The 121,896-nt window shown below is 38.3% G+C and overlaps 1 protein-coding gene across 2 annotated transcripts; it reads left to right on the forward strand.

Moving 5' to 3' along the window:
* Nucleotides 1-60,310: 60,310 nt before the first annotated feature.
* LOC128382536 (RNA-binding Raly-like protein) lies at nt 60,311-120,945 on the forward strand. Of its 2 annotated transcripts, none has more exons than XM_053342529.1 (8): nt 60,311-60,578; nt 105,344-105,419; nt 106,534-106,581; nt 109,509-109,687; nt 114,287-114,403; nt 116,038-116,207; nt 118,295-118,333; nt 120,315-120,945. In XM_053342529.1, exons 1-7 carry the CDS (start codon nt 60,323-60,325, stop codon nt 118,325-118,327), a joined length of 879 nt encoding a protein of 292 aa, XP_053198504.1. In that variant the 5' UTR covers nt 60,311-60,322; the 3' UTR covers nt 118,328-118,333; nt 120,315-120,945. The 2 variants fall into 2 exon arrangements, with proteins under 2 accessions (XP_053198504.1, XP_053198503.1); XM_053342528.1 differs by lacking the exon at nt 60,311-60,578 and adding an exon at nt 87,071-87,213.
* Nucleotides 120,946-121,896: the final 951 nt, after the last annotated feature.

Genomic DNA, 121,896 nt, shown 5'->3' on the forward strand with positions numbered 1-121,896 from the left:
AACCAGTAGCTCATTCCTTCTTAATCCCAATTTCATGGTCTACAATTCTTAAATGGACCTGCATGTTCGTTTAGCCTCCAATTGGTGTTTTTAAATCTTAATAGCTGCAGTGGTGAGATTGACGCTTCTATCACGCTGTTGCTGAAAGAATAAAAGCATGATTATTTCCTTGCTTTATCTGTTCTTGTCTGTTATGATTCAATTTTCACCACAGTGCAAGTTCTGGCAAAGACTTATACATTTACAATCCTTATCAGAGCCTCCTTTCAGCCTTATAGGCCTTTGTAGAAAAATCTCTGTCTGCACTTGGCTCTTCCACTCCGCTCCATCTTCCTTTAGCCTGCATCTCTGGAACATTGATGATAATCGCTGAAACTTTAGACACATGCCAGCAAACATCGCAATCTCTAGGAGCCCTGTTTTTCAGTGTTGACCACATAAACATCCCACTACTATCCTGTATCCTTTGCTTACACAAGTTGTCAAGTTGTTATTAATTGCTTTTAGATGAGATACTTGAAAGTCTTCATTTGTTAACCTTCATTTGTCATAGACTCCCCAAGCTGATCCCAGGCAATTACTCATTGTTGAGGATGGGAAGATGAGCAGTCCATAATCAAGCAGCTCAGAGTTAAGAAACTCCTTGTGATTGATAGCGAGTTGTCATTAATGGCAAAATAATAAAGGCACAGCGAGCAACAGGGATGCCTGACAGGCAGTGGAATTGAGGAAAAGATGAATTAATTACACATCTTCTCATTGAAATAGTCTGTGAACTTGACTCACTCATGATAAGGGTTTCCTTTTCGTCCTTGAAAAAGTTTTCTTTTCAAATTCAGCGACACCTCTCACTGAATCAGACCCTCGGAAAAATTATTGAATTCAAATATTGTGTTTTGTTTCCTGGGCTAGCTGAGCTTTACTTGAAAGGACTGTAAACATGGGCAAGGAATCCAAGCCGAAAAAAGCCAAAAATCCAGAGGCAGGCAGAGTAACAGAGGTTTTTAAATTAAATTTGGTTCATCACTAAAGTAAAAGAAAAAAAAAATCAGTTTCTTCAACCAAAGGCAAGCAGTATCCACCATGTTAAGACAGACAGCTGTGAGGTCTTTAAATTCTTGCTAAACAGCTTTCATTTTATTTTCTTCTGTTTTTCCTTCAATATGGTAAATTCTGCCACACCAACACTGTGGAAATTGTTGCCTCACAAAAGCCACAGCATTTTCTTCCCTTTAATTCCTCATAATCGGTCTGTGCTGATGTTTTTTTTTCTTGTTTTTTTTTTTGGAGGGTGTCGTGGGTTAAGGTGGGGGAGTTCCATCAACAAACAAACACACAGTATTTTTGCACCATGCTGCATTTACTGTCAATGTTGTGATTTACTCAGGAGGAGGTGTTAGGAGAAACAGTTCATTACAATCTGAGAGCACTGTGAAATATCACCTTATGCGCTTCAGATAGACAATGACTGAGTGCCAAACTGGTCCCCTGGGGGGGGGCTGGAAAGGATGAATGTCAAAACACGTGAAATCAGGCTTTAATTTTTGGCAAAATTAGATCCTGCAATACCTCCAAATGCTTAGCGGCACATTCGTTAACATCTTACACTGTTATCCATCTTTATGTTTTCCTAAATTATCAATTGTGCTATAGGCGAGATCCCTCCTGTGTTGCTCTCAGTGTGTTCTTCTCATTTGAAATTATTTATGATTGTTTTGTGGAGTTTGTGGAGTGACTGTACTGATCAATGGACAATGTTGTATGTTGTACAGATGTTAAAGCTCTCTGAGGCAACATCTGTTTTATTTTTGAATTATAAAGCCTGTCAGGATGTTGAAATGAAATATTACATTGAAAGGTGTATATTGTTCATTAGTATAAAGTAATGTTGGTCTTTTTTTATCTGAAACAAAAAAAAAACAGAGAAAGAAAGATAGGCATGACATTTCAGGGAGATTAAACTTCTAGATAATCTCTTCAGAACTCTTTGTACTCACATAAAAATGCCAGTGTTGCCTCCATATAATTGTAAAACTTTTCCTGGTGCAAAGACAATGTAAGCAGATTCCATTCATCTTTATTATTGTATGCACCACAATTCAATGCGAGTAGCTCGATTTGGTCAAAATTGAGTTAAAACCAGACTTTTTAGTGTCTATTTAAAAATATAAAAATCCAGAGAAATGTTTTATTCCCATGACAACAGCAGGGAATTATAACTAAAATACAGTGTGAAGAGTTAAAATAAGACTGCACATTGTTGTACTGTATAGATACTGCTTTCTGGCAGTGAAATGGTGAGATAGCCACGGTTAGCCTTAGGTAACGCATGAAGTACTTACTTATTGATCTCTCCTGGCCATCATCTGTTATTGAAAAGTATCCTTTTTTGCTGAGCTTGCAACTTCAGCTTGTTAGTCCACATAGCTAAATGAGGCGGTCAGTGAAAACAACCATGATTGGGGAAAAAAAGCTGCTAAAATGTAGCTAGCTTAGCAGAGCAGTAGCTGCCAGCTCAGCTTTTAACTGATGAAATTCATGTGATAATGCCGTTGTTCAGCTATCTTTTAAATCACATTATATTCAATTCATTCATTTTTCTTTTACTGCTTATCCTCTTCAGGGTAACAGGGGGAGCTGTAGCCAATCTCAGCTGTCATTGGGGAGGTGGACAGGTCGCCAGTCAATCACAGGGCTAACATTTATAGAAACAGACAACATCACATTCACACCTACGGGCAATTAAGAGACACCAATTAACCTTCTCTGCATGTTTGTGGTCTGTGAGAGGAAGCCAGAGCACCCAGAGAGAACTCAAGCAGGCACGGGGAGAACATGCAGACTCCTCACAGAAGGGCTCCAGCTACACCCAGACACTCCTGCTGTGAGGCAACAGTACTACTCACTTCATTTTATTCATTATATTCAATTCAGTGCTAATATTGAGACAGACACTACACACTTCATCCCTATGAGGTATAAATAATCAAAAATGTGGCTTTTTTTAATCACTGTTGAAAATTGCACTACTTTCCTCTTTATGGTATTTACTGTGGATTTGTCTTCTTCCATTCATTTCTTACTTTATTTCTTTTCATAATTTGTCATTGTTTTCATTACATGCTTTCTACACTTACTTAGTACAATTCTTTTTTTATGTGATTAAGTGTATTACCCAGTGAGTACAACACAATAAGTAAAAAATAAATAATACATAAAATAACTAATACAGCAGTTAAGCAAGCAATTTGCAACACTATTTTCAGTACAAATGCAAGTCATCAAAACACAGTGTGGACATTAAAATTCATGAAAAATTCACCAAAGAATGCAAAGATCAGAGGTTAACAAAAGAGACAAACCAACAAGAAACAAAAAAACCCCCCAAAGATCAACCTCGGTTTCATTTCATATTCAAAAATCCAATAAGAAGTGAAAAAAAACCCCCAAAACAAACAAATATACATACAGAGGCTTAATTAAAATAAGGTAAACAGATGAAATCCTGGCTGGTGCTCTTTCTCACAGTACTGGCTCAGGAGGTAGAGCGGTCGTCCTCCAATTGGAAGATCGGCTCCTCCAGTCCACATGTCGATGTGTCCTTGGGCAAGACACTTAACCCCAAATTGCTCCAGTTGCTGCGCCAACAGTGTGGTAGATCCTGCCATCAGTGTATGAATGTGTGTGAATGGGTGAATGACATGTAATGTACAGCGCTTTGAGTGGTCGTAAAGAGTAGAAAGGCGCTATATAAATACAGTCCATTTATATATGTACAGATTTGTACCAAGGCTATTTTGAGTCACTGTCCTCCGATGCTTGATTGTTTTGCCTTGCTCGAAAGTAGCTTTGGATAAAAGCAGGTAAATGCAACTGGACAAGATTATGTGAAGAACCAAAAGCAGATTGTAGTATCTACTGTACCTTATTTTGTGCATTATCAAATGAAGACACTACAAATTTTTCTATTTCTTACTCAATTTTCTGGTCAGCCTGAGAGCTTAAAACCTTATTTTTCCTCTAGTAACTGCTGCTGTACATGTATATTGTTCTTTGCATAAGGCAGGATTTGTGAATACCACTTGATGTTGTTAATCATCGATGCCTCTAGCTACGTGGAAAAAAAACAACTGCAACTTCTTATAGTAACAGGTTGTGAAGTGGGGGGAAAAGAAAGCGTAGCAATGAGCCTAACAATTCAGAATCATGTTTCATTGTTCGCTGATAGACGTTAAGAATCCAGTGTCCTACCAGAGACCCACTAATGAGCTGTTGAGGTTCCTTGAAAGCTAAAACCCCCCCCCCCCCAAAAAAAAAAAAAAAAAAAGTCAGCAGAAACAACAGTGAGTTTACACAGAGTTCAGCATGTGCCTTTCATCGTGGCATGACAAACAACTGAGGCGCAGCGGGGGGTAAAGCAAATAGTAATGCGTGTGCCAGGAAGGAGACACAGTGAGGAATACAAACTAAGATGGGGAGCCAAAGACTTGAGGAAAAAGGAAGGAGGTCGAAAAGGAATCTGTTTCAATTACTCTGAGAAAGGTCAACTGCTGATGATGAAAGATTGTTAAACACGAAATGAGAAACCACATTATTAATAAGCCATACTGTACATTGACATAAGGAATATTCATGAATACTAATTGTTGAAATGAAACACACCGTATGATGCATAATTCATTTTGAATGTATCCTCTCCCACTCAACTTCTCTATTTATATTTCCTGGATGTTTTTTTCCCCTTGATTTCTATACAGTGATACAGTCAAGCTCTTTGACTTATGGGGAGAACAGTTATGAGGAGATATACCAATTATTTTGACTTGACTTGACATGTAGGTCACACATACAGTCTAAAAAAATCTTTGTGGAAGAAAGTTGGAAGAAGTGGATCATGGGTAGAGCTTAAATTTAAAAGATATTAATAAAAATGTATGTTAAATATTCAGTATATGAGAAACCACTATTATATAGCTTCATTTGTATTTGGGTTTACTATATTTATTAGGTCAAATATTTATTTATTTATTTTTCATTTGTTTTAAGAACTGGATGTTACAGAAAGGTACAGATGATGTCATTACAACTTCAAATCAACCCCAAAATTTGAAGTTGAAGGACTAAGTTGGGGGCAAAAAGCAGACGCTGAGAATTCCTGACTGCAAAAATGCTCTACACGTCCCATAATGCCATTCAATAGCATTGTTCTCCCATATTTAAAAACTGGTGGAGTGCCCCTTTACTTAGTAGGGTTGTATGTCTGTGTATCACTAGCAGGCACATACAGTATTAATAGATTTCTCCAGACAACATGTGATGTGAGGACAACAGTCATCTTTCAGTTCATTCATTTAGCAGTATGCTGACTTTCTACGAACTCATTTGCCTGACAGCTTCGAATAAAAGTGTCCAAATACCTCAAAACAAAACCAATTAACAAAAGTGCAGATTGTGTCTGGGTCTCAGAGCACAGCTGTAAGACGACATACAGGACTAATTAATTATCATCTTATTGGAATGTGATCTCAGCCGTCTGCTTCTCACATTCATTAGCTGCCTTTACGTCTTCCACAGAAACTGTAATTAAGCACCCTCCTCCTCAGAAAAACAACAGGATCAGTCATTTAAGTGCCCCAAAATGACATTTTAACATTCATGTGACAAAGCCCTCAAAGCCCTCTAGGAATGCCGTGAGGAATTATGAACTTGGGTGACATTACTATAGGGCAACAAAGCCCGGAAGGAGGTGGATACAGCATGGAAGTGGCAGCACCGCTCAGCTTTTCTACTTTCTATGTCCTAGTGGTCACTCATGGTACTGCAACAACAAAAAATCTTGTATTATACATTTATTAAAGATTAATAATGACTTTCACAGTTTCCACATCTGGAATGAACACTACATATGAGAAGAAAAACTTGCATAACAATACAAATGTTACAAGAACCTTAATATAAAGCGTTACCGAACACAATGGTTGACAGGTCATTCATAGATGAGCTATTTTAAAGGGCATGACACACAATGCAGAAGCAAACCCAGAAGCTAGAGACATTTCTTTGGCTTAAACACAAGGTGAGCAATTTTGCCTTAAGCGAATATGTGCCATCTTTGATTTAATTATGAGGATGTGTTGGACACATGGGTCAACACGACATCAGATTATAATAAAAGAGATTGCAGCTTGTTTCCCATTTCCGATAAGACAAGGCACCAAAACATTGTCATCCTGTTGATAGGAGCATCAGATCATAACATGGCTTATGTGTTGCTTTGGAGTGCATGGGCCAACAATGGATTTTCTTTAATTTGGAGGAGTATGTGTCTTCATCTCACAGTTATGATTCACTATATTGCAGCAGTGCATGTAAAATGATGTGAAAGGCAAACTGTGAATAAATGAAATATAGGAAAACAACTACTGTATATAAATTACATGTATAGATGCAGCCCAAGTAAAATGTAACATGGCATAGGTTTGGCACCGTGAAGCATCCACGAGTAACTGACTTGAATCTGACTTTCATGTGTTGCTGCATGGGTTGAGATTTTTTCATACCTCATACTATTGGATCATATAACCATTTCAAAACCCATTTCATAGTGTCAAAATACCTTTCTTCAAACTTCAAGCATTTTTTTTTTTTTTTTATTTTATTTTCCTGAAAAATTCACGTCGAGGAGCCACAAGGTTTTCACAATAGTTCAACAAAAAACTTACTGAGAGGGAACTAGTGATGATTTTTTCATGAAAACATAGAAAATAATTAATTGTTGCTCGGAGGCTCCTGCTGATAAAAAACAAAAAACAAACAAAAAACAAACATCACCAGACAAAAAGAATCTTAGAAATACAAAAGGAGAGTGAATTATTCCTAACACATAGTAAACAGAAGTTGTGCATTTATGTGATACAGTGAAAAAACTATATTTAATTCTTTACTTCCTGTTTTTATGTGTACATTAAATAGATGTAGAGAGTGTTGTCCTTGCTAATTGTGCTCATTTTGCTCGGGTGCTGATGTCGGTAGAAGGTCGACATGTAACAAAAACAAAGGGTGAGAAATAAACTCAAAATCAAAATTTCTAAGTCGTGGGGTTTTGTCTTTCTGCTGGCGAGCCGTGGCAGTTCTCAGCTTTTAACCTCGTAGCCTTGTTCACTAGCGGGTTAAACATCTCCAAGTCAAAGTGATCCTATGTGCATGGAATAAATAAAATTGACAGCACTTTCTGACTGTGTAATGTCGGTTGCAGCTCTCGTTTGCAATTCAGTCTTGCCTCCCAGTTCCTTAACTTTTCCCTCATCTGCTCTCAGTATTAAATTTAATTTCCAAACAAATGTGAATAAAGCCTGACTACTTGGAAGTGGCTGGAGAATTAAGCTGAGAGTGATAATTAGATGCAGGCAACGTCTCTTGTGTAAGGCATATAGTTTGGAAGCATAATTAATATTCATGTAGTTAGCATATAAGCTACAAATCCCTGTTGAGTAAGTGCAGCGTTATTGTCACTACTGGCTTTTTATGCAGAGAAACAAGTAGAAAAAGAGCCTCTGTCAGCATTTTTGTACTCATTGTAGTGCTTATAATCCGAAACTGAAATTATGAGCTGCTAGTTATCTGTAAACAAAGTGAGATAGGTCAGAAATCCGGTCTGAGAAGGTTTCAGATCCATGCTTCTTTTTTAATGTAGCCAATCAGCACAAATAAAAAGGAGAAGAAATCATACTGCATCTTTTAAAAATCAAAAAATTAACATCAAAGAAGCTTGTTTCAACATCTTCAACATCAGAACAATGGAAAAAGTGACTGTAAATGTTAACATCCTCAGAAAACCTCCATAAATGCCCCCCCCCCCCCCCCCCCCCCACCAAAAAAAAAAAAAAAAAAAAAAAAAGATTTCCTGTTTGCCAGTGTAGGTAGCTCACTAATCTGTTTGTACATCACGAACTGTAATAAATGAGCATTCATTCATTAAGAACCTCATCATTAATTAAGCGTTACATGCTTAAATGGAATTTGGTTAAAATGAGCTTTGTTTCATTTAGACTTTTTTTCAGTTTCCCCACCGAGTTAGTGGAAGAGCCTAAGGTAACATTAGTGTAATAATTACATTTATGATGAATAATTGCATGAATAATTCATTGTTGAGTTTTTAATTGCTTTAAAGAAATTGCTCCTACAAATAGCAAAATAAATGTAATGTGTCTTCACAGAGGGTTTTTAATGATAATGTCACATGTTTGGCAAGTTCCACATATTTATGAAAAAGATGTGGAGTACAGCTACAGCTACGATATGACTTTTCTCACCACTAAGTCGCTTGTTTGGTTTTGAGTGAATTGATAGTGTTTCTCCATATTATGTTCTATGTGCTATGTATTCATGTACTTTAGCTTGTAAGGTCATAATTAGCATCCCTGTGTTGTAATAATGGCACTATCACCCCTGGCACTTCAACCTCAGGACATAACATTTACTTTTGAGACAAGAGACAGATTTGTAGTCACACTGTGGGCACACAAATTAAAAACCGCACACTGAATGTCATTTTATGTGTGGTTTTGGAAATTTGTAAGACCTTCCCTTCCTGGGGTCAAAGTTACTTAAATAAACTTTGTGTAAAGAGAGTAGTAACAAATGATTCAGTCTAACATTAATCTACTGTATTTACACAGCAAAAATGGTTCAGTTTTCTTTTTGTATTAGTACAATTACAAACAATAAGACAGCATTGTATTATACAGCACAAAACGCATTACTGTACACTCACAAAAAGGGAAAAAAGACACACACACACACACACACACCCACAGACATATCATACCATCTGAAATCGGTTAAGGTTATTTTCAAATGCTATTCTCCCTTTCTCCAATTCATAGCTTTGTTTTATATTTCAAAAGACAGTTTCTTCTGTATAGCAAACAGTAGATAAAAACCATGACACAGATAGTTTTTTCACTACTATAAAGTATGCTGTATTTTGGCTATATATATTTTTTGGGTCATACTATATTTTCCCTTTTCGCACTTTTTTATTTTTATATATATATATATATATATATATATATATATATATATATATATATATATATATATATATATATATATTTGTCTTTATTGTACAGGTTAGTAGAGAGAGAGACAGGAAATGGGAGGCAAAGAGGGGGCAATGACACGCAGGATAGGACCGCTCGGTGCGGGATTCGAACTGAGGTCACCTGCAGTGAGGACTGTTGCCTGAACACACCTCTGAACTAAACACCGCCCCTTTTCACACTTTTACAGAAACCAAAACATTCAAGTGAGAAAGTGGTTGCAGTAATTATGGCTCGGGAGCAAAGGAAGACATCGGTTGTCTATTATAGAGTGTCAAAGTCCACACAGGGTGTGAATGGGCAGGTCAACAAAACATGGGACTTTAGAAAGACCACAGTTAATAGTGTTTTTTGAACTGTTCCTTAACTGTCCTCAAGATTTTTATTATTATCATTACACTATATTATAACCATGATCATGTATTTTGTTTAATTTATATTACTTATTGTTGTTATTGCAGTATAGAAACTTAAAAATCTACAAGTTCTGAACTTAAAATCATGTCCAATATAACCTTGATCCTGTACCGAGTCTTCATGGCCCTGTAAGCAAGCCAGACCGTAGCACCATACAGTAGGCAGTTTATTTTAAAGCCAAGAGGTTCATGGCACACCAACGGATGATGGAAGCTGGTCAGCTAGCTGCAAACCTCACATGCCAAAGACACAAAAAAGGCCATTCACTGCCACATGGAGGTTTAATGGGAAGGAACAATAACGGGCACACACCCTTAGACTCTCTCCTGCCCTCTGTTTTTCTGCAGAATGTGTGTAAAGAAAACCTTGCACAGTAGCCAAAAGTACTACTGGCCACCGTGAAACCTCTTTTTCGCTATCAGCTTCTGCAGGATCTGATTAAGAAGGATGTTCATAGCTTCTGCCATGACCACTGGGAGCTCTTCTCTCAGTCACTTTTCACCTCCAAACCAAAGAGCCTTGAGTCTGGCTGAAGCAGCAAACCTTATAACTTTGCTAAGAGATTAGCCTCAGGAAATACACACATAAATACACAATCCACATCCCCCATATTTGCACCTTTTTTTTTTCTTTTTTAGCAGTAAGTTCCCAACAATCTGCAGTTCCTAACTAAGACATACCATAACTTATCTTTACTCTAAATTAAGAGTTGTCAGTGGAATAAAATTCAATATCAAAAAATACACTCAGAACTGAATCATAGCCCATTACATATATACCATGTAGCATAATGGATTCATTTAACCATATATTTCCCCTCATAACTGTATTTCTCTATACCTAACCCTACTTTTCCAATAGCTGTATAAGTAAATTATTAACTAGTGCACATTGTATGCTTTGCCTCTGCAACAATAGTGTCAATATTAACTTAACTAAATGAAATCAGTGCAATAATAAAATAACCAATACAAATAACAATCTACCTTGACTGCATTATCGCATGCAGGTGGCAATAAACTCAAATATTTCCATAGCACTGAACGAACATCAGAGGAAATAATTACTACCTGCATGATATGCATAAGAGGTAAAAAAGTGATGATTGGAATATTCTCTTTGTGGGAGATTAGTGAAGAAAACACAACAGATTAGATTGTGTATTGAAAATATAATAAATGTGTGCTGTGTGAATTAGCGCTTATCACATCACACCAACTCTTTGATAAGACTCTAATCTCAATGGATTTGATTGACTTCAAACACATCGGACCAAATGACAACAGCAGATATGTATCAATATATATACAATGCTAATTAGGTTACAGTTATGGATAAGAAAGTTGTCAATAGAAAGACAACATCAGGATTGGGTTGGGGAACATGCTCTGCTTCAATGGTATGATGTATAAAAAAAAGTATTATAAATGAATTCTTCAAAAACATAACTGACTTGAATGTAACTCCACTCAGGTATGAAATTGAGAGTAATCAGTCTAATGAAGTTTTGTTTCCAAATTTAGCTTTTTGCACCATATGCTGTACCACAGTATCATGTCTTGCCTCAAGTTTTAGCTTTCATTCATTCATCAACACCAAATGTAGCTTCAGAAAATGTTAGTTCAATTTACCTGAACAAACAGCAGGCGAACTAATTAAGCCATCAGGGTATTTATATTTTACCAACAGCTAACCTTGCTAGCATCAACTGCGCATGTTAGCTTGTGTGCTAGTCTGATAACATAGTAATGATTACAATAGCTTTATGCTAACAATGTACGATTAGCAATGCATAAAATAAGTAAAAATAAAATTAACTACAGACACATGATACCACCTTTACACCCAACATGAATGAAAGACTTCATGCTATATTTGTGTTGTTGCTAATAAAATATTATGTGTCATAAGTTACAGTATTTTATAGAAATGTAATGAAAAGTGTGACCTGAGGATGAAACAGCCAATGTAGTTTCACAGTCAAATGGTGGACAGGTATTTATACTTTGAATTCAACTTTAACTTAAGGGCACAATCCTTTGCTCCTGTTTTCTGCTGAGTTAGATTCTTAATTCTCAGCAACACAGAGGCATCAGAAGTAACAAATCACAAGTGACAAATAGTTATGCAGAGGTCTTTAATACATCAAAATCAAAGGCATCCCATGCAGATGTTTTTTTTTTTTTTTTTTCAAACTAGCAGGCAGGCGTAAAAATAGGACACATTCAGGTCTTGAATACTAAATAACTCTCTGTGCATTTCATAACTGGCCACTTTCCAGGGGACAAATTGACAATTTCAGGTGATTTTTTTTTTCCTTCCCACTACATCCACCACTGACAAATAATGACACTAATCATTACATAATCTCACTTTCCACACAGTGTTCAGTCTTATCCAGCAGTTGCTTGGCTATTAGGGGGCATTTGGGAAAGGGCAGAGAGGGAGAGGAGGCAGCTAGTGTTTGATCATGTCCATCAACATATATTTTCATACTTTCACCATCTCAAAGATGAAACACACTTTTTTTGTTACTGTTTGGAGCACTTTTATCATTATTCTTTGTATATAAAAAAACAACTCAACATGCAGCAAGTAAAGAGATTTTTAAATTACACATTAAAAGCTAGTGAACTGATATAATTTTTGCCACACGCAATGTTTTTCCCACAGTCACAGTTGGACCAATTTCATGCGCCTGTGATCAAACAAAATGCATAAATGGTTTAGTATCTGCAAAAACTACAATAAGATGTCTGTCATTAGAAACCTTAAAGCATAAAGCAAACTGAGTGCTGCATGCTCCAATGTGCAATGCAATAATACCATAGAGAAAGGCCATGGCACCCACAAGAACAGTGACGCCACATGCAAACAGATTAACTGATGTGTACTTATGTTAATTAATTATCAAAAGGGCATGTGCAGCACACAATACGATCTGCCCGTCTCAATCCCACAATGCTCCTGGCTGTGTAGTGGCCGGTAGTGTCCTGCTACTTTGTGGTGAAAAGGTCATCCTGCCTGAGTCTCTGTGGGAGCCTGTGGCACTCACACCAAAATGGAAATGTCCCCATGTGATGTGATAATTAATCTGACTGCTGTTAACAAGGTAAGTACAGCAGATGAGCGTGCATCTGTTCACAGGGGCCTTTCTTCTTCCTCCTTCTGGTTCCTCCTTTTCAGTGTTTCAGTTTGGATGGAGAAGTGACACCGTTTACCTTCCTGTTCAAAATCAGTCATTGTGTTCATCAGAATATACAACCCACTCTGATATCAAAATGTGTAATAGGAACGCTGGTCCATAGCATAAAATGTATTAGTTTCACAGTAACGGCTTTAAAATTGTACAATGAAATTTAATATTCTTAGTGTAATTGCAATATTTTAAGATACTTTCGGCATTAAAATGTGTTTTCATAACATTTCTAGCAAGAAAAGTACATTTGGTTTTCATAATCTTCATTCAGTGAATGTATATGATTTTTATCTCATCAATTATTACGAAGATATTTTCAAGCTTTCTATCGTTGCTATGGTGGTTGCTATGGTTGCTGCTATTGCTGAAACCACATAGCTTGCATGTTGTTTGAATCATTCTTTGTGGTGTGTAGTTACCTGAGCTGTCATGTTGTTTGTGTTGTTTTATGTAACTGCTTGATTTTGTTCTTTCAATAAAAAAAGATTAAAAGATTTTAAAGCCACTAAAGGGATGAATTAAATTTTAAAATCCAGAATTTGAAGCTTTGCGATTGGCTGACCAGATGACCACCTGGAGATATTTTCCTCATTGTCATCATGTTAAGATTTTGAATTTGAATGATATCTTTAACATTTCTCAACACAAAATCACAAAAGTGTCCTTGATAACTCTACAATAGGTTAAGATAACTACACAATGCAAAGACAGTGAATCATACAACATGCAACTACATGGTTTCAGCAATAGCAGCATCCATAGCAACCACCATAGCAACGATAGAAAACCTGGAAAAATCTTGTTAATAATTGACATACTAAACATCATATACATTCACTGAACAAAATAAAAACACACATTTCACACTAGACATGTTATCAAAACATATTCTTCCTGTTAATGTTAATTGGAAGTGTGTAAATCAGCAAAGTTTTGATTACATGTCTGACAGGCCATTTGACTGTCTGTGTGTGTCTGAACCTTTGACCTGCCAATTCATACTTCTGTTTACCTCTCTTGACAAGACATCAAAATAAGTATTACATGGAGGGGAAGGAATAGACAGTGTGAGTGAATATAGAACGCCTGTAATTGGGTCTTATTTCACAGCCAGACAACACAAACGGGGAGAGCCTTGGTTTGCATGAGAATTACAACGACCGTTGAATGCTATTTTGATGAGAATGACTTTGACTATTCAACTCCATCACTTACATAGCAAGCAAGTAAACGAGTCAAACAGACAAACAACCACATGCAGTTCATTGGGGCATAGGTTAAAACAATTCTGGCCATTTGAAAAGAATATTAATCAAGGCCTGGGATCTCTGTGGCTGTGAGCTGGCATCGAAACACTCACGATGAAGTTCTAGCAGAAGCAGTGATGATTCCTGTACAGATAAATAGATTCAGATAAATAGATTATTGAGCCTTATTAAAAGGAAAATTCTGGTATTTTTCAACAAAGGTTTTATTCTCATAATTGTGGCCATTCTGACTAATGGGTGATAATCATTTTGCACTCTCCATCTCCATTGTAGAGATTAAGACAAGGTAGAGCAGTACAGGCCTCCTCAAGCTTTCTCAAGCCCTAAATTTTACATCAATTATTTCAAACACTTAATCTCTAAGTCTGATTGACATAAACAAGGAAAGCTCTCCAAATCTCTTTGTATAGTGATGTACAGTGACAATAAAGACTTTCTATTCCATGAGATTAGCTAAACGTACTGCGGGTAACCTCACATCTAAAGGGAAGCTGGTGCTGAAGCTAACAGCTACAGGTTAGCTGGCTATGTGGCTCAAATCACACAGCTAACCAGCTAGCTAGCAGGCAATTTTTCAAGCTGTTTTAAAACTACATTCTGTGTCCCATAGCATGATTTATGAATTAAACAGAGATCAACAGATGTTACAAAATGTGCTGACATTCTCATATGCCTTGTAGTGGTGGTTAAACAACTGGAATCTCTCTCATATAAGTCTCCTCCTTTAGATTTGGTGAAAAATGACCACAGGACCATTAGCAGTGTCTTGAGTTGGCTTGAATGGGGTTTTGCTGCCTTTTATAGTTGTTCCTCTATTAGTTGTCTTCTTTTATTAACAGGGAAGAAGCAACAAAACATTAGGAACATGTTACAGATGTGTCATATATTGGATTTATAACTAAGGCTGGGAGTTAGTTATGGTTAGCCTTTTCTACTTAAAAATCATCATCAGTCAAATTGAGCGTATAATAAATACTGTAGTGACATTCCCATACAGTTTTCTCCTTGCTTGTGTGCCCTGGTTTTAACAAATATGGTCACCCATCAAAAGGAAATGACATATAATCATCCCACAATAGCAAATAAAGGGGAGCTACTTGCATGTTCACTTTTGGTTGGACTTGTCTTTTCTTTTCTTTTCTCTTTTGCATTTGCGTCTCCCAAATCTCTACAAAGGAGGTTACAATCAGTTTCAAAAATTATTAAGTTAGTCAGCGCACAGCCACAACTATGAGAAAATGGAAGAGAGTTGGAAAAATCACTTTACTACCAATTATACAGCAGAGCAGAACTGCAATCATGACAAGAAACCCTCACTTTTTTTTCTGTAGGTGTAACAACAAAGGTGCAACAAGTTTAAAAGAGAGAGGAAAAATCTAATTATAAAGAAATTGAAATTGAACGTAGTGTTGCCGCTTTCATTCTACAGAAATATTTAAACATGAGGCTTCAAATGAACTAATCAAGTCTTCCTTTCCGAGCTAACATAGACTGAGATTGTGCTCTCCCTTAGCAATATAATATTTAATGGGACTGTCATTAGTATGCAGATACTACAAAGGACTTTGCCTGCTCTATCAGAGAGGGAACCAAAGTGAAATTTGAGCACTGCATTATTCTTTATGGAACACCATGTTCCTCTATCTTTGTTCTTCTGTCTAACCTTCAGCTGTGGCGTGTGAGATCCCATGCTTGTCTCACGATAAAAGAATCTCATTATGACAGGAGGGATGTTCGTATTCTAACAAGATACTGTGGCTTTTAATTATTTATTTATTTCTACATGCCGGCAGCCTCTGTGCCTGTACATTTTATTTATACACTGAAATTGAATGTACACAGTTATATAAAGTCGCTGTTAAAGCCTGTACAGGTTTTTTAAATGAGATAAATTGACTTTCTCTTTCAGATCAGGAAACAGCCATACAAGTCACAAATGCTGACCTAGATGTATCAGCAGACCTTTAAGAGTTACAAAACATAAGCTCTTAATTCATGATCTATAATCTTTTTCCTCAAGTCGTATAAATAGAGGAAAGCCCTTTATGTGGAACTTGGTAGTTGTAATATTATATTATGCTGATTAGTAAAAGATCTCAGGGGACATATTTTCACTTCCAGATTTCTATTATACTACACTATGAGCATGCTGCAAGATCATTTCTGTTACATTGAACTTGACATTCAGAAAGTCACACTTTATCTGTTTTGGACTTAATATGTTTGATTTACAATCCGTATGTCTCAATGACTTTGCCCAATATAATATTTGATGGGACTTCATTTTTACCTTGGACCAATATCTGAGTTTTATTAGATGGAATTCAAATACCAGACATATTTGTTGTAACTAAAGCATGCTGTCAAACATCAGAACTTCAAAATGCGGTGTTTTCATTTTCTTCTGTTTTCTTTTTCCTTTAATGAGTAGGATAAAATATCTTGAAAGAGCCTTTTTTCCCCCCATTGGTGTCTCAGTTGCCTTTGAAATTTTTCGCACTTGATGAACCCTCTTTTGTGGTTTATAGCAATCCAACCTAATAGCTGACAGTGTAAAGGCCTATTCACAACAGAAAGTGACATATATAAAAAAAAATCATCCCTGCATTTTTGTGAAGTATGTGCTTGTAGAGGCTTGGTGACATAGTGACTGCTTGCAGGGCTAGTTAATGAACTACAGGGCTGATTAATCAATGGCTAACATGATAGCCAGCTGGTATATGCTAATGCTAGTCAATCACAATCTTCTCACTGGCATTTTGTTTACAGGATTATACACCATTCATTTATTTTTATTGAAGAGAGTAAACAAAGTCTCCAGGGGAAAAAAAGTTTCTCTTACTAACTTTTAGCTTGTTTGCAAGAGGACAATAAGTTCTGACAGCAATTCAGAAGACGTATATAAACCCTTGACTCTTCTGTCTTCTGTCTGAAAACTCCTTTTTTTGGAACAAGTTATAACCCCACAGAGGAGGGTCAAATAGAAGTGGATGGTGCAACACAGCTCTAGTAATAAACTTACGTAGCTCTGTCCCTTTAGGCTCACTGGCTCTTCATTCCCTTGAAAGGTCACCACTGTCAAAATGGCCTCCTGATGGTCAATGGTGTGAGTTTATGGGTCAAAGGTCAGCCAAAGTTCAACTTGTCACACAAAATCTCAGTTTTTACTTTGCCCGCATGAGTGAATTCACCAATTGCATCAATTCCATTAGAATTAATTGGTTTTAGCATAAACTTTGGGCCTTAAGGGTAGTAGAAGTCTTTCGGATTAGCTTGTTTTGCAATACTTTTCTGTTTGCAATACTTTTCTCTACATATTCTATGGCTACACACATGTGATCAAATACATAAACCTTTTAAATGGATGAAATACATAGCTGTTTGTTTTCTAAATAACTGAAATAAAGCTACAGTTGGTCTTCAAACCTGTTAGCAGTTAGATGTGTCCCCCCAGTCTGTTGGTTTTCAGTATACATATTTATAAGACCTCTGAACATGAAGACTCTCTGCAGGGTGACTGCTATTCATGTGGGTCAGTCAGCTTTGACAGAGTGCATCCACTGACAGGGACAGAAGATCGAATGAAAATGAAGGTGCCACAAAAACAGATGGAAGTCTGATACCTTAAAATGCATCGGCTGACATTTTGCTGAGTGACCCGGCCCACACAAGCACAACTCCAACCTCTAAAATATGCAGAATGCTGAAAAAAAATATGTTTCTGCAATGATTCAACTAAAACCCATAATTCAATGTTGATATTGGCGAACAGGGGTAATGTAAAACAGGCTTTCAAGAGTATTTTCATTTTGAATTATTTGTTATAATCCTTCCACCTCAAGCTCTAGATTTATAAATGTTACCCATTGATTGTAATGAGCATTAAATCCCCTTACAGTTATGTGTGCACACTCCATTTATTTTTGATTAAAATATCCAGTATGATTTCTGCAGTCTCCTTCACAAAATGGTAATTAAAGAATGCAAATCCTCTCATTGCTTTAATAAAGGAAATTAATTCAGTCCATAGGTTCTTTGTATTGCCACAGGATCCCGTGCACTTTTTCCACATGTTGAAGTGGACCTCAGTTGTGTAAAGGAGATGAGCATCATGTAATGTTATAGAAGATTCATCCGATTTCATCATCATTCATCATCAGACAAAACAAAAATACACAATAGAAAAGAAAAGGGGACAATATGTCATATGTTCTTATTGAAATTATATTTTTACTTTGGAGAGCACATTTGCAATTAATTACTGAGAGAGGTCATAGACATTGGTGCTTTCTACTGTAATAAAACTCCTTTGTATCATAAGAATAACTGAATTGCCAGTCATGCATTTGAATAATTTTCCTTTCCATTCTACATTTCTGTCTTTTAAACTTTATTCCAACGTATAAATAATGTAGTAACAAATATTGATTAATGCAACTCGAGAGGAAACACTCTGTGAATGTGTGGAAAGGCCCAAAAGCCCACATGTTTTGAGCTCTGCCTCTGATTGGATCTTTTATGGCCGATGGCAATGTGTAGTTCTTGTATGGTGCTGTGCTAATGAGGATTTCATTCCCAGCAATGAATTATGATTCACTTTAGCTTCATATCTTATTTAATTTGTGAAAGATTCAGGTTAGCACAGAAATGAATAGAAAATATGTATGTTTTATTGTTTGCTTGGCTGTGTCAGTGGCGCTGATTGCACAGAAAGAGCACTACACATGTCAAAAGGTTGATATGATTGATACTTCTTATTTCAGATATTCATAAAGGGCATCCCTTTAACCTAGAGAGTCTCTTTCTGATGCACCAGCATGTCTGATAAACAGCACAGACCTGAAAGCTGAGTGTGTATCGCAGTAAACATGACAACATCTCCTGTGTTTATGGTCACGTATGTATAAATCATGTCAAGTGTGACATAAATTATTACTCATCTCTCTCACTGCAATGTCTTAAAAGTTATGTAGTATTAAAGTGGCAGAAAGGTTGATTAAGGCCTGTTTGTCAATACCAATGTCATGCATTAGTCATATTTTATAATAGTATGTGGTATTTGATCACAAGGAATTGTACTGGCTGGGGTTTAATTGCATCATGTTCTTTGTCACATCAGCTCAGCCCACGTTTGGCACCTATCTCTTTACTATCCAAGACTTGAGTCAGACCTCTGCAGCTTTCTGAATAACCTTATTGACAGTGAGTTAGGTCATAAATGCCCCTAAGCATTGATAATTACAGTCCGACATGTCTCACACGACAACACGCTGACCGTCAAGCTTAGTTTATGGGCACAAGCACCAATATGCAATGACATTGTTGACATATCACACCAAATGAGATACAGTAGAAAAACCAGCACAGTACAATATGTTGCCAAATTGACTCTGGTGGCTAAATGAAAGAAGAGGTAAACACACTCGGTGATGAATGTGTTAGACTTTGCTTCAAGGAAACTTTGATCACTGTTCTTGGACACCCAATGTATTTTTTAGAGACTGTAAAGCATTTTACATTGTGCCTCCCCAAAGGCTTGGATGTGATCTGAAAAGAAAATTAAATTAGACAGTGCTTAAGGTGGGAACAGTGCACCAACCGCAGCTATGATGAATGAATGGTGACAGTTGTCTCCAGCGCTGTGTGTTACATGAACTTGTACTGAATTTTGTCTGACAACTGCAGTCAGACGCTAATGCATCAATAACACATTATTACTTTTCTGTCTGGCGCAATCACCAATAACCTATATTTCTCAGGTGTATTTATTTAGCAAATGAGAAGTAGGAAAATCATGTATTGCAGTATGAATCTAAAATGCCATTAAAAGCTCCCAAATAGAATCACCTCTTTGGCTTCTGGACCAATAAAAGAAAAAAGAAACCCTGATAAATTAGACAAAATAACCAAAACAGGCAGTAACCATCCCTGCTATCTATATATAACAGCACATTCAACCCAGTTTCAGCACCATGGACAGTGCTGGACAATATAAAGAGTATGATAGTGTTGTTTGTTGTTCTACATTATGCTGCACTCCCTCAGCTTCAGCATCACGCACAGGGCTAGGTGACATTTGTATGACACTGTTAATAGTTTGTTTTAATTAATGCAACAAACCTTCCATTTCAGCACCATGGACAGAGCTAGTATGATGCTAAATATATAACAGCATGAATAGTTTGCTTTAAATGCTGCAAGGAACGCTCAGTTTCAGCACCATGGACAGGGATAGGCGATGTTAAGAGTATCACTGTGTCCAAAATGTGTCTAGTGTATCTTTTAGTGTTGCCGAAATATCTTATGAGAATGCGTGAGAATTGTTATAGGCTAACCTCTGCTGCACTGTGGGACTCAAATTGCCCCACAGTGCTGCATGAAAACTAGTGTACAAACCAAGAGCTAGCTACCATCATACAAATTTAAACAAATACTAAATGGATAGAATAAGCACTAGTTGTTTTGCCATTTTTGCACATTATAAATTCCTTTACATAGACTCATGTGTGCAGTGAGAATAAGCGAACAATCTGACAAAGCCTATTATACTGCTGTTTGGTCTAAATTATGCTTCATTCCCTAATGTTCAGCCCCATAGACAGAGCTGCTTGATGTAAAAAGTGTTTTTGTTTGTTCAACACCATAAACATTGTAGAGACTACTGCACTAGCTTTATTGTTCTGCTCTCCTTGTTTCAGCACCATGGACAGAGCTAGATACTGTTGGAGAGTATGTCTGTATCCGAACCCATTCACTATTCACTATTCACTATTAAAGTCCACTTTATAGTTCACTCAGCAAGTTTTAGTGTTGTCCAAAATGTCAAGTAAGAATTATTTAAACCTATATAGCGGACTCAAGCTACTCAAACCCAGTAGCACTTGCAAATTAGCATCATGTATTATGCAGACAGAATTAGATGTTAAATATAAATAAAAGCCATATTAAAGAAGATGTTTAAGAAGATGTCCAGATGTTTTTTTTATTCATCCATCAGGTATGTTCCTCTACACAGAAAGCTCTTTGCAGTGAGTATTATAAATAAGTGAATGATTTGGCAGTACAACACTGGTTTAAATGATGGTATATTTCCTTAAGATTCAGCAACATGAACGGAGCTGGGTGTTGTTAATATGATATCTTTGTTTATCTCTTCTAAATTGCTCTTTCCTCCCTCATATTTAGAGCATTACACAGAGGTGAAGCTATGGTTTCTCTTCAGTGCTCTGCACCGCCTCAGTTTCAGCACCATGGGCAGAGCAGGGTTGATGCTAAGAGTATGATACTGTTGCTCATTATTTGTCCTGCCCCCTACATTTCAGCACTATGGACAGCGCTGCGTATATAACGAGTATGATACCGGTGTCTTGTTTATTCTAAATTGGGCCTTAATGTACGTACATACGTTGCACAACTCCTGGTGTAATAACCAACCCGTATGTCCCTTGATTTCTCGTTAAGAGACAGAAACCTGCACTGTATGCTTCCTGTGGGCGAAAATGAAAGCATGTCTGGATCCCGCCGCCGCGATGACACCGACTGAGCTCTGCATCTTTAAAACAGAAAAAAGAAAGCAAAAAGAAAAACACACAGGCAGCTCAGTCATAACTGTGGGATGATAAGGACTACCTCTTTTTACTTTTGGAGAGAGCCAAGCCGTTAGGAGAGCATTCAGGATCAGCTGTTCAACACTGGTCTCTCATTGCTGGAAGTCGGGGCTGAATCAGTCACATGACAGAACTGGAGGCAGAGATCTAGAGAAAAGGCACAGCATTTCGGCTTGCACCGCCATACTGTATTTTGAGCCATATCACATTTTTATTGCAACATTTTACTCCCGCTCGGTGAGTACATTTCCAATGGCTTTTTTTTGTAAGCATTTTTTGTCTTTTTAATTGCCCCCTTTTTTATTTTTCCTCCTTTTGCTGGTGTTTGAATTGAGCATTGACATGGTGGTTTTGAGCGTTTTTCACATCCAGGCTTCAAGTTTTTAGCATGCAGTTATTCTGATCGAGAGTCCCGAGAGGGTAAACGGGTGCGTTATCGGTCTTGAGAAAGCCTTTACTTGCTTGCAGTTTTGTTTCGAGGGTCGAAACCAAGCAGCTTTTGTCAGTATTGAGATTTTTGAAACATTTATTGGTGGTTTTGAAACATTTTTATTTTTTTGTTTCTGTCGACTTTTGCTGTTGCTATGCTTTGGTTTGCATTTTGCAGTGTTGTTTGTTGCCTTCGAGTTTTGTGATTTTCATGTCTCGGTGAAATCCCACCGATCAGACCCTTGCTTTTACTTTGTTCCCTCTTTTCTTTATAAAGAAGGAGTCATTTTTAAAGCCCGATGACGTTTTAACGTGATACTTTTCTTGCAGCTGAGCTCACAGGTTTGTTGTTTTTGTGTTTCTCTCTTTTTTTTTACGATTTCATTATACTTTTGGCTGGTGTCAGTGTTCAAGTATTTTTGGATGTTATCATTTTTTTGAATAGATGATGCTGGGTGGACAAAGGGAGTTTTGATTCTTGGGGGAGTTCAATGCGTTTTTGTTTTCTGTATCAACGAGGATGAACAGACATTTTCCCTTTTGCAGGTATATAATATGAGTGGATAAGTGACACGTTTCTATATGTGCAATAAAGAAAAAGGTGACAGAAATATGCACCTGTGGCTGACGTGTTATTTTGTAAGGCTGGCCAAATTGTTCCTTATAGAGATGGCATTCTTTATCAATGTTATCTGAAGGTTACCTGATCTGATCGATTTGACCGTAATGCCTCATTTAAAAAAAGAAAAAAAGAAAAAAACAAATCCCCAAGAGATGTGATCAACAATTCAACAACAAGGATTGGAAATCACACGCATTTTGATCACAATGTTTTCTTTGTTTTGAGTTCTTCTTTACCAACAATCAAGCCCCGTCGCAGCTGAGGAATAAATGTAAGTAGCTACATTCAGGACCTGAAGGATGCACTGTAACGACTGTAATGATCTTCCACAGATAAAGTACATCCAAACTCTATCCATATGTCAACCTGGAGGTGCAGAAAAAAAACAAAAAAACAATTAAGGCTCTCTTTGCTGCAGCAGGCGTCTGCAGTATGCTACCAAGTCAGTTGTTGGGAACAATAATTAGGATAACCTCCGTTTTCACTACAGTATGTCTTGAGTAAATTATTGTGCTACACTTAAGTGCCCTTACTTATTGCTGGACAAACTCAAATCGGCTTTTGTGGGCCTAGATTCATAAGTACACTTGGATTTGTCAAATCAGATTTTGCAGGAAATGAATAAAGCTACTGACAGGACTGGAAGAGGACTTAGAGTGAATTAATCCTTCAAGAGGCAGGTTTAACTTCAGATTATTGGTGTGCTGCAGGGAAATGCAAACACGAGTAAATAGATATCATCCCGTCTTAGAGAAGGGCATTGCCTGCAATTAGTTACTGAACAGACATTCCAGTGTTTTCTGTTTTGTAAGCTATTCTGCTGAGTGTTATGTTCTGTAGACTTGATGGTTTTGAGCCACTGTAACATTGCTGTGTGTCCATAGCAGTGTGCAGAGGAAACTTCCAGAGTTAGGTCTTGGAGATGAAGAGTCCCCAGTCAAAACAAAGTACTGGAACTAAACAGAAGCCCACAAGTTTTAGTTGACTTATTTGGGACTCATTTAAATGATTTCTCTGTAACCCAAAGTTCTGGCTATAGTTTAAACTCACCATTCTGAGAATTTAGTCCAGGATCTCATCAATTTGCTTCATCCATATGTTTTCAGTTTAACAGAACACAGGTTTTGTCAGTGTAATATTGTAAGCCTATAAAATATATGAGAGTGGACCATTAAGTCTGAGTATAGACCGTTAAGCCTTAGTGTCATTAAACAGGCAGCCATAGTGTATCAAAATCATAAAGTGGTGACATGGAATATTAATAAATATCGACTGCAAAAGTGGCTAGGCAAATTTCCATTTTTTAATGAGGCAAACATATCAGAGCAATCAATTTAAAATGTTTCATTACTGTACTGAAAAGTTGTTATCGTGTATTGATTTCTCTTCCTCCTGCTGAATCTATGCAGGTCATAAAGCAGATGTAGATAAAGAGCTATAGCAAAAGGTTTTAATGGTTTTCAATTTAGAATCAGTATCTACAGTCCAACAAGGAACTGTAACATGTTAGTGTTAGAGATGCATACTGTGCTTTATAGTCTGAAGATTCAGTGCATGGGTGGATTGCAGGCCTCCTTAGTCACAGAGCTGTCATTAAATTCCCACAGTTAAACCAGAGTTTTGGTGCAAACTTGCCACTGTGTCTTGCATATATAAAAGGTTCCTTTACACAGTTGTTAAAATAACATCTCACATTCTGTCCCTGATTTGATTCAATTAAAATTTCAGCAACTTCCTCATAGCAGCACACACTTTCTTCCTGTTTAGCTATGCAGAATGGGCAGCTCACAAACAACCAGCTTCTATAGTATGTAAACAGTAGCCTTGCAAGGTTTCAATAAAACACCTTCAATAGCATACCTTCAGTTGACATAGATTCAAACATATATAAAAAAAAAGAATCATACATTCACTGGATTTCAAACCTCATCTCAGTTGCATAACGACACAGCGACATTTCCTCACGCCACTATTTGAGAGGTGTTACTGCCATGCCGTCACAGTACGAGCTCCTGGACATCTCTCCTGCTAGGCATTATGATAGCTTCTATTACATCCTGCGGTGTTGTGTCTCCCCTCCAGGCAGGTTTCCTGTTATCTGGGCCGAGCCAGACTTGCTCAAGAGACTCGCAGAGAAATATGATAGCTCATGTGTGGCTATACCTCTGCTACCATGAATAAAACATCTCGCAGGAGCAAGTTGTGTATACTAAGCATGTGCTTAACTATAGGACGTGTGTGTTTGTATGCATGCTTGTTAATCTGAAGATAACTGTTTATGCAGTGGGGGGGTGCTTTGGCTAGAATTTGTATCCATCCCATTGAAACAGCAGTTTAGGTTTCAGCATAACAGAGTCAGAATAGTTGAAACATAATGTATACAGTATATATGTGGAATCTTGCATCTTTTCAACATATGTTATATAATTATTACAGGGTGTTGGATTTAGTAGCACTGTAAGCATAGATACATGTTAGAAGCACAGATGTATCTTCTGCTCTGTTTTGCTCATTAGTGAACGTTTTACTACACATGCAGTGTATACTTAACAACCAAAATATGAACTAAATAAGATGAGAAATATGGAAATATGTGGAAAAGAGCATATGTCAAGTTGACTGCTCTAAACATTGTTTTCTTCAACCACTGTAAAATGTTTGAAAAGGAATCTGAAACAAGTTCTCAGAAGCATTTGTGGAGCTTCACTGAGTGTATTGGTCCTTTCGCTCCATGAATGCACACAAGTAGTTGATTTTTTTTCCCCCACCTAAATGGCCCTTTTATGACTTTGCATTAGCTGAATGTAGGTAGCTGCAATGTCAATCTAAAGTTTACACTTTCAGACTTCACCATTGTACATCTCATTTAATCCATTGCTGAACCTCACCTTACCTCTTAATATCTACCATCCATATCAATCTAGTTCAATTATAATATAACTAGCCATCTTACATAATGATTGTAGTATATCATCGTTATACCAACATTTGTTAAATACTTTGATGTCTGCATTATTAATGAAGTATGCCTACCTAAAATGATGTTTAGCTTCTTTGACTGAGATACTTAGGCCTACTGATAAATAATGTTTCACTCACATTTATACTACAAAAAGCACCGTCCATTACTGCATTATCATTTATCTCTGTGTCTTAAGGAGACTATTAAAAAAAAGTACAGATTAAAAGTCTTTTTTAGGTTAAAAAACATTCAGTCTCTATGTTTTATAGTAGCATTTGCAGGGCAATAAAGAGGTAGAATCAGGAGCTTAAATGTTCGCAAATCACTGTTTACTGCTCCAGCAGTGTAATTGCTGTAAGCACACAGCTTTAATTGAAAGCAACCCAAATGTGCTGATTTTTATCAACTCAGAGTTTCTTTCATCTGTACTTTGGCAGCTGGACAATCAAATGACACTGTTTAGAGAGATTATAAGGGTAAAATCAAACTGAAACAGTAAGAAGAACCAAACTAGGCTGATGTTTAACTCTCTTAATGAGGCATTCTTCTCCCGCTCCTCCCCCCTTTCAACAGATAAACAGCTTACCTTTGCCACGACTCATTCTGCAGAAATGAGTGTTAAGTACTTCACTGTCCTTTTTCTGAGCTGTTAATTTGATAAGTGGAGGGATCTCATGCTTCATATTCTGGGCAATTAAACCCATATCTGAAGAATAGGGTCAGGCTGAATGACTTTCCACTGTCTATTATGGGAACCATTTGAGTTACAGCGCATCACTTAAGTAAGCCGTCTGCTCTGAGACCTGAGACCTGTGTTTTTAGAAATGTAGATGAAATCAAAGTTTCCTTCGAGTTGTTTAATTTAATTAACATTTGGACTTCAGTGTGTTCAGTGTCACTTGCACAGATGTTTATAGAGACATTTAGAGAAAGTAGTGACTCATAACTAACAGTAAATTACTATTCCTTTATGTTACCTTTGATTAAAAATCTATGAAACAAGATAAAGTAAGAGTAAAAGTTGCATGCATGTGTTAGATGTGAAAGGGTAACTTGAAACTGTATTAATGCAATTTAAAAATGGCCAATTAAACAGCAATCGCTTCATTAGCCCTTAATCACGGAGGAATGACTTTTCCTAGTTTTAGAGGGAAATAAAGTTGTTGGTTAAAAAGTACATCTTAAAGCCTAAAAAGGCAAATGAATTGGAATATATGCAAAGAAAGTAAGTAAGAAGAGTTCATGCTGTTTCGCTACTTTGTTAAGGTATTGATCCAGCCAACCTGATCGCTTCCAGAACACATCTGTTTCAGGTCGAGTTAACATATTCAATACGATTTTTCTTATCACAGCGTTCATCAAATTACATTCAGTAGCAGCATCACATGGCAGCAAAACACTTCAAATGAGTTTTCAGATTACATATAGATTGTGTATTGTTGTCCCTGAAACCTATGTATATTGTTTTTCATCTAAGTAAGGGAGTAAATCATTATTAATTCACATCATGGCAATTTCTGCAGCAGCATCTTCCCTTCTACCCCCCCTCCCCCCTCCCCCGTTAATAAACTGTTATTTTAGAAAGTGGTAAGACTCACTGTGGGTCTCACACTAGCTTGTTTCCTCACATTCATTTAACTTTTTTGGCATATTAAAACCTGTTTTTTTTTTTCCACATGCCGTCCGCTGAGCTTAATCATTAAAGTTGAACCCTCAGGCAGGAAGATGACCATACTAAAGATGACTTGCCGCTCTTTTTCTCTCTTTTTCTGAGAATAATGGAAAAAGTCTCTGCTTGAATATATATACATAGGCATGGAAATGTGGCTGAAATGTTTTGGCAGAATGATTCAGTTTTGCTCCATAAAACATCATGAATATTATAGAGAGTGCACATTTACACAAACGTCTCACACAAACATGCATTAGGAGCAAAAAAGATGAGCAGAATTGAACAGAGGCTCTCTAGCTTTTTCAGTATTTGACTCAAAAAAACAACAATTCAAAATAGTTGTCTTTCTTTACTATTGATTTATTATTTTATTATTTATTTACTACCTGTGACAGAAAATAATCATCTTCATTGTCATCCTCACTATTTCAGATAAGTTAATGAAAGTGTTTTAAGGAAATTCCTAGAGCGTTGGTTCAACACTTCTGTCTTGTTTCTACATAGTACCAACCAAACATGAGTAATATCCCATGAGAAGGAAAGCTGATCAACTATTTAGAAAAGAAAATATATTTTTTTCCTCCCACCAAGGTGAGCAATTGTCTTCAGCTCACTAAAAAAAACACAAATTAGGCACAAAAACCTACACAGCAGATCAAATAGAAACAAAGGGCACTGTAAAACACAAGCTTTTAGGGTTTAAATGCTGATTGCTTTTCAGATTAAATAATAAAAACATTCTTGGTTGCTAGAGGCAACCTAAAAAGCATATTTAATTAATTGAACATTATGATGCAAAAGCCAACACGGGCAATTTCATATTGACCATGGCATGAAGATAATAAGCATGTATGGGAAATATCCATTTGGGAGATAATTGTTGTTTACTGGTAAATAAATAGTTGAGAATCCCTCATGGCAATAAGGACACAGGACTTTTATTGTAGTCAAATTATTGGTAAGAGACAGTGTCAGTGCTCAGTGTCTCCAGTGCAGAGACATGGGTTTAAACAAACAAAGATGACAGCTTGATCCGTGCTTCTCGAACACATATCTGATATGTCCAAGTGGTTGTGTGATGTTCGCTGAGTCGGGGAGAGAAAAGTAAACAAACAAACCTGAAATAAAAAAAAAAGAGGCAGAGGAGCCGTGTGAGGCCTTCCAGAGCAGGTGGCGTAGACATCCAGATGCTGCAGAGAAGCAGCGAAGCAGATAATGTCCTGCCTAGATTACCTCAGGGACACGATTACAGTGGAGCGTCCTCATCTGGGTCAGCTCCAAGCTGGTTCTGCAGGGATCAGCTGTTCTCACTGACGTCCTGCTAGCCTCAGCTGTCTCTCACCTGCTCGTGACCAGCCTGGATGCATTGACACACTGAGATCCGCTATGATGATATGATGCCCCACACTGTATCTACTGTATGGAGACAGCCAAACCAAAGCTATTAACAGCAGGTGATGGTGTTTTAAATAAATCTGTGAATCTTAAAACAGCCAGAAAGAGAAGTCAGAGGTTTACAGCTAGAAAAAGAGTCACATCACAACATCACAAATATGAATCATTACCAGTCTGGACAGTCTGTGATCACTTTATAAAAAAGATGCTGAAGAGCGGAGAAAAGTAAAGTATTTCATATTGGTTTGCTTTGACTGGACAGAGTGCTCACTGTCCTGCTGTGAAAGAGACAGTTTGGACTTCAATACTGAGTCTAAATTTGTCTCTGTGTGGATAGAACTGAACCTGGCACCAAACTTTAATTTACTTTCATGCTTTACACTAAGGAGGCGAGATGGTTCCCTTAATTTCAGCACAATATATTAAGGTGATTTAAACTGATGAGTCGTGTGTATTTACACTACACTCTTGCTTAGTGCTTAAATAGAGCTTAATAAGAGCTTGCATTGGCTTCAAAAAGTATTCCGACCCCTTCACCTTCTGCACTCATAATTATTATATTATTAAATCCCAAATGGATTAAATTAGCTTTTTTTGGCAAATTCATTCTACAAATTGAATTCAGGTGAATTCTGTTAAGTTTGAGTATTAAAAAGTTCTCATTGTCAGAGTAATTCAATGTAAAGACAAAGATATTAAAAATTGATGCAATATACCACAGTATTAAGTACAGAGAAATGAACACAGGGAGAGAATTGTGAGCTGTGCAACAAGAAGGAGGGGGCTGCAAATCCATGAGCAAGCTATCATTTATCATTTGTGTATCAGTGATGGAGGAAAGTTATACATTTAGAAATATCACAAACAGATATTGCAAGGAAATGTACCTCCAAACAGAGAAAATGAGAGATATTTCAACACAGAGGCATCTTGACTCACATACTCACAAGGATCATGACCTCAATTTTCAGTGTCTGCCACGAGGAAAGCACAGGTGCACTCAAGGAGAGACGGCTAGCTACCTGTAGCTATAGCTAGCTATTGAGTTTGTGTACCCTTGAGGGCAAAAACATGTCCACGGAGCAAACCTTTTATGTTTCTCTCAACAAACGGTTCACTCAGGGGTAGCGAGGGACTGTTGGTGATGGTGAAAATGTATTCTGCTCCACATTCAAACTTTGATTGAGCCTAACAGGGAATCCTTAACTGACTGCAGCATATAGACAGACCTGGGGGCTTTTTATTCAGAGAGGTTGACACAGTCATTTAAATGTAGTCTAATCTTCATGGTGTTATTTTGTTCAGCAGAACTTTTACTAACTAGGAGTGTAATGCAAAAAAAGGGCTATTTCACTTCATGCATGTTATCACCATCTTCTCATCTCTTGGTTTATCAGTATGTGGCACAAAGTGAGCCCAACCCATATATGTGATAATCCCCTTGTGTGTTTGTGCATCCCGAACTGGATTGCACACAAACCACACTGAGATTAAGAATGGCAAATGTCAGTCTGATTGCACTTAGGCTGCAAGCACCCTCTGAGCTAAATCTGAGTTTCAAAACAAAACCAAAAAAAAGACAAAAACATCTGTCTCAGTCAAATGTTACTCTACTCACCACCGTATTTATGGGTAAAAAAAAGAAAAAAAAGAAGTCCCATCATTTAATTCCCCACTTAGCCTGGAAAAGCAATCTTCTCCTGAAACATTAATAGCTTGTTGACGTCTTGCAGTGAGCCACAGTCTATCAGGTGGTGTGTGTAAATAAGGCTTCATTCTTCACATTGATTTTTTTTTTCTCTAGGTTTTGACATCAGAGGAAATCAAGGAGCTCATTGCTGTATGTACTCTCAGATACAAGCGAATATTTTAGTCTTCACTTCGGTTTCCATCGTTTTCTCTTACAAACATTCCACATTCATCACTCTGTAAAGACATGCTTTAGACTTTTGCCTTTTTTATTGTACTAGTTTTTTTTTAAAGTCTTCAATTTATGATATGGCTCCTTTATCAAATAAGTAGCATTATTGGAGTGCATTGATTTTACTTACTTATAATACCCCTGCTTCTTTATGGTAATCTTTTCCTCTGTAACACTTTTAACACAGCACATTTAAAACACAGTTAAGAGTTTCCAGTTTGATTCTACATATCCTATAAATGAGTGAGTCCCAACCACTTTGACTTGTGACCCATTAAAGCAAAGCATGTTTTACTTGTGACTCATCACCTACAACCTTTGGTCCTCCAAAACATGATTTTTCCCCCTCCTGTAGTACCTGACTCAAAGTAAGAAGCTTGAAGTGGATTAAATTCCACAATCATCCAACAATTCACAATAAACAAGTAAAGATTAGAGGAATATCTTTAATGAACATCACTCCCCCCCCCCCTATCATTTCCTATCCTGTTAATTGTCTCATGATTTTAATTGTCTCCAAGTTGGAAATCAATGCTACAAGTATTATCAGCAGGGCTGGATTTAGCTGCTAGGGGGCTGCAGGGAAAAATTTAGCATTTGGGACCCCATTCAGCCCCCCCTGTGTGCCACAACTTAGTTTGGTTATAAATTGATTGAATAACAATTTATTTAGAAATATGTGCTATGTACTGTAAGCACAACTAAAATCATTGAAACTCAACCTGAAGGCATTAAAACTAGATATTGACACAAGACGGGGCAAGATTAGCAAAAATAGGGGTGTCATCTTTCCATTTGAGTTTTTATTCATCAGTAAATCAGAATGTTCTTGTTTGCTCAATGTGAAAACATATCTTCCCAAAGGAGACTGTCTTCAAAAGAAAAACTCCACAATAGGTCATAATATCAGTTACCCAAAAGCAAACTATTTGAGTGTCAGATGGAGGGGCAGTGGCTCAGTTCAGATGATGTATTGTTCATTATTTGGAGAAGGTTGGATGGATGCAAATATTAACCCAACAGAGGACTTTGCCACAGGAGACCGTTGCTCGTCTCCCACGTTCAACCACCAGTGTTACACTTCCAACTGCAAGTGAGGACGGTATTTTTAAAAGGCGTAACTACAATTGTCTCTGTGGTTACTATTGTAGCCATGACGACAAATGTTGTCCAACAAGTCGTAATTTTAACCCACAACTGATGTTTCTCTACCTTTAACAACGTGATCAGTTCCAATCACACAGTGAAACTGGGACGTTTGGGGACCCTACATATTTGGGACTATGGGGCATTTGCCTGCTTTGCCCAGTTGGTAATCCAGCCTTGTCCATTTGCACCTTCACATACTTTAAAAGCATATTAAAGTCAATTAATAGTTTGACAAATTGGCTAATACACATTCATTTTCTTGCCAAGAGTTCCATAAGAAGATTGATAATATTCTAATATTTGTCGGTTAAATATATTTTAAGGCTACAGCCAGCAGCCTTTCATTTTACCTTAGCATAAAGACTAGAAATGGGGACACAGCTGGCCTGGCTCTCTCTAAAGGCTAAGACATAATAAGAATAATGATAATATAACAAAAAGTGTATTTAATGTAGCACCTTTGACATAAATAAAATTCACAAACTCACCTACCAGCACCTGTCAGCTCACTAATTAACACATGATATTGTGTTTTGTTGTTTTAATCCGTGAAAAAGAACAAAGTGTGAAAGCAGCTAATTTTAGTTTTATGGAGGATTCTGTGCTGGACTTTAAACTAACCAGACGCTGGATGTAGCTTTTTATTTAACTTACAAATATGGCAGTCTTATTGATCTGCTCATCTAACGCTCTTTAAAACAAAACAATTGTGTATTTCCCCAAAATATTGAATTATTCGATTAAGAGTATGTTGCTCCCAGTGGGGGAGGACAAGTTTGCTGTGCTGCCGTAAAACTCTTAAACATATGAGTCATTTGAGGTTAATTATTTTTTGAAACTGTATTACAAAATAAAACTTGTATAAATACTAAATGACTAAAAATAATGAGGAAAAAAAGCTTAATTAAAAGCTTAAATTCCGATCATATTTGAAAACACCTACAGTACTATACCACATTACTTTTCTGGACAATTAGCCCCATGTACTTGACACAACAACAGTCTAACTTTATTTGACCAGATAAAATAGACAAAAGATTCTATGTTTATATCATTTTTATTTTATTTTTTTCTATTTCTGTTTATTTTTCACAGCCATGGGGGATTAACTGCAAGGAAAATCCATTTCTGTCAGTTTCTGACTTGTCAGAAGATGACAGTGACTATATTTGTCAGGGGTACATGTAAAGTTGATGCAAGCCACAGGAGCTCTGTAACGCAGGTACAGACACAGTTTCTCCATGTGGTGCAACAATGACCTGGGACATCTGCTAGTGACTCTTCTTATTATACTATACTCTAAAAGACACCTGTCATTGACATCATCAGGGTATACAAACATAATTAAGTAATCAAGCGGACATATTACATATGTAAATGACATTAATTGCAGACATGGGTTTGAAATATTCATTCAAATTAGTCACATCATTTAGGCAGGGATCTCTTTCTAGGGAGTGTAATCATCGAACTAATTAGGTCAGTCAATGCAAGTTGAAACAATTTAAAAAGCAATTTCGGTTTCCAATTAAGAGAATGGAAGTAATATAGGATGCAAATGTGTGAAGCAATCGTAAAGGATAGAAATGCTTGTTGAGAGAAGGAAAATCAACACAACCACAATCTGACGGACTAGTAGTGAAAGGAATGTCATCATAATACTTGAACTGTAGCTTTTATTCTTTTTTATAGTTGTTGGTCAAAAATGAGTGTGTTTGCTAAGCCTGACAGTCTGTAAGGATTTTTGAAGGTATCTCAGGAACACTTTTCACCGCTGTCGTGTTGAATAGTGTTAGATGAAAACCAAACAGTCTTCCACCTTTCTCATACAAAACAAACCACTTAGGAGAGTTCATAGCCAGTTGGAGAAGTGCACACACTGTTCAGACACACACAGAACAAATAGACCTGATGCACTCAGCTAACTGTCTAGTTCAACACATGTTACAAGGTCACCGTTTGATACTATGATTACTTTTTTTTTTTTTTTTGCTAAATCTGAAGCAAACATTTGACATTGAAAAAGAAAATTACAAACTGACAGGATTTCTAAATATGAATAAAGGCAAACAGACAGTTAGCAGTTTGTTATGATGTGACTACACATTGGATATGAACAGATAATGCGCTCAAGGCAGTTACTTACAGCATCTGAATCTTATGCTGTCATTTTTTGTCTTTATACCAAATAAATCTCACACAGACATCAGGATTTCTGTAGTTCACTGAGGTTAAATATTCATAAATCTGTTCAGAAATGTGCATATTTTGTCTCATAATCCTCAGTCAGACTTTTCCTTCAGTATCAAAGCAATCCAGGTGACTGTACAGTGTTAACAGTAGTAGCCGAAGCAGCAACACTTTCCATATGTACAAATAGGCAAAACATAAAGAATTGAACATATTTTTCAGTTCAGTATTTCAAGATTTCGGGGTTCATCCTCAAATCCCCAATGACTTTTTAGACCAGATTTGTTGTGCAGTACATGCAGGATCAAGTTTTCAGCGTTGTCGTACCGGTGTTATTTTTACTTCACGGTCCCACATTGAAGCCTGGCACCTTGAGCAACTTCACAGTAGACAGGAAACTGCTGAGCTGATGTTAGAAACCATCTCAAAAGTACAAAATGCCCAAGAGATTTTCAGTTTTTTGTCAACAGCTTTATCTTCTTTTTTTTTTAAAGATACTTCATCCCATTCTGTCCTTCCAGTTTTGTTTTGTTTTTTTAAAGAAAACTCATGTGATATGGCCAAATGATATTCTGATCCTCTTTCTGTTACTCATTGCCACCTAGACCAGAAACAGCTGCCCAGTTTTAGACTTAGTTTGGAGTAGTTGGAAGATAGGGTTCAAACACAAATCATGAATACATGGTTAAAGCACTATATTTTGTATATTTTTTGCCGCTAACCCTAACCCTAACCCTTAACCCTTTTTTGCTAACCCTAACCCTAACCCACCTAACCCTAAAAAAAAAAAAAAAAAACGGAGACACTAAACTACTGCCATACTTCCTCCACCTCCATTCCACACCACACTTTATAAGGACATGGTTAGCCCAAGTCTGTAGGCTAGAGCTCTAACCTTAACCCTAACCCTATGTTCTTCCACAACCCCTGAACCCCAAGCCCAGAACCCCAACCCCAACCCTAACCCACCTAACCCTAACCCTAACCCTAAACCTACAGTATATGTACAGTATGAGTAGAAATGACAGTAGAATACTATTGAACACAGTAAGTGAATGAATGAATGAACAACTTTAGCTATAGGACTCTAGTCAAATTTGGTATCAATCAAATAGAAATATCATTGTAACATAAACAAATATATATATATATATATATATATATATATATATATATATATATATAATAAAAACTTTTCATCCTACTGTATAATTTAAAATGTTTGCAAAATATTGTGTTGCTGCTTCACCCTCAGCAAATTTACAACAGGAGCACGAGAACACTGATGAGATGGTATGATGAGACTTGTCCTCATGGTCTTTTTTTTTAAATCTTTTTGGTGCATATTATCCTCATTCTCAGTCTCCTCTCTTCCCTCAACAACACCCTGCTCTCCATCCTAAAAGATCTCAGCAGGCGCCCGGTAAAAAAAGACAGATGCTTTGTCCATTCATTCAGTAATTACATTCTACTGCCAGGTCTTTGCAGGCTGATTATTTAGCTGTCTGTCTCGTTCTCTTTATCTATTGGCAAGCCACTTCTTCTGTGTTAGCTCTGATTCAGGCGCTCAGGACAGCAGCACATTCGCTGATAAGACTAACATCCAGAAACATCATCCCAGCTGCGTTAAACAACGAAGAGGGCTGAAAGTGATTGACCTGCCAGATTTAGGTTTTATTTGAACTTCCATTTGGGGAAATTAGAAGGAGGAAATAATAATAATTGCTTTATCAAAACTGACAAACAAAATCTAAATGGTTTAACTGCTTTGATTGTAATGAATTTATTGTAGCAAAATGATATGGGGAGAAGCTAAACAGCAGCATATGGCAGGTGATTTGTGCACAGCTAAAGCAATTAATCAATGTATATCGCCTATACAGTCACAGTACACAATGTTTACTGTGGCTTGGCATCTTAATTCAGAGAAAACATGAAGTTAGACCTCCAGAAAAATGGTAACAAATTTCTCTAGGCTTTATTTTTCGCTTTGCTTTTTCTTCTTCTCCAATTCTCCCCCCCCCCCTTGCCTTTTATCAGAGAGTCACCAGCTGTTATTGCAGATCCATTTCTATGAAAGCACACAAGAAACTGCCTATAGTCTCCTCCGTCTCTGCCTGTCCCACTCAATCGCTCTCTGGCTTCAGCTGTCTCATCTAAGCTGATTTTCCATCCCTTTCTCTGGAGGAGCCCACTGTTGCCACTCTTTGATTTTGACACACAGATCTGCCAACATCAGCCCTCGGTGGCACAAAAGGAGAGCGGTGAGGTGCTACAGTAGGTGTTGAAGAGGTTGAAAGTGGCTTGAGATGCTATTAAAGCGAGGTGTAGTGACGGGGAGTTAATGGCAGAAAGGAAAAAAGTTGGAGGTGATGCCGCTGTGATTCACAAATTGCTCAGATCAATGTTTAAAGAGCACATGGTGTAATTAGTGGGAGTCTATTGTGCTCATAAATCTTTCTTTTGACTCTTTTATGCAAACTCTACCAAGGCAGGCATGGGCGTTAAACATTCAATTGCCCCAGCAATAACCACCAAACAGCTGCACTATACTGTATCAGACAGCAAGTGCATTAACCTGTCTTGTTACTTACTGCTGTGGCAATAATGAGAAGCAATGTGGGCACACTAGCATGGAGATGAAAACTCCACATGCATATTAGGAAAAAAGGAAAATAGGAAAGGCACAAAAAAATAATGTGCTGCTTTAGTTTTTATTCTTTCTCTCCATTCTCTATCAAGTTCTGGCTCACACACGTCCTTGTTCAGCCACTCCACTAAAGTGCACAAGTGAGAGGAAGTAACGAAGGTCACCTTAATAATATCCTGGCTCCAGCCTCTTAGTGCAAAAAAACCCCCACCAAAACAAAACACAACAAAACATACTGACTGAGTTGTTTTAATCAATTTCAGTTCAGAGGCACCGCAGGACATCAACAAGCTGGCAGCTGATGGAAGCCCATTGCATATTCTTTGGATAAGAAGCAGAAAGTGTGACTATGAAGATGACATTGGCTCAACATGAAGTACAATAGCTCTTTGTGACATGTTTGGACAACTTTCTTGTTAGCTCAAAGTGAAAATATATCTTGTGAAAGGAGACTGTCCTCAAAAGAAAAACCACACAATAGGTCATAATGTCAGTCGCCCGAAAGCAAATTATTTGAGTGTCAGATGGAGGGGCACTGGCTCAGTTCAGATGATGTATTGTTCATTATTTGGTGGAGGTTGGGTGGATGCAGATATTAACCCAACAGAGGACTTTGCCACAGGAGAGTCACACTTACAACTGAAAGTCAGGACAGTTTGTTTTTTTAAAGCATAATTTTCTTCTAACCTTGACCCTGTGGTTGCTATTGTAGCCATGCCAACAAAGGTCACCCAGCTTTAAGGAAGTCGAAACTTTAAACCACACCTCATGTTTCTTTACCCTAAACAAAGTGATAATCTTACCCCCCCCCCCCCCCTTAATCAAGTGTTTTTTGTGCCTAAATTGAACCAGCCCTTAACCACAGTGTTTTTTCAAATCATAAAATATCTTTATTTTTTGGAACAGTTAAAGAAAGCACAGGCAAATAATAATGTCCTGCCAATTACTGTCGATAGGGGCTCCAGATTAGAAAATGTTCCAATGTGTTATTCTTGAGTGAGCCTTATTTCCAAACCTGCTTGTCTACAGATGAGGGGGGTTAAACACAAATGCAGAATGCTGTGTATAAGCTACATGAAGAAAAGCCATGATATTTGACATTAAAGGAACAAAAAAAATAGTTTTCTCTTGCGACCACAGGACTGTAGTGTTGTGAAAAAATAAATAAAAATCTTTTATGACCAATGTCATAAAGCTGGGATCATAAAAATCTGCTAAAAGATCCTTAAGTGTAGGCTGGAGAGCACATTGGAGGAATAATACAGATCAGGTGGAGGGTAATTACATTTTCTGAGTGGTGTGTGGACACTTATTAATAAGGTCAAGGTGACATAGCCAAAAACTGGGCCTTACCTTCCAAATATCTAGAGGATTTGGACCTTTATTGAGGTCACATGTTACTTCAAAGCAACTTCCACCCTCATCAGAAAATTTTGACCAGACGTCAAAAGGATTGACGTGTTTTAATTACCAATCACTTGCTTTATTTCATATTTTACTCATTTAGTTAAAGGTAGAGTCAGTTATTCTGGAAAAAAAAACATAGTTGATATTTTAAGTGAACACCCAAACAAACACACCCCTCCCTTTATGCTCCTTCAATAGCTCCGACCCTTCATATTCATGAAAGCACATTGCCAAGGCAACGACCAAATGAGAAATATGGCAGAATCCATAGCAATGAGTCACTCTCGTTCATCTCACACATTATCATGAGCGGCGGGGGGGGGGGGGGGGGGGGATTGTCTCAAGTGAGCACAACAGTCCATCTACACGCTTCCGCCTCTCTGCAGCCTCGCCACTTCTCACTTGACCTGTGTTTAGTGTCTCTGTCCACTGGAGCAGCCGTCTGTCAGCTGGAGAGCTCAGAGGACAGCAGCACAGGACAAACTGCCTCCACCAAGTTGACTGACACCAGAAATTTACTGAACCAAAACAGTTTCTACGTCAGCTCCACGGAAAGAAATCTACAGTGTTTTTATTTGTTGATTCAATAATACAGTTGATGAGTTGAAAACACATATACAGCTGGATGTATGTGTAATTTAAACAGCTGTCTGCTCAGATTACGCTTCACTGAAGGTGACAGAAAAAGACTTGGAGCATGTCTATGTGAGACTGACTTGGATTCAGTCTGGATTGATACATTTAATATAATAGAGGCAAATCAGTTCCACTTTCTACATCTTCTTTACTCCCTCCCCCCACATCATTCAATGGGTGCTGGAGTCAGGAGACTGTCACGTCCAGACAGCTGCTCTGATGACTCCCCCCCCCCCCCCCCCCCCCCCCCCCCCGGTCATGTGCATAAGCATGAATGACCCACTGCTGCTGATTGGCCGGTGTAGTTTTGTGTGGCTCAGTCCAAGCCACTGTGTCTACATGCCCATCTACAGAGCCAGGGCTGGCTATGAACACTGGATGATTTTCAGCACACACACAGAACAGACAGCTGAATTTGATAAAAAAAAGTGTTTTGGATTAGAATTGCTGACTCTACTTTTAATTTATTAGTTATACTAAATGTAAGACATAATGTTTTATTTAAGTATTTTTTGTAGACCTAAAATAATGAAACTAAAATAAAATGAAATTCAAACACAACATTGAATTTAGTCAATTAGAGCCCAGTAATTTAACACAAACCTCAATCTAACACACAGCATAGTTCCACCTCATATCATATTCACTGCATATAACATTGCAAATAATAACCCATTCAAGAATATTCTGCTCAGGATTAACACTGCTATAAAGATGATACATTAGGAGCAGATAATGGTGAATAAAGTCTTTAAATCTGTTGCTTAAAGCAAAGCTATGACATTTCTATTCCATTATCTTTTAAGATTATTGGCAAGCACGTCCTGATGATGAAATAAAAAATCCCATCACCCCAGGTGAGGACATTATAGGTTCCATTTACTATAATAAATACTGTCATAAGGAATTATATCTTCAATATCTTGCACTGACCCATGGTGGGAGAAATTATATCTAAAAGGTTGTGAACGCATCCCTAGTCCAATCCATAACTCGACTTGCAAGCCATGCTTGTGCTCTACATAAAAAGCTTTGCTCTGTTATATAACTTTCGATTTTTGACCCAATTTCAACTCTTGTGCAGTATCACTCAAACAGAGAGAATGAGAATTCATTGTATGTGTAGTGATGCATACAGTCCTGATCAGAGATGGCAATTCTGCAACCCACATTTGTAACTACTGCAATACCTCATTTCCCCAACAAACTGTCTCAAAAGCGAGGCAGCAATGCAAAACATTTCCAAGCAGTGCTGAATCATGCTGTCTCATGAGGGAAATCAACACATTAAAAGCAACAGAAATACTCCATGTAGAGTCTGAAAATGGTTTTCCATGGCCTTGTTGTTCTTTCAAGTCTTGTCTACTGCTTTGAATCTTTGCCAGTGTCAAAGTAATGTGTCAGGATGTGTCATTGTCTTATTCAGGCAACACTTTTCAGAGGAATCTGTTAAGGGCTCCCAGTTTTTTGAGGGGCAGGATTGGTGGAGTGATGTGCAAACACCATCCGGAGCCTGTTTATTTTTCAACAGCCCTGCGCTGATTGTATTTTGAGTGACTTAATAAGTGTCAAGAAATTTGGAGAAACTTTGCTGGGTTTGACACATCACGCAGTAAAGGTCAGCAGAAATTAGTGGAGTAGGAAGGAAACTTAACCTTTCCTTGAGTTGACTGACAGGGAGACAGAAGTAGCTTGATTGCAGCCATTGTGTACTCTTGTGTTTGATGATAATTACATGCCCTGTTGTTTGCCCAGCAGCATAAATATTTCATGAGTTCCTAGATTTAGAAGGACTGAAAGATTTTTCTGTCCTGTAGCACAAACTAACTTTAAGATATCTGTGCGGCGGAGTTGCAGTGGGTGTTATACAATACTAATGACTTCCACTGGTAATGACATTTGTGGCTTTCTGCCCTGATTCTTGCAAGTGTGTATAAATGCTGAGCAAGGAAACAGGCCAGTTCATGTCCAAAAAAAAAGACTAAATTACTATTTTGACCTCAGCAACCACAATTGCCTCTTTTTAAAAAATGACTGGATCACAAAGTTCACCATGCCGTGAAAAGTAAAAGTTTAATTGCAAAGTTGTGAGACATAAAAAAACAATATTAACATTCATATCACAACCATTTTGGAGTTTGCAGTGTAATTTGACTCTATAAACACCATCCTTCCCTAAGTGGCAACACAAACACTATCTCTACTTTCCTATAGCATTATTATATTCTCCCAAAAATGATGTGTTCTGTTTCTGAAACATTACCATTACACTGTATGTCAGCACGGCATATTTGCAGTACTTACCGACACACTGAACTGCAGAGTGGCAGCAGCATTCCTGTCTGCTGCTGTGTGTTGTTCAAAGAGAATTCTTTACGCCAGCAAGATTTGTGTCTGCTATATACAGCGCATAATAAACATGACCCAGCGGCACAAACGAGCACACTTCAGCACTTGTATTGATTACTGGTGGAGGGATAAAGAATATAGCATCTGTAGACACAGCTGGGTTTTGATGAACATTCCCTCTTTGGAAACTATCTGAGAAATGCAGCTGAACATTAAGATCCACCCCCTTTCTGATGCACTGAATGGTATCATAGAGGCGTCTTTGCAAAACATCCTTAAGAACAGCGTTTTATTGTCATAGATTGTAAATTAAAAGCATTAAAATCTTCTTTCTGTTTTACCTACTTTGTCTCACACTGAGGAAAAACCTGCTATGGAGCCAGTTTAACAGAAGCACAGAGAGGGGGGTTGTAGCACATTCATGACTCTTTAGGGTATAGCTTTCCATATGCTTAATCACAAGTACTAAATTGAAATGTTCACAGTGACCTTACCAATTGTTTTATATGAGAAGTCTGACCTTGTGAGCATGTTGAAGGGGTTTAAATTATAAGATGTTCAAGAAAAGGAACAAAAAATACATGTTTTTTTTGTTTTTTCTTTTTACAATTCTCAGTCAAAAAGGATAAACCTCATAAACAATCCATGACATCCTTAAAAATGTCACCTCCTTAGAAAATGTTTCACTTCTCACACAATGGCGTGCAGAGTCTTTGCCGCCACAGGGCAAGCCAATTGTGTTCACTGTGATTATTCAGACAAGCAGTGTTTTCAGACTAGAAACTGTCACTTTTTCAGGTGATTCCTGATTATGTTGTACAAATGATGTGTCAACAGTGTGCAATACAATTTTTTATACATGTTTACTGACAACATCTGGGTAATAGATGCATTTAATATAAATGCTGTGTTATTAAAATACATATAGTTACCTTCAATATATGTATTCCTGGTTTTCAAGGCTACACTATACTCAAATGTCACAGTGATCATCATGTTCTCCATATTTCTGATTACTGTTTGCGTCCTGCTCAGAGACAGGCTGAAGTTTCTCAATATTTGAGGATGAACACATTTTGTTTTTTACCTGCTTGAAAAAAAGAAATGAACCTTTACACTGAAGTGGAGACAAAACTCTCACCTCTCAATTTGAGTGCCAATTTAGCATAATCCAAGTTTTAAATTACAAGGCAGACACAATTGTTTCTTAACTGAAAAGCTAAAAGCAAGAACAAACCAGTGGGGCCACAAACAAGGTCAACAGAAAAACTCTTACTGACCTCTTAGTAACTGAAAGGTTATTTTTTGAAAAGCATGAGACATACTGTATGAGGATTGTGGTGGTTTTCAAATCCAAACCAGCAATCTAAGGTAACAAGGGCTCCATACTCTATGTTAATACCAGCAGACCAACATATTCTATGTGGTTAAAGGGAACATATCATGCACACTTCCAGGTCTATTTTTATAGTCTGGGGCTCAACTGATATATCTTTGTATGATTTTACAGGTTTAAAAAAAACTCCTTCTTATTCCAGTCCTTATGCAGCCCCTCAGTTCAGCCTCTGTCTGACACAGGATGTTTTTGCTCCTCTGTAGGCACTACATTAATAATCAGTAAGATTTCACCTTTTTTTTGTTATTCCTTACCCGAAATGGATGCATCTTAAATACATCTTAGAGCCCGATTCTAATCCAAAATATGCATGTGGATAATATGGATCAACCTTAGTAGCCTTACCAACAAAGGCTCAATCAACAATCAAACAACAACAATCAAATGAAGTGTCGAGAGCACACTGAAGCACTGGCTTTTAATTTTCTGGGAGCTTTTTTTTTTCATATGTTCATCTCAGATTTGAAACTGTGACCATATTCAACACAGATATCCAACATCATAACAGTATTAAAAATAACAGAAAATTATAAATAAAAAAAAAGCATGATATGTCTCCTTTAATGTTTGTTAAACCACGTCACTGCAGAGGGGAATGAAATCAGATCCATCAGATTAAAGAGTAATAGTAAACACATCTGTCAAACATTACAATGAAAACATTTGAGAACGAGAAGACAAATTGTTAAAGAGACCATGTACTGTATGTCAAGCTGGAGGCTGAATGAGTGCTACAACAATAGCCTGCTGCTTACAACTCTGTTACAACTCTAACAACTGCCATAAAATCAATACTTGGGCATTTTCCCAACTCGCCGACTGGCCTAGTGCCAGAAAACAGGACGTGACATGGAAAAGTGACATCACCTGCAGAGGTTGACGACAGTGAGCAGGTGTCACCCAACCGCATCCTCATCCAGCAGCATTCATGTGCCATGGCCTCGACTGATATAGATACAGAGGATTACCCCACCTGACATCAGAAGAAATCCTTTAAATGAAGGACACAATGTTTTCTACCCTGCATCAACAAATCCAGTGGATGGGTTCTGTTTGTTCTGATATCTTCCCACCTGGATGACTGAGATGACTCTACACGCGGCCGTTGGACTATTCCTGTCCAGTGGTGATAAATAATAGGCTGTTCGACCGACTAGTTTGTCAAATGAAAAGCAATCTGCAAAACACACTATCTATTTATCCTCAGGAGTCTTGAAGATGTTTGTGTGGAGTCATTTTTTTATGTGAGTATTTAGAGTGAAAATAAGACATGATTCACTTTGCTTGTGCGTAGCTTGACTCTCCAGATGTTTGTATAAAACTGAAACATTTTTAGAAGGTCATTGTACAGGATTGGACACATAATATACAGATCCAAAGAAAATCTTCAAGTGAGTCCTTAGTTTGTGAAATCTACAGAAAGTTAAAAAAAAAAAAGAAAGGGAAAAAAAAAAGCATCTGTATTGTTTGTTAGTTTTTCTTAAAAATCTTTTAACATGCTATCAGGACTAACTCATACTTCTCAGCCAAACATTGGATTTTATTTAACCCTCCTTTTGTCCTCAAGTGAAGGGAGGGAGGGAGAAAGGAAGGAAAGAAGGAACGAACAAATGAACGAAGGAAGGGAGGAATGAAGGAAGGAAAGGAGGGAGGGAGGAAGGGAGGAAAGGAAAGAAGGAAGAAGGAAGGACAGACAGAGGAAATAAGGACAGAGGAAAGAAAGAGAGAAGGAGAGACTGAGGAATGAGGGAAGGAGGGAAAAAGGGGGGTGGAGGAAGTACAGACGAAAGGATTGAAAGTAAAGAAGACGGAGTCAATTTGACCCGGGAGGACAACACGAGGGTTAAGAATCATATTAAGGAATAGTTTTGCTTTTAAGATGTATGCACATGTGATTTGTAAGGGATTTGTCACATTCACCAATGATTCACCTCAAGTTTTCTTTTACTGTAGGCAGAAATAAAAACCATGAATGGTCCAGATATATCATATGAGTCATGTACTGTACAGTCTGCCTTTCTTCACAAATGAAACACAGTTTAAGATAAGGATTATAATGTTTTATTCTGAATGAATTTGAAATGTGAAGGAGAAATCATCTACAGTACAATAAATATAAAAACCTTGAATACATACATTTTTAAATTAGTATTCTGTAGACCATTTCCAGAGTGATTTACAAAGAGGTTCAACATTTTTATTTTTTATATTGACATAACAACTTATACAGTTCAGAAGTTTTCACACTCTGACAGTGTTCTTATGCAGAGGAACATCCTCTATTATAACACCTAAGAGTGTAACATCACCTTCTGTATAATATAATCTAAAGGTATTGACTACCCACACTGTTAAATGTGTTATGTCAGCTGATTTCTGACAGCAGGATTTAAAGCTTAATGGTGTTACATTCTTATTTTTCACTCTCCAGTAACATTTCTTTGAATGAAACTTGCCCACAAATGAAGTGGAACAGGTAACTCTATATAACAATTTGAGGGCATTGATTACATTAACAAGTAACTCTCTCATTGACCTTTTTAAACCTACTCATTGACAGGTGAGAGCATTTTGGGACATTCGCTGAAACAACAGATGCTCACTTTTCTTCAGGGGACTATCTCTTTTAATACTAATGGTTTTTAGAGATGTATAAAATCATGCACAAGACATCAAGAATATTTCCATTTGATTCCATTTGATGGAAAGCTGCAGCCATAAAAAAAAAAGTCTCAGGTTAAAATAGCTCAGCGTAAAAAAAAAAACATAGAGCCCAAATGAAAAGCTTAAGTGAGCCAGCGTGGAATAAGATGATTTATCAGCCGTGAAGCTACTCAAGGGGGAGCTGTTTGTGGACATTAAAACACTCTATCAGTGAAACAATGACATGAATTGCACACTGAATGATTATCTATAGATCATTGTGAACATTTAAGCTATTGTATACTGTATTAAGCCAATGGAAAGCTGTTCCCTAAAGTGTCATCATCATTGTAAACTGGGCTATAGGCAGTACAACAAAGCCATTGTGGATCTCTGCCAAATGATCAACATATCCTATTTTTTTTTATATAAGTAAAATTACACCAGTATACAAATTGTCACCTGTCTAAACCAAAGTGGGCAAACTAAATTATTCATAGAGTAAGAAACACATTTTCATTTTATTAATGTTGTCCTGAAAGTGACATTGAATTTCTATCATCAGTATCTTCCCTTCATATTCTTTTTCATCTCCTGTCTATTACACCCAAATACACCTTCATCAATAAGCTCCCGGGTGAGTCATTAAGAGAAAGTCATTACATGTCTTCTGCATACTGAATAATAGAGCTGGCGGTAGTCGTCTTTGTCATTAAAAAATGTTATTAACCAGGATGCGACGATACCAAGTGGATTCAGCAGGAAACTCCCGGATTCTCAGTGAAAACACTTCAGTCATAGCTGTGTTGGATTCAGTCATTTTATAACAAAAAACACAAGACAACTAAATTGATGAGCTGATGTTATTAGGGATGATATTTGTACGCCTGGCTTTCATGCCAAACCTGCAAATTGCTGCTCGTAACTGAGTTTGTTAGGATGACTGTTTGTATCTCCAAGGATGTAATGAATATCTGACGTGACAGCCATGTCAAAAAGACTAACAGACACAGATTAAAAATAACAGGACATGATTGCCTTAAAATACAATTGTCTCACTGCCTTTATAACAGCATCTGTCTAAATACCAATCACTCTTTCCATTTTGTTGTTGTCCTACTGGCAATATTTCTGCCACTATTTCAGGTAAGCAGGGATCGAATTTCCTTACTGTCACCATTAATAAAGTTAGATTTGTTGTACTGTGCATGTATGTTGCATATATCAAAATTTGACAAACTGCAGCTCTGGGTTTTCTTTTTTTTTTTCTTGCAGCACTCATTAGAAAGCATCATATTTTTGTCACAGGAAAGGAAAAATCCTCTCAGCTGCAGCGTGTATGTGTGTGTGTGTGTGTGTGTGTGTGTGTGTGTGCTGTCACTGTCTTTTGAAATAACCACTGTGCTGCTGTCATGAGTGATAGACTTGAAAATGTATGTCATGTTGCCAAGGACTTCTGATGACTAACTTGGAAGACAGGCAAGCACAGAACACACTGCAAGCCACTGAGCTATGGGAGAAAATGCTGAGGTTTAAAACTACCGAGTGAACAAAATCCCACATTATTGGCTGATTTTTTATATTATTATTATTATTATTATTAGCTGAAATATATATTACATAATACAACATAATATATCATTTTTAACAAGCCACTGTTAATGTGTAGATTGATTATTTAAAGCTGCTGCTGGGCGATGACCCAGCAGAGAATTATCACCTACTGTAACTCTGCCATGTCCCTCTGCTTTCAGCTAATTGTTTTTTTTTTTTTTGTTAATTTTGGTTTTCGTTCACACTCGCTTCTCTCATCAGTGAAAACGCTCCCTGCTTACCCGCCCAACACCAAATGACAGACAGACAGTTAGTGACTAGTTTGTGATCAAAGCATTTAGTCATTAAAGAGCCAAATGTTTCCTGGTAGAGACCAAAATAGAGCTGAAAGGGAGAGTTAATATTATACCTATATTTCTCAGATGCCCAGAAACATGACTACAAACCAATGCTAGTGCTCATGTCTGCTGCTAACAAGTTCAGTTTATAAGGTAATGTGTTTTCAGCTTGCTGCACTGTAAAATGGCCAAAAAAATCAATTAAAGCAGCTTTTAATTGACTTGTCCAACCTTTTTCTTAACACTCTGTTTGGGACACTAAAGAAGCTATGCTATTAATATTTTCTGATGGTGTTTATATTGAAAAACTTTGAAAACATTACAGGACATTTTCATAAGTTTTGTTCCAAAGGCAAAAATGGGCTTTTAACACAGTAATATTCCCAGTATTGCCAATATCCAACACTCTAAGTATTAGCTAACACAGCATGTTGATTTGATTACACACCACATGCTACAGATACAACATCTCTGCAGTCACTCAGAGATGTTGATATATAATGTAGATGCTCGGGGAGGGGTGCAGTGCAATAGGTATCAGTTGTGATTTAGCGTGAGAAGGAGCGGAGGTGATGGAGAGAAAAACATCAGGCCTGTCTATGCTTACTTCCGAGCTCTTCAGAGAGATGTGAGGCAGTAAACACTAAGCTGCCTGCAGCGCTGTCATATTATTGGGTTAGCCATGAAGGGAACCCGGGTTTAATCCTCTTCAACTCTGCAAGGCAAAGCAGAGAATCAGTGTGCTGTGATTATCACATGACAGTGTTTATAGTTTTATTAAAGTAAATCCATAACTTTGCAAGCAAGCAAATCACATGTGATGAGTGAGAATTTGATTTTGAGGTGATTCATTTTGCAGTGATTACAGGATTGTAAAACATTGCTTTCAAGAGGCAAAAGAGAGAATCCACAAGGGAAGCTTATTATTGTGTAATACTTGTTATTACTTCAGCAGCATGACAAATTAACAGGATTCACTCTTCCATGACAAAGCGGTTTATCTATGTATTTTAACCTCCCTGGGGCTGGTGTGGCGAGGCGAACCGCCCCGTCTGTCATCCGTTTCCCCACGATTCTTTGATCATTTTGTGACCTCTCCGCACTCCTCTTCCGCCATCCTCCGCCCCGGAGGTTTATTCACATGATGATTCATCTGGCACTCTATCAGCATTAATAATGCAATCTGACAGATGTTGTATAAGGCAGAGCGTGAGGTGTCACTCACAGCCACAAACAAGTGAGGAAATGGATAACGTGATAAGGTTTGAGAGGGAGACAGAAAGAGGAGGATCAAAGGTTTAGCAGTTCACTTCACCTTAAGTCATTTTATTAGTTTACAGATACAGAGCCCCTAATCCTCTTGGATAAGATTTCACTTGTCACATTTTTTATTTATTTATCCATTTACAGATATTTTTTGGGGGAAGAGTCATATTTATTCAGAATGTAGGACATGGAGATGGATTTTATTTTAGGGATGATAAGTATCTATTAAACCAACACATTACAGTTGTCTAAGTGCAGCTAAAAAACAGCCTGGATGATGCTTTCCATTTAAAGGTGGCCAATCAACCTCAAAGCATCATTCCCATCATAGGAAATTTTGGTTGGCCATTTGAGTGTTTGAGTTCATGCATTGCTCTTAAGAGGATGTAAGTGTTCATCTGCAGCTGGTATGCTATTATTACACGGTCTGGCTTTTGCGCAATGCTTTAAGGCTTACATGTCATCTGGTGTGGCTCTAAAAGAAAATGAAGGGTTTCATTCAGGTCAAGAGCTTGAAATGCATTTCTCTGATATTCGGCTTCTTCTTGACAGTTTTTATTTCTAAAACCAATATGATTCTATTCTCAGATATGATGTTTAAAACCTTTTAAAGCTACTTCTGTGCCTTTTGTGATAGCAGTCATTCCGAAAAAGTAGGTGCCATCTTTTTCAGTTGATTGATGTTTGTTTTTTTCAAATGAAACCCTTCAGATGCAAATGATAATCCTGATTTCTCAACCCCACCACTGAGTTAGTATTTTTTCTTATGTATATTTGTTTTGTCTCATGTAGTGAAGTTTTGTGTGTAAAGCAATGTGCTGTGTGCGTTTATTACTCCAAAAGGAGAAGAAGTGTCGAGGGCAGCAGACAGACTCCATAAGCCTCTTGTGCTTCACAAAAGACAGCATGTGCTGTCAAACTGTCAAAACTTATACTTCAAGGATTGTGATCGGTCCGCCGTGTGAGGCTCTCCATCGCTTTAATGTCTGCCATATTTGTGTACAAGCGTGTGTGTGACTGACTTTATGTATCTGTGTTCCAGCTGAGTGACTATACATGTATATATTTGTCTGTGTGTGCATGTCTGTTTATGCACATGTCCTTATGTGTGTATATTTTATTAGCTTGTCACCATTTGCGTGTGTATGGATGTTTGTGTGTGTAGATTGAATATGTCTTCTTCGACACTCTGATCCATTTTACTGATGTCTGCAGCTGTTATTCTGCATGTCAGTAGACCTGATAAATGGAAATATGCTGGGGCAAGAAGAAAAAACAAAACTGCTACACTTCATGAAGCATGGTGACGGCTTCATTGCCCAGGGAGGCCTTTGAGGATTCCCATGGGCTCCAACTAGCTAGTGCTTTTAAAACTCTGTAACTGTGCTTTTGCAATTACTGGTTTGGAGTAAGTGAGCCTGTGGTTTGACTAGTTGAGAATAGGTGGAATTAGCAGCAATTACTACCTGCTGCAATTTTGTTTTGAGACACACAAAGAGAGAGGAAGAGAAGTATCAGCCCCTTCATCAACCGTATCTTATCGTGTTTCTGCACATCTTCCAGATTCTCAATTATTTAGACATCAAGTGAGCTCTGTGAAGAGTAGGGCTGTCAGCAAACACTGAGACTGTTTTAATTTGACTTTACTGTTATACTATGAACACTGTGCAATTAAAGGGAAATGAATTGAGGGGGCGTGATGAAATGTCTATTTACAGACGCAGAGGGCGGAAGCCTTTATTTTAAATGGAGGCACCACATGCAGCCAGCCAATTAAATAAAGCTGTTGAACAATCAATTTCCATCCAAGTTTCTGTTTCAATTTTTCAATTTCAATCTTCTTGTGCATGACACTACTGTACTAATGTAAAGACTTGCTTTGGATTTAAATTGTTAACATGAGTTGGTGAGAATATGTGTCATGATCTTTGTAGTAACAGTGTTGAGGCTCTTCGGAGACTCCTGGGTTACTGAAATCCAACCCTTAAATGCAGGGCTGATAAGTCTCCTTTGATTTTTGAGAACTACGCCCTTCACTACAAGAGGCCCTTCACTACAAGAGGCTACTTTGATATGCACATATTAAATTAAGAGAAATCAATTGAATTGAACACCTAGTGAGCTCTGCTTTTGTCTTGTATTCATTCCTGCCTGCACCTGCAACAAATATTTTACACATACCTGTACTGTATATGTCTCACATCCATAGGCTAAAAAGGAGGTCAAGCAAGGGCATTGATTATTCTTGGGTTACTGAGAGCCAATCATACATATACAAACATTCCCACAATGTTTGACCTTCTTCACCTGTTATAGTCTGTGTATTTCTGCAGACTGGATCATATTTATTATGTTTATCTGCATGTTTTTGAGTGAGATGGAGGGAGTAGGGTTATAAATGTAATGAAAGCTGCATAAACCATTCCATTCAGAGTATAACAACAGACATATCCCAGTTTCTTAACAGATATTGTGTTGATGTAGAGCCATTTTGTCATAGCTCACTACACAATGAGCTGCAATTTTCACTAAATGAATAATCCTTGAGATTTCCTTTATATGAAACCCTATTTATGATACCATGGCCAGTTTTTTCTTTTTTTTTCAATAGCCATGCAATGTATTTGCATTCAGTAAATACCTCTCTACGCAGTGGTTTTCATTGTATGTCTGAGCACATCCTCTCACAAGTGACTCAAGGATAATCACAAACACAAATACACATATGTGCTGGATTTTATATGGAAGACAAAAACTCTTTTATGCACACTTTGCACAAAATTCAAAAGTTAATGGTCCTAAAGCAAGAAATACTTGATACTTTTAAATAGCTAGTGATTTACATAAAGTTTCTCTTGGAGTTTTTTCTTTAAGTATGAACAAAATTCATACATTTGAGTGTTGTAAACAAATTCAGTGATTAAGTTGTTTTTCTGTTGCATTTTGCCTCTCAATGTGTGTTTGTGTTTGCCCCCAGTGGTCACTAAATGTGTCATTTCAAACAAAGCTCTAGGTGAATGCACTTGTCAAATTTACTAGGACTGAAATCCTTTTTTTTAAACAACAAAAAAACAATAAATGCATTGTGGGTTTAAATCACATTAGATTTCAATGTCTGTATCAAAAATGCACACATCACCTGGCCATTGAATTAAGTTCTTTCTGCATCTTTAAGACAAACAGTACTGCCAATGTCAATTTGTAGGCAAATATCGATTGACCAGCTCCAGAAAGAGAAACTGAACAAAGTCCTTATGTTAGCAAATCAATTTCTGTCAAGTTGTAACATCCAAGGCCATTTTTCTCCAAATAAGTTCTTGAAATTGCTGTGATGCACAAGACAGACAAGAGGTAAGATTGATCTACTGTAAGCCATACAATGACTGGAACAGTAGACCTCCAGGATCGCCAATAATTCCCCAGTTTACCTTAATGTCTGGGTTCGACCTCTAATGGTGTATTCGTTTGACTGATTGGTTCTCTGGCAGTTGTAATTACCAAATGTCTTCAGCCAGGGGCTTAGTATTTCACACAGGCGAGGGACAGACTTTGTCTCAATTAGCTTTCGGTTTTATCTCCTCTGCCTTTCTCTACACCTCACACCTCAGTGGCGCCGACAAGAATGTTTGTACCTGCTATACACAGCGGCACTATCAGTTCAATCCTTGGCATGACTTTGAAGATAAGTCACCGAACCATGAAGAAGCTTTTGAAGTGTTGGGGATTCTTTGAAGTTTGCAATACAAGGTTATTTTTCTTCCTTTTTTCTTTTTTTTTTCTTTGTCGATGTGTTTCACAAAGTTTCTGATATGCAGATATTACCTTTGAACATTTAGCCTGGCAATAAGATTGGGGGGAGCAGTTGCAGGCATAAACATAACATGATGGAGATTTGTCTTATCAAAGTCCATCAGACAGGTGTGTCAAACTGATGTCCTATCATACAGATCCCTTCACACAGAACTGCCAATGCTGCTTTCAGTGATTAGCATCTCCATCTTTCGGAAGCACCACAGCAAAGAGAATTATGTGGATACTCCTCTCATATTATCTCTAATCATGTTCACATATTGAAGTTTTATAAGTTTTACCAACTGGTGCTTTAAGACCCTTCAATTGCAAATTGCAGCAGTTCTGATTTGTTTATTCCTGTCATGTGTGGAGCCATGAATGACTACAATAAACTTCTCATCCTTTTGCACTTGGCTGGCAAAATGATTATGAATAAAAATGAAGTTGACATTGGAAACGGCAAAGCAGGACAACCTGCTCATTGAAGCCTGATGGCCACATAAAAAGAGAACCAAGGCCAAATTTTCTTGGCCAACTCTGCACGATGTAAGCTGAGTTTCCCTGGCTGCTTATGAAATTAATGAATTTCCGGTGACTTGATTGTTTGTGTTGCTTGCGGTGTGAACGTATGGTCAGAGCAGCTGCACTTCACAGCAGACAGAGAGCATGACTTTGCCTCTTGGTGTGTCCAAGTCACACCACCAGCAGAAATATGTACACTCATAAACCTAATGGCTTAGTGGCGTGCGTCTTCTCATGAAGCAGATTTAGTGGCAGGCGGTGCTACAGGGAAGGGCAGCTGCTGCTGAACCAGGACTCTGCTGACACATAGGTCATGGCAAAGCTACAGATGGCTAACCAGCCCCTCTGTGCAACACCACCAAAGAAGAGGCAATGCCAAATATATGCTCCTAATAACCTCTTGGAATTTGACTCAGGAGGAGAAGAGCAAACAGCATTCTTGAGCATAACCCACAGTAAGAGTAAAGAGCATAAAAATTTCAAAAATTAGCTTGTTTTGATTATTTTATACAGATAACATTACTGCTTTCTGCATAATAATTCCATAAACGAAACCTGTGAATTTTGAGGTCATTTAAATTCCACTGAAGCAGTTGCCAAGCCTTTGAAGCCAAAAAATTGCCTGTCATCCTTTTACAATAGCATGGCGCGGCTCACAGGGGTGCCCATAAATAAGATATATCCTTCTGTGAACTGTTAATTGGAGGGAGCTGAGAACAAGATTAAATGAAATGTCCCCTACTCTGACAAAACATACTGCTGTTTGGCCACATGACTGTCGCAGATACTGAAGCCTGTGTTGCAGTTTGTGTTTTCATTACAGGCAAACACTTTCTAATGCATAGATTAATGCTCCTAATGAAGAGTTGGGACTTTGTTTTACCTCTCCTGCAGAGTAGATGTTAACAAATGCTAATTCGCCCCCATTAAAAATTTGTCCCAGCTGCAGCTGCAACTTAGTGCGCTAATCATGACACATCCAGATTTTAATGAGGAAAGCAGAACGGTCAATGGTCAAACACCTACCATATAAAACCTTTACAACATCACAGCATGTTTTCAACTTTTTTTGTATGTTATTTGACATTTTTATTAGTTTGATTGTCACTTTCAATTGATTTCAAAGTACCAAATAGCCACTTTGTGCATTAGACAATTACCAACAGTAGTGTTGCACCTGTTTTATTGAGATTTTATCCTGTTAGCTTTAATTAAACACCAGATTTTCTACAATAGGCCTAAAGGAAGTCATACATCACTATGTGATGGGGCAGCATTTGCTCAGGAGGTGGAGTGGATCATCCACTAATCATGGGTTTGGCAGTTTGATCCCCAACTCCACCTGTCGACATATCAAAGTGTTCTTGGGCAAGACTCAGAACACCAAAAGCTCCCGGTGGTTAAGCCAGTACCTTGCATGGTAGTTGTCTGCCCTGGGAGTGTGAATGTATGTGTGAATAAGCAGCAAATTGCAAAGCGCTTTGGATAAAAGTGCTATATGCTTGCAGCTATTTACCATTTGTCATTTACAAATCGTTAAGTGCAAGTAAAATATAGTCTTTCCTAAGATGTATCCAGAGAAAGCTCACAAACATATATTTTTTAAGGAGGGCATGACAGGCCATTCGAGCTGGTCGTGTGCTTTATGCTGACTTAATATAATAATATATATTCCTGGGTATAAGATTTAAACGTCTTTAGTTCCAACTAATATATATAAATATGCAAGTGTTGTTATACAGTAGTTATTGCAGTTATAATTTTAGCTACACTGATAGTTAAAGTGATACAGCTGGTATCAACTGTCATATATATGTATTTTAAATCTGTATATGATAAATAACTGGGGTCATGTAGTGGGCATAGATATAATAACATAGGAGAAGAGCAGGCTGCAGCCCTCGAGTAAAAATAAACTGTAGTGGAGCTTTTCGTTTCAGCATTTTTCCAAAAAAATGAAGTGTGAAAGTCAATGCAATAAGCATGAACGTTTTAATAATGGAGTGTACCATTCAGTGTACCGTCCACCACATTTCAGAGGGGGAAAAAAGGAATTCAAAACATCTAATAAGTGCATAAAACATGATACATTGCTATAGTAACCAGTATATGACGTACTTAGACCCAGCGCCACCTGACCTTAAGAATGATTCCACTGTTGTATTGCTACTTGTCGGAAAACAAAGGATTGTAAGAGCTGTTTTCCGACAGTGACTATATTTTTTTTTTATTTCAACCTAAAATAACTGATGTGTCTGATGTGCTCATAAACACCCTTACTGTATTTGAGAAACATATGGTATTTGTCTGCTTGCCCATTATGAGGAAATGGGAATATCCCACCACACTGAGGAGAGAAAGCTTTTAAATATCCTGTCGAGCTGTGTCCCATAGTAGAGAGGAAGCTTTCAAAACAGTCATGCAGAGTGGGTTTTATATCATAAAACACCCTGGTGCTATCCTTAGCAATCAAATTGGATTAAGAGTAGACAGAGATTGATCTATTCTGCGCTCTACAGCTCACTGTTTGACCAGATTAGTTTCAACTCTGTGTAGCTGTATACCACTGTGGGAAAAAAAAAGAAATCCTGTCATTGCAGTTGAAGTGTTCCCCTGTCCATCACAAACAGTGGACTCCCCCAGGACAATAACAAATTCCACTCGTATATCATCCCATGCCTGCCATGCCTCAGCACACAGGAGTCTCTCCCATCACGTATTACCAATTTCCCCACTGCAGGTGAACGAGGGCCAACTGAGAAATGGCTCCATTTGCATCTTAGCTAATTGTATTGTTGCTCCAGGCTTTCTAAAAGTCAATGAATTTTCCGAGAACAGAGTTCACGAGGAATAGAAAATGTTGGGAGCTGCAAAGCATAGAGCCAGTGTTTGTAGTGAAATGAGCTTTGCTGCAGGGAAGAGGAAAATGCCCAGCCGAGGAAAGGCTGGGGTATTGGAGTCAGATAAGATGTATGAGGTACATCTACCAAGATCATAAATACAGTAAACCATCCAAGTAAAAAAAATTCGGTAAAATATAAGTTTTTTTTAGTGAAGTCACTTTTAATGTATTTAAAAGTTTTATGCTTGAGTTTATCTCATGATACATTGAGAAGACCATAAACTCTCATACCAGAATATGAAAACTTGGAGTACGATCCTACCAACTTATGTACATATTATTTATTGCATCAAATTAAATATTTCTTAGGGACATACTGAGGTCTACTGGCTAGGCAACAGTGGCTAGGTGTGCACACGAACCTTAAATATTATGATATAACTCAAGGTGAAAGTATTCTAATAATTACTTATACTTATTTTGTCCACACGGGGCGCAGCAAAAAAAGCAGTTCAAAACTGCATTTCCATATTATTGCCCCATGAAGTTGATATTATAATGATAATAATAATAATGATAATAATAATAATAGGTGTGATTTATATAGTGCCTTTCACAAACCCAAGGACGCTTTACAAAAGATATAACAAACAAACAAATAAACAAAACAAACACACAAAAAAAATAAAATAAAAATAAATACATAAAAATAATATCAAGATTGAGCAGAAGAAGAGGAAGAGAAGTGTTCATTGAAGAGAAAGGTTTTTAACTGGGACTTGAAAATGGAGACGGAGGGGCAATCATGGAGGGATTGTGGGAGAGAGTTCCAGATGGCTAACATGTTAGCAAACAATTGCATATTTACACATCTAGCAAACATTTCACACATCTAGCAAACAATTAGCACATCTAGCAAACATTTAGCATCTAGCAACTTTTAGCATTGTTTGTTACACATGTTAGCAAACAATTGCATATTTACACATCTAGCAAACATTGAGCAACATTAGCATTCATTTGGAGTTGTATTTCTACCACATGATGAATCTAAGTCCATAATTCAATTTCCTTTTTGCTCTGTTTCCAAGCATTCCTGAGTATTTGGCTCTTTAGCGGCTAAATGCCTCACTGTGTTCACCAGCCTGTCACTATCTCTGTCTGCCGTTTGGTGCTGGGGGAGGTCGAGGCGATGTTGACACCTGATTCTTCACATTTGTGTGTGGATGATGGTTATCAGTGAGGTTTCAAATGCTAAAACAGCCTCGGTTCCATTACTGTGGCTAGAAGACAAAAGCGTACACCCTCTTGATGTCTCTTCACACTTCTAATCTAAAACACACTACACACAAAAGATTGCTGACTCTCCCACCAGGAATGGCTTGTTATAGTCATAAATAGTGATGTTGTATAAATGTCCCATTGACTGAAATTCATTTTGCATTTACAATGTTTCAAGTACCCTCGGCTGGCAAAATTACAGTTGTCCCTCTTTCTTTTATAGACCCTCTCTGCTGTAGCTGTCAACTTACTGAGCTGAATCCGGCCTCGACACTGAATGCTTTGACACATAAAGCCAAAGGGCAGCAAGTGATTGAAAGCACAAGAAAAATTAAGTTTTATCTTTCTCTATCTTGTAGACTAAACTAATTATTCAAGAGGCAGAGTAGGAAAATGTAATGCACTTTGTGGCGTTAATTGCTTTAAGGCTATTGTCTTGTTGATATTGAATTGAATTCCCACAACTGCTCTTTTCTTTAGTCTTTAGTTTAGATTCAGACAAAATGTTCCTGCTGCATACAATTTGTCGCTATAGAGAAGAATATGTTCAACCTACGATCACAGTCTTTACAAAAGAGCACAAATGTATGGCTGGTTGCATCGTAGAAAGCTCTGCAGCTTACAATACAAATAGAGGCATTGATTTACAAATAGAGGGGATTTTTTTTTTCTCGGTTGTTACCATTGCTTTCACAGGCAGAGACACATTTTAAGACAAGATATAAATGGAATGGATCCATGAGGCAATTATTCAACCTCTGCAATACATGGCAGCAACCACATTGGAAAAAGGTGTATACGGCTACCTTTCTGTGTTCTGTTTCACCGAGCAGCATCTCCAGCCTTTTCCTCAGCCCGTCAAGCTGCCTTGGCAACAATCAGAGCAGAGTGGCTGAGGCATAGCACAGAGAAATGTACAGTGGTGGAGTGGTAGGAAATTACAAAAGGAATCAATTCAATGAGTTCCCTCCCTCCATGAAAAAATGTCTATAAATCAGGCAGGTGGCCAGACCCAAACAACAACCTTTTAAGAGCCTGTCTACCAAGGCACAATGCATTACATAGCAAAGTAGAACTCAGTGTTATGGCCACTTCTTTACTAAATCCTTTCTTTTTTTTCCTTTGACCACTATCCCAAAATAGCAGCGCTGTCAATCACATGACCTTGGTGCATTTTCCGCCGACCTTATCCATATTTATTTATTTCTGGCATGAAACTGGGTTGCCTTTTCATACCATATTAGAGGCAAAGCATGCCAGGATTTTCTATAATGCCAGAACAGCAAAGTGTTTCTCTGCAAAAGGAGACATCCACCTTTTGAAAAATGTGACACCTATCTGACACGGCCACGCTGGCATGAAAGTGAAAATGAAGACTTATCTGTCTTCTGCTCTTTACTGACAAAAAGGCAGCACTCTAGAAGCTGTAATCATTTTTAAAAAGCAGGCTTTGAACACCAGGTCATCATTTTTCTTCTAAAAGCAGTTTGCAGACTGCGTTACGGGGATGACGCTCTTCTTTGTGCTTTTTTGATGAGAAATGTCAAGTTCTATGTACTGTCAATTAGACTCCCAGTGCCTATCACATCCTATGTTGTTGTCTTTCCATGTTTTTCCATGACACTATCACCTCATAGGATGAGAAGCTTAATGGAGGCTGTAAATAAACTTAACAGCAAGGTCAGCAGAAAAACCACTGATGGAATAAATTAGTGTCCTGCTCTAAAGAAAACAACAAAGAAGACAACATGAAATATAAGAGTAAGGGGCAATAAAAGGGCTCCGTGACCGTTACCCACTACTGATTTATCTATTGAGAGAGGCAATCTAACGCTTCTCCACTGATTTGTCATGTTTCCTGTGTGCTGCCCATGAACATCAATACAGGGAGGTTGTCAGTTCGTGTGTTTAAACTACCGTTAGGTGGTCATAGTGGTGCTCATTTCAGTTAGCACACACATGTGTGTGTGTGTGCCACATTAATTTTCAGTGTCTGCTGCTGATAAATGTCAAGGCCACTTGAGAGATGGTGAACAGCAGCTTATTCCCACACACATACACACACACACACACACACACACAAAAACAACACACATCGATGCACCGCTGTAAACAGAGAGCCCATAGGAGTCGTGAATCGTCATGCACCTGTACTGGGTGTTGGATAGTCATGGGAAAGCGAATAGAATTAGACTGTAGGTGATGTAATGCTAAAAAAAGGGCTGCCATGAAATAATATGTGTTTATTCATGAATGAGCAACTGAATGTCGAGTGTGATCTCAAGTCTCAGGTGTAAAGGATGCCTGAGAGAGAGCCTCTCTTCTCCATCACATGTCTGCTCTTGAATTTCCCGGTTGACTGGACAGTCTCCTCCTTCGTCTACCAGTGCAAGCGACCTCATGACAGATTTTAACCATAACTCAGTGGCGAATTACATGCTGTTTCTGAGATTTTTGACATAATCACATTGCCATGCTTTAATTAACCGAACAAACCCAGTATAGGATAGCACTTGACAATAAAACTACATGATGTAATTGGGGCGAAACTGACTCCATACTGTGTCATGTCAAAGTAGCTGAGCTGTAAGGATCTTCAGCCCTTTGCAGTGGAAAATTAAGTTAGATAAACTGAAAAAAAAGAAAGAGTGCTAGTGAGAAAATGTGTGTGTGTGTCTCTGCGTGCGCGTGTGTGTGATATTTCAACAACATCAGTGTTACCTTGGTTACTAATCCTATTTAGTGAGGATTGGATCCATTATTCAGGTCCTTCGTCTCAAAGCTGAATAGTGGTTATCACCGTATGTCAGGGATGGAGACTCAGACGAAGCAAATATTGAATATTCAGTGTTTTCCTCACATTATTTCACAGTATTTAATGTACTAAGTGTAATCCATTTTGGAATATAAACTGTAATGAAAACCTGGATTTCTTCAGCTATAAGAATGAAATAATGTCTGCATTAGTAAGAGGATCAATGGAAGGGCAAGGATAAATATGAGGGCTACTTCCACCCATCTACCTATTTGTCTATCTATCTAACTGTCTAACTATCTAGCTGTCTATCTGTCTGTCTATTGTATGTATACCGTTTTTCTAGGGCAGACATAACATTGCCACAATTCTGCAGCAGATCATCTTTCAGCTAACATCCATTCAGATTATGAAAAGGTTACTTAGAAATAATTGCACGGAAGGCCTACAAAAGCTGAGGCTAATGTACGTGATAACTTGACAACACAAAAGAATCTGAATAAAACTGTAACATGAATTACAGCCGAGGCATTCTGTGATCAGTGAAACGGCACACAAAGCATTAGGGATGCAACAATATGGGTATTGAGATAGCAAAGCGTTCCCACTGACAGCTACTGTATTTGGTTTCTCACAAAGCAGAGAAAAACTGATACAACACTCACATGCAGTTGTCCCACTCAGCCATCCAGTATTTGAACCATGCAAAAATGTGGATTAGGTAAGCAGTTGACTGGCCAGTAACCTTACAAATGACTTGGATTAAACTTTATGTATTAACCAAGTATGTAATCCAAATTTAAATTGATTGATTTAGATTCCAAGAATAAATTCAACTACTAACCTTGTCTTTTCTTTAGGAGCTGGAATTAGCTGGAGTTGGCCTGTCCAAAACCTCTAAAGCCCTGTCCCTCCCCTCCCCCCCTCTGTCTGTGTCCCAGGAGGGCAACTGGAGGAGAATGACTGGTAAAACCCAGACCAGCAACGTGACCAACAAGAATGACCCACGTTCCCTCAACTCCAGAGTCTTTATCGGCAACCTCAACACAGCTATCGTCAAGAAGACAGACATAGAGGTCATCTTTGCCAAGTACGGCAAGATAGTGGGTTGCTCCGTGCACAAGGGTTACGCCTTCGTACAGTACTTGAACGAGAGGAACGCCAGAGCGGCAGTGGCGGGAGAAAACGCTCGTATCATCGCTGGACAACCTCTTGGTGAGTCTTTCTGTAATTGCTCGCATGGCAGATGCTACTAAAAAACATACGAGGAGGCAGATACAGTCTACAGCATGAAAAAAAAACCCAAAAAAACTTCCCCTTAAAAAGAAGAATGTTTCGTCAAAGCTTGTTCTTTGCTAGAGGAATGGATTGTGTCTCTCGGGAACAGAAAATGCCTCGGGCAACTCTCAGATTTTTAGTTTAGAACCTCCCATGGCTCCTTAAATGCTGAAGTGTCTGTGTTTGTTGTCACGCTGTTTTGGAGGAAAAATCCCTCCAGAATTTGTTAACTGATCCACTACTGAATGTAAGCACAGTTTGATTTTAACATTTACTCGGCAGCAACTCGCTGCAAAGTATGTCAAAGTTCTCGTGGTACACTACTTAGAGCAGAGCAGAATATGTTAAGTGGCATGGGATGTAGCTACAGTACGCTGTGCGAGCATTGATTTTGTACTTTTGTGCTTTGTAATGGATTGTTTTTGTGGATCTGGACTCTGAAGTGTTTTTTTTTTATTCACATTTGTTTTGCTCATTACTTCTTTGTACTGTGCTTTGTAATGGGTTGTTTTTGTGGATCTTGACTGTGAAATGTTTTTTTTATTAACATTTGTTTTGCTCATTGCTGCAAAAAATATTCGGAATATTGTGGAAGAATCACAAGATACCTTACTGGACAATTTGAAGAAATTCTGCAGGTTTTTATGCAGGTCTGACTTTACCTCCAGCAGCATTCAAGTTTGCCCTGTCTGGACATTTAGGCTTGAATGCACAATTAGATTTGTCTATGAATGGCCTCATCGTGGGGTTTCTCTTGTTAAAACTTTGAAGCCAGGGGGCGAATTTAAAAGATGCAACAGAGCACATTCCTCGACATTACATTTAGAATATAATTTTAGAGCGATCACGACTGGATAATACTGCATATAGACAAGAAACCTTTTGATTATAGTCTGCAACGTGTTTGGTGTTTCAACTAGGAGACATGGAGTTTAATGTGTGGAGTGCAAATATCACTGGGTTATTGTATGTTACACTGTTAGAAAAAAACGATAGTAATATATTATTGCAATGATATGATCAAATAGAGCACTGCATGATGGCGGTCCAGTCAGGAAACGGCAGGGATCATTAATTTATTATAAATTAATCCTAACATGAAGGCTCTGACCTCAGCACTCCCCACAAGGATACACCGAGCTTCACACAGCAGGGATTGTGGAATGACGATAATATCTTCTCCCAGATGGGAATGTAGATTCAAAGCCTACATGTGGACACTGGGGTGGTGGAGGTGCAGCTGAAATACCAGATCTTTGTAGTTTCAACCAGGGAACATGAGGTCCAGAGAGCAAAGAGTGTAGATATCACTGGGTGTCAGTATTGTACAGAGAACAATGAGATGTTCAAAGACAGCAATGACTGATGAAAGTTCAGTCAGAATTATTATATGAATGTAGAGTTGATAGTAGACATCTAAGCTCTGACCTCATCATTCCCCATGTGGATACACCAAGCTCCACAAAGCAGACATGGTGACATGATATGACTCTTAATTAATACTGGTGATGGCATCTGTCCCATTTCACGGAGTGATGGTTCAGCCGTGGTTCAATCCGGTGTCAGGCAAAATTGGCAATACACCCAGGTAGTCAGTCAGTCAGTGTCAGTCTCATGTTTTGCCTTGCCTATATGTGAAGAGTACACGCATACTGTATGTGAAGGGGCAGTACCAGCACACCCAGCAGGGAGGATGTTACAGTTCTGTGGTTAAAGTCAGCTAAGGTTTAGGCACATAATCCACTTGGTTAGAGTTGGGGAGAGATCATAGTTTGGGTTAAAATGATGTTTAAAGTTTAAAACACTTTCTTGACTCATAGTTGGAAATGTGACACTTGCTGTTGGAAGTGGAAAGCGAATGGTGGTCTCCTACAGCAAGGTCCACTAAATCCAACTAACACCTTCATATATAAGGTGACAAATTTGACATATTTGTCACCTTATATATCGTCTGAACTGCTCCACTTGACAGGCTTTTTGAAAGTTGCACATGCGTGTACTTTTCACACCTTGGCTAAACGTGACACTAACATGCTATTCTCTAGTGGATCAGTGGGTGCATTACATGATTTGGTGTGATACTGGGCTGCATGGTTTGAATGGTGTGAGTACCATGTCTGCACGGGGCATTTCAGCAGGTTTGTCAACTTACTCCAGGCTAAATATGACCTTTTTAACCACTCATACACTCTGCCACTATACAGTATCCTCATGGCAAAGTTTGGTGTTAGGGTTCGTAATGACAGGAATAGTTATTTATGTATTATATATAACAAACACAGCTGAGGTAAACAAACCCAATTAAGTGAAATACCAGGTAAAAAATAAAATTCCCCAGACTGTAACCTTTTGTGGTGTGTTTGAACACAACGCTGGAGCTGACAAAATTTATGTGCAGATTACAAGCGAAGCATTTACAGGAAAAAGATACAGAGTTGATTTATAGGTTTTTGTGTCACCTCTGTTCAGCAGGACAGGATATATATCAGCCTCTAATATCAAACCAATAGTCTGACTTGACTGCCCCAGCTGCTTGTAAAAATCCACCTGGCTGCAAAGAGACCCAAGTGGATTCTTCATTTACCTTCCTAGTGTTAAAGTGATGTTGGCTGTTTATCAAGGGCTGTGTGAGTGAGTTTTTAATTTCATTTAATTCTTTCTCTCTGAAAACCAATCTTACTAAAAAAAATATATATATATATATATATATATAGCAATAATGAAGGATTTTTTGTATCTTTTTCTTACGATTTCATCACGACAGAAAAACATCAACAGCAAGTAATGAGCTCTCTTCGCCTGATTAATGGTGGCTAATGCGTTTTTTGCTCCTCAAGTCTCCCATTAGTTTGATATTTGGCGATATGGATGCTGTAATCAGCGAATAAGCAGCAAAACACATCAGTTATTAAAACCCAGTCACAACCAGAACCATTGCCAGTCAGAGCCAAAACCATCACTGAGCACTCTACCATATCCATAATAATAGCATCAGTGATTTATTCGTGACTTCTCTGCAAGTGTGATTGCTTGTTTTTGGTTGAGAAAGCAAACATAATGGAAAGTATTTTCATAAACTCCAGAGTTCATTTCAAATCAAATCTTGCAGCAAGACAACCCTGCCCTCATTGTTATCACTCAATCTACAAGTCATGTGGCGGGGGTATTACTGGGAAATTCATCCTTAATTGACAATTAAGGACAACCTCAGTCTCATCCTCCCCTATGATGGTTTTTATATTAACATGGCTAAGAGAGGGATCTGTCATCCTGTTCCAAAACGTTTCATTAAAGCGTTATTATCTGCAAGTCGATTGTACCTCAATTTCAGAGATCACATCTGTAGGTAAGCTAATATCGCGCCGTGTACTGAAGGAACTGCTCTCGAATATGTGCTTCTAACCATCACTGAACATGTTTACCGAGATCATCCACCGCCCACGTAAAAAGAAGCAGAACATGTTGTCGCTGAGGCATTGCTATGTTTTTGAAAAGCATGCTTTTTCTGCTGGCTGTGGTCACTGGAAAAAGAGGTCAGTGGAATAATCACATCATACTGCGACTGCACAGATCCACTTCTGCTGCTCAAGCGCACTGGTGATGACTAATCTGTGCACTCAATGATACACAAGTGTCAAAGGTCATAGCCTGATGCCACCGCAGAAGATGAGACTGTCACTCTGTGTGTATCATTTTGTGTGTGTGTGTGTGTGTATGTGTGTGTGTGTGTGCGAGCGTGGATGAAAAACAGCTGATGAACAAATGCAGAAATTCTATAATAACACAGCTGGCAGCATCTTCCTCCACTCGCTGCTGAGTGAAAAATGGATGCTCCATTACCCTATCAAATATGAATAGGAGTTCATGAGATCACATCTAGGATTGTGAGCATAGCAATCATTACTAAATAGCAGTATATTCGATGCTATTCTGAATGGTGTAAGTACTGTATTTCTATGCAATTCATAGTTACAAGCATGAAGACATTTCTCTATAACCACTTCACATAAGCACGGATGTTGAATATTTAGTCTTGGAGGGGCAGACGCGAAGAATGAGTTCTTCTGATGCTTCTCTTCACGGTGCTGAAACCTTCAAAAGAGAGAGCGTAGAAAGAAAAATGCCTGTCCAAAGATTAAATACTTTAATCTTGTTCTCCAAAATGTTCTCATCACCAGCCAGAATTGGTTTTAATGCTCTCCAGTTGCGAGCAGCTCTTCCATTTCCTATGTGCATTAAATTATAGAAATGTTGTCAATCAACACCAAAAAATCAAGCAGACTGAGTATGCGTACTAAAATCGCTGAGTATACCTCATATTGTTGCTTTGGTGTCCCTCGCTCCATAATGTTAAAACATTCAAATCCAAACTGTGTCCCAGATGATGCAAGAGAATATGTAAAACATCTGCACAGTTTACTGTTTTAGGAAGTAAATGAAAAAATAATACTTTTTATATAAGCTTCTTACACTATACAGTACTTGCAGGCATTAATCAAACAGTTTTGAAACGCTCCTGCCAACGTAAAATTTGGAAACATAAAAGAGAAAGCCAAATGTTTGTCCAAAGATTAAGTGTTGTTATGTTAGATGTTCTTGCAGAGTTCTCATCCAAAATGTAGTTTTAATGTTTTTCCAGCTGTGAGTAGCTCCTCTGTTCTCTGTTTGCATTAAACTATGGGACAATCCTGCCAGTCAACACTGAAAATACAACAACAAAGCAGAGGTTTATGTAATTCACTTTGGTGTTTGTCTTCCTCTCATGCTGAAACATTAAAGCTATACAATGCATAACTATTCTGCATTACAATGTCTAAGAAGTAGACCTGTTATATTTTTTGTCCAGGTGTTTACTTACATTACCTCAAATGCATCCAACAATCTTCAAACCAAGAGAAATGTATTATTTTAATATTTGGTTATTGGTCATTTGGTAACCTATACGTGGCCTCATCTACCAAAGAGTATAAAGGCACAAGATGGTGGGGGGGGGGGGGTTGACATGCAGCAAAGGACCTCCAAACATGTTGCTTTATGTGCATGCTCTGTGCAGCTGATGTGCAGGTCCTTTAATGTTTTGTAACTGTGATTCGGAATTCACTTATTCTTGCATTTCTTTATTGAACATTAGTGTCAATTACAAGCAAAAACCAAGCAAAGCCAAAAAGATCAAGTAAGTTTGGTAATAGCAATAAATACCAACCAATAATGACATCTGTGAGTAGCCTAATTTGAATGCTCTACATGTTAAAACCCTGTTTAAAATGTGCATGTTGTATTGAATTGGCACACAGGACCAGTCACTCTTTGTGTCTCTCTCCATGGTGCTGAAACAATCAAACCCAGTCTCTCTCTCTCTCTCTCTCTCTCTCTCTCTCTCTCTCTCTCTCTCTCTCTCTCTCTCACTCACTCACTCACTCACTCACTCACTCACTCACTCTCTCTCTCTCTCTCTCTCTGTGTTTGTGTCTCTCTCCTTATTTTGATCTCCCCCAAAACTAGTTTTCATTTCACTACAATCACAACAAAGTCACTCAAAACGACGTCAGAAAATGTTCCAACCATTTGAGGTCAGCTGCTCTGTTGTAGCATACGACATGTTAGCTGCAAACATCTCAGTGTCTCACTTCTGTGTGGATGTGTGTTCCCTTGCCTCTGGCTAAAAGCTGACTGGGGGGGATTCTCCGTGACACACACACAGTGACATGATGATTGCTGGCATTCATGAACCTCAAATGAATCTGAGCAGATTTCATCCTCACCCACTGAGATCTATCTGCTGTATCTTTATGGTCTCACTCCTCGGTGGACTCAGTGGGCTGCCATGGAGACAAAGACTGACAGATTTTTTCACTCTGAGCTGTCCCAGCATGTGCTGAGCCTCCATATAATATTGGCACTGTCTCTTGAAATCCATACAGCACACTGACAGTATATAACCCATGGGCTGTTTTAACATTCAATGCTGTTTTGCACCTAGTCTAAATCAAACTTTCGAAGTTTTATGGGATTTTCTGAGGAGTTATAGTTCTATAAGTCTGCTTTGATGTATTTGCACCAAATGCTTTGTGGTGCATAACACTCTTGCCCTTTATGTAATAAGATTAGTATCAATCCTTTCTTGTTTTTCTCAACTATAGAGGTGGTTGTTTCATTTTATCCGGATGTGGCACTGTGTGCTTTTGTGTGTCTGCCTCGAGGCAGGAGAAATGTGTGATTGGCAGATGCTGATTGAAGCCCTGATGGAAAAGGACAATGAAAGAATAACAGTCCATATTTTTCTTATAGAGGCCATATATGAAGATACAAGTTGCTGTGCAACCTGGGAGACGAGGAGAGACTAAGAATGGCAGAAAGAGGTTAATAGCAGAGAGAGGTTGAACAACATCTCTTGAGAGTATCAAGAACACCTGATAATCTTCCCTCTGTTGATGCCTGTTTTGAGTAGTCTGACCCTCCCTGAAGAGATCTGCATTCTCTTCCACCTGGAAGTTTCATGGTTAAGGTCCATCCCATTACAATATTAATGACCACTGTGAAGGATAATGTGTGATGGATCACCAATCATACTGCCTCCAAATGGCATTGGCAAGAGTTAGGCACATAAATAATAAAGTGATTTAGATGCAAAATCCATCCTAAGCGGATTACAAAGGCAGTGGCACTGCAATCAATCGTCATTTAGGGCCAACATGATGCATAGCAAGCAGCACAGGACACAGAAACTGAAATATACTGAGAAGAAGGGGAAGACGGAGCAGGGATAGGTAGAAGCAGAATGTGCAGACAGTATTGCTTCAACTGTGGCCACAATAATATTCTGGCAGTGTAAAAATACACCTGCTGGAGGTGAATGTTGTATTTCTGGATACATGTTAATGTAATGTTTAATTTCTTTGTGGGTAACTCAACAGATAAAGATGATGTCATTTTGGAATATTTGGTGCATAACTTTAGTGAACTTTGATGGCATTAAGTTTTTACCTCTGTTATAGATGAGTTGACTCTGTACAGTTTTGTGCTGTCCTAGATGTAAGCTAGTATTTGTTACAGAAATGTGTAATGTGTGATGCTGCTTATGCAATCTAAAACTGTGATCTTAGTCCACCAAGTGCTGATTTACAGTTTTTGCAACCAAAAATCCTACAATGTGAGCAGGGGCAATTCTAGGATCAGACCTTTAGGGGGGCTCGGCTCCTAATGAGAATTTGACATGCAATGCCCTGCAAGTGTTCAACCCCCCTGCTAAACTACTCATTTCACTGGATAACGTTATTTACAACAATAAATATTAATACTTAGTAGAGTGGTCTACTATAATGTGTAATAATAATCAGATTTCTACAGAAAGGAACCTGAGATAGTTCATGAACCCTGAGGGAAAGATTATATAATAATGACAACTATCCAAAAACCTGTTAAAATAAAACCATTTGAACCTGTAGTATAAGTGTTTGTCCCATCTCTAACAGACAGGCTCGCAAAATAATTATAATTGTAGAAAAAAATGTAGAAAAAAAACAAACAAACAATTTTCAGGGGTGCTGAGATCAAATTTAGGTATTGTTGAGCGCCCATAAAAAGGGTCTAAAATAGCCCCTGTATTACCCCTTTTCCACCGAGCTGGAGCCAGTACTGGTTCGAAGCTAGCCTGCCGCAAAGAACCGGTGCTTAGTCAGGCTCTGGCTCCAAACCAGCACCAGCTCCAGCTCAAAAGGGGAAAATGTGACTATAGCTATGAGCTCCATTTACACACCAACCCACCAGAATACAACATGAAATTATGTTTAATACACTGAGCAGCTAGTGTAATGCTACAGCAAAAAAACAACAACATGTTTTCTTTCCTCAAATCCACTTTGTAGCATTGTCATTCCATGTCACCCTCTTTCTCCATGGCTATGATTTCAGCTTCACAATACTCTCATCCTCCTCTTCTAAGTTTTTTTCCCCAGCATTATAATGGCCACAGCTTGTTTATTGTTTTGCTACATGTACAGATGGATGATGCAAGTTGAAACATATCTCCACTTGCATGTTATAAAGAAAAAAAAGAAATCATTGCGCTATGATTCAGCAAGCATTCATCACACCATCTGACATGCCTCAAAATTGATATCGTACAGCTGGACAAAGAATGAGATTGAGGCTTTATTGGACATACCTCGCACATTGTAACATACAAGCCTACAGGCACCTCCATTTGGCCTCAGCTCTGCAGTATTAAGAAGTGCTAAAGCCATTCTTTATACTGAGCATTTTGCACAGGTGTCCTTCTAAATGTCCTGTTGAGCTGAATGCAGAAAAGGTTTGAAGGCATTCTGGAAGAAAAAAGGTGTATGAAATGTATAATTCAAGTGAGGCAAAACAAATAGCAATATTTCCTCACAAAATACATGTAACTCTTTGAATGCACTATCTATCACAGGGATGATATAGTGAGTATCCATGGGGGGATTTTTTCCTTTATTTCTATCCAAACCAATCCTCCTGTATCTTCTCCACCTGGCTGCTGTGATTCTCTCTGTCATTCACCATTAGCATTCAGAGACTCACTCTCACTTTGAAATTTGCATAGATAATTCCAACTATGTCTACAATAACTGCACGTCTCAGTAACTTCATTTTGAGAGCCAGGTCTGGAGGCATGAACAGCCATGTGTGAGAGGCCTTATGGGTTTTTGCAGTATGCAACTAGATGGGCCAATTCTTCTTGATCCACTGGACTGAGCTTTGCCAAAACTAACCCCATAAGGCCCCCTCTGTGTCTTTCATGTCCCTGTGTTTGCTTCTCAGGCTGTGAGAGTATTCAGTGTGTGTGCATGTGTGTGTCTGTGTTTGTATGTGGGGGCTGTGTGTGCTTTGCAGAGGGGGGATACGTTGGAGAATTACGATTTGTGCCTCTCTCAGAAAAAAGGATTTTCACGAGAGCAAAGGCACTTCACGCGAATTGTAATGTCAATACATAATCTATTTCTCTCTCTTTCCTTTCTATTTCCTCTCTTGCGTCTCTTATTCCCTCTCTTTCTTCCCTTCCATATCTCTTCTTGTCCTTGTGGGTGATTAGAATGCACCCTGGTTGTCTGTCCTCTCGCTCATTAATCACGCTCGGAGAGACTGGGCCGGACGTTGAATGCACAGTTGGCCTGACCCAGCGCTTGACAAAAGCATCCATAACACCAGGTACAGAGTAGGAGCGCAAGCCCGCAGCCATACAATAACATCAAGAGTATACCCAAGCCAAGAATTTATTTGAGCTGTAATGTATTCAGAATGTAAAAGCATGTTTCTTTTGTGGAAACAATACTGAAAAAAATTTAAAGATTGTCATTGTGCACTTAATAGGCTTTAATAAAGCCACCCGGGAAAACCAGGAAAGCACATTTCCCCGGCTGCCAGGATCTGTTTCTGTCTCGTTTTCTTTCTTTCTTCCCTTCTTTCTATCTATCTCTCTCTCTCTCTCCTTCTTTCATACATTCAGACAAATGCTTTAGTGGGGCATGAGCCACAGTTTGGACAAAGTGAGATGGATTACTGTGTGGATTTTGGCAGGGAAAACTGCAGCTAATTCTCTGATTAGAAACCTGGGTTCAGAAGGCAGGGAAACACTGAGCTGTGTATCAGAGTCAGAGCGCTGGACTCAGTGGGCAAGCTGTGTGTATGTATGTATGTGTGTGTGAGTTTTATATGTGTGGGGGTTTGCATATACTCATGTAGATCTCAGAAATGTATGTTTTGTCTGCATTTCACTGATGACATATATGTAGTTATTTAAATGCTATGATAACATGAGCACAGTATTTCACTCTCACATTCAGTGTTTCATTCTCCATCATCTCTACCAGAGTGCAACAGGCTAGTTAATATAGTACAGTTTTTTCTTATGCACTTAGCCAGCAAGTGTGCATGAGCAGAGTGCCCTTGAGCAAAAGAAAAAACCTGCTAACTCAGCACCAGCAAAATGAAAACTAATACCTGCCTAGAGCCACCACATATTCCAGTGAATCACATAATCCCAGACTCACTTTATTTAATCATAAAAAAATCAAAAGCACAAGATTAAAACCTTGTTATCGCTGCCAAGTTGGCTGACAGCTCTTCTAAAGCACAGGCTAACGCTAGACAGCAATAGCAGTTTTTATTGTTCCTTGTACTGTTAAATATGTTCACACATCAATAAAGACATATATCAAAGGAGGAAATACACCTCTTTTTATATCATGATAAAGTCTGAAACACAAAACATGATGATTCTTTGTTAATTGATTGTTAAATGTATGTGATCAAAAAACAGCCTTTAAAAGCCTTTAAGTCTTGTTCTTTGCAGTGTAATGTCACACAGATGAAATGCTGCTAATGAGAAAGTCTGCTTGATACTAACAAGACTGGTTCTGTTTTTCTTTTCTTTTTGAAAGCAAAGCTACAGTCTTGCATTACAAAGACTGATAACATTATTGGCAAACAAGACATATTATCAGAGCAAATGTTTAACACAAATGTACTTCAACCCCAATGTTGTGTTCCTCTTTAACATATCAAAAAAACATACTTATCATCTTGCTGTCATGATACTTCATCTCCTAATTTTAAGAGAATTTCTTGTGAACCTGATTTTGAAGTTGTGATGTTTCAGAAGTTGGCTGAAGGAAACTTACAACAAAGTTTCTCCATATAAGTAGTTGGTATTTACAATACACAGCACCACCTCCATATAAGTCTGTTTGGATTTTTGTTCACAAGAGTTGAGTTAGACCTCTCTGGAGCCTAATTAAAACTGGAAGAAGTAATATCAATATGTACATTTTTTGCAAATATATATATATATATATATATATATATATATATATATATATATATATTTGTTTATGCATAGCACGTACATCATATAGAATGAAATGTTTTTTCTTATTTGTCAAAATAACAACCTTTTATGGTAATTTCTGTATTTTCTCAGCTTCATTAAATGTGCACGCTCAGTTTGTGGCAAAGGGAACGCTTCCTTTTGCCACTTCACTACTTTTTTATATACTGGGTTTTAACAAGGTCAGCGGAAAAGAAAAAAATGTATGTATTTGACAGAAGAAGAAAAAAAGAAAAATCTTGCAAATATGATTACTATTTTTACAGCAGTGGAGTCAGACCTAAAAACAATGAGAAAGTAAAGTCAGTGTCAGCAAAACACAAGAGCCCCCCATGTTAACTTTGGAGAAACACTGCAATGCAATTAATTTGTAGGGTAGTAAAGTCTTTTAAAAGTTACCTCCCTCACCACTGTTCATGACAGGATCTCACGTTCAATATTGATGCTGACATGCATCAGTAAGTAAAAGACACATCCATCTTCATTCTTGTCTTCATGTCTTTGAGCTGACCAGCCAGCTACCTCATTCTCAGTCTGAGCTTACATTTCTTTTTCCTTTAGCTGACTGAGGATCTTTGATAGCAGCTTCGAAAGAAACTGATGGAAGACCAGTCTGTGAGAGACGGTGAGAAGCAGGATTAGCTCGAAGCCTAACAAGCATCCTGGCTAAGATGTGTTCATTAATATTACATCCATCTACAGAGAAAGTGAGGGGGAGAGGGAGGGGGACACAGACAGAGAGGCAAAGTGGCTTTGGACCACTGAAGAAGAACGGAGTTGGATAATTGTTCCCCATGCATAATCAAATATGCCTGTTTACTACTGAGAGCTTAGGTTCATATTTAGGGCATGCTGATGCAGGCAGGATGAATGGATCATTTGGGTGAATTTGTTGGTTGAAATCTACAATCTGTGCTTTCATGTAATGCAAAAGATAATACAGTACACTAGATATGCATGTTGGCACGCTGCCTGTTCTGATTAGACAACATATTTGGAATAAGCACATTAACTAAAGAGGCTTGTCTTCACTCTGACTTTATCTGTAGTGTCTTTGCGATGTGTATCAAGAGTAATGAGCCTTTTGTGTGGGATTAGTGTTCTTACAGATGCTGTACTGTATATGTGTGCATGCTGAAAAGATAATTCTCCAATAAAAAAGCTGTGTATGAGTAGCAGGTGTGCAGCCTCGCTATGACAGAGACCACTGCGGTGTGACCTTTACACAGAGCATCAGCCAAACAGACAGACCTTCCTAACAGACCTGACACACTCCCCAGGGAATGAAAAATCTGCCCTTTAACACTTCATAATAATTGATCCAGTCGGTCATGTCTGTCTCTTAATTTGTGCCGTAATTGTCGATACGCACCTCAGGCTGAACAACAAAAGAGAAATGTGGGCGACAAAAGGTGACGTATTGTGTGAGTAATGGTTCGTGACTTGTGATTACACATGCAGTGATAATTACTGTGACCCCAGAGGGTTTCTGTAGACCCGTGCTCACAGGGCTCTTCAGCGTAACCCCTCTGACTCCCACGCGTACTGCATGAATTAAGAATCACTGTGACAGACTGGCTGGGGAGTTCAACCCCCCTGAATGAAGATGGACAGTATAAACATAATAACATTAAAAACAGCCCATAGCCTCGCCGCAAGCAATGTCTTGCTCTCTCATGTGTTTTCTTTTCCTCTCACATTTCCTTATTTGACTTCACATGAATCCCTCCTCTGTCTCCTTGCTATCTCACGCTGCTTTGCTTTCACCCTTCCTCATGCCTTCATTCTGGTACTCTCAAGGCCTCTTCGCAAATTACACTGCAAAGCAGTTGGCTTGTGAATCATCACATCCACTTGTTAGGCCAGAATACTGACTCACAGCTCAAGGACAGAGCCCGTCCTTCGTTCAATCAATCAATCAATCAATCAATCAATCTGACTTTATTTGTATAGCACCTTTCATACAGGTTAGTGCAGTTCAAAGTGCTTCACAGATGACTGACAAGCTGATAATAAAACAGAACAAGTGTAGACTGTAAAAACAACAAAAAAGACGGGAAAATATAAATGATAAAATGTAAAAGCCATAATAACAGTGATAATAAGAATGTGAATAATACATTTAAAACATAAATACAATAAAATAAGTGACTAAAATGAAGTCAATCGTGTCTTTAAACCATTATTGATCAAAAGCCAGGCTGGAGAAGCAAGTTTTAAGTTTATGCTTAAAGATTTCAATACTTCCAGCTGCTCTCAGATCCTCATCAGACTTTTGTAGCAGTCAGTTCAGAGCATAAAAGCTCAAATCTGCTTCACCAAATGTTTCAGTTCTACATTTTGGAACAATTTACAGAGTCATGCCAGAGGACCTGAGGGGCTGTACTGATTCATACACTGTAAGCATGTGAGACATACAGTACATGCCAGTGCAAGACTATGAAGTGCATTTAAAAACAAGTATAAGAACTTAAAAATGAATATGGAAACTTACAGGCAGACAATGTAAGGTCTTTAAAGCACATGTAATGTATTCTCTCCTTCTGGTCCTGGTCAGCACTCAGGCTGCAGATTTCTGAATCAGCTGATGCTGATTTATGAGTTTTTTGGTCGACCAGATAGGAAAGCACTACAGTAGTCCAGCTTGCTCAGTATAACAGTGTGTCTCTGTATCACTCAGAAAGAGAAATGGTTGCACTTTCGCAATATTGTTGAGGTGATAAAAAGCAGATATGGTGACAAACCCAACATGAGCCTTAAAGTTCAGATCTGAGTCAAAGACCACGTCAAGATTTCTCGCTTGTTGGCTTTGGGGTAAGTCCAAGTGAATTTGATTTTATTACCAGTTTCTTTCTCTAAGCTTTATAACTTCTGACTAAAATTTCAGTTTTATCCTGGTTGAGCTGTTAATGTAAAATACATTTAAAAAGGGTATCAATTGATCCTATATCATAAGAAGACACAGCCGCATTTCAATCAGGAAAGACAAGTGAATGGAGAAAAAAAAGATCTATATAATAGCAAAGATAGAAATGATACTCATAAAACGTCTTTGGCGCTTGGACTCCACAGGGACATCATCCCTTAGCAACAGTGAGATAGATCCCCCCATAGAGTCCAGACACTGGTGGTAGCGGTGACTGATGACTTCTGATGAAACTGATGGCTGATGAAATGATAAGACTGATAACCTTGCGAAGCCTGGGCGGAGATGGGGGAGGAGGCGGAGGGGCACAGATAGCAGCTGTTTGCCAGACTAATGTGGATAAAGCAAAAAAAACAACAACACCACAACAGCAACCAGATGATGGGCTAACAATGAAGATGTGTTGCTGTGCTATTGGAGAAATGTAACCAGCTTATGAACAGCTGATACTCAGTCTACGGCCCCCGGCACCGACGGCTAGGAAATAGAGTGAGCATGAATGAAGTGTGATAAAGATATGATGGTATGAGGAATAAAAGTACGGGCCTAGTCATGCAAAAGACTGAGCTTTGGCTAATCTCCATAAAGTTGTTTGTCATCAGCATAATTGTGTGAAGGGTAAAATATATAGATTAAAAAGAAGTTGCCCTCATATCGATCCTTGAAGAACCCCACAGGTTATTTTAGAGGTTTTGTTGCTATCAAGTTATTATCAGTTACAACAAAGAGCTTCCTGCTAAAAAGATAAGAGGAAAAACAGTTCCAGATAGTCCAGTGTGCTCACTTAGTCTATTTAAAAGAAGTTTGTGTTCATCTGTATCAAAAGCAGTGCTCAGATTGAGTAGTACCATTACTGAAAGCTGATTAGCATCTACCTATGTCCTGAAGTCATTTACTAGGGCTGTCTCAGTGCTATGATTAGCCCAAAAACCAGACTTAAACATCCACAACTTATTGTTTGAGTAAATACAATAGTTGCAATTGAATGTACACTAGTTTTTCTAAAAAATATGAACTAAAATTGGAAGATTGGAGGTTGGTCTGTAGTTGCTGGGTGTCAAGAGGCTTCACAAGGACCGTCTTGAATGTTGTGGAGAAGACGCCTCATTGCATCAATTATTTAAAAAGTGCAAGGACCTCCTCAGACACATTTTTAATAAAGGAGGTCAGGTTTGAGTCAAGGGTGCATGTGGAGGACTTCACTATACTGTATGCTGGATGTTTCTTTAGCTTGTTATGGCACTGTGTAGTTGACAGATATTAGACCTGATGTTGGGTGTCTTCTAATTGAAACGCATCACAAACTCATCACATTTATAAGCAATAAGATGGTTGCTATGGTCTGTAACAGGGTTAATGAGGTCATCGATGGCGTTAAAATGCACTGTGGTGTTACTTATGTTATGAGTTTATCAAGCTAGAAAAATAAAATTGTCCTGCAGTCGGTTTAATATTTCTGATAAAAATCTCTTCACGCACATGTATCTTAGTTTGGCAGCATCTGCATGCTCTGCCATCCAGCAGTACCTCTTTAATTTAGTGGTTTTCATAATTCTTCCATGACATGCTCCTCATTTTAATCGTTATTTTAATTTTAAGTGGTGCAACAGCATGAAGGGCTGCAGCCATCTTATTGTTAAATGCATTAACGAGACTGTCAAGTGAGGAAGGAGTAGATGTAATCTGGTTTCTTGGCAATATGTGCTAAGAAGTTTGAGGTCACTTCAGGGGTAAGACAGTGTTTTATTTATTTTTTTAACTCTATATAGAAGTTGGCAGCGTAGAATAAAATGCATTAAAAATAGACAGGAATGGTCTGAGAAAGCAAAGTCAACAACAGCTGGAGATATTAATTCAGCCTGTATGAAATCAATAGATCCAATATGTGACTTAATGTATGAGTTCATTTATGGTTTCACTCATTAACATGCTGTTTAAAATCCATATACTCTAATAAAAAATGTATGCACTTTATCTGTTATATAATAAAAATAAATATTAAAATCATAGTTAGTATGAATGCAAGTGAGAAATTCAGAGAACTTGACAAAAAAAAGTAGAGAGGCAGAGTTTTGGCAGTCTGTAGATTGTTACTGTTAACAAAAGTGGTGAAGAAGAAAACACTCAAAGGTCAAAGTCTCTACCCTGCAGAGTTTCAGAGAGTATTTTAACTGTTCTCTCACTTTTCCTTACTTCTCTATAGAAATGGGACAATACACATTAAAACTGCCATATTTATTTTTGATGGAATATGGACTATGTTTTTTCATCAGCAATTTCATGCACACAAGATTGTTAATGACAGTGCTGTGAGGTTTGTTTTTCAGATGAGGCATTTTGTCTTGATGCATTTTTATTTAGAGTGTACATCACCAAGCTAAAAAAAAAATCATAAAATTCATTCAAGATAATAAAAATTCTTGGTATGTGAGCAGCTAACAATCTATTGAGGCAACACTGTGTCTCCCAGCTAAGACTGCTCAGAGACACGATCCATACCTCTAGGGGGGGTTGTCTGAGCTTGAGGAAGCTGTGGGCAGAGGGGAAGTGTCCACAGAGGCACAGGTCTTTTTAATGATCAGTCATTCGCATGGAGAAGCTGAGACTGCTGCCTTGGGCTTCACTGTCCGGCAAAGGTCAGCAGAAGCATGATGATGGTTAACTACCTCGAGTTTATTGCAGTCAGCACTTCTTTGCATAAGCTGTACACAGACGTAAGCACCCTGACACCATCAAGATACAGTTTACAGTCAGGCTATAACCATCCCAAGGTACTTGCAGCTCTGTTTAGAGCAGTGGTGCATGACAAAACTAGCCACTTGGCCTTCTTAGACCTCAAGCCTGTGCTATTTTGGGGAGTGAGGGGAGCAGAAGGATTTCTTCTGTGAAGCCTTTAGTGATGTCTCTGCTTTTGCAAGGTGCTTTAAAAATAAAGTTACTTACCAACTTAACTGAGAGGGCACAAATTTGTTCCTGACACGAAAACACGTCTAATTGACTACACAGTAATTAAGCAAAACATCTGGTGCATCATCTTGATATTTTTACAGCCTCCTTTTTCACAATCTACTTATCTCAAAGCTTCTCTTAAAACTCAGCTCCCTGTCCTTTATCTTTGTCTCCTCCTTTGTGACTGGTACGGATTTAATTAGGGAAATCAGTGAGGGATAATGATATCTACCTGAATTGACCTCTTTAAAAGAAAAAAAGAAGAAAGTGTCCCATATATTTTGCATATTGAGTGTAGATTTGATTAAGACACCAAACTACCTGCTTGCTTGATGAAACTTGCTTTGAGTAGGAGGGACAAAGAGAATAAAAAAGGTGCAGTGAGGAAACATCAATTGTAGCTGTCAAGGGGGAGGAAGTATAACACACAGCTGGCTGCTCTGTGTCTCTAAGGAGAAATTGACAAATCCAAGCTTTATACATGAAGGGAGGGGTTGTCTTCAATAGATAACCGCTAGTTCAAAGTGCATTATTGACCTTGACAGCATCCTTATTAGGCTGTGGCCTTGGTGGAGAAGTACAAGTGGTAAACTAGTTGCAAATTAAATGATTATACAAAAGGAGGCACAGCTAATATGAGGAGAATTTGTACTCATATATTGCATTCATAAAAGATGTGTACTAGTGTAATGTTACATAATGCAATATCAGTACCAAATCCTTAAAACACAGAGTGTGTGAACACACCGACGTGGGCCTCTGCAGCTGAGTTCTGGGACTTTGCGTGCTTGAGTTGAGAAGTGTGTCACTGTTTTCTCCGTAGCCTACCTGTGTGGCAGAATTATTAATGAGCTGTGTCTGTATTTATGCAGCTCATCTAACAGGGGAAGATGGGCTGCCTTCATTACTCTGAGTTGTGGGAGCCGTTCTGTCAGATGAAATTTGAGCCCCTGCCAAGGCGAGCACTTGTTATAACAAAAGGGGAAATTCATCAAGTGTTCATTTGGTTTGAAATGACGGGTCAATACAGTGTCAATCTCGTCTCCTCATGTTTGGAGTAAATGGAGATCATGAAATGAAGAGTATGTGTCTAAAGAGGCACTTTCTCACTCGGTGGTCACTGAGCACCACACTGTGGCTCTAAGCAGTTATTACCACTTGTTGGCTGACACCAGTATAGGTGAGCTTGCAATTGGGGCTCACATTGCAACATTGTGCCCCTCAAAATGTTTAGTTTGTCCTCCTGAAATGCTACTTTACTAGGTGAATTAATTTATAACTTATAGTAGTTACTTATTGTCCTTTTGTCAGCTTTTTCAAGGAAAAGGGGGCGCACAGTACAGGTCTTGCTCTCTGTAATCATTTAATTCAGTGCTAACCAAAGGATCAATTCCAAATATGCAAAATACATTAAAGCAAAAATGTATTCAAAAGTTAATCTGAAGATATTATCCCTCTTTTGTTCTCCTTCCACAGTATTTTGATCTCTTGATCATGCAGTGGAACGGTCGTTAAAAAGAGGCACAAAATGTCTTTAATTTTGAAAGATATCTACATGATTTGACACATTTGGTCAATTTTAAAACCTCATATTACCTCCAAATTATCTTTCACCCTGTTAAATGACACTGATCCACTCATGGGACCCTTGAGCCTCTGTAACTTATACTCATTCTGACTTTTTGGTATTGGATTTAAAGAGTTGCCTCTGAAATGAGACCACAGTTATGAGCAGTAACACTTTTCATTTTGGATACATTATTTTGGGGGCTTGTGCACAAAAATAGTGGTTCTTTGTAAGAGTTTAAATATATGTTTGCACAGGAGGAAGACTGTGGATTGTGTCCCCTGTCACTTATTATTGAGATTGTGGAATTATCGCAGGGTTGATGGCTCGATTCCCCAACTCCCTCCATCCACGTGTCAAATTGGCCTTGCGCAAGATGATAAACCCCAACTGCTTACATGGTAGTTCACTGAGGAAAATTATGAACCCCTATGTATTGTACCAAAGTAAGTCCACACTAACTTTTAGGAGAGTACATTATCAATTATTACAGCACAAAGTTTGGGGGAGTTATTTGTGTTCACCGGGTCATTCTCTGGTCATCCTCTATCCTGGGAGCAGTAGGTTATGACCCGTCTCTTTCAAAGCAATTCATCTGTCTGCCTACTGAGGTTGGCTGGGATAAGCAGCTGTCTCGATAAGACTGGCTGTGTCCTACGGTAACCAAGGTCAGGTGGAGATATGCTGTGCTTTGTGCAGACGGTCACACTCATCTCCTCACAGAATGAATTGCATGTGACCTTTGTACAGGCTACGTGACTTCACTTAACTTCAGTCAGCATAGCGGCCTGTTCAATACCCAAGAGAGACACAGATGAGTCAAGACCAACCTTATTTGGACAAGCAGTAGGGTTAAGGGTTTGGTGAAGGGTTTAAATACTCTTGTCCAGATGTAGTCAACAGAATTGAGTTGCACTGCATCGTGTTTTCAGTTGTAACAGTAACTCTGTTCTCGGTTGATCTTCAGTAAATGTTCCTGTGTAAGACGTTCACTTAGGTTAACCAGCTCTCCATCAGTTCTTTCACACAATGTGTTACTTTAAATGAGGTGCTACAATCATGACTCACTTTGTGTGTGTGTGTGTGCTCTGACACAGATGTATCTTTGTGAGGACCAGTCTGAGTCACATTGAGAGAGTGGACATTTAATAAGTGAGAGGCTGTTTGATGGTTAAGATGCAGTTTACGGTTAAGGTTAAGTTCCACGCAGTGTGGTTTGTCAGTGAGTGTCCTCACAAGTATAGAAGTGTGCACTGTGTAGAAACTGCTATTACACATTTTCAGAGCTCCTCACAGTTCAGCATGAATGATTTTTCAAATGTTTTGACCAAAACGATGCATAGTTCTGTGAGTTATTTGTAGTATTTGTTTTGAGTTTTTTCCTCAGGCTAAATCACCAGCAGAACTGTTTTGCTCTGTTTTCAATTTCTATTCTTAAAGCTGCTCAACAGACCAAGCACAGCTGATGTTCATCTCAAATACAGAGCTAGCCAGGTGTTGAGGCACTTGCATTTTATGATGATCTATGAAAAGGGTGACACCTTTGGGAAAGATTTTGTACAACACTGACTCCTACAGGAGAAAGGAGTTATCTGAGAATACCATCTGTAAATTTCTGTATGTGAAGGAAAAGAGTTTTAAGGTTTTTTTGTGGCATTCTTGTTCAATTAAATTGTATATGTAATTGTAATTTAAATGTAAAGTTTCTTGCTTGAAAGAGTCTTCAGAAATCCAAAAGTCTGTGATGTTTGCTGCTGTTTCCTCCTCTGGATTTGGCTTTTTTCATTCAGTGAGCTGTGTGTTCATGCTGCCAAGATGTTTGTGATCTCATTTATGTCCCTGAACTGTTATTTAAAGCATCTCTTACAGTATGTGACACATGTTCATTCCTATCAGTCCATTATTTTAAACATGTCTTCACTTCAAGCCATAGCTGTCAATCTGCCATTTGTCATCTGTTGGGTATGAATCACTCTTTTCTTTGGGAGTGTCACTTTTTCTAACTCATAGCAAATAAATAGTTAATCTCACACGCAGAAGGTAGAATTAATGAAGTGAAATCCATCAGCATTGCTTCTCTTTTTTACTCCCCCTTTTGGTTAAAATCATTCCAGTGGGAAATAGCTTGGCTATTGTGGCTCCATTACATCCAGGAGACATTATTGTCTGTGTATTGGGTTTTTCTAACCCATGCCGCCCTGTGTGGTTTATATTATCTCTGCCGACTGCGGGTGAACAGCCGTGGCACTGATAGCGTCTGAGCTGAATTAGATTTGGCAGCCTTTAATGCCTGTGTGAATAGCAATTGCGAATAGTTCAACATTTGAATATTTCTTAATGTGATTCTTTGCACTCTGCTGACCCTGACAGATGGAGAGAGAGCAGGAAGCAGAAAGAGAGAAAAAACTGAGTGAATGAATGAGTGAGCGAGACAAGGAGGAGGGAGGGGAAATATGGCAAATGAAGGAAGTAGGAGTGAGTAGATTAGATCCTAAAAACAACACAAATAAGGTCTTGAGATGATGTGGGTTGGGTGCATGTAAATCATGTGTAGTGCATGAATACAATAATCTGATTAAATGAAGGTACATAGTGTATTAGGGGATGGATGAGAACAGTGTTTTCTTCCCAGGCTTTAGTAAATAATCCCTCCCTGAAAAACACAATTAAAGTAGAGTGTGTGTGTGTGTGTGTGTGTGTGTGTGTGTGTGTGTGTGTGTGTGTGTGTGTGTGTGTGTGTGTGTGTGTGTGTGTGTGTGTGTGTGTGTTCTTATTTGTTAACTTGCTGTGGATCATCAAGTTCATCTGCCTGGACAAGGATTTCTTTTGCATCATTAACTGGAGTTTTTGTCCACAAGAAAAAAAAAGAAACGATTCCCACTGTCTAAAAAAAGATTAAAATCTGATTTACAAACAAAATGTCAGTGAATGCTGTATGATCACAGAGATGTAGTAATAAATTGTATTTATGGGACAGTTTATGTTGTATTTTTGAAATATTGATCTGGCAACAGAGGGCCACTGAAACACTTTTTCGGCACAGGTGCCTCACAAAAATGTCCTGGCTTTCAGTGTTGGCCTTGGTCACTTTTATTCAATTCTTCTGTTCCCTTTATACTTCCTTTATGCACTTCAATTTTTAGGTGAACTGAAAGAGTCTGAACTTGTATGAAAAGGTGTTTTTTTCTCCTTTCCTGTCTGTAGTTTGGTCTTGTAAGGGACTGCCAGATTGGTGGTCCCCTGCCTTTGGCTCAAGACATACTGGGAAAAGCTCCAACCTCAAATGACCCTGAATAAGCAGAAAGGGAAAATGAACAAAGGAATGAAGACATTTTTTCATGTAAATGCCAGATTTGAAGCCAGGGAATTTAAAAATAAAGACATGTGTTATGTACAAACCAGGTGGCATATAAGATGACGTATTTACAGAGTTGGCTCAGTCACATTGATTGCTTGAAGACACAGAATCTGCGGGAGGTTTATTTGACTGTAGAGTTTAATCAGCCAAATATGAAAATGCACCCAAGCATATAAAAATCACCAGGGCTGCTATTATTGGATTTAATTATTCACTGTGTACAGAGTTTATCACTACAGTCTGTCCCTCTGATGTTCATCTCATGAAGCAACTAGCTATAAGCATTGCAATAAAGAAATAACATATGTGAAGAATTTGTATCTTTAGTGTTGAGGTTCTTGTTTCCTTTAAATCTCTCAGTTGGAAGCGGCCATTGTTGTCATGCTGTTTTCTCTCCACTAGAGTGTGCAATTTTCCTTCCAAGGTTTGAGTTGATATCCACACTTGACTCAGAGGGGTGCTTTTGTTGAAAACCTGTTGAAATGTTTCCTGTAGTACTTACAGTGACCAAGCTCTTTGTGTGTGTGTGTGTGTGTGTGTGTGTGTGTGTGTGTGTGTGTGTGTGTGTGTGTGTGTGTGTGTGTGTGTGTGTGTGAAGGATCCTTGTGAAACTCTTTAGTTTTTAAGTATTTTTCCTTTGCTCACAGCAGTTTGTTGTTCATCCTCCTTGTATGAATTCCCCTTTGAGCACAGTGCCCCCTTTGAGTAATCGCCTCCATTAATCTAAGCTGCATGTGTAAACTCAAAGAAGGAGAGTGGGGGAATTATTAAATGTACAAGAACAAGGCAATAAAGTGGCACCGATTTATGATCACGTGAGTTTTTGTTTATTTGTCAATGCAACAAATTTAAATGAACAGTGTGCAGCTCCATAGAGAGAAAAAAACCTTGGTACCTGAGGCTGTTTGTGTGCTTCTGACTCCTTAAGGTTGACACTAGTCTGCAGAGTTGGACTAAATCCAAACAGATGAGTCGTCGAGGCTTGGTAAGCACGGCAAAGAGAGACCATTTGCTGTCACAGACTGCTAAGCAGTTGCGGCAGTTGACACACTAGATATGTTCGCAATTACTCAGTGCCAAAAGCAGTGGCTCTCTAATGAGCTGAGAGAGGCTGTAAGTCATAGGCCAATGAGATGTGATGGCTTGAGCAGATTTATATCCATCATGTAGAAAATCTTCCCCGGTCATCCAGTGTATCCCTCCATCTCAGCTATAAATGAGGGTCATTTGTTAAAAGGGAGTGTGTTTCAAATGTCAGCAGAGATTGTCTTAGAATGCAGAACGCTTTGGTTTAGATTGATGCATGCACATCTTCTCGGAAGATCTTCATATCTTTAAAAAAAAGAGTAATGATGTGTTTAGTGCTTTAAAGAATGAGGTTACTACAAACTCGGGGTATATTCTTCTTCTTTAGGCAAAGACCACATCCAAGTTAACACCGCTCCAGTTGGGTTATTTCACATCAATCTTACTCTCATATTAAGAAAAATACATGAAATTACTTTTACTGGATCTAACAAGCCCGTTATGCAGTACAGCAGGGGAAATAACCACTACTGCTTAAGTCCTCAGCGGTGATGGGTAGTCACAGTGTAAATTTGACAGTAGGGTGGTCCTGTGGGAATATGTGTATCAGAAAGTTTATTACTCTTTCTCACATGAAACACATGGGATCTAAACTATATAACAGTTGGAGCCAAACTAAGAGTTAAACAGCATGATGGAGATCATTAAAATTAGTTCGAGCCCATCTCTCTGGAAGCATCAGCGCCCCCTGAGGAGTTCAAGATTGAGACATTGAATATTTTTAGCCGAACTGCAGTGACCTTGGGGTTTGGGGCCGTGAGGGAAAAACTTCAGCTAGTGCCGAGATTGAAAGAACCGCCTTGACATTTGGAAACAGTTGATAAATCAATTTCACCACAAGGTTTATTTAGTTCTTGATCATCATCATCTGCTGTGGAAGATCTTTGAAGCCAACATGAACGAGTCCTTTAAATGATTGGGAAAACAAATCTAGTTGTCCATGTGGCATGACTAAAACCTCAGAACTGCAACTAAATGGACCTTGTGGTTAGATTGTACTGTCAACTTTAGGTGGTGCAGTTTTTCTCCAACTTGTTTACAGCAATTGAAGTTTCACATCCAGCTTGAAAGAATAAAATGAAGCTCTGGCACAAGACGACTAAAACCAGCTTCACAAAGGAGCATTTAATTATAATATGTTTCTTGAAATGAAAATGTTAAAAAAAAATTCAAACGAGGAGCCTTGCTTTGCTCAGAGATTTATTCTGATGCTCATTAAAAAAAAGGGCCTTGAGGCAGGTGAGAGTATTAAAAACAGCAGGCCTTCAAAAAAATCAAATTTTGAATGCAATAAGTCACAGAACGGAGCACATCAAGAGAGGCATTATTAATTATGATAGATTCAAATGTCCTCACTTTGTCATTTTGATTGCATGCGTCCTCTTCTAATGTTGAGTTTGCTTGCTGTATTATTCCATCATGGACAGCAGATGTCCCTGCTTTACTTTAAAATAAAAGGTAGATTTTTTTTCTCCATTGTTGGCTGCTGATCTTTGTATTATGTTTATACCTTCTTTTTGTTCTCATCTTCCACAAAATAGTAAATATAACTAAAAGGCCATTCTTACTGTAAGTGGTTTTGACCTATAGCTCAGTGTATAAACCAGAAATCATATCTGCTGTATTGATTCATTCGATTTCACCGAATTCACTATAAAAAAAAAAAAGAAAAAAGATGAAATCCATCAAAGTGAAAAGCTAAAAAAAAAAGATCATTTGTCATTCTGGAGCATGTGAGAGCAGCAGCAGTTTCAGAGGAGAGCAATATTGATTGAATTCCTGCTACTTCCATGCAGTTGGCTTCAGAGTTGTTTGTTTCTACTGCGCAATCTATCTTGGCCCAAATAAAAAGCGTTGATATTCAACCCACACAACAATAATGTAATATAGTGGAATGAATCGCACAAAATAAAGATCCAGGCTGCTTCCTTATCCCTGTCTCCTTAGCAACACAATCCCCTTTGCAAGTAAGATGAGATCCACCTTTTCTCAAGTGTGCCCAGAGGTTGTGGAGGGATTTATTTTTTATTTTTTAATGACACTCTGTACACATGTGGAGTAGGATAATAATCAGGCCATGGATGAATATATAACAGCAGAGTGATTAGCTGCTAGATGCTGCTGCTGTCTTGCTTTAAATACAGAAAGGGTCAATCAGTGCTTTGTATACGCAGGATTTGTGTCACCTTGAAGGTCTTAAACAGGGCTGGGTTTCAGGGTTTAACCTTCTCTTTTAAAGGTTGGATTGGGATAAAATATTAAGCAAATTAACTTTCTTACAAACTCCTCAATTCAATTACTTTGATTTAAACTTAGAGTGAAAGCTCAATCAATTGTGTTTCATATTGCCATCGGTTTTTGGTCTCCTTATTTAAATGGCAATACATTTTGGCATTGGCATTTCATTGTGCCGAAATCTATCACATTTACATCTCAGCACACAAGAGTGTCGACTGAGGATTGCATTGCTATTTTTTTTATATATTTCATTTTTAAAATTGCATGACCAGATTACACGTTGAATTTTGGATTGTAAAATGCATTGCCATTTGAAAAAAAAATACTTCCCTTGACGCTCACAGTGAATCAAATTATCCACCAGTAGAAAGTCTGAATAAATTTGAAGCATTTTTGAAGAATAGTAAGTAGAAAGAAAAACACTTGGAGGTCATAGTTCTGACCAATTTGTTCTATTTTTAGACAATGCAGATGGAAATATCTCAACAATGATTGGAAGGATTGTCATGACATTTATACGGACATTCACTTCTTTATTACTTTGATCATCCTCTTGGCTTTCCCTCTGGTCCCACTAACATTGACATTTGTGATTTCAAGTGAAAGGTCTTGGCGGTTATTGGTTGATGTAAGAGCTGCTTATGTAGGATGATGTAAAATGAACAACATAGCTGAAACCTGATCCTTAACATTTTACAGGTATGTTAAAGCACAGATAAACCCTACAGTGTGTGGTGTGAAGATCTACTAAAACTCTCACTTGTGTACACTGTAAAGTTAAGTATTTCCACAGTAGCCTACCTCAGTTTATCATCAATTAAATCATATTCATCATCAATTTCTGATGTTAGTAATGACACTTTTTATTCAAACTAATCAATCACTGAATTGTAACAGTCTATGATTGATAAGTGAGGTATTTGCCTCTTTTTTTAAAATTTAGTATGCACTCCTTTATTAATTAAGGGATGATTCATAATTTTCCATTTCAAAGTCATGACTTGATCAATATAGATATTAATGTACCTTATAAAAACACAAGAAAAAGGGGAAAAATATGATGAAAGAAGAAATTAAATATTTATATTAGCTAATCAGGTCAGAAAACTTTAATTTATAATTGATAATAATCTTAAATTAACACAAACTAAAGTCAGAATAACAAAGAAGTTAAACTGAGACTCCACATTCTTGTCACCTTCAGTGGATTCAAGCAATGCGTTTCTCCTAATTAATGACATTAAGATGCAGATAAGATGAGCTTTTCAATCGCATCGGTTCTCTAGAGGTCATGACTATTTATTTTCTAATATTTGTCTCCTAAATTTTCTGGATTTGTGTACGAACTGGCACTCCGCTTTAACCCGGCCCCCCCTCTCCCGTCGCGGAGCATGGTATGATCCTCGCTCAAGAAGTGCCTCCAATTCTCCGTCTGAAGGGCTAATTTATTTCCAGTCAGAAAGTATCGCAGCGAGCCTGAAGTCCTGACGCCCCGTGTCTCTAGCACCTGAAAGAGGATCTGAAAGAGCGCAAAGCTGGACCCCTACACAATGACCATGTACAAGGGGAAGCGTCGCAATCATCGATGTAAGTTTGCACAGCGTCATTAAAGGGGGCTTCACGTCCTGATATATACACCGAGGACATTTTCTTTTTTTCTTTATGCTGATGTCGCGGTGTGTTGTTTTGCAGAAGATACAAGTTGCAGATGTTTATAGCCACAAACACGCATCTGGATCGCCTTAAAAAAAATGCGGATGTAGGGCCTGTTTAAGTTGAATGAATTTGCATGAAATGTGGTTTTATGCAAATACTGTTTCATTGTGTCAAAGTTAAAGGCAAAAAAAACCTACATCGTGTCTGCCGGGCTGTCTGCAGCTTTTGTCTTTTTTTTTTTTTTTTTTTCTTTAATCTTTGCAATGGTTACCTTACCCCGACCAAAAAAAAAGGAAGCCAAGTAACCTGCTGCGCTCTGGCTGATCATTTCTGCATCAAGATATCAGTTTTCAAAAAGCCATCTGTGCACCTGCTCAGTTATTCATTCTGCTGAATTTAGCATATAATGAAATGTGTTGACTTATCAAGGCTGTTTGATGTGTTTGTTATAAATAAAGAAAAACAAGTCATTTCAGGTACGCACTAAAACATTCAGGCATAAATATGATACTTGTATTTAAATTGGAGTTTCAATATGATGATTTGTCTTGCTGGGCTTGACACACACACACACACACACACACACACAGTAGGTTTCTAATTCAGTAAACACATTATGATGCCAAATTACTTCACTCATGTGGTGACAAGGAAACTAAAAGGTTTTTGCTGTCAGTCATAAATTGAGCCCGACCAGTGAGGTAATAGTAACAGCTGAGTGGATTAGATGATCAATTGATTAGGTGACAGAAAATTAATTGGCAACTCTTGTCATCTTTCAAGTAAGAATCTTAACCATTACCTACTTCAAGATTCTTAATTGGGATTATTTGCTGCTTTTCTCAATCTCATGTGATAGTAAGCTGAATATATGTTGGTTGAGGACCATCAGACATGAATCTGAAGAGGTTCCTTTGGTATTTTAGTCATTTTGATGGTGAAGATTTGTGATTTACATTATAGACAAAGTAAATAACAAGCAGAATTCATCAAAAATTAAAGAATAAATGGCTCAAATTATGTGATTCCAGCCTCTCAAGTGTGAATATCTCATGGTTTCCTTTGTCTTCTATACCAGGAAACTGATTTTTTTGGTCTTGGACTGACAAAACAAGGCATTTGAAGATGTCACCTTTGGCTTTAAGAAGCAGTGATCTGATTTTTTTTTCACCATTTTCTGAACAACTAATGAATTCATTTGAGAAAATAATCGTTAAAGAAAATAATTGTTAGTTGCAGCCCCATTTAAAGTCAAGATACACTAAATATGCCACTGATCAATACCGCTTAACTGTTCCTAAATATAAAAAGTCAGACAAATGCAAATATAATTGCTCTCTTAACAATTAAAGTGTGAAAGCACATCACATTGCCAGTTAACTAATGTGCTGTTGGCTCAGTACATTACAACACACTGTGACTTCCCTTTTGTCTCCTATACATTTGAGTTGTGATACAGGTTTAAAAGCATTGTTTTGTGTTGGATTTGCTCTGTTCTAGCCCAAATGCAAAAAATATATATTGTGCCAATGCTGAGGCTACGAATAGACTGTGCTGCATAACTTTCTGGATGCACATCTTGTTTAAAGACAAGGTGGGAGTGAAAACCAAATTTGGACGCAGTGCACAGAACACTCAGTGTCAAGAGACGGCAAGAGGAGGCAAAAAAAAAAAAAAAAATCCAGGAGCTCTGGAGTAAAAGAGCGAGGGAGATGGTGGCCAAGGAATCTGTGCTTGTAGGCTCAGGTTGGAGCAGTTGAGCCTGTTGGAGAGGTTGTTCTGAACTATTCTGTCAGCTATTCAGCCAGAAACACTGCAAGAGACTGGTAGTGGTTACAGGTCCAAGCCCCTTGTGTTTAAGAAACAGCAGTAGTAGTGAAGTGAAGTGCTATATTTGAGTTAGATTTATCTCTAGAGCAGGCCGTGAATCTGTTGATGTTGATGTCGATGTGTTTTATTAGACTCCCAGGTTTTATTATGTACTGATACACTGATCACTTTAAGCACCTTGGTCACCTCCTGCTCGTACACAGCAAATTCATCAGGCCTCTGCAGGAGTGGAAACTCCCACAAGAGCAGATTTAGTGGCTCATTGGGTTGAAGCATGAGCGCTTTAAGCAATGGAGTATGGAAGATTTCTTTTTTTATTTTTTTTATTGTTGTTGTGGGATGATTGAAATTTGGTGTTGGGGAAACACTTTTCCCAGGAGCATATAGTGCCGATTCAGCAATGTTAGAACAGTGGATGAGTGAGTGACACATAACTGTAAAGAGGTTTGCGTAGGTGTAATGTTTGGATAGAGTGACTTTGAGACTATGGAGATTTATTATTTATATCTTAGCACCAGCAGCTCAACTGTGTAACGATGCTACATAGACGTGGTACAAATCTCAAGTGACTGTGTATTACATAAAAATTGATAAATTAGCAAAGATGTCTGTTATTTGTTATTGTGATATGAACAGCAAGGTTTATTTTACTTTAGAAACCACATAAATATATTGTCTCCCAAAGCATTTATTGTATTTAAAAGCAATTAGAGTTTAATTTACAGGATGTCCACTGTGGCATATTGTCACACAGCACAAGCTGCTATTCAACAGGCTGTTAAATTTGTAAGCTTGTACAAAATTGCTTTTTGTTATTCGTGCCAGGGCTCACAATGCCAAAGAGGAGCCACACTACAAACTGCACTATTAGCAAAATGGTGCCAGTGCCAAAAAGTTGAGAAACAGCGAGGGGAATGAATGAAAATGACAGTGAACAGAAAGCTCATGAAGATCCTGCTGGTGCTTTCAGCTGCTAGCTTAGATATCATACCACCGCTGGTCCCACAGCAGGAACCGCCCAAGCCAGAGAGCACCGCTGATGGGTTTATGATGCCTGTATTAGTGACCTGCTATAGGGGTCGGACACAACAACAAATGGAAGAGCAGATATATGCCTGGCTTGATGTCAGAAGAACAAAGTGAGGATGTTTTGTCTGCAGGGAAGCTAAAAGTTTGTGGCATTCTGAGAAGATATCAGGAGTACACTTGACTGAACAATGTATAAATGGAAATGTTTGTGCGCCAGATGTTATGGCAATGCTCACCAAACAGCGGTGGACATTTCCCAGGCAAGTCAAGAAGACACCCTGCCAAAGCAAGTGGTGGATATGCAGTGCAGCTCAATTGAGAAGACAGATATCGCACTCAGGGTGATATACACCACTGTAAAGGAAACCATGTCATTCAAAATGCTCATGCACCTTTATGAAGATGTAGGTCCTAAATGGCCCAGATGTTGGTGAAGTCCATACACCTGACAGAGCTTGTGCAGAGATAATTGAGTGCATGGCCTTCAAGTAGTGGCGCAAATTTCTTGACGTTAAAAATATTGAGCTTCTGTTAAGCATCAGCACCCAGGTCCCTCCTTCTTCCTCTCTGATGCTTCCTATCTGCTACAGCCCTGCCTTCTAAGCCCCCCCCCCCCCCCCCCCCCCCCCCCACATAGGAAGGCTCGCCCCCCACAGTAAGAGAGGAAACCTGTTTGACCCAGTGAGAGCAAAGCAGATGCTGCACGGGGGAGGGGCACTGCCGAATGAGAGCAAAGCAGACTCTGCATGGGGGAGGGGCACTGCTGGGTGAAGGCTGATATATGCTTCTACGTAACCTCCACGCCGTTGTGCACCTTTTCGGAGTTCTGTGCCTCTCCACCACGTTGTGTTTTGTCGCGGTGCAGTTAACCTGAATGGTTCTCAGTGTCTCTAGTCCCTTCCCAGGTATGACACAGACAATTTCACACTTTATTTTCTGTGTAATGGCCACTTCTTATTTTTTCCTATGACAAGTATTTAAAAAAAAACTTGCTCCACAGCAGATTGAACGTCGACCCAACGTAGAAGCATAAATAGCCTTGAGAGTAGAGCTGGGCAATTAATCGAAAAATAATCGAAACCAACATTTAGAAACTCCAATCGACTTAATCTTGCTCATGTCAGTTAATCGTGGTGTTCACTGTTGCCATGACAGCAAATGTTGCATATTTTTAAGGAATTTAAAACTTGTCTCTAGTGATCATTTTAACGCAAACCATGATCTTTACATAGTTCTAATCAAGTAAACTAGACATTAACCACAGCGTCACACCTTAAGACATCTTTATTTTCACTCACTTTTACGCAGCAGTGTAAAATACTAAACTAAAGAAACTGAAGATACATAATTGTTCATCAAGAGTGGGGATAATCGTTCATTAATCGTAATCGAGGTTAAGGTAGGGCTGCTCTATTATGGAAAAAATCATAATCACGATTATTTGGGTCAAAATTGAAATCACGATTATTAAAACGATTTTTTTTAAACTTTAGAAACATGCTGCATTTATTTTCCATTCTGCTTAATTCATTTTCTCTCCCAGCAGCAGCCTTTTATCTGCCACTTGACACAACACACAGCAGAAAATGTGCGGAGATATTAGTGCTGAGCGAGTTACCATGACGATAGTTCACACAACACATCCTGGTTTTTAATAATTAGTCAGTAAACTCAGCTTTGTCTGACGCAGGCTGGAAACTCTGCACTTTTATTTACAGTTAAAACATTTTGCCGTGTGTTTCAGCTTCTGTCAAGCTAACGGAGCTGTGGCGGCTTCCTGTCTGAGCTTTTCAAAATAAAACTTTTGTTATTGAGTGCTATCTCGTTATTATTATTAAAAAACATTTCCCCTCGATTTTATTAGTTTTGAGATCGTTTGGCCCCTAAATCATAATCACGATCAAATTTCGATTAACTGAGCAGCCTTAGGTTAAGGTGATGTTGATTCCTTGACATGGTGGAACTGAAAGAAGGCTCCTATGCCAGATCAATCTACAGTGTTCTTTAAAGTCTTTACGATGTAGTTTTGATGACTTTTTGAGGAGAAATCTTATCAGCATCTCCACAAAAGGACTTGGCTGGTGTTCAGTCTGTACACTGCCTTTGCACACCGACTTGAATTTAAAGTTAAAGATTCGCTCAGAGAAGTAGCTGGCCGCAATAATTTGAATTTCTCATCTCAATGTTGCACTCAGTCTATCATCAATCATCAAGGAATGTGAGATTAGTGCAGGAACTTTCCTTTGACTGATGCATCACTTTTTAAAATGATGCATCAGGAATACAAAGGCATGTAGAAGCGCCTGACTAACTTTGGGTTGGCCTTGATGAAAGATGTCCTTCATGAGTTAAAGACTCTTCAACTTAAACAGGAGAATTAATTAATACATTTGATCTCTCTGCTGCTCCTCTCTGAATACTTAAAAAGTCCAATACATGTGAACTAGTGAATGAATAAAAGACTAATTGACTAATATGAATTAGCTTTAATTATCTTGAGGAACATTTTTTCAGTCCTTTTTTTAAAAAATCCTCAAATCATACAACAAATAAATACCAATAAAAACACAACCGTTCATGTTCTTGTATAGATACTTGGATAGTGGCTGAGATATGCCAATGGGACCCCCCTCCCCAATTGTCACAGGGTATTTCACACACTGGTTGAAGGCCATAAATATTTAAGATTTGGCAGCTCAGGAATCTTTGGAGATCAAATGGGGTTCCAACCCTCTGCATCACTGGGATTTGTCTTCTTTACCCTTGTGTGTGAGTGTGTGAGTGTGTGTGTCTTATATGTTCGTGTGTGAGTGTGTGTGTCTTATATGTCCGTCTGTGTACAGTATGTGTCTGCTGTGTGTTTTCTCATCTTTCAGACTTGAGAGACTTTGAGACTCGAGACACGCTAATCAAAATCAATCACAGAAAGAAACCTCCTTCAGACAATCACTCTTCAGACCTTTTTTTTTTCTCTGCAGATTTTTTTGCTCCAAACGTCTGGACTTAAGTTGTTCTTGTTTCAGTTGCAATTTCTGTCTTGATTGAAGGGCTGCAGCGCATGACAAATAAAATGTTTCTTTCTATGCTGCAGATGTTAGTTTGTGGCTGTATGTGTGTGCTGTGCTGCTTATGGGATGGAAGGATGGAGGGATGGAGGGAGGGAGGAATGAGGGGAGCACAAGAGGCAAGCTGTTAGATCTTTTGTCAGATGTCCTCCATGTATCTCAAGCCATGTGTCAAGGGTAGTTGTATTTGTGTGTGTGTGTGTGTGTTTGTCAGTGTGAGTGTCTAAGACTGTTTTTTTATGCCTTGCAGACTACACTTCTTTTCAGCTTAGCCCCATTTTGCCAAAAAATTCAGTTTGCGTGTCCATGGGAAGGAATACATCATGCACAACACAATCTTTTGGTAGAGCTGTTAGTCGGCTGCTCTACTTCTCTTGAATAAATCACAAGCAATTACAGAGTATAATCTGTTCCACATACTTTAGTTGCCACCTAAGATGCAGTTAGTAAAATTGAAAGAATCACCAGTTATGTCTCTACACCTTTTTTTATTTTTGACAATGTTCAGCATCCACATCCCACATCCCACTCTCCACTGTGTTACTGGAAATGTGATTTTTATCTGTCAGAAAGGAACCTAATGAATCTCCTCCATCCATGATGAAATAATGTGACAGAGATGTCACAAGATGTCGCTCCCCCAGAGTCTTCATCACCCCCCCCCCACCAGCAGCTCAGCTTCTCGCGTCGGGGAGCAAAGGCTGTTTCGGACTGTGTTGCCAGGAGAATCGCCAATCAGTGTGACATAGAGACGAGCATTCAGTCTCACACACACACACACACACATACACTGACATCTCCACACATACGTACGAGTGTGTGTTGAGCGTCGGTGTTGTCTCTGCACGTATGTATGAGCAGAGACAACACCGACACTCACAAGCACATGACATCTTATTATCATCATTCCAGCGTTGCGTTAAAGGTATGGGGAGGAGAAATTTCACAAAATGGCAGATTTTTTTGTTCTTATCTTGAAGAAGAAGAATATTTAGAGCAACAGGCTTTGGTGGAAGGCGTGTATTAATATTGGATCTAATGTGCACAGTTGACAGGTACGACCGCAGTAGTGTACCAGTCGGCAGAATCGTGAAATTAATGTCTGTCAAGTGTCATGGCAGGCACAGTGAAATAATTAGAGAACTTGCTCGCTCTCTCGCTCGCTCTCTCGCTCTCTCGCTCTACTCCCATCGCAGCGTTCCTCTCTCACATTCACACTCACACACCTATGTAAGGAACATGAGTTTTGAAAGGAAAGTGCAAAGTTACATCACATTTTCATGCATGTAGGGCAGAAATACGCCTGTCAAACGTCTCTCATTCAGTGATTCTCTTTATTTCCTGGTTTAAAATTAAATATAAATGTCCTGGTGGGAATTGTAAAGCAGAATGATGTAAGAACAAGTCAAAGATTTCTGTTCTAGGGTTCTACGCCGAAGAGCCAATAAAGGCCTATTTTTAGCTGTGAAGAAAGTCCGTCGGCGATAACCTGATTATCAACGGTTGTCATGATTGTTTCTCACCGCAGAGTATCAGAAGAAAGCACTTGTTCTAAATTCATATGTGTTTTGAGGACTAACTGCTTGGTGTTTGTTTTCCAATGGGTGCATCGCTCCCCACCGCTCCCCACCGCTAAGCTCAACGGCGGTTTTCTCGTCGGGTTGTGTCCGTCCGTCCGTCCGACTGCTCCAATCTTCTGCTTTTTGAAGTGCATCATTGTTGACTCATGTGAGACTCACTCACTGGGTTTTACAGGTCACACAGAGGGATGTGATCTCAAATGGATGCCATGCCTGTTATCTGTTATGCTGGTGCCTGAAGGGGCTGAGGATTATGTGCTGATCCCCTTGGACTTTGGTCCATGCAGCCGCAGAGAAGCACTGAGGCAGGGCAGCAGACTTAAAGTCATACTTCAGTGTTTACAGAACGAGCAATGCTCCAGTTTAGTAATGGGATGTTCACTGAGATGCTGTAGTCATATATAATAAAATGGGTGTTTAGTGAGCTCTGGTGTGTATTATAGAGTGACGGGATGGAAGAGTGGCTGTGATTTTCAAGGCACTGATCATCGTTTTCGTAGCCAGGGGAGATGATGAGGTTGGAGAATATGTACAATACAGAAATAGAGCTGAAATAATTAGTCAATCATCAGAAAATGATTGCAACTATATAGAAATTGCAGTGGTGAGAGCCTCTGAAATTGCTGCCTTTAGACAGTCAGACAAGACAAGCAATTTAAACATGTCAACTTGGGCTTTGGGATATTATGATCAGTAATGAATTCATTGTACTGTAGCCTTATATGTAGAAGTGCAGTTAAATCCATAAATTATTTTTATTTTTAGGTATGAAATAAGATTAGATTAATTAAATATCAGATATTTTCCCTCATTTGGCTAATCGATTAAATATTTATGAATTTACCAGACAAAAAAAAGTCAGAAGTATTAAGATATGCAGCTTTTCTGTTTTAGATTCATGTAGATTAAACATGTTTGGACTTTAATTCTGACACAACCAAGGGGTCTGGGAACATGTCAGTGGCATTTTTACATTATATTTATATATCATAGCTGATTTTATAAATTAAACATTTAGATCAGTTAATAAAAAATGTAATCAAAACATGAAAGCAATACTTGTAACGTGGAGCCGGCTTTTTTTTGGGGGGGGGGGGGGGGGGGGGTTTGCATGTCATGTCACAAAGTTTCTTTCTTTGAATAAATTCTTGCTACCAGGACACAACCTTGGTGTCTAAGAGAAAGGAGAAAGGATTTTTGGAGTTCAATGGAAAAAAAAAAAATACACCAGTGTGTTGAAACTCGTGTCACCTTGAAAGTTGTGAAGGTGCAGGCTTTTTTTGTTTTTATGATATCTGGAAGTCTGAAAGCCTTGGAACTTTTTGTCCTTTTTTTTGCAAATAATATAAATGTTCCCGTCACTGTGCTTCAAATAACATAGTACATTATTGATATGCAATTCCTGGAAAAGGAATTTAGAAATGGATAAGATACCCAATTTAACAGGGTTTATATATTGTCATATCACCCAGTCGGAGTCAGTGACATGAAATAACCCATATACTGGATTTTAAAACTGGGTCTTAATGTAATGCAAAGGAATACGATGTGTAAACCAATATTTTGAATTCAAACAGAAAAATGTAGGGAGCCATATCACCTCACCTTGAACTTTGATTCATACCTCTCCTGAACAGCCCTGTTTGATGTCTGATCTTCAAAGGTTCCTAGAACAGCACCTTTGATATGCAGATATTCCCCCTCCCGTCTCACTCCCCCCCCCCCCCCCCCCTCCTGTAATTAAACAACAGCCATCCACGGCATTTGCCTGCTGTGAATCTCTTGTGGAGCGATGTCAGTAAACAAGCTGTTTTTCTGCAGGTGTTGAAAATGTCCCAGAGTCTTGATAAAGGAAAAGGTAAACGGTTGTTTCAGTATGAAGGGGACCAAAGCATCTGTGACCTTGATCGAGGCCTCAGCAGGCACAAAAAAAAAAAAAAAGGAAGGACAAGGTTAACGTCTGGAAGTGAATGAAATTGTGAGGTCTGATTCAGTATGGAGGAGGACAGCTGATTTTCCCCTTCTTCTTCTTCTCCTTGAAAATCGAAACCTGTCCAGCACAGTAAGGATTGACTGTCAATGGTGATTTTGATTGTAATTAAATCTGTCAATTAAGCCGTCAGTATATACTATACCTACAATATGGCCTCCATCACTCCTTTGAAATACATCAGAGAAGCAAAGATAAAAGGCTCGTCTGGAGTTTTATAATACACAAACCAGCAAGAGCCTAGCCTGCAGATCATGATCGGTACAAGACTGCCGCGATAGCTTGATTGAGTCTGGCGGGTCTCATGTGGCATTCGTGTGGTGTCAGAATAATCCGGGAAATGAGTTACCGAATGAGAAAATTCATGTCGATGCCCCCTCAGGTGGGAACAACAACTCGGAAAGTTGTAGAAGATTTTGGAACACGACTTGATGAAAGTTGACATGATGAACACAGAAACATGGCAGATGAAAGTAAATGTTTGGTTGATGGCAAGAAACTTTTAATAATTCATGTATGGTTGCTAGTGTCCATATTTATCTCAACTTTAGTTGCTAGTTTGATCAAGTAACGGCAACAGTTTGATGCTGTCAAAAAAGATTCTCAGTGCTGCTGTTATCAAATACTCTCTTCTGTATTCTTGTACTCTGAGAGTGATGGTGAAGGGAAAGTTAAAATCATTCTGCTGTCTGAAATGAAGCTGAGATCTTTTTCTGGGATCTCTCCTTCTCTCCACCATGACAGTATTATGAGTAGAAAATCCTGTAGGTTGCCAACCTCTTCATTTTATCTGGTTGACTGATGTTATTTAGTTATTTCCTCCTGGATCATGACGTATAACTGGAGCATTGACTATAGTATCCATCCAATCCAGTTTTAGGCGTAACTTTTCCCCCAACATGGCTCTTCTAAACTAAAAAGGCCCACTCACAGGTACAATTTCTTCCAAGGCTTTTCATATGGTGGACCACTACCTCATCCAGGTTCATAATCAATAATAAGGTTGATAATCTTCATAATATATATCAGTATGAGTTCACTCAATTAATCCTCAGTTAATCCTATCTATTATGGATAATGTTCACGTTGTTATCAGAACACCTCTGAAGTATGTATGTAGGTTTGTTGTGTGGTGTCCATATAGAGCCCACCATTGTAAGAACTGCTTAATTGGTTGCATTCTGCCTAGGAGGTGGCTTCACTGGGTTCAGCTCATCTTTAGATGTGTTTACTTTAATTGCCCTTCCTTTTTGAAACACCTTTTGGTTCCATGTAGATCTTCATATGGACATATCCCTTTTTTATGGGCCCAGAATTTTCAAAGAAGTCAGTGGCAGGTCATTCCAGTAGAAAGCTCCATGTGACTGAAATAATCATTCATGGATGGATGGATGGATGGATAGATGGATAGATAGATAAATAGATAGACTTTATTGATCCCAAGCTGGGAAATTACAGTGCAGCAGCAGCATTTTACACAGTGACAATAACAACATATAATATAAGAATATAAAGAACAAACTATACATAATAATAAAATAGCAAAAAAAAATCCTCTTTTTCTGAGATCTATTACCACTTTCCGCTGCTTCAAGACTTCATTTTCTCATCTTAAAACAACCTGTTTGTTTTAATTTGTGTGTACCTACAATAATCTGAAGACAGACTGCTTTAGTTGCTCTTTATACTAATGTAATTAATTTATGCTACGGGTCATTGTATCCAGCTTTTCTTGCACAACAGCTGAGGGCTAGGGAGGGGGGGGGTGAGCAAGCTGTTGGTATAATGTGTATTTGCAGTGTATGTTGGTAAAACAATGCTATGTATTTTCTATTTGGATGCCCTTGAAAATGAAATGCTACATCTCAAGGGGTTATACTTTCAGTAAATTCAATGTAATGATGTACGGTGTATAGTGTATAGTGTATAGTGTTGGGTTTTATATGAGGCAATTCCTTCATCTCAGACCCCCTGACTTCCTCCCAGAGTTGTCCAGCCTCACATTTCAGTGTGGAGTTCATGTGAAAGACAACCAGGCTGAGGCCAGCGTGAAAAGTAATTTCCTGCATCCCTACCTGTTCCTTCTATACATCTATCACCTGCTGATTGAGCTCCTTCACTTTCTTCAACAACAACAATTTGCATCATTACTTTGTTCAATTAATTAAGACGCTGGGGAGATTGGAGCCAGAGTTCCTCATTCGATGAGGAGATGATCAGCATATGCCTGTGTATTGCACTCTCTCCCACCCTCTTTCCCATTCTTCCTCTTTCTTTGCCTTTTAATGTCTCATCAAATAGACATAGGTGTTTGCAAGGAGAGAATGAAATGAAAGAACACCCAAGTGAAAAAGTGACAAATGTGTTGGAGAGCGATCAGGTCTGGTCTATAGGGAATTTTCTTCTGTTTTTGGAAAAGAAAATATCACATTTCTCATTCCTTGAAGGTCCTGGCTGATATGTCTGAAAGGCAGTTTATTGCAGTCAGTCACCTGGTTGGTGTGCTGCATGTCTGCGATATAACTCAAAAGGGGAACGGCAAAGCTTTTTAGATAATCGGGAAGACAAAAGACGCTTTGCACCTTGATGGGTGACAAGGTCTTGGTAGTGGTTAACAAGACTGTCCCATAAATATCAGTGACTTAGCTTTAGTGATAAATTGTAATAAATCTGTAATGGTTGCTGGTTTGTCATCAAATCTGCACTAAAACCAACAGCTGTGAGGTAGGGGGAGCCACTGGTTGCATTTGTGTCAGTTATATGCAATAGTCTCACACTACGAGCACATCAACGGCCACAGATAAGAATTAATTTCTGATTCTGATAAAGAACCTTTAACTTCCAGATCCCAAAATAACCCTTCTCACTTTGCAATTTCATTATATATTGATCGCATCTCAAAATGCCAATGTCGATTAAAAGCACCAGTTTTTATTCCTCTTGTTTCATTCTCAAGATATTCTCCCAAAAATGAACTAATTCTACTCTCAAACCTAATTAATGGTGATTTTTTTTTAAATTCTTTTTTGTCGACCTTTTGTGTCATTTAAATCCCTGCTTGCATATTTTTGTTCTCTGTATTAGGAACCAGACATACTGTATTAAAGGGGATAACTGCCTCACATCAGTTGGGGTTTTTTTTGGTCAATTATAGCTTCTGTGCTCCACCACAGCAGGTGTCCAAACAGGCCATTTGCAGCAGCAGAAACGTACAAAAAAGCAGCTGTGCTTTGGTTGCGAGGTTAATGTGAGGAATTTAGACATGGAAGAAAGGTAGTTTGGCATGCAAATTGCTGCTTTTGATGTGGTTTTGGCCATATAATTAGTGTTATTTATAAGGAAGACATCAGTTACTGTTAATAGGTTTTTTCGTCTAAAATGGTATTGAGCGTGTAATGCCTGACATATGTTAAAACAATATTCTTCATCACCAGATTTAAAGAGAAGCCTGTGCAAAATGAGTTATTGAAAGCTGACTGATTGTATGTCATTATTCTAATACACCAACGAGCATAGTGTCTTGCAGAAGAAATATATTTTAAGGAATTTACCCCTCCATCCATCTTCCAACACTGCCCACATTAATACAAAGAGGATCTTTGGCTGACTGAGACACAATCTCTCCATCTCTCCCTCTCTCTGACCTTGTGTTGACCCCTGCTACCCATGCCTGTTGGCTTTCCTCTGAAGCCTGGGGCTATTAGCTGCTTTTCCCTCCTCTGGTTTCCCCTCTTTTTTTCTCTCCTCAGACAGAGGGTGAAAAAAAAGGTAGATCATCTCTTTCAGGAAGAAACGGAGAGAGAGAGAGATGGAGATAAGGAATGAAAGATTGCGGTCTGATTTGTTGTGGCTTCAGCAGGACCGGCAGGTTTTGTGTCTGCTCCAGTAGTCCATTCATATTCATTTCAGGAATATGAAGGTGTCTTCCTGTTCCCCGCATTCTCAACCAAGTCACCCTCTCCTTATGTTTTTGGGTCCTGTTGATTTTCACTGGAGCTCTTTCTCATCCCAATGATTCCCCTGCAATATGTCGCCATATGGCACAGTTTACAGCCTTGATTTATTCAAAACCTCGACTAACATTGCTCTGGTGCTATCCATCCCTTGCTAATGAAAGGATGGATGGAATGAGACTGGCAAAGTTTTCATTTGGCGGCACAGGTGTCGAATAGAAAAGCCCTACAAGCCATCTTGTGTGAGTGCATGTGCAAGGGAATTGAAGGTGATGGGGGGGGGAAATGAGTGGAATGGAGATAGAAAAAGAGACGTTGAGGGATAGGGCGAGACTGAGGGCAGAGCAGGAAGCATGAGCAAGGGTAGTCTGTGGGAGACAGAGATGTAAGGCAACAAATGAGACCAATAAAACACATGGGCAGGTTCCTCCGGGGAGTCACGGATCCTTGTTTTCCTGACAGAGGAACACAGGTCTTGTCTTCAGTGATTACTTACGATCTGTGCCTCTGTCTTTCCAATGCAATTTACCTCCAGGACCCACCTTCCCATGATTCCTCAGCCAATAAAGGTGTTACCTTTTAAATATTTATTCTGGTCTATGTTTTTGTATTTATAGACAAACAGACACCCTCCCTCCCTCTCTGGGAATTAGAAAACAGGAGTCAAGCTCAAATCATTTCGGGGCTGCAAAATTCAAATTGCATCATATGTATGTTCATGAGGCTTCAAGGTTGAGCTGTTTTTTTTTTGTTTTATTTGCTGGCCAGCCATAGCAGTGCAACATACCCTTAGCAAGTAGCAACCCCTTTTGTAAGTTGTTTAGCACCGCAGGGAGCTCCGGCCACCTCCCTCTATGACCAAACTGCAGATTGAGCAGACAAACCGATGGTAAACAGAAGAATAGCTGACACACAACTGAATAATCCACACAGCTCTGGTCCCTGATCCAGTTTACAGCATATTCATACTAAGTCCAGCCCTCAGTGCTACACAGATAGTGTTTTGCTCAAAAATGCATCAAGGGTCCTTTTATTAAGGTGGCATGCAAATACAGTAATAAGCCCCTAAGCCCCTTTTCATGTATGTAGATGAACAAACTGAGATTTAGTGGGAAAATGTGCTGATGGCTAATATGACCTTGATTTAAACCAACTTTTAGAAACCAAATATGTCGTCAGTATTTCTCTATTCTTTAGCAGGCTAGAAAAAAACCATTTGATCATGCTAATACAAATAATAGAAAATTAATTACCAGCAATGTCAGCGTCTAAGACATCAAATGTTGCTTTTCTCTGATGGATATGATTGTACATTGAATATCTTTCTGTAATGGTCTAACAAAACAAGCAATTTAATGGTGTAATCTTGTAAACAAGAACACTGTGTTGGTATTTTCTGTCATTATGTAAATGAAATGTTTAATCAGTTGTTTGAAGAAGTGATTGACTAATTCAATTACAACTGAAAAGAACCTCCTAATTAGGTGCTGTTTGAATTAAAATCCAAACTAATACAACTTCTTTAGGAGTAGCTGTTGTCTAATGCAGTCCAAGGTTTTATTTCAACGTTTCCTTAAAATCATTGATATCATTAAAAAGTAATAACACCTCTATGAAACCTAACATGAGCATAAGGTTTTGCCTGAATGCAGACAATATTGACCTGAAAAAACTATTAGACAATTGATAGAAACACAACTGGCATACTAACACACTAAAACCCAATGATATGTGCACACTTTTTAAATTTTGAGATGACTTTTACAGCAGTAGTATCTAGAAGTAGAGCTAAAAGAATCAGTAGATTAACTGATGAGTATCATAATAAAGTCAAAAGGCAACTACTGTAATTCCCTAGTTTCAGCTTCTGAATTTCTCATGTAACTAAACTGGAAAAGATTTTTTTTAAATATCATAATATGCTTTAGGGAAATTATGCATTTTTCACTTTTTTCTTATTTTTTTTAGACCAAATGATTAATAATTGTTAGTGTCTGCCCTGGATTTGGCTGAACAGAGTACTGTATTTGACCTTTCATGCTGTAGTAACACTATATAAAGAGAAGATCTGAGGTTCAGGATGTATTGATTGCTTGAGATTCAGGATACCAGATATACTTAGTTGGATAGCTGTGGTCTAATTAAATGTTTGATCTTAATGTGTCTCTAAGTAAACCGTCAGATTAATGAGCGAAATCATTATTATCTCCTAAATCTGCTTCACGGTCAATCCCAATGTGCTTCGTCAAGTATGCTCACATACTCACTGACTCATTTGGCCATGCTGCTCTGCGTTAAAAAGTCTGTGTTCTAGCATGTCTAAGTAGGTAGTATACAAACAGACCAGGATTTAATCCTATTTGTCGTGAGAGCAGCCACTGGGAGAAGGAGGCAAGAGTTTGCCAGAAGCTTATTTTCACCCCAGTGCAATTTCACTCCCGGGGATTGGGGCGCTTCTACAGTACGTGTTTGGTGTTGAGGTGGAGATGGGGGAGGAGGAGGGAGAGGGCAGGCGCATAAATTATTTAAGCAAATGTGAATTGCTGGAAGGGACAAAATGATAGTGAGAACATGGCTGCATGCAAAAAATAACAATTTGTTCAAAAAGTGCCTTTTAGAGTGATTCACATACCTATGAGGCACTCTTACCCAGAGTGGCTTAACCATGCCGAGTTTAGGCTGAATGTCTCAAGGGCACCGTGTTGATTGAGTGATCGCCTTTCTGACTAACATGCCTGCAAAAATGGGTTGTGTGATATCAAACATAATATAAAAAGCAGATGATGGGGATTTTCGTCAGACTATGCAGTGTTTGTTTTTTCTCGCTTTTTTGCTTCAAGTGATTCATTTTATTCTGCCTCGTCTGTGCTGTTTATTCATAAGTGACCTCAGATAAGGAGGAGGGGGCTACTTTTATTACCAATGCTCAGTTGAAGATTTTATTCTCATGCTGTTTGTTCATAATTTTGCAAGATATAGCTTCACGTCTGCTTATAGCCATAAAGTTTCTAGGCTGATTTTTGCTCTGTTTTTTTGAGTGTTTCACTTTGAGTCGGGGGTGCTTATTTTGACCCACTGGCTCCTCTCCCAGAAGCCACTTAGACTGTGCACAAAAATACGAGGACCTTGCAGCACCCTTGGCAATGCACAGATAGCGATTTGAAAATTCTGCATCGCTGACTGGCTTGTTCACAAAGCTGTACACCTGATGGTAGCAGTCTTTTTTTTGTTTTTTTTTACACAAAGAACGAAAGAACAAAAATCAAAGCTCCTTTTACACACAGCTTTCTTATACTAATTATTGTTCATGTTTTTGTGTTTTCAAGGATTTCTCTCCTGCCTTGCAACAAGAATTTCATTTCTACAATACTCCCAGTGCACGAGAGCAACATCTCCAGTATCGCCTTAGAAAATTGGCTCCAACATTGCACCTTAACATTAGTGAATGAGTCCTAAAGTGCTGCAGCTTTGTGTGTTGCTTATTTAAATGAAAAGTTCAGTCTTACAGTGAAAATGTCACAGAGCTCCTGGAGAGCTTGCATTGATATTTTACTCTCTTCATCATGAAGTAGTACTTTCATGCTCCCCTGTGTTTATTCACTGCTTTGAGCTACACTGTGCCATCACTACCATCATGAGCCGTCGAAGAAAGGAACTTAATACATATTGAATGAACTCTTGTAATGCCCTTCATTCTATTGGGTAAACTCCAGCAGGGAATATTGATGAATTTATATTTATTCATATTTACTAATCAAATCTAAAACACTCAAACCCCTATTTAGCACTTATTAGCAGTATATAATAAAAAGTTAATAACATGCAGTAGTGGGTTGTTAGCAGATATGAAGACATTGAAATTGTTTTATCAATTTATTTACATTGCAATACCACACCTATAACTGATGTATTAACTGTTAATAAATGATTAATAACATAGTGTAATATAACAGTATTATATTTAATTAGATATGATTACTGGCATGAACAGATTCTTACAGGGTGTTATAAAACATTAATTTACTGGAATAAATTCCTCTTATTGTACTAGATGTCTTGAGGGGCTTTTAGCCACATCTCTTGGTCCTCATCAGCACATGGAGTTCAAATCAAAAAAATAATAAACATTATATTATTACATCACTTTAATTTTCTGTTTTATATGATGACAAGTGTAGTATGTTATTCATATCTGTTGTGTATATGTTACAGTTACGTTACATGAGAAGTTATCATTTTTGGCAAATACAATAAATACTCAGAAACATACTGAGATCAGCTCATGACTACATTATAATGCCTCATAGAGTCTTAAAACCATTCTATACTGAGTGTTTCTATACTGATAATAGGTAGTGTAAAATTAAGCTACAATGGTTAGCTTAACAGAAAAGTGAGAGAAAGCAACGAAAACTAGCATAGGTTTCTCTATTTTACATCACTGTGAACTGAATATCTCAAGGTGTTGAGCTGTTGGTCGGACAAAACACTGTGAAGATGGCATATTGTGATGGACATTTTGTATTATTATTAATAATATGAATAATTGTTAATTGCAGTCTTATATGCTAAAATGGAAAAATGACTGACAAGTGATTTGTTTGTGTTTTTCAGACATAAACATGGCAGGTGAGCCCAAGCCATACAGGCCTAAAGCTGGCTCCAAACGGCCGCTCTCAGCTGTTTACAGGTAAGATTTGAACATGCTCTTCCTTCACATACAAAGGTGCAGCTCTTGTCATTACCCCAATCTTTCACATGCTGCTGCTCCATCTGATGTAAATGTGGAGTCACATTTAGAATATGAAGATTCCTATTATGTTGAGGTTTTTTTTTTTCTGTCTTCCTCTTCTTTTGAACCTTGAATTTCTAATTTAGTTTTTAATACACTCCACATATCCACATATCCCAGCCTTGACTGGAGTTAGTTCGGCAGGAGCCTGTAAAGCTCAAAGGAGATGCTGTTGTATAAGCTTCATTAAGCATGACCCTGATTTTCTGTCCCGTACACATCTCCTGGTCACAAACGGATCAAAGCAGTGCTTGTTTACTGGAGTCTGAACATGACACAGGAGCAGACATGTTTTTTTTGGATTCACCTGGATACCTTTCTATGACAGTTTGTCCATTGGCAAAGTTTATATTCCCACCGATTTACTCCATTTTGAATTGTTAGTTTGCTGCATTACACGTCTTCTTTTATTAATTCATCAGTTTGTGTATTGTGTTATTATGAACCCTCATTTGCATTTCATAGCTGCAGCTGAAAACAGCCAGGGTGTAATATGGTAATTATGGAGCGGGAACGAGAGAGGCAAAAACCAACACTACACCACTTTAAATTGAAATAGTAATACATTAATCCTAATTAAAATTCCTGTAAGAATAGCAAGATTTCAAAAAGGCTCCTTCTTTGCCTCTCTTTATTTTTCTTTCTGAATTCTAAATTAGTTACCATCCTCAGTGTCTACTTAACACTGATTTATTTCTCCAGGTTCTAAAAGAAGGTTTTTTCTTTCGTTCTTCTGGCTGTACATCCCCTCTGCAAATGTTTTTTTTTTCTTTGTTAATCTGTGGTCTTTGCATGCCAGTATGGCTTAGGCTTGCTGCTTAACCTGCGGTGAGCTTTAAGAATAAACTAGAGCGTGTCCATTCGAGTCAAAACAGCTTGAGTTTGATCTGCTTACTTGGTTTTGACAGATCCAAAATGGCTCCTTACAACCCATCGCTTTCTTTTATCTCTTTCTCCCTGCCTCTCTCTGCCCTACTGCCCTTCCCTGTCTCTCTGCCTTTCACTCTCATAGTGGTTATGAATTAGATTACGAGTACTACAGGGATGATTTCTACAGCAGGTATGTATCATTCTCACACTATTATAAAGATTTCAGATTTAAGTAGGGCACAAATGACCGTTTTCTACATCCCGCCCCGCTTGTATTTACTGTCACTAAGCCTGTCAAGCTTTCCATTTTCTCTCAAGGCATATTTGCAGTTTGTAATGATAATAACAGTGGCCGATTTACAGCTGAAAATGTACTCTGGGTTCTTGATTTCAGACTGTGAACTGTTGCTGAAAGACTCAAACAGCTGTAGACGGCTAACTAATTAAACTAGCTTTAGCTCCATGATTTATAGGTTTTTAATTACCGTTGTTCGCCGTCTGACATTAAAGAGTCAGACCTTTTACACCCGACCTTTTAACAAAACAACAATCTTGTAAAAAGGGGTTTTAACTACTAACTTTATAGCTACTTACACATTATTGGGCTGAAAAAGAGAGCTTAAAACTTCATGTCCCAGGCAAAATAGCAACCTCACCAGTTGATGATCCATATAGATGACAGGGAAACGGCATTATTCTATTGAGTAGACCTAGTTACACCTAATATAGAGAGCTGTCATGGCGTAATGTCTGGGCTAATATGTGTTCCATTAGTTTCTGTAACTAAATGTAATCACTCATTCAGTTTTCCCTTTATCGAAAAATTGAAGCTTTTTCCTGTTTTTACTTTACATATTCTAATACAGTTTAAGATTTCACTACAGCATTTGCTATCAGAAGTTGACATTGTCATGATTTTAATGAAGTTAAATAAAGATAAAGATTGCTTCGTGAGCACAGAAAAAAACTACAGCCCCAATGAAAAAAAATGGCAGAACGCTACTTACATCAACGTAACTTGGGTTATGTTATTATCCATAAAGCTTCCAAAGCTTTCTTCCAAAGAAGTAGGAAGGTAGTAGACATCAAAGATCACAACTAAAGGTTGAAAAAACGATCCACTTCCTAGTTGTAACCGCTGCCTCTCTACAAATACATAAAGTGTTTGCTCCTCACGCATGGACGCTACTCCTCTGTTGAGCCATGACAGCCCACAAACATCTAGGACATGATGAAATGGTGTTCATCAAAAGTAGCTAAAAACACCACTACTGAACAACAATATTCCCTTCCATCCTTATCTAAAGATATGAAGCAGTCAAGTCACATACTGTTGACAGAGGCTCTGCTCCAGGGCTGGATGGTGTTACTTATGGCATCATTTGGCTTTAGAATGTTTTTAATTTATAATATAGACTGTAAATTAAATTCTATTGTCGTATCAAATTAATCTCTAATACTTCGTTGTTCAAAAGATGTTGGAGTCTCAAAAACTTCAATCAGAAATCCCCAGTTAGCAGTTAGTTTTATTGCCAGCAGTAGAACCCAGAACCAAAACATGCACAGACCATGTCTATGCAGAAATGTTCTTTTTATCTTCTAATTTTGCTGACCTCCATGGGAAAGCGTCAACTCCCCCATAGTGAAGTCACTTTCAACCAATCTTCTTTCTTTCAAAACAACCGTATCTCATTTTCTTGGCACCATTCAATATGGTGGTACAGTTTTACCCCCTAGCAGATACAATTATTCACTGTTAGTAATTATCACTCAAATTTTACACCACAAATGTTTTACCTCCAGAACAGAACCTGAAAGTTCCGGAACTCCGAAAGTTCAGCTCTCCATTAGGACTAACTATCTCTAATAAAGCCAATAGGGTTCAATACATGTATATACTCAAGTAAAATACAGAAAAATGTAAGAATTCTGCTCTGACATAACCTTTAGGAGGCTTTGCTTACACACTTGTTCATATTTGTCATATTTGTCATACAATATGTTTTTCACTTTCAATATTACAATGAAAGGAAGGCAAACATTACACTACCTTGGGTATTTTGGCTGGGTTTGCTGTAGTTTAAACGTTCCCAAATCTAATAAAGAGCAACACAAAGCTGTCAATCTTACTCTATACTCCCAGTCAATGTGACTCTAAACTAATGTTGATGGTGAATAATATATAATGTTAGTAGTCTAGTTATTCAGCCATGCTAATGAGTGAAGCTAACATCAAAGCTAATGAACGCACTTTAATTAATCTGTTACACTTTTGCTTTTGTGATTTGGGGTTTGGAAAGAGTTGAAAAAACATCATTATCCAATCTCTCTGACTACAGCCCAATACATGCCACTTTAATATATTAAGAAATGCAAAGCTTGGCAGAGCCTGGTGTGCCTAGTTATAGTATGGTAATCTATGATTGGACAGGAGCTGTTTGGGGGGATGGGTTTAGCATATGGTCAACAGGTTCTCTCTCAAAATTTTGACTCTTCCTGTTTAAAAAAAACAGTTAGATTTAATTCAATAACCTTCCCCACAGAGTCACCCTCTGACAGTCAACTTGTGTCAGTGGTGGAACAAATCAAGCGTGCCACTCAAACATGCTGATTAAAGAACACTTGTTGTCACTCTCATTTATCCAGCAGTGATCATAGTGCCTGTTTGTGGAGGCATTTTCTAAATGTCAAACTTGTTGAGAGCTGTGACAGACATCTACTGTCATGGAGAGCAGTCACAAACAGCACTTCATCTGACATTTAACACCCTCTTCTTTTCATCCTCTTCACATTTAAGAGGATATGTGAAGTGATTATTTGCATGCATATAATGGTCTGGATAGTTCTACCCAAAGAGCTTCTTGGTAGATTTTAATTGTAATGTCTGCCTTTTTGTTTATGTGTGTTGATTGAAAGACGGAAAGTAAAACCATACATAGAAAATCTACTTTGAAATACAATGCTAGCAACAGATAATGGGCTTTAGACAGAGGTGAGTCTTTCAACTCCACTAGACAGACATTTTCTGAATGCTGAAGGCTTCCTTATAATAGACACTGACTTATAGAAAAGGTATTAGAGGTGAAGTGTAATATTATAGGTTTTTCTTCTCTTGAGGCTTTTTGACTACCACGGCCGAGTGGCTCCCCCACCCAGAGCCGTGATCCCTCTCAAACGCTCCAGGGTTCTCGCTCCCTCCTCCCGCCGTGGGAAGACCTCCTTCCCCATCAAAACTACCTCCTCTTCCTCCTCTTCATCCTCCAGACCTCCCACATCATCCTCCTCTGGGCTCAAACGTATGTACAATAAGGTGCTTTCTACTCTTGTCTTGTGTTTTCTGTAGACTAGTCAGATTATGTTTTTATTTAATTTTTTTATTTTTCACAGGAACACTGGCTAATTACACTAATGGCATTTTTTCAAAAAGACTGAAGGCGTAATGCAAATCTCAGGATCCATCTGGATCTCATTTTAGTCTTCTGATTAACTGGTGATGCATTATCATGTACTAAATGTAATTAATGTGAGATTGGGGCCATCTCTGTGGAGCTGTGGTCAGCTGTGTTTTCCTAAACGTTCTCTATCTGTAGTATGTGTAATTGGTTACTGTGTTTGTTTCATTGTTGCCTGTCTGGGCCAGTGTTATCAGTGCAAGCAGCTTGGTAAGGTCTGTCAGGAGGACCCAGTTTCAGTTGGTATTATAGAGAAGGGGGGAAAAAGCCCATCTCCTATCCTCTTTTTGGACTGAGTCAATGAATTCTCTCCTCTGTCTAAGCAGTGCTGCTGTATGTTTGGGAGACTAATTTGCCCCTGCCAGTACCATAAAAAATCAGTACTGACTTTGGCATAGATAGATTGGGCAGCAAAATAAGGTTAGCTTGTCCAAACAACAGGGTGGGCAGTTTGAAACACTTGGGCTGTAGGAGTAATGATTCACTTGAGGGGAGAGAGAGAGGGGAAAAAAAGAAACAGCCATCAAATGCATGGCTCATGAGGATGGATGGATGGATGGATTTGTGTTTCCCTCATCAAAACCCCATTTTTGACTTTCATAATCTATTTTGATTCACAGTCAATTTGGACTTTTGGCCCATTTAAGGAAATAGATGGAAATGAATTGTATGAATGGCTTAACAAGCACCCCAAATGTTTCAAGCACCAAGCAAGCTAACACTAACACGAACATCCATTTGGCCCATAGTTTATATGAATGTATTAATGATGCGTGCAGCTTTATAATGGTTTACACAGCTAGAATCATAGGCCTAAGTGAGACACCATCCCAAATATGGTAACGAACCTCCTTCTTGCCCCAAATTCAAGCAGCTGTCTTTTTAAATAAATAATCTTTTTTTTATAAATTAAATACAACCTTCTCAATTTTTGCATTTCATAGTGTTTGTTTGGAACACGATAGGTTCAGTGTCAGAATGTAAACTAGAGTTGTTAGCTGAAAGGAGTTTCATTGATTGCACATAATATGAGATTGAATTAAATTCCTACAGGTATGTGATGTTACGTGAAGCCATCCACTAAAGCAGCACTACTTTAATGAATGGACATGAGTAGATATTTTCAGGTCCAAACACATTTAATAGTGTTCTCAAGTAGTGGAGATTGCTCAGTTTTTTAATGGAAATAGCTCTTATTTGTTAGGATGTCGATGAAAAATATAGATACAGGTTTATTTTTACATTATTGCTGACATTTGTGTATATTGGTGCATTGCAGGAAAAAAAGCAATAAAACATGGCATCTCTAAAGTTCATATGCCCAAGCTGGTGACTTTTCAAGAACTATTTATTTCAGTATGAATTACACCAGCATCACCAGCCCCTAAAACTCTTTGTCCAGTTTAATCTTTGTAAACCAGTGATTCAAGAGATCCTCACTAGCCCCAAGATAAAAAGTTCTGTGGTTCATCATAAGAGTCCTAAAATTAGATTCATTACTCATTCCCTAAATCTCTTTCGTATGCTTATTAAATAACAATGTCATTTTTTTTTCTCCCTTTCCCTTAAAGCCGAACTATCTAAAGATGGCGTGTTGGATTAGGATGTGTATGTTTTCTTTCCGCAGCTTATGTGACTGATAGCACAAAAGGAAAAAGGCCTGGAGGAGCCGATAAATTAGAGACTGTTCCACACTTTCTTATCATCAAAGGACAACTAGTAAGCTGCCCAGGGCGAGCTCAGATAATGTTGGAATCAGGAAGTAAGTGTATATATGTCAGGGGTATATACGCGAGTAGACGTGTGAATTTGTGGATTGTGATTTGCACACATAGAAGCAGGTGATACTGAGGGGCAGATAGAGAGAAGCAGGTGATACTGAGGGGCAGATAGAGAGAAGCAGGTCATACTGAAGGGCAGATAGAGACACTTCACTGAGTCCCACCACTGAGATATCCTTTTATATCTACAATTTTCCCTCTTTTTTTGACTCCAGGAAAGTTAATTTTCTGCTGCTCTTTTGCTTTCCAGTTGATGGCCGCTTCACAGAACAACATGAGATTAGTGTTTGTGCTTCCCACACACATATCCCTAAGTGTATGGCCTTCAGTGTGGCAATATACCCCCCCCCCTTTTTTCTGTCTTTCTCATACACACATGAATCATTCTGCTCCCTTTTTAAGGAAGTAACATACTGAAAATATACCGCAGAGTATGCATCAGCTCTTACCTGGCCGTTGTTTTTCAGCATGAATTCTTCTGAAAGATTAAAAAGTCCTTTTGGGAAATCTAGTTTACCGCGAGCTAATATGTCTGAAAACGTTATCATGCGCAGACATCGTCTCAAACTGTAGATGTTTATGTTTTATGCAACAGTTTAGCTCATTCACAGGAGCGTGCAGACATAGAAAGGACTGCAGGTCTGCATTGAGATGTGGTGTGAGTGTAAATATACATGAAAGAAACTAACTTAAAGAGCTGAATGCAGACAAGATAACCATATTACAAGTACTGTTTTGACTCCATGCATGCTCACTGCCTCTTGATTTTCCAGCTGAATCTTTACAGGAAGTGGTGGGTTTGTTTACCGAGCGCCCATCCCATCCATCCTCTTTCCAGCTTTGACGGAATCTGATAGGTGTCAAAGAGAATTTTATGTTTTCTTCTCCACTTGTGCTGTCTGTTTTTTTTCCCTCCCTTTCAAAAGATGGCACATTTCAGCTGCCGAGGGTTAAGGAATAAGATTATCTTATTACTTTATGGTCCAAATTCTTTAATCTGCTCAGTTCAAGCTGCTAAAAGAGTACGCCCTCGTTTGAGCAGCTGTGAGACGAACCAGACTGAATTAATGGTGACGTCCATCAGATAGAACTTTTTTATTTTTATTAATATATTTTCAGCAGATGTTATTTGCATATGACATATCAAGGTTAAGACTCAGGACTTTGACAAGATAAAGTTACGCTTCATCTACCCAAAAAACTTCATAAATGTATTGTGGAGTGAACACATAGCGTAAGACCTAAAGCAAAGCAAAGAGGGGGAGAGCAATTATTCATAAGGCAGTAAACAGAAGCTGTGGGAGAGAAAATTGTGCCCCTTCTTTCTCTTGCAGTGCTGTTAGTGAGGCAATGATCAGGCAAAGTTGCAGAGAGTGTATGAAATTTAAAAATGCAATCGAAAAGCATTGATATTAGTTAGTTTTTGTTGTTGTTGTTTTTTAAAATTCCAGCTTAGTGTTCAGAAACTAGACTGGATTAACAGACCCAATGTTATTTTGCATCGCAGTACAATACACGCTATGTATTATTCATATTTTATTTCAAAAACAACCTTTAGCAAGGTGTATGGAAAAAAAAAACAGATACATAAATTTAAAATAGTGAAGGAATTGTTATTGGTTTGAACTTGAACATGAAACTTTTTTGATGCCAAGGAAATCTGGACTAATATAAAATGCTAGTTTATATTCTATAGATGAAGTTTGAGGTAATTTCAGTGCACTGCATCGTCGAGTTACACAACAATTCAGCAGTGCTTTATTTAATGGGTCTCAAAATTTCCTGATATTTTAATTTTTTTAAAATAACTAATTTAACACCAATCATTGGGAAAACACAGAATGAGATACTTGTTTATAAGCAGTTGACAATTTCCACACTGCCGAAACCTTAATCCCTGGAAAAATTGACCAAAATCTATTTAAACCCAGATTCGTCATATGATTTGTTGACCTAAGCTACCATTTATTTTGAATTACTAAAATGGAAGTGCACCAACAGTCTCAATTTTCCTTTTAATATTTATCACAAAATTATAGTTTTTGGAGTTTTTTTCCATCACACTTTCTTTCTAAGAAAATGTTAGGAAACCATGCAACGTACAAGTATTACAAATAATTCCTCAGACTCTCGGACAACTAGATAAGCAATAATAAAAACCAAAATGCATCGTCATCACGATAACGTTAATGCTGTCTCATTTTATAACGCAAGACTATTTCCTGAAATGTACAATATGCACTCAGCCCGGCAGATCATCCTTCAGTGTAAACAACCCAATGCCAAACATCTACTGGCAACTGAAAGATAACAGTAGTTTGTTCACACATTGGCACCGTCGAGCCAAACTTGAGCAGCACTGCACAGCATGGTGGACGTAAGCCATGCAGTAATCTTCAAATTGAAAGCAGCAGGTCCCCAATTTCAAATGGCTAACTTTACAGTTGGCCAGAATAAGATGTTCTTCCCTTTAAGAAAGAGTGACTCAGAGTTATGATATGCCAAAACTAAGAGTATTAAGAGATGACAGCATGCAGTCTGTGATAAACCACATTAAATGCCATCATTAAAATGAGTGTACAAATTTAGAATTAGGAGAAACGAAGCCCATCTTAAAGTCGCAGTAAGTGAAGATGTGTGTTTGTCTTTTTTTTTGCCACAGCAGTGAAGACGGACCAGCTTCAGACCATTAAACGGGAGCTCACTCAGATCAAGATGAAGATTGACTCTTTGCTGGGACGTCTGGAGAAGATTGAGAAGCAGCAGAGAGCCGAGTCTGGTGAGGAACTGACAGCAGAATCTGAGCGAGCCGGGGAAAGAAAAGGAAAAGGGGCCACTGAGGGAGGGAAATTAAGAGCACACACCGGTCATAAGTCTTAGTGACATTGCGGGAGATAAGAGCAGCAGAGCTCTCTGTCATAACAGCAGACAGGTGTCAACGCCATGCTGACTCAGTTTATATGAGAGGTCTTTATAGATGCCCTACATTACAGGACAAGTCTGTGAGTGCAGCTCACTGTGAAGGTCATTCGTCGACTTTAACATAAAATGCATGTTCGCACTGGTTTATTCCAACTCATGTGCTTTCTCTTTTAACTTCATGACAGTTGAACACCAAATAAATCACACTAAGGCTTATCTATTTCCAATGATATGCTGGAAATGGGAACAAGAGTTAATCCAGATACAGGAAACAATGAAAAATCCAAGATAGTTTGATCATAAGGTGATAGTGAATGTATTTAACAAGTCAAAATTCACAAGAGCCAGTGGTGGACCGGGTGGAAAAGCAGTTATTACTATAAAAAATTTCCATTTTGTATTTTCTAATTGTTTAAATTTCTTTTTTGATTCACATGTTGGGTCCTGCCAATCAATTAAATGCTGCAGTATTCATTTCAGACCAAGATGTTAAGGTGTCTACAAATCAAAACTCTAAAATAAAACAACAAACTGATTATAGTATAGTCTAAACCTATAGTTTGTTTTCTCTGCGCCAAATAATTGGATGAATTGGTGAACATTTCCCCCTTAATTTGGAGTGCTCTTAAACACATCAATAAAAGCCACGTGTGGTTCAATCCACTAAGTATTCAGATGTGTCTGGGGTAGGAGCAAGAATATGAACACAGGATGCCAGCCGGCTGCCAACAACTGTTCATTTAGCTGATCCCCATCCCAGTACACCAAATCCCAGTTTAGCTCAAATTTGAAGAGTATGCCTAGTAGTTGGGTTGGATCACGTTACCACAAACAAACCACTCAGGATTTTGTTTGGGATGGGACCAAGACCAAATCCTCAAAGGGTCTTGGTGCGATTGTTTTGGTCCACATTAGAGTATGATTTTTGTAAAGTTCCACCCCAATTTGTCCACCTTTTTTCCAAACACAGTACCAGTCAAAAGTTGACATACACCCTCCAATTCACTTGAATGAGAAAGAGAAAAAGATTTACTTTTAATTAAAAACCAAAAAATAATGAGCTCTTACAAAGATGTCATTTGCTGACTTGAAATTTGCATGAGAGATTGCAGCATTCAGTTAAATCTCATAAATAGTTACCATGCCAAAAGCTTGTCTGCAACCACCCACACAGCAACTGTCAGCACCCATGCCATCATCCGTTCATCTACAGTATCACTTAAAATGAAAGTGTATTATAGGAAGGCGTGGGCATAGACAGGGTATACAACTTTCAGTCTTAGTCACTTGATCGTTTGTTGAGGTTAAACCACACGCACAACAAAACGGCTAAGTGTAAAGTGCAACATGGCCTTGAGGGACTGCTAAGGGTCCAATTCTTGGCTTGGTTTATTCACAAATTGAGAAAATAGAAAAACGCTGCCAAGTAAAATTCTCTACTGAGAAGATGTAAAACTAAATTCTTTCCCTCTGCCCTCCTTTCTCAATCAGAGGCTCAGAGAAAGTACGAGGATAACTGCGACTCCTTGCATGAGGAGTCCGTGTCAGAGACGGCAGAAAACTCTGGGGAGGAGGCCGGCGAGGGTGCGCTGGACGTGGAGGCGGGAGAGATGACCGATGGAGGCGAGGACGACTACGACGAGGAGGGCAGCCACCATCTGGTAAGAGAAACGGTTGACAGGGTCTGACAGGGAGGGAAGAGAGCAAGACACTTTGGGAAATCTCAAGTGGGCAGACTGTCTTCATCTTCTGAAAGTTAATTTTCCAGAATTATTCATGACCATAGATCTTAGAGAGCAGGGCTTCACATGAGTGAATGGTGAGGGCGCATGGACTGACAGTTTCTCCCTGTCGACCCCGGCTCAAACAGTGGAAGCATGGGCTCTCAGCTGGCCCACACATAGGCATAGACGCCTGCTCACACACACACATACACACATACACATACCACCAGCCTGTAATTAAAGCAGACGGCTGAAAGAACATACAGCATTTAAGAGCGGACCTGCATAGGTTGGCGTATATCTGATGCTGAAGTGGAGGATGAAGAATAGTACATAAGAGGTTTTCTTTTACAAGGTCACTGAAGAAATGGCACTGGTATAGAAAAGCCAACAAACAGAGCATCTGAGCATCTGTGGTGAATATTGAGGTATTATTTTGGATCGTTTGAAATATTTATTTGGTGTATTAAAAGTCAGAAAATAAAAAGATGCCCAAAGCCCAAGGTGAATAAGTAACTCAAATCACCTTTTTTTTTTTTCTTTTGTCCAACCAACCATCTAAAACTCTGATTTTCCATTTGAAATAATATGAGCTAGAGTAAAGCAACACATTTCTCACATCAGACTCGAATCGACAAATGTCTTAAAGGTGATTTTTTTTTTCTTCTTTTAATCGACTAATTGTTTCATTCCTAGTGTTGTCACATTGTAAAAATGATTCATACTGTTCAGCATTGCTCATTTGAATGATTTTTGACTATAATATTGGTGGATTCAAGATTCAGTTAAAATGGTTGGGGAGTCTCCTTATGCATGGTACTGACTAGTTTAATTCACCTACTTTGTACTACATAAAATAGACAATTGCACTCACATATTACACTTAGTTTAAGGAATGAGGGCTACATCTAACACCTTTTTTTATTGATTAATCTGGATTAGTGGATTAATCCTTTGGTCTATAAAATGTCAGAGAGTGGTAGATACAGTAATCCCCATCACATATCTTAGTCCTCAAAGTAAAGATTTTCTTTACCAGAACAGAAGACAAGAAAAAAGTAGCAGCCAACCCTCAGGGAGTTTTTCTTTATTTGAATGGAAGGATAGAAGATGGTAAAGCCCACCTGATTTTTATATAAATAAAAACTGACTTGACTTAATTAACAAGAGTTTATAAAGACTGTATTTAAACATGTACAATCAGGTGACTAAATCATACCTACATTAGTCTTATACATTAGACTGCATTGTAGATTAGTTCACCTAATTTTGCGTTTTTTAATATAGAACTACTGTTGAACTAGAAGTCTTAAAACAGCCTGGTGTCTGATGAAGGCTAAGGTCTTTAATGAAAATAGTGTGTTTTTCTACTATTATGTCTTCTGAATATTAAAAAGTAAAGGTTAATTTAGCAATTACACGAAAAAAAGATCTAATTACTGTCTTCTTTACACAGTTCTGCTCAAATGTGTTTCCCTTTAACTTAATTAATTAATCTTAATAATACATATATAATGAAAGCTATATGCATACTGGGGGCTTTAAAGCACCTACAGTGCCCCTTTTTACAGTATATAGTAGTTATACATTATATTTCCCCCGAAGTATTAATTAAATGATGCAACCACTCTGCTTTGATATCACTGAGATAAAATAAAATGCAATTATCTTTGGTTTCATCTGGGTTTACCTGTGCCAAGCTTTCTCAATTACAGTATATTTGTTAGTCATTAGCCAGGTGAGCATGTGTATGGCATCTGTGATGAAAGCTCTGTGTCCTCACTAATGGAAGAGATTATTTTTCAGAGACATGGTGGAAGATTTATTTGTTTCCTGAAGGTCACACTGATCACAGATTGTGATAATGTACTACAAAGTCTGTTCTTTAGGTTAGCATGGTTGCTCTTGTTGGGCGTATATCAGCAATGACCTTTAGAGAGGAGATTAAATACAACCTGTGTGCTCTGTTTAAAAGGCTATTGTATGCATGATTTTAACTTCCCCCTCTTTGCTCTCCTTTTCAGATAGAGAACCACGTATCAGATATTGATAACTGAGATCAGGTAAGAGGATTTTCTTTTTTTTCAATCCAAGTGTCAATAACAGCAGTTATGTGGTTGCTCTTACAATCCTGCTAAAGGTCCTGGAGGCTCTTACAGCCAGTCCTCATTAAAGGCCTTACATCCGGTCCTCATTAAAAGCTGTAACCACTGAACTGTGTCTTGAGCATCTCTAAACATTCGTTAATCATTTCCGAAGTCATTACCTCCATGACATTTGGAAGACCAGCTTCACTGAAGGGCAGCTAATGCCGAATTTGACAGAGGGAGCAATAATGACATTCCAATGGGCCAGAACTACCCATAAACAACATTCATCTAATTGAATTGTGTGGAAGGGGGTACCAATGGCGAGGCCTAAGGTAAAGAGTTTCCTGCCTCTCGCCTCTCGGGGGCTGTGTAATGATGCAGCCACATCATCAGTTGGCTCAGCGCTGGCTTGCTCAACAGTGGGGGGTACTAAGCAGTGGTTTTTAGTTGCACCCTACTGATGTAACCCTGAGTTCAGCTGTGTTCAAATTTGCTTTTCCTTCGCTAATGAAAAGGAGATCTCAAAAAGTGGCTTTGTTTATTAAAGACTATATTAACTTTGACACCTGATTTTTGTTTTAATCTTTTGACAAGAATGAGAATTACTTTTACATTGTAGTCATTTAATTATTGTTAGTGTTAAATCGGATAAGTCGACAAAAACAAGAAACCTATTTTACTATTTCGCTAACCTTGCACTAGCTGTGGACTCACAATGTTGGAAGGACATGAAAATTAAAAACATACAACTGGGACTACTACTGACCAAAAATAGGCTAAAATGTCTTAAAGGAAAATAGACAGTCATTCACTTTCTTGCCGAGAGTTAGATTAGCTCATGTAGACTATTTGTGCTAACTACTGAATGACGCTTGAGCAAGCAGCTGCTTAGCTTAGCTTAGCATAAAGACTGGAAACAGGTGGAAAAAGCTAGCATGCTTCTGTCCAAACCTTCACAAAGAAAACCATATTAGCTTATCTCGTTTGTTTAATCTGTGCTAAAACTCAATTTTAATGACAATAAATGAAAATCCTTTAGCCTATACCAGTAGCCTATGAACACAAAAGATAACCAACTGAAAGAAGTGTTAGCATTACATCCACATTCACAACCCTTCCCAGTGTTTAGTTTAAGATTTTATAAATGTTCTCAAAATGTATGTTGATCTTCATGTTTTACATTGTTTGGGCAAGATGTTTTAAAGACAATTTTCAGAAATATTGTATATGAATAATAAATCTACAACTTTTTTCCCTTTCTACAAATCTAGAAAGCCTACCTATAAAAAGATTATACCTGCTGTCATTGTTTTTCTTTTCAAGAATTAAGCCTATTGTTAATTAGCTTTTGTTATGGGAAAATGTTTATTAATATTTTTTGGCACGAGTTTCCACTTCTGAATACTGCTGTAAAGTTTATTTATGTTCATGAATACATTTTCTCTGCTAACACCACACCTTTTTCTCCCTTCATCTTTATCTCCCTGCTGAGGCGTTTGGTGTCCCAGTTCTCCCAGCATATTAAAAAAAAACCACACACACAATTTTCACTTCAGCTTTCCATTTCCTTTCCATATGTCTGCCCTTTTAAAATTCTGGTAGTGGCCATTTCACAAAACCTCCTCAGAGCACATACATTTAAAAACCTGAAAATCCCACTCAAGGTCGTGGAGAATATATGAATGTTTTGCTTGCAGGCCTACCAAGGATAGAAAATCAGAGTGGCAAGAACCTCAATAAGTCATGTCCAAAAGGATTAGAGAGGCAGTTCAGGCTACCAGCAAAATATTTCTGCTTTTCCCAAGATATTTCTGAGGCCATTCAAAATGGACAAGCTTTAAACTCTGCTTAATCCTCATCAGATTTACAGCATTATAAATAGCCATCGTGTTTTAAGGAGGAGACACAGTCCTATAATGTGTTTTTTCATCAGCTCTCTCCTTTATCTCGCCAGGGTGAGGAAGCAGACACCCCCAGTCCGTGGTATTAGAATTCATCATCACCTTCAAGAGACAGAAAATGATCTCTGAGGGGATCAAGACACCCATTCTGGACTGTAAGTTGTGTTCAAGAGATGCTGACTCACATTTAGATGCCCAACTGTGCAGCACAAGCCGAATGCGATGTGCTCTCTAAAGAAAATGTATTCAACACCCATTTTAATGCATTGACTTTACCTCATGGATATTTTGTGGAACTTATATTTCATTGCAAGAGTCTGACAGTATAATGCGCTAATCCTGTTCCTGAGAGAGGCAGAAAAAATAAACGACAAGTGAAGGAAATGAAGGTTTTTTTTCTGATTTATATATTGAATTCCATTGAATGAAGGGAATATGACTTTGTTGATCAATTGTTACTGCTTTTATGAAATGTGTTTGCACTGTAATTTCACAAACTGTTTTCCACTGAATTTCTGTTTTTGCTCAAAATAAACAACCATCAGAACAATCTTCAAACGCAGTACAACATTCAGATAATGAGTGAAACATGGTTTCCGTCTGGTTTCGGATTTAACTAAGCCAATAGCTGTGAGGATAACTTTATCCAGCTTTATCCATTTATCACACAAATGCCCTGTGGGGCTGTTCCATCGTATATTCCAACTCCTGCCAAGTTTCAGAAGCAGAAAGGGCTTCCTGTGTTTGTGAGCCAACACTGGCACAGGCCTCCTGCCAGGGAGCAGTGCCCTAATGTCTCAGTGCTCTACTCCCTGCTCAGCCTGTGCATCCCAACATGGACCACTACTGTTCAGGAGCCAATGCCCTTTCTCCTTCTCCTTTGCTAGCTCCCTGTGAATTCTGCATTGATTTCATCTGATGTAGGCAAAGGAATGAGGAGAAGCTTCTGGAAACAGTCGAAATTGTATTATTTTAAATCAAACGTCACATTTTTAGATTAGGGGAGTGTGCGATCTGTGACTTACTCCAATAAGACAAAATGGCCTTTGTTGCCTTAATATAAACTAAATCTCAAAGTGGCGTTAGGAAAAAAGTGTCCTATTCCTCTTTAATGACAGTCAATACTGAAGTGAAATACAAACTGCATACAGATTAAATAAACTTGCCAACACTGGATCTTTGGTGCAGTTTCCTAACATTATTTTTCACGATTTCTGCCAGTGGACGTTCACATTTATCAGGTACGTTGCTGCTGCCACGTGGAGATGCTAACATCCAAAAGTTTAAAATGCGACTTGAGCTTCAGCTGAGCAATTATAATGAACCTAATTATAAATAAATTGCTGCAAAGTGAATTATGTCACAAGCAATTGGATGTCAGCATGTTGCACTGTTAATTATTCAAGTCAAGTTTGCCCAATGACAGAAGCATGTTTCTCTTCTCAACCTTTCATTTTTACGTTAAAGCCGTTTTAAAGGAGGAGGTAGGTGTTAGCAAGTACTGTACAGCTATACGAGGTGGTGTTTCCAACCTAAAATTGACTGACTGGTGTTTGTCAGCCAAAAAACTGTAAAAGGAGAATACGATTCTGTCATTGTTTTAAGTAACTCGGCTTTTGGCTGAATCCAAATGTA

The sequence above is a fragment of the Scomber japonicus genome, chromosome 21 (assembly GCF_027409825.1).
Source record: "Scomber japonicus isolate fScoJap1 chromosome 21, fScoJap1.pri, whole genome shotgun sequence".
NCBI classification, from domain to species: Eukaryota; Metazoa; Chordata; class Actinopteri; order Scombriformes; family Scombridae; genus Scomber; species Scomber japonicus.

Bases quoted from the DNA above. Each gene is read 5' to 3' on its own strand.
- LOC128382536 (XM_053342529.1), top strand. From the start codon at position 60,323: ATGACTGGTAAAACCCAGACCAGCAACGTGACCAACAAGAATGACCCA. The intron at 105,420-106,533 runs GTAAGATTTGAA...TCACTCTCATAG, and splicing joins CCGCTCTCAGCTGTTTACAG to TGGTTATGAATTAGATTACG. The intron at 106,582-109,508 runs GTATGTATCATT...TCTTCTCTTGAG, and splicing joins AGGGATGATTTCTACAGCAG to GCTTTTTGACTACCACGGCC.